The sequence below is a fragment of the Lutra lutra genome, chromosome 3 (assembly GCF_902655055.1).
Source record: "Lutra lutra chromosome 3, mLutLut1.2, whole genome shotgun sequence".
NCBI lineage: Eukaryota > Metazoa > Chordata > Mammalia > Carnivora > Mustelidae > Lutra > Lutra lutra.
This window is the reverse complement of record NC_062280.1, coordinates 77,564,321-77,708,499: the sequence shown is the minus strand read 5'-3', so window position 1 is coordinate 77,708,499 and position 144,179 is coordinate 77,564,321. Positions and strand designations below refer to the sequence as shown.

At 36.4% G+C, this 144,179-nt stretch overlaps 1 long non-coding RNA gene across 1 annotated transcript; it reads right to left on the bottom strand.

The window, feature by feature from the left end:
• Nucleotides 1-23,970: 23,970 nt before the first annotated feature.
• On the bottom strand, nt 23,971-89,963 carry LOC125095816 (uncharacterized). The gene is made up of 4 exons (XR_007125955.1): nt 89,840-89,963; nt 67,459-67,540; nt 60,177-60,219; nt 23,971-24,239 (listed from the first exon to the last, which is right to left on the bottom strand). It is a non-coding gene; the product is annotated as an uncharacterized LOC125095816 (long non-coding RNA).
• Nucleotides 89,964-144,179: the final 54,216 nt, after the last annotated feature.

Here is a 144,179-nt window from a genome sequence, read left to right as displayed (position 1 = left end):
ATTAATTCTTTCAAAGAACCAGCTCCTAGTTGATCTGTTCTACTGTCCTTTTGGTTTCTATTTCATTGATTTCTGCTCTAATCTTTATTATTTTACTTCTCCTGCTGGACTTTGGCTTTATTTATTGTTCTTTCTCCCACTAGCTCCTTTAAGTATAGGGTTAGGTTGTGTTTGAGACCTTTCTTGTCTCTTGAGAAACAAGATTCTCTCTGCCTCCTGGACTTAGCTATTTCTTTCTCCAGATTAGGGAAGTTCTCCACCATAATTTGCTCCAATATAACTTCTGCCCTCCCCTTTCCTCTCTTCTGGGGCCTAATTATTCTAATATTGTTTTGCTTTATGGTATCACTTATCTCTCGAATTCTTCCCATGTGATCCAGTAGTTGTTTATCTCTTTTTCTCAGATGCTTTATGCTCCATCATTCTGTCTCTCTTCTGCCTTTTAGTTTTGACCTGATTAGTTTTTAGTTCTTTTATTTCTCCAGAAAAGGATTCTCTAGTGTCTTCTATGCTTTTTTCAAGCCCAGCTAGTATCTTCATAATCATTGTTTTGAATTCTAGTTCTAACATCTTACTTATATCCATATTGATTAAATACCTGGCACGGGGTACTGCCTCTTATTCTTTTTGGGGGTGAGTTCTTTCATCTCGTCATTATGTCCAGAGGAAAAAAAATAGGTGAAAGAGAGGAAAAAAAAATACAAAAATAGCATCAATAACACCAGAAAAATATACACTAAACAAACCAGAAGAGATCAGAAAGGGGAAACAAAAGAAAGAAAAGAAAAGAAAAAGATAGAAGAAAATCAAACAGAAGGTGAACAGAACAGAACAGAACAATAAACTAGATCCTGGGTATATTTTGGTCTGTTAGAAGAAACTAGATCACAAAATTGGGAAGAAAAACTTATATATATACAAAAATGAAACTGGATACAGTGAAAGGAAGCCAAAAGTGAAATATATATATATAGTAAATGTAAAAATGAAAATTAAAAAAGACCTAAAAAATGAGTTGATAAAATAAGAAGTTAGCTAGAAAGGAAAAAAAAAAAATTAAAACTGAATGACTAAAGAATCATGAGGAAAAACCCCACAAATTCTGTATACTGTTTTCCCCTAGCACTGGAATTTTCCAGTTCCATATGATTGGTAAATTTGGTATTCCTGCTGGTCTTCTAGGGGAGGGGCCTGTTGCACTGATTCTCACGTGTCTTTGCCCAGGTGGAATTGCACCCTTTGCCAGGGAACCAGGCCCAGTCTGAATGGCCTTGGATTGCTCTACATGGCTTTTGTTCCCTGAAGGCTTTCAGTACCAGTTTGGAGGACGAAAATGGTGGTGCCCCTATCTCCAGCACCAGAGCTGAAAGTTTGTGCCACCACTCTTCAGTAAGTCCTCATAGAAAAGCAGTCAATGACTCCTGTCTCCCTGGTTTCTGCCCACACTGTGTTCATCCAGCCTGTGATTGGGCATTTTTATCTCAGGCAAGCAATCCTGATTAGAGTCTCCAAACTTTACAGACTCTTGTGGAATGCTGCTGCTCTGCTCCTCCTGGTGGAAGGACGAGGGTCTTGCTGAGGTTCTGCTGCTTGCTGGGTCTCTTGCTCAGAGTGGTCACCCTATCATGCATAGGTTCATGGTTTATGGCAACAATGAGCTCAGAGTCCATTCCTGAGCTCACTGATCGTAGCTGGCTTCCTGCTTTGGATGCCTGGAAATTCTGCCACACTCCAGCACCCCTCTTCCTTTTGTGACCCTGGGGATCCTGAGACCACACTGTCCCACCTGGGATTCTTCTCCATTTCACCACCCCCAGGCAAAGATGTCCCCCACTGGAGCACATTTCTAAAAGTTTGGATTTGCTATATCACTTTCCGGTAGCTGGCTGACAGAGGCTCCCTACCCCGTGGCTTATCTTCCCATATATTTCTTCAGATTCACTTCTTTGCATCCCCTACCTTGCAGAAAGTAGTTACTTTTCTATTTGTAGAATTGCAGCAATTCTTTTCCTAGATCTCTGGTTGAGTTCTCAGGTGTTCGGAATGATTTGAAAGCTATCTAGCTGAATTCCTGACAAAACTAGGGTCCCCTACTCCTACACCATCTTACCTCTCTATAACACAACTTCTGCTTATCACTCTGTTACTTAAGAATATTCTGTGGCTTACCACTGCCCTCAGAATAAATATAAATTTCAGAAATAACTATAATGCCATCTATAATGCCACTTCTTTGAACTATGTCAATTATATACTTTACTCCTACTCTGTAAGCTACGTTCATGTCCTCAAAGTCAATTTCATTTATTCAGTAAAAAGTGCCTGTGACCCTGGTAGGTGCTGGAGATGCAGCAACGAAAATTGAAGACATGGTCCTTGAGTGGAGTCTAGAAGGGCATGTACACAGGTAAAATAAAGGTTTTGGGAAGTACAATATACTACAGGATAGCAGAGGGGCATAATAGCCAGGCTTGGTTTGCCAGAGAAGGCTTCTCGAAAGAAGTGACACTGACACTGAGGCCTGAAGGCACAGTGGGAATCATCCATAAAGAATGGCCAAGTGGTGCACCAGAAGAAGGCAAAAAAATGTGTGAAGATTTAGAAATGAAACTGAGCATGTCCTATTTAAATAACTGAAAGATATTTTGCTCTATTGGAATGAAGTATAATGATGCCTAGGAAAGGACCAGATAAATCCTGAAACCAAGATTAGAGATTTGGATTTATTTTAAGAAAAATAAAGAGCTTTTAGAAGTTTTTAAAGTAAAAACACAGTAAGCAGATTTGTCCTAGAAAGTACATTCTGGCTGATGGGTGTAGAATGGGCCAAGAAGAGAAGCAGAAGAACAGGTAAGAAGCTGCTTCCAGAACCCAGATATGAGTTTAGGGTGGCCTACCTTTGAGTAGCACCAGTATGGATGAAGGTAAGCCAATAAAATTGAGGAATATTTGAGACAAAAAATTGTAGGAATTCAAATTAATTGTAAATGTGGTAAGACAAAGTTGAATCCCAAGTTTCTGTTTTGGGCAGCTGTGAGAATGATGGCATCATTTATTTATAGGCACACTTTTTGGAGATACTGCCGGTTCAGTTCCAGATTATGCAATAAAGCATGTATTGCTATGAAGTGAGTCAAATAAGTATTTTGGTTTCTCAGTAGATGTAAAAGTTATGTTTACACTATTATAGTCTATTAAGTGTGCAGTACCACTAGGATAAAAGAATGTATGAACCTTAATTAAATAATACTTTATTGCTAAAAATATGCTATTATCATTGCTTTCAAAGAGTTATCTTTTTGCTAGTAGAGGGTTCTGCCTCAATGTTAATAGTTGCTGACTGATTGGGGTGGTGGGTTGCTGAAGGCAGGTGTGACAGTTTCTTAAAATAAGACAACAATAACATTTGTTTCATCAATGGACTCTTCCTTTCACAAACAATTTCTCTCTAGCATGTGATGCTGTTTGATAACATTGTACCCAGCTTCTTTCAAAATTGGAGTCAATCCTCTCAAACCCTGCTACTGCTTTATCAACTACATTTATATAATATTCTAAATCCTCTGTTGTTATTTCAACAATCTTCAAAGCATCTTCACCAGTAGATTCCATCTAGGAAATCACTCTTTACACATCCATAAGAAGCAACTCCTCATCCATTAACGTTTTATCATGAGTGTGCAACAATTCAGTCACATCTTCAGGCTCCACTTCTAATTCTAGTTCTCTTGCTATGTCCACCACATCTGCAATTACCTTATCCAGTGAAGTGTTGAATCCCTCTAAGTCATCCATGAGGGTTGGAATCAACTTCTCCCAAAGTCTTGTTAATATTGATATTTTGACCTCTTCTCATAAACCATGATTGTTTTTAATGGCATCCAGAATGGTGAATCCTTTCCAGAAGGTTTTCAGTTTACTTTGTCCAGATCCATCAGAAGAATCACTATCTGTGGCACTATTTTGTATAGCCTTACAAAATCACAAAATACAATTCTTAGTCATACAATTTCAAGGTCAAAATGACTCCTTGATTCATGGGCTACAGCAAGGGTGTTGAGTTAGCAGGCATGGAAACAACATTAATTTCATTGTACATCTCCATCAGCGCTCTTAGGTAACCAGATGCATTGTCAGTGAGCAGTGATAGTTTGAAAGGAATCTTTTTTTCTGAGAAGTAGGTCTAAACAGTTAGCTTAAAATATTTTGTAAATCCTGTTGTAAACAGATGTGCTGTTAACCAGGCTTTGTTGTTTCATTTACAGTGTATAGACAGAGTATATTTAGCATAATTCTTAAGGTCCTGAAGATTTGCAGGATGACCAATGAGCACACGTTTCAACTCAGAGTAACCAGCTATGTTAGCCCTTAACAAGAGAGTCAGCCTATACTTTGAAGCTTTGAAGCCAAAGCATTGACCTCTCCTCTCTGGCTATGAAAGTCCTAGATGGTATCTTCTTCCAATAGAAGGCTGTATTATCTACATTGAACATCTGCTGTTTAAGTGTAGCCACCTTCATGAATGGACCTTCTGGAGAACTTGCTATAGCTTCTACATCAGCACTTGCTGCTTCCCCTTGTACTTTTTTGTAGAGATCTGCTTTTCTTAAACCTCATTAACCAGACGCTCCTAGCTTCCAATCTGTGTTCTGAAGATTCCTTATCAGCCTTCAGAGTACAGAAGAAGAGTTAGGGCCTTGCTCCGAATTAGGCCTTGGCTCAAGGGAATGTTGTGGCTGGTTTGATCTTCTATCCAGACCACTAAATTTAGCTCTCTTATTTGTGCGTACCTTAGAGTAGCATGTTTCATTTCCTTTAAGAATGTTTCCTTTGCATTCACAACTTAGCTGTTGGTGTAAGAGGCTTACCTTTTGGCCCATCTCAACTTTCAACACGCCTTCCTCACTAAGCTTAACCAGTTTTATAAAGTGAAAGACATGTAACTCTTCCTTTCACTTGAACACCTAGAGGCCCTTGTAGGATTTCTAATTGGCCTAATTTCAATATTTCGGTGTATCAGGGAATAGGGAGGACTGAGGAGAGGGAAAGAGACAGGGAACGGCTGGTCAATGGCACACTCAGAACATACATGTATGCTTGTACTAAAATAAGAAACAAAATGGAATGGATTTGAGGTTAGATAAAATGGTTTAATTTTTGACAAGTCGATATCAACTGATGTATCTATGAGTCTTCTTATTGAAGATCCACTATATACAGATGAGGAAGCAGGCCTGAAAGCTTAGAGCAAAGATCTAGGCTCAAAATGTATTCTTGAGAAACCATCTGAAACTACAGATGGTGACTGAAGCACTAAAAACAGAGGAGTCCACTGAGGGACAATGAGAGAAAAGTGGCCTTTGAAGAGTCATAGGCCTGAAGAGCACCAGCATTTAAAAAAAGGTGTAGGATAAAGAGATGAGGTAGAAGACTGCAGTGGCATGGAAGCATCACGAAAAAAGGAGTTTCAAGAAAAGGCCAGCATTTTTAAGTACTACTAAGAGCCTAAGTAAGACAAAGACGGAGAGTTGCACAATAGATTTAGCTATAAGGTTGTGCTGGTCACATTCTCTTTGCCTCCATACCTCTTCAAAGTGTTTTGCATCTTGAAGTTTGACATATGAATGGCCTCAATGAACTCTATGCGTTCTATCTTCTGTTTGAGTTAGACCAATAGTGAGTACTGGCAGGGGATGAGAAGGAGGAAGGGAGGAGAGTGAATGGGGATATTACCCCTCAGCTGCAGGTTTGTGGATTAGCTGCAGGCTATGCATTCCTTGACTGAAGGTCACAGTTCCTGTCAGGCAGGGGGCTCTGTTTATCCCTTTTGGGCTATGGTGGGCAAGAACTTCCAACATTGTTTAGCTCTGGAATACTGTTACATCTCTTGAGGGTTCACTATGCTCTCGCAAAGGCCTTTATTTCTCTTTATGACATTCTCTCCAAATTATTCCAACTCCAATATGCCATCTCTTTTCTACTGGAACCTTGACTGACACAAGGGTCATTTGTGACTTTGGTGAGAGTCCTCTCAAGGGTGTGGTGAAGGCAGAAGCCAGATTACAGGTGGATCAAAGAGTAAGTGGGAAGTGAGGAAGAGGAAAGGGCAGGTAGAGTATTCTTTCTAAAAGGTTAGCTATCGAAGCGGAGAGAAGGGGTAGGGGCCACAGAGAAAGATATGGAGAGGTTTTATACATTTTTCTTTTTATGCTGGGAAGACCTGAAGTAATCATTTCATTATTTGCGAAAATAGGCTGGTATAGAAAATGATTTTAAGGATACGGGGTGGGGGGGGAAGGGTGAGAGAAAATAGGACCCCTTAATAGAAAGGCTTGTCTTTAAGAGGCTCCTTTCCATCATCATAGGAGGGAAGGAGGAAATGATGGTTGATATGTGGGAAGTCTATAATCAGAATGGGAGATTGAAGCTATTCTACTCTGATGGCTTCTCTTTTCCTTATGAAGCTGAAAGTAATGTCACCTGATGAAAGTGAGAGTAAGTGATGAGATTGGAGATTTAAGAAGAAAAGAGAAGTTGTAAGTATTTGGAAAAAAGGGTAAGGGGGTTTGTCAGAACTCTGAGAACACAGTTGCATTTGAAAATTTCGGCTAGCACCAATCTGCAAGTATGTACGAAGTTCCTCCAGTGGTACTGAGTAACATGAGTATTCTTTCAGAAAAGATGGAAGAATTAGATCAGCCAAGTGGGGTTTTTCTAAGTACTCAGAGTGAAGGACAACAGGAGAAGAGGGCTGAGGAATTAGCAAGTATTTGAAATAATGAAGCATGGAATTTATATGGATAAGCAAGGTAGCACAAGAGAAGAGAGGAGTCAGTAGACTAAATGTCCCTGAAAGACTGAAGACAGATGTGGGGGTGCTAATCAGGTAGGGCTGGTGATCAGAGAAGTGAATGCCCAAGTTTAATATTTTAGGATAGCTCTTCCAAAAGCTGACAAGGTCCTGGATGAAGCCGGGGTGGCTGATGTGGAGAAAATATAAAGGTCACTGGACATGAGGCTTACAGGATTATCCACAAGATGGCTGCCATTCCTCAGGTGATGTCTCCTTTGAATTACCTGAGCTTGATTCTTTTTTAATGCATATAATTTATATTTAATGCCTCATAAGCCATTTATCAAATTATAGTATGTCACAAATATACATGGTAATATTTAAATGTGAGAGGGTGATTCTTTACTGTACAATTCAATTCCAGTTTTCTGGGTCAATTAAATCTTAAACATATTAACTTCAGAAATATAGTTTTGTTTTTTTTTTTTCCAAAAAAGAAAACAGGTGGGTTTCTTAAACCAGGCTTCTCAGAAAAGTTCCTCATTTGGTTTTCTAATTATAAAGCACAGAAGGAAGGTTTGGTTTGAAGTTTTAATTTACCAGAGCTATACAGGATTAGTTTTTCTACATGCAATCCAGTATTTGACAGTTGTTAAATATTTGCTTTAACTGTGAATTTATTTTGAGTACAACACAATTGCACCTACTATCTCTGCATGACTCTTTTAGGAATTGGCATACACTCATAATATTTAAGTAGAACAATGAATGATTTAAAAATAGAAAATGCACAAATTACTGTACTCCCTTGGAAGCATATAAGCTTTGACAGAAAGTGGAATAAAGTGGTTGTGTAAAGAGCTTCAACATAATTTTTTTCAAAAAACCTTTTATTTTTATTAGCTTTAAATATATTTAGCTCTTCAGTGCAATCTCTTTGGAACACACATTCAAAATCCAGTAATGTGTATCAGGCCTATGTAATGGGCTGTAATTTTTACCTTTTGAAATAATAGCAGGTTATTATTAATATGTATTATATATGTGATTATAAATATAGATTCATATATTTTAAATTTATAGACATACACAGATTCATACACATGGCATTATGTCTATGTGTGTGTATACACACACACACACACACACACACGCATAGGTGTATATATACAACCTAGATCTGGATATACATATATATACTTATATATACTTATGCTGGTCTTGGTATATAACACTATTAATACTTGTTGAAAAGTTGTGACAGATGCATTTTTCTTGCCCAGTTTCTTTTGTGACCAATGTGTAAATTAGGTGATGGAAAAAGGATACAGTAGGTTTCTGGTTAGAAATAAAGAAAGAGTGTCTTCTGATGCCAAGAAAACAGATATGTTCAGTTGAATGAATATGAACTTGGTCACATTAACTTCGTGATTTATATCAACTGTGACAACCATTCAGTCATTCACAAACATTTATTGGAGGTGCACTGTGTGTTAATCTCTGCAGATAAAGTAAGATGTAGCATTTGCTCAGTCTGGAGCAGGCATATAACTGACCTAGTTATATTCAATATTTGTATACTACCTGTGAAAATGATGTATATTTACACTGGAAATATTTTTTAAAAACCAGCCTATGCTATTCCCAAGAATAAGAAGTTTTAGTAGTTTTTAATTATAAATCACACTGCTTTTCATACATCACTCCTATTTGTATTGTCCTTTTAATCAAGAGCGTGTCTTAGTAAACATTTGATTATCTGTATTTTATTTGAAGTTTTATAGACTGCTATTGTATTTCATTGCATTTCTCTGATCCTAAGGAAAAAAAGGGGCACTTGCAATCACCAATATACTATACTACATATAAATGTAAAAACTCTCCATGTCTATGTACATGGGGTAAATTTTAGAAAAAAAACTCTGATAGTCCAACTCTGGGGTTTTGTGTTGATTTCATATATGTTTTTCCTCCTCAACCATTACAGATCATAGATGCTATACATATGACCAAACTCTTGAGTATTAAGCAATGAAAACTCTTTAAGCATGATTATTGCTTTGTTAACTTTCATAATCTGTAACAATCAATAATCTTCTGTAACTCATCAATAATCTTCTCTGATGATATACTTTCTAATCAGATCTAGTCAAATTAAAGCCAGATTGCTATTTTCATATATTAATGAAAATGATCAAAACTCTGACCTAAGTTTTTTTTTTTTTTTGGTGGTTTTTTTTTTTTGTTTTTTTTTTGTTTGTTTGTTTAGGGAGTATTTGAAATATATAAGAACTGCTAGTAATCTTATTATGACAATAAGTTTATAAAATTCCTGACTTTTTTAAAAAAGCCAGTTACATGTTAATTATTTTTAAAAATATTTTATTTATTTATTTGAGAGAGAGAGAGAGTGCTCAAGCAGGAGCAGCAGGGAGGTGCAGGGAAAGGGAGAAGCAGATTTCCCCCTGAGTAGAGTCCAATGCAGGGCTAGATCCCAGGACCCTGTGATCATGACTTGACCAAAGGCAGAAACAACCCACTGAGCCACCCAGGCAACCCCAGTTACATTTTAAATATCAAAGATTTGGTTATTCATTTATATATTCACTAAAAACATTTTGCAAAGTCCTCAGGAATTAAGTAATATTCCCACTACTTCAACACTAGCCACTGTATTATTAAAATAGAGTCAGGGCCTTGTGGGGGTTCTAGTCAGAGGCTGTAATTATCAGGCCTGGCATGCTTATTCAAAGTAGAGATGTCTGGGCCTTAGTTCAGGATCTGGGATACAGACTAGGAAACTTCATTTTAAAGAAATCATTCCAGGTGATTCTGAAGCACATTCTCAAGTCTCATTCTGATGAAGAGTGTTTTTGAATACATCTTTTTTGAAATGTTTATGGGACTGTCATTCCTCTTCTTAAAATTATCCAACAGCTGCTTCCCGAGTTTAGAAAACGTTCAAACTCCTTGACATAGCTCCCGCCTTCCTATCTAAGCTCATTTGGCCAATTTTTCTCTAATTGGTCAATCTGTGATTTTATTGGCTTGCTCTGCTCCTGAAAGGCAGCAACCTCATAGCGTGCTCGGGACCTTTGCCTTTGCTGCTCCCTCTGCTCGGACTTCACCTCCCCCATACTTTCTCCTCATTTGGGCCTCAACTCAAACACCACTTCCTCAGTACACTCTGGCGGACCACCCCAACTCTGGGATTCTATATCCAATGCTTCCTACAATTGCCTGATAAGACAAACCTGGGCTATGTGTAAAATAATGGATTTGTAGGACTCACCCAGGATGTCATCAATCAGCAATTCTAGGAGACAAGCTCAGGAATCTGTATTTTTAATAAGTCACCTGGGTGAGGGGCGCCTGGGTGGCTCAGTGGGTTAAGCCTCTGCCTTCGGCTCAGGTCATGATCTCAGGGTCCTGGGATCGAGCCCCGCATTGGCTCTTTGCTCAGCAGGGAGCCTGCTTCCCCCCCTCTCTCTGCCTGCCTCTCTGCCTACTTATGATCTCTGTCTGTCAAATAAAGAAAAAAAAACAAGTCACCTGGGTGAGTCATGATCAGGCAAATCTGGAAAACTGTACTATCAAGTGTCCTAATTTATTACCACAGAGGCTATCATTGTCAAAAAAGAACTTTGTGTGGGTGAAATCAGGAACTTTGGGTTGTTCCAAGCTCTGTTTCTTAGGAGTTGAACATGATCTGTTATCTTGTAGAAATGGTTCAATAACTATTTCTTGACTGAATTGATGATACACGGGTCTAGGGGAAGATCCAAGTCTGGTGTCTACATGGAAGTAACTGGAACTATTTTTTAGGATTTAACCATTGTTGTTAAAGATGGAGTTTAATTTTTAAAGGTTGATGTGAAGTGATTTGAAACTTCTAGCAACAAAACTACTGTAGTTTGATACTAAAATAAAAGTCACTTTTCTCTTATACACAGGCCTCTTGGTGGGACTTTTAAAAGGGCTCCATGTTGGGGATTTCTCCTATCATCATCATCTGGTCAAGAGGAAGCACTCATGTCCTTTGTCATAATAAATTCTGGGAGTCCAGACCATTTTCGACTCAGGGACTCAGCCTCTTCTTTGTGCTTGTCTGTCAGAGCAGCTGGTCTTTTACTTTTAGACATTTCTAGGTGTGAGTCTGTGTTCCATGATTTGAGGGGACATAGGTCAAGATCACTGACTGGTCTTACCAAAGTCTCTGCAGCAGGCAGAAAAGAGAGGGTTGTACCAAAATGACTTGAGAAGGTCACAGCACAGAGAACAGTCTAGTGTGGGTACAGTGTGTGGTAAGAGAGGAAGATCCAAGTAGCCAGAGGCCAGGACATACTGGGTTCTGTAAGCCAGATAAAGAAGTTTTTAAATTGATGGGTTGGGGGGAGGAGGAAAAGGAAAAAAATAAAAAAGAGGAATCAGGGCTAACGCCTCAATATCATCAACTGAGTCCACCCTAGTCATTATAAAAACAAAGAAAAAGTAGAAAAGAGGAACCTGGTCCTCTTATGAGGAGAAGTCATGTAGCTTGACATCAGGCAGATACTTTTCAGTACATGCCACTAAACTTTTACACAACATTTGGCTATATAAAGTTTTAATGCTCACTTTCTGAAAATCAAACATTTTAGCCAGTCATTTAAAATGCTGAAATTCCTGCCATTCACAGTGCTCCTTTCTTTGCCATCATCCCGGTTGCTCTGGGTCAGAGGCTGCCTCATCGTGTGCTTGAATTTCAGCCAGGTGGAGAAGGTAAGGGCTTACAAATAGTCCTCTGTGCTTTAAAATGATCTAAACTGTGTAATGGTCAACAAATGACTCAAAGAGGAAGTCAGGAACTTCATTCTAGAGTCTCAAGTGTTGGGGAGGGCTGTGAGTATCCTTGGAGCCCATGTTCCCTCTGAAGCTGCACCTCGTGACCAGAACCATCAGTAAGAGGAGTGCAAATGTCTATACTTGGTCAAGTGAACTGGAGGCTAGAACCTGGAGGAAAGCCATGGAGAGAAAGGAAACAAGTTCAGTTTGTACATAGAAATCAAAGTGTGATGAGTAAAGAGGAAGTCCTAAGATTTCATGAGTTCCAGAAAGAATCTTTCTTTTCCCCTGGCTTGTCAGAATGTGGTAGAATGAGAAGCCTGGGACTACAGAAGAAACTCATGAGACCTGGAGAACCAATAGAAAGCAGAAATATTGGATGTTGAAACCCTGTTTTGGGGCGTTTGGGTGGCTGAGTGGGTTAAGCCTCTGCCTTCAGCCCAGGTCACGATCTCAGGGTCCTGGGATCGAGTCCTGCATTGGGTTCTCTGCTCAGTGGGAAGCCTGCTTCCCCCCGCACCCCCCCCCCCCCCCGCCTTCTCTGGCTACTTCTGATCTCTCTCTCTGTCAAATACATAAATAAAATCTTAAAAAAAAAAAAAAAGAAAGAAACCCTGTTTTGTGGTTCGGTGGTTAAGAGCATAGGCTCTGGAGCTCAACTGCCTGCTTCAAGACTATTTTCTTTCCAATGAGTTGTGTCTCAATTTCTTAACCTGTGAATGGGAATGATAGTGCTCCATACCTCTTAGCTCTCTAAGGATTCAATGAGTGCATATGTGCATGTTCTTAGAATACAGCCCACACTATGAAGCACACATAAACACAGTTATCAAAGACCCTTGGGATCCCACTCAAGGGGCTTCCCCAGGTACACTTGCCAAGATGACACTGGTGGACAGGCCAGTTCCTTCCTCTTTGACACTTGTGATTTGTATATAGAAGATCTATATAGGTGATCTGTATGGGTGATCTGAAAAGACTAGCATCTCTGAGACAGAACCAATCAAAAGCAAGACTCACATGGGATAGTGTTAATAAAATGAGAGGCTCAACTAGGATTATGTTAACCTGGGAGCACAGGGACAGACAGAAAAGGGACGGAACAGAAAAGCAAGATAGTCTTGGATAGCCTGGTGAAAGCAAGAAGGAGAGAGCAAAGATGAAGGAAAGAAGAGTCAAATGGTCAGGCTCAGGGTGAGCAGAATCATTTAAAACAGATGATAAGGCAGTGGCTAAATTAAATAAATAGATAAGTGGATCTAGACAGATAAAGGACTTAACTCTTTTAAGAGCTACTGGTAAGTGAAAAGAATCAGTTTTGGTTACAGATGTAAATATGGGAGGAAAAGAGAAATGATGTGTTGAAACTGACAGACTGCTCACTTCAAAAAGATAAAGTGTGTTATAGTGTCACCCATGGAGAGAGAAGCCAGACCCTAGAGAAGTCAGTTCTAACCATTCTCAAAAAAATTCATTGTGATTCAAAGGGTTAATGTGGAAAAGAGTGTTATTAGTGACAGGAGGCTTTTGGTATTCTTCCTAATACCCAAGGCACAGACCAAACATGCTGCTCCAAGCATAAGGCTAAGACGGTAAATTTGAAAGAAATGGCTAGAAAACGTGTCTAGTTGTGTCTGCCACATCTTTGCGTGCTCAGTTTAAACTGATTCAAGTGAAAAATCCTGGCTGATCAGCTTTCACAGCTGCTTTGCCATAGGGAGCAGCTGCTGCTGGTGCCAAACGGAATACTCACGTAGGATGCCAACAGGCGACAGGGTACAGACATCAGACTCAGAGGGCAGAAAGTGCTAAGCACAGTGGGAAATAGTCCACTATTTCAGTCCCACTGAAAACAGTTTCAGGTTTCTGAATTGGTACTTTAAAAAAATTTTACTGTATTATCTTTTTTTATTGAGGCATAATTGACATACATTATATTAGTTTCAGGTGTACAACATAATGATTTGATACTTGTGTATATTGTGAAATTATCACCACAATAAGTCTAGTTAACATCCATCACCATCTGCACAGAATTTTTTTCTTGTGATAATTTTTAAGATTTATTTTCTTAGACCTTTTCAAACATTCAATACAGTAGTATTAACTAGAGTCACCACACTGTGCATTGCATCTCCATGACTTATGTTACCACTAGAAGTTTGTACCCTTTGACCCCTTCGCCCATTTGCCCACCCCCAACGCCGAGCTTCTGGAAATTACCCATCTGTTCTCTGTATCTACCAGCTTGTTCTCATTCTTGTTCTTGTCTAGATCCATACAAGTGAGGTCACATAGTATTTGTCTTTCCCTGTCTGACTTATTTCATTTAGCATAATGCCCTCAAGTTTAAATGGGTACCTCTTCTAAAAGCCAAAGGTAGATAAGCAGATTTGGTGGAAGTATTTGTCAAGTACTTTTGTCAATAAGCCATAGGACACATCAGGCTTGACTGTTTCTCCTTGCTTCCACTGGAGCAAGAGTTTCCAGGATTAAGTTCCAGGACATGGTCAAGTGTAGATAAAGCAATGTCATTAATACAACTACATTCAGCAAAACAGGACTAACAATTTAACCAAGGACCATAGAAAACTGAAGGATGAACCAAAAAAGGGTTGGCCATTGTTGAAATCATAAAATTCTCAGGCTCTTGTTTTTATTATCAGCATGGCTGATAATATTTCAAGGTATTTAGATTTCCTGCCCAGGCATTTGAAACCAGAACTAGGTTTGCGAGTAGAGATGAATTTAAAAGAAAATGGGAACAGGTTAATAGTGGAAGTGGAGTTAGATACTATGTGTTTAGGGAGGCTGAATTTTCTATATGAACGGGGAGAGAGATAAGGGAAGATCAAAAACATCACACCTTAACAGCAGGCAAAGAGAAAAATCTAGTATCAGAAGAGTGGGTCTGCCAGTGGGAGGAAGGGTAGAGGAATGGAAAATGGAGGGCTGTGAGGGATGGCCTCCTGGGTGGCGGTGTCTAGAAATGTCCCCAAAGGCTAAAGATGTGTAGGTGGAGAGAGTGTTCTTAAACAGTGGCAGCTGAACTCGCGGTTGAGGGAAGCTCATTAAGGGGATGGTGTGCTTTGGGATCAAAGTCTGGAGCAAAGTCAGACTAGAAAGACATTCAAGAAAAAGTCATCAAGGATTCCTAAGATAGCAAGATCAAGAGGCAAAGATAAGGTAAAAAATCAACATGCCATCCCATTCTTTTCAAAATTTTTATCCTTGGATTTAACTCTGCTTACTGAACTAAAGAATTTTAAAAATTAGCAAAGCTTTTAGAACTTCTCCTGACTAACCCTGGCTTTCTTTACCCTTCTCACCTCACAAATAGTTATATAAGAGGTGATTTTAAATATACATCATTTAGAAAATAATGTATTATAAGAAGCAATTTGGTTAGCAGGAAACTGATTTTCTCTTTATTGGAATATCATCATCATCATAAAGCATTCCAATTCCTTTTTTTTTTTTTAAGCTGAAGAAATATAGTCCATGTTGCAAAATGAGTCAAGATAATCTGAGTCTGAAAGTAGGAAGAAAAGGGCAGAAATGGAGTATATATCCCAGGGAACCATAACGCAAGCCTTGCTGAGGTTACTGATTTCAGTTCACATAGGACCGAGCATCTGAGGCCAGATTTGCCTAGTAGGGGGAGGAAAGAAAACTGAAATGAAATATAGGAAAGTTAAAATTACATATAAATGGATCAAAAATCCCTCCTATTTTGCCTAGATTGATGCACTGTCAAGGACTCTGCCTCATAAGCATTAAGAACAGCTTCTGAGGGGCACCTGGGTGGCTCAGTGGATTAAGACTCTGCCTTCGGCTTAGGTCATGATCTTGGGGTCCTGGGATTAAGTCCCACATTGGGCTCTCTGCTCAGCGGGGAGCCTGCTTCCCCCTTCTCTCTGTCTGCCTCTCTGCCTACTTGTGATCTCTGTCAAATAAAATCTTAAAAAAAAAAAAAAAAGAATGGCTTCTGAGTGATTCCACCCCATAAGGCTCAACACAAAACCTGACATCTTATGCAGTTCCTACCCTCTGATTTTGTGATCTAAACTAAATAATGATTCCAAGATTCCTAAAATCAAAATCTGCAATCTGATTCATGAATATTGAATTTTAAAGCACTGGCAAATATTAGTTTCTATAGAATGAAAAATCTGTAGAACATTTTATAAACCCCTGTGGAATGTATTGTCTCAGTAATCTGGAAAAACAAGGTGCTCTGACAAAAGGAACTAGATACTCTTTGCTCAAAATACTGTCCTTACTCGGGCGCCTGGGTGGCTCAATCAGTTAAGCCTTTGGCTCAGGTCATGATCCCAGGGTCTTGGGAGGGAGTTCCCCTTTGGGCTCCCTGCTCCATGGGGAGAATTCTTCTCCCTCTACCCCTCCTCCTGCAAGTGCTTTCTCTCTTTTCCCCACTCTCTCTTTTTCTCTCTCTCTGTCAAATAAATAAATAAAATTAAAAAAAATATATTGTCCTGACTTATGTTAAGACTTTCATTTAAAAAGTCAGTGTCAAATTGGTGAGAACATAATAGATTGCCAAAGTTCAGTTGTATTTTAAACACTGACTTTTAACATAATTAAAAAAAAATAAAGATAACACTGACTGTATTGACTTCGTGAAGGAATTTTTCATAGGGAAGACTTACAGATGACCGAGGAATTACCGTTAATGTTAATTAAATGGGTGCATAGAAGTTTTTTTAACCAAACACAATTCCTCAATTTTTTTTTAAACAACAGGAAAGAATGTTATTTTCTCTAAAAGTTTCAGAATGTAAGCCCATATACTGGAAAGAAAAGTTTGCATACAGGGTTGTAAAAGTGGGATAAAAAGGTTTTAGAAAGACTTTGATCAAAGCAATACTATGAATCAGAACTGTCACATTTCAGATATTTTTTCTCATTATCATTCATTGTATTTTTTAATATCAACTTTTACTGTATTTTGTTGATACTAGTATTTTATAATATCTATATTTATCTTCATCTTTTTCCCCAAAACTTCCATGGACACAAAGTCGGTATCTTTGTTCTGGAAAGAATGACTTAGAGCAGTGTCTACACTGAAGATGTAGATTTTCTGATGTTTTGTTTTTGTTTTCAATTGTGGATCAATTCTATTATATAACAGTGGAAATGAATTACTGGTAAAATGAAACTAATAAAGCAAAGGTGTATAGATACAAGCCACATTTTTATTATTAAAGTCAGTAGTTATTCTATTCTATCAAATTGCTATAAGTTTTTAAATGCTTACTCCAATGTTTCTGTTCATGGACTGGCATTAGTCCAGAGTTCACAATCTTAGTACTGACTTGGAGGGTTCAGATTAACCAAAACTATCATGATTACCCACAGTACAGAGAGCCATTTGAGTGATAGGGATCCTATCTTACTCTATATAGTAGCTACAGAAATAAATAATATCTTTTACTTATAATAGCATGCTTTCACTTCCCAAGTATTTGCATGTTCATGGTCCCATTTATCTCCAGGACATACTGTGGCAGGTAGTCGAAAGCTTATTATTTTATCATAAAGAGGCCAACATATCTTTATCATGGAAATGCATTTACTTAAGTGCACATGTTTTAGCCTACTGCTTGATAGTATTATGCTATAAAAATCTGGATAGAACACACCATATGCAAAAAATAAAAGAATAATTAAAAAAAATACTGTATGAAAACCGCACAGTGAATTGAGTTACTGACCTTTTTATTCAATTCAGGAAACATTTATTGAATGTTCATATGTGGCATGCACTGTCCTTGACTTCACATGTGGGGAATTTGAGAAGCAAATAAGATGTTCCTTGTGGTCTGATAGGGCAGATGAGGCAAAACCAAGTGCTGTTAAGACTTGAGAAGGAAAGGCTAATTTTGCTGGAGAAATTAGCATTTGGTTTGGTCTTAACATAGAGTAGCTGTTGAAGTTGATGTAAGGGAATTTTGCTGAAGAGGTAGAACAAGAGGAACAAAGTCAGAGAATATGAAAACACAAGGGGAATCTACAAACCAGTTCATCCTAGCTGGGCTTTGCATATGTAAGGATGTAAGGATGACTTCTGAGAAACAGAGCTAGGACAGTAGATGTGTGCTAAATCATGGAACAGTGAGGAAGCCAAGGAGTCTGGGTCCCACTGTTGTCCCACAGATACAACTGTATCATTGAGTGGAGTCTCTCTGCTCTTAACTCTACTCACCCTGACTTAACCCTTGATCACAATCCCCAGAATGCAATCTGAACCATAGAAAGGGTAGCAAAAATAGATATTACAGAAGACATGATGGGAAAACAAAAAAGAGAATTCCATTAGGCAATATACAACAAAACTTGACAAAAGTCATGATTAAACATGTATGTCCTTCTGAAAAACTTACTAAGTTTCTAACTGGCTACAAATATAATTCATTTTTAACTTACCCTTTTAATTCCTAGTGCAATTGAAAATCTCTCTCCATGTGTAATTTTGCATTTCCATACGCCTCATCCTATTCAGTAGATAAGACATTATCATTAATATCTTCCTTAGAATCTATACAGAAAAGGTATGAATAATATTCAGATTTCTTTCTTTCTCTCCGATGTGAATGGTGACACACAGAGATATTCGTGACATGATTGCTGGCATTTAAACAGCCACGTAGTGTAAGGGGTTAGGGACCAGTGGCAAGCAGAAGAACCTGCTTGAGAGTTAAGAAGCAAAGGCAGAAACAAGGATGACAGAAAACACAAGGTATTTGAGAGCAGAAGCGACAATCCTGAGCACGACCTTCAGATCCACTTCTAGCCCCAGAGCTACTGGGACTCTTTTTCTTAGATACCTGCACAGCGGTCCTTTATAGCTTTATGTCTCTTTTATTTAATTTAGCTTTCATTAAAATGATTGTTTGATGATAAAGACACACTGTACTTCCTACCTGATTATAAAGGAAAAGGAAAATAATAACTGCAGACATTGCCTTCAAAAATGCCCAAGTGACATAGAGCATAACAAAGACCAGGTATTAATTGTCTCCAGAATAATCCAGGCTGATCTTTCTCTCCCTAGTCTTAAGGAAACAGAAGCCGGGCATATGTAGTTTTAGGCTGTAAAACATTTACCCTTGGAAATTATATTTCCTAATAAAAGGGAACTGATGAAGGAAAAGGAAAGACTCTGGAAAATAACTGTATCAGCATGGTGGGTGTATATACTGCCTTGCGGTTCTCCATGATGCCCCCCTTTTTGTGAAAGAGAACGGTGGGAAAAAACCCCAATACTATAATAGGTATATTCATTCAGATAGGAGTTTAGAATTAAAGTAAAAGAGATTACTTTCTCCTCAAATAAAATAAAAAGGTAAGGCTGATGCATGTAAGATAAAAACCACAGAATCCTGACCCTGGAAATGGTCCCAGGCTTATAGGCTTAAGTATGGGAGATGATGTGTGTACTCAGCATAGAGACCCTTTCCACCAGCCACACTTTACATTGTCCATATTGTCACCTTTGGCCATGAAGGACGCTAGCACATACAGCACCCTCAGGAAAGCATAATGGGGGCTGATCGACATACCACCAAGAGAAGAGATAAAGTCACCAGCATGGGACAGAACAGGCTCTCTGTTTCAGAACATTGCATTTTATGATTAAAAAGGGCTGGTGGCTAATAAAATTCAGTGATTATGACATGATTTCCCCAACCGTACTTAAAGGTAACACCAAGGTTACTCAAACCAAATATTTTAATGAATTCACAAAGACCAGAAGCCATTTCTAGATTTCCCAGCTGTAAGAGCTCTAAAATATAACTATTACATTCAGCTCAACAGAACAGTAAAGCAAGAACGCTTATTGCTGGTGACATTCTGGGGAACAGTTAAAATTGCTTTATGGCCTTTGGTAATGAGAGTGGACAGCAGTATAACAATACATAATAAGGTGAGTTTAGTTTTATGTCCTGAGAACAATCTGCTTTACCCTTATGGTTCAGTTCTTTAAACTGTTTCTGTTTTAAGTAATTACAAAAGATAGCTGGCAAGTGACAGTTATAACCACTATAGCAAATGGACTTTGTTGTAGCATTGTAGTCGACCCCTGAGGACTATTATCTTAGACTTCTAGGGCATTTAGTGTAAGTGAGGGTGGCACATGAAACAAATGCCTCCTGAATTATACCAGACTTACAAAGATCTCCTTCAAGTAAGACCAGCTCGAGATTGTGGCTGGTAGTGTTTTCCTAAGGGCAGTACTTATAACCCTGGTTATGCTTGAGTTGCTATTAGGAGGTACAAGAAAAAATATACATTTTATTAGTTATGTATTTTTTGGTAAATTATCACATTTATAATTATATATAATTAATATAAAGACCACATCAAACCTATGATTTCATAGATATGACTGCTTAAGATGAATAAATTTTAGAAGCTCATATGGGAAAGGCAAAAGTTCTGATGTTGGTATATAAAGAATGCAGCAGTTAGTCTCCAAGATAGCTCCATGGGTCTCAATTCCTGGGATTCAAGCCCTTGAATAATCCCCTCCCACACTAGATAGTACCGACACATTACCTACAGGCTCATTTAACCGATAGGCTATTGTGGAAATAAAAGAGTGTGACTACCACGGCTAGGACAAAAGTCACTGAGGCTTTGGTTTGACCTCTAGTCATCCATCTGAAGGAAATCAACTTCCATGGCATGAAGAACAACCCTACGAAGAGTCCCAGGTGCCAAATAACTGAGGCCCCCAGCTCACAGCCAGCAAGGAATGCTATCCTTCTGTTTACAGCCTTGAGAGTGAGCCGACATCTTGGACTGCAGCTTCATAAGGCACGAGGGGCCAGAACTACCTCAGCTGAGACCCTAATTTCTGACCCATAGAAATTGTGTGAGGTAATACATGTTTATTGTTGTTTTAAGATGCTAAATTTGGGGGCGCCTGGGTGGCTCAGTGGGTTAAGCCTCTGCCTTCAGCTCAGGTCATGATCTCAGGGTCCTGGGATCGAGCCCCGAGTCGGGCTCTCTGCTCAGTGGGGAGCCTGCTTCCTCCTCTCTTTCTGCCTGCCTCTCTGCCTGCTTGTGATCTCTCTCTGTCAACTAAATAAATAAAATCTTAAAAAAAAAAAAAAGATGCTAAATTTGGGGTAATTTGTTAAGCAGCATTAGATAACCAATAACAGATGAAGAATGCCATGAGCAAGAGTGGGAAACAATGTCAGGGGATCCCATTTACATGTGTTGCTATGTAGCTCTGTTTTTCCTTCTCTTCTCTGAAGCTTCCGTTCCACAGAGATGAACCATTAAATCTTAATTCTAACAGAAAGTGTACCTCTTGTTTCTGCTTTTGGCTGACTCTACACCTGGTACCTCATATCTGACAAAGTGTTTACTATCACTTAGTCCTTCTGACAACAAGAGGGTTACAGGCTTTTAATGAATGCAGATTCTGCAGCCAAGAGAAATGTAGCTGAGAGGTGTGATCTAGATCTACCGTGCCCAATCCCAAACATTAAGTGACTTGCTATCTGTCTCATTTTTTTTCTGTTTCAGAAAGTTGCCAAAGTGGCTGCTGTCTCTCAGTTCAACCCTCATGTGGAATTTTACAGTTTTCCCTAACTAGGAAAGGCCCTAACTAAGTCCACGGTAAATTGAGAATTACAAAGTTGTTATTTAATCCTTTTCTTCTCTTAACAACTTCAAAAATGCATTTTAGATATTTTTTCATATTAATTTTAGTTTTTTCATATTTTATATTATATTTAATTTTTCATATTAATATTAGTTTTCCTCATGTCAGCAGAAGTAGTTTGTTTTAAAAAGTTCTTGAGACATTCGTCCAGCTTCTTACCTTTGCTCAGAGGACTTGGTGAGAAGATTTCCATGACGCTGTTACTCCCTCAGATTAGGGAGCAAAGAGCTAGTGGAAAGACCAGAGATAGGGTAAGGAGAATTCAGTTCATTTTCTACATTTACTCACATATTCTCATTCACTTTTTTCTGTTTCTGAATTATTTTCTCATCATCAACGGAAGTTTCTTATTAGGTCTTGGGTATGCATGTTGAAAATTGATTTGGTTTCCATTGTGTTCTGCAATGTCAGCATTTCCATAATTACACACCACTATTGGCTGTCCCCCAGATGATTGCTAAAATTATATATCATGGGATTTAAACTATAGGCCAGATGATGGTGTTTTTTAATCTTCACTAGAATTCCTTCCAAATAACTAAGGAACTAATCATCTTTTTTTTTTTTTTTTTTTGGTCTCTAGTTTGGGCTTTTTTAAGTACCTTTCTTGCAACAGATTAGAAGTTCCTTTACCTTTTAAGTTTTCAAGCTGTTTTGGTTCATGCTTTAGGGGAAAAGGAAGAGGACTTGGATTTCTCTGAAACTCCATGACGAGGCATTCCATGAGTCAGACTCACTAATAATTTGCAGGATGTTCTGACCCACAGACACATTATTTGCCACATAATAAACTTAGTAAAATACCAAATTTTATGAATACCTAATCCTGTGCTATCTACCTCAGGAATCCTATTTTTTAGTATCCGTATTACAAGGAACCCAGATGAAAGCAAACGTTGGTAGAGATGCAAACTAAGTATAGCAGGAAAGGTAACTTCCAGTTCTGGCTCTAAATCTCTAATCGTAACATGAGCAAGTCTCATGATTCTTCAGATGCCAGCCACTCCATCTATAAGATAGGAGGGTTGGAATACATGACCAAAGATCACTTCCAGCTCCACAGGCCAAAAACTCTGTAACAGTGATGGCAGCTAAAGACACCCTCACTTCCTGTGGGCACATATTCTCCCAACCACTTTGTCCTAGTATTCCTGCCCACTGGTCCAGCTCACTGGCTATTTTATTGTCATCAGTCAAGCCAGTTCTTTTCTTTGCTCTGTCCTTTTTGATTTTTTTTTAATTCTTTGTCCTTTTTATTTTCTTCTAAATTCTCTACAAGGGAAAGGGGGCATGATAGAGATTTGCTACCTCTTGATATGAACTACACTCTTCTAGCTTTGTTAGAAAATAGATCTGAAAATGGCCTTCCAAAAAGCTGTCATCCAGTCATTCCTGATGTGCCTATCATTGCTTTCTGGTATATTCTCTTTTAATTATTTGGCTATTTATTGATTTTAGGGCTCCCCCACCAGAATGTACTTTCAATAAAAACCTCCATCTGTGTGCTATGTTCCTGTTTCAGCCTGAGTTCCTAGGCCATTGTTTGACAAAATAATAATTAGGATTGTTTCTATCAGCTTCTATGCTCAGTATGCTAAACTAATTAATTGAACCAGAATCCCTTTCAAGGAAATCTGGCATTTGAGGAAAGGATGCCCCCAAAGACATCAGAACTATTTAGAAATAGCAGTGGTTCAGAAAACACTTAATGTAGTCACACTAAATCATCCCTAGCATGACATGAAGCAGAAAATCGAAAAGAAAGAAAAAATTCCTAGACAGAAAAGTATCTAATAAACCTTCTCTAAATAGTTCGCCACTGTGTGGCATGTGATATGACTGGATAAACAAACTTAACAAGCATATTTGGGTTGGAGAATTCTGGCTGTAAATGTACTTTACATCTCTTTTTATAGCCAGACACAAAGTAAAAATGGTAAGGGCACTGTTTTTAGTGATCATGTCATCTTTGGTTATGGAAATATCTCATTAGTTTGAGTTCCATGAAGATAGTCTTAATGAATCTAAACCTGATTTTGTCTTTAAGTAGGAGCTGTTTCTGAGAAGAAATGATAAATGAAAGGGAGAGAGTATAAATGAAATTTTAGACTGGGCCATTATTTGTCCCATAGTCTTTGGAGGTCACTTTTGGCAAATTCTTCCTATATGATTGTCTAGACATTATCTCAATCTCTCCTCACATAAATGTTCCTGAGCAGCTGACACAGTGTTGGCACAGTGTGCACCTAAGAGGTGAGCAAATGTTAGCAAAGCAAACCACTCAAAGCATATCCTGGTACGGGGTAGGTCAGGCAAGAAAACCAATTTAGTAGTAAGGTGTAGGCACTACTTCATGTGGTTCATAAATGACTCTAAAATATCAAAGAGAAATCCAAGTGGGAAAAAAATACTATCTGTGTGATGAAACAGGAAACATTTTGTGGTAGAGTCATATAGGAGAATATTCCTCCAAGGTCGAGTTAAAGTCCTACCTCCTCAACAAAGCCTTTCCAGCTGGCTCACATCATTTTCTTCTCTGTTTTCAATTACATTTATTGTCTATTAGTGGCTCTTTTTTTGCATTCTGTCATATAGAAGCTTGTTGAACTTTTTCAAGTGTTAATAAACTGCTGAATAAACTCCTTGAGGGACAGTTCCTTTGTCTTATCTTTATTTTTATCATCATAGTATTGCTTGGTGGCTAGCTTGTGAAAAACCACTCAAAGGAAGTTTAAACTGAACTGAGGATAGAAGAGTAATAACTCAGCATTAATAGCTTTGTAATGATGATCACAGTAGTTGACAAGCCCCTGGATGAACCCAATGAGAAATAAGAGAGCAAGAGAATTCAGATGATGTAGTCCATACAAGTTAGCCTGCTGGAGCACAGATTACCATGACGAAGAGCAGAGAATAGATCTGGAAGGACAAATGGATGATAATCAGTATGACTCCTTCCTGTTTTCTTTGGATACTACTATTTATAAACCTTGTTACTGTACATAACTCTCTATTTTTACCAAATAATATAAGGATAGTCACCAGATGCAAAATAATTATCTATCACCAAATAATGTATGCAACTATATTATTTGTTTCACATGTGGCATTTTTGTTTTTATTTCTCAAAATCATCTTATGGTTCCACTGATTTTATATTAGAGCTACTATATTTTAAACTATTAACAATAGTGAGAAATATAACTTACTCTTATTTTAATGTGATTTTTAATGTTAACCTTTACTCCTTATTGAAATCTATAATTTATCTTCACTTGGTAGTATATTCTTCAGGAGTATTTTGATAATTCACTTTTTCAAACCACAACTACATATTTACTTTAATTATTTAAAATATAGAAAGTACAAGTATTTTTAAAAAACCCTCTTTATGAGAAATGTGGAAGTGTAAATAGTACATTTTTTACTTGTGGGCAAACTTATTAACACAGTTTAGCTCCCAGAAACGAGCAAGAAACCACAACAGCCTTGAGAAAGAGGCTGAAGACACACTCTATAAATAGATCCTATAAACCCCAAATCAAAAATAACTCCTAAAATGCTCCATAGGACCAAGGGTCCTTGACTTACCTTTATAGCACCCATTATTCACATGCTAAATCATGCTTGAATTTTGACACTCTAGTTTCAGTGTAGATTTAACTTGTCCCCCAAAGGTCACATTTCCTATTTTAATTGATATGTTACAATAATTCAAACATTTCTACATTGATATAATGATTGACTGTCACAATATTAAATCTGCCTGTCATTATATCACCCGGATAGCTGATATAATGCTTTTTATTGGGTTGGGAAAGACAGGGAAGAGAAGATCTAGAGAGAAAAAAAAATAAGGGCTTAGTTCTGACCTATTGAAACAAAGAGGTCTAGCAAAGTCCCACAGGGTAACTGGATTTGGAGTTCACAAGAGAGGCCTAGACTGGAAATATAAACAGGGGAGCTGTCATTATGGAAGGAATTAAAGCCATGAGCCTGAATCAGATCACCAGGGAAGAAGCCAAGTAAGGGACCGAGTATTGAGCAGCTCTTCATGAATTACTAGGCATTTGAAGAGAAAGGAAACTTTCTATATATTAAAATGTATTTTTTAAATTATAATGATTAAAGTGATATGATACTGAATTGCAGTGGTGATCAATGATAAAGAGTCCAGAAAGAAAATCAAGTTAATACATGATAAATGTAACATTTCCAACTGATAGAGTGGGCATAGATTATTCAATAGAACATAATCAGCATGAGAATCTTTTCCATTTTCTTTGGTTACTATTTTTAAAACTTGTTGCTATTCTGGCTACTTCAACAAAGAAAAAGCTAAAAACCTAAAAACTTAAAATAATATTTCATCTTGTCTTTAATCCATGTGGAATTTATTTTGGTGTAACATAAATGAATAAATTAGCATATAAGTAAAAAACCCTGTAATTTTGGGATAAGAAAGGTATATCTAAGCATGGTATATAAAATAGAAAACATATTTAAAAGTCAATAAAGTATGAATAATGCAATCTGGGAAAAATATTTTCAACAAAACTGACAAGGGTTATCTCTTTATAGCCTGTGAAGAAGTTTTATAAATCACTATTAAACAGATGAATACATTCATAGAAACATAAAGGTTATGTTAAACAACAAAATCATCAAAAAATAGAAATGGTAAATGTTGCAAACATTGTTAAACAATGTTTGGTATATTTAAGTATAAAAACAAGCTAAAACAATAGTGAAATACCATTTTCATATCATCAGATAGGCAAAGATACTACTCAAAACATATATTACTAATGTAGTTCACGTTGGTGACATAGATCAAAGGTCCTAATACTGGCTAGGACAGGTAGTTTTCCAAAGAGAGCAGCACCAATAAATAACTTATGCCACATGTTTTTCTTATAAATGTGACATCAACACTCTCCCATCAAGGAGATGGGACTGTGGGATCTACGTCTCCTCCCCTTGAACCTGGGTGACCTTCGTAACTGCTCCAACTAATGGAATGGGGGAGAAATGATGTTGTTTGATTTCTAAAGCTAGGTCATAAAATGCAATATGGTTTCACCTAGCTCTCTTTCTCTCTTTCTCTTGAAACCCAGCCACCATCATGTGAAGAAGCTAGGTCCTTAGCCTGTGCCTAACATCAAGCACCAGACAACTAGAAATGTGAGTAAATGACCAAGCCTTCAGATGACACAGGCCCTTGACTTCTGGTTTTCCAGCTGAGATATAGACATCCTAGGGTACAGGCAGGCCATCCCTAATGTGTGAATTTCATCCACAGAAATCATAAGAGATAATAAATAATTATTGTTAGTTCAAGCCACAAAGTTTTGGAGTGTTTTTTTGTTTGTTTGTTTGTTTTTTTTTTTAATGCAATAACAGGTAATGAATACATGGGCTTTTATTACCATATGTCAAAAACCAGGGCATATCTGTTGATTAATTTATTTTGAAGAATCACTTGGACAAGTGCACAAGGATATATGTTTAGGGAAGTTGACTACAGCTTACAATATTTCACTCTTACAAAGATAGTATCAAACAATTGGGAACTACTTAAATAAATTATAAGGTATCCATATAATGGAATACTCTTCAACCATTCAAAATAAGTAGTAAATCTCTATTTGACACAGGAATTCTTCAATTTATATTATATAGGTAAAAAATTAGATTTCAAAATGTTTTACTTATAGAATCCCATTCTTTTGGGAAAATTTTTCTCTTAATCTAGGTATAGAAAAGTCTTGAAAATATGCATCAAGATTATAATGGTACATATATATATATATTTTTTAAAGATTTTATTTATTTATTTGACAGAGATCACAAGTAGGCAGAGAGGCAGGCAGAGAGAGAGGAGGAAGCAGGCTCCCTGCTTAGCAGAGAGCCCGATGCGGGGTTCTATCCCAGAACCCTGAGATCATGACCTGAGCTGAAGGCAGAGGCTTCAACCCACTGAGCCACCCAGGCGCCCCTGGTACATATATTTTGTAATCAAGTAAAAAAAGCTATCTCTCTTTTGAAAATTATAAGTAAAAACACAAAGCACTAATGACATTATCTCATTTAATATTCACAGAGGCTGTGAGATAGGCATTAGCACTTTTATTTTCATTTATTTTCTTTCTATTTTTTTAAATTGAATTATAGTTGTTATACAGTGTTATATTATTTTTAGGGGTACATAATATTATGATTTGGGGTCTCACTTTTAGCTTTAATCCATGTCAAGTTATTTTTATGTATGACAGAAGAAAATGGTCCAGTTTTATTATTTTGTATATAGATGTCCAGTTTTTCCAACCTCACTTTTTGAACAGACTATCTTTTCCCCAATGTGTATTCTTGCTTCCTTTGTCGAAGATTAATTGACCAGATAGGCATGGGTTTATGTCTGAGTTCTCTATCCTGTTTCATTGATCTATGTGTCTATTTTGGCAGCAGTACCATACTGTTTTATGATACCTTTGCAGTATATCTTGAAATCTGGGATTGTGATACATCCAGCTTTGTTCTTCTTTTTCAAGATTACTTTGGCTATTCAGAGTCTTTTGTGGTTCCATAAAAAATTAGTATTATTTGTTCTAATTCTATGAAAAGTACTGTTGGTGTTTTGATAGGGACTGCAGTGAATCTGTAGATTGCTTTGGGTGGTATGGTCACTTAACAATATTAATTCTTTCAATCTATGAGCATGGTATATCTTTCTATTTGTGTCACCTTTAATTTCTGTCACCAACATGTTATAGTTTTCAGAGTACAGGTCTTTCACCTTATGGTTAAATTTATTTCTAGGTATTTTATTCTTTTTGGTGCAATTGTAAATGGGATTGCTTTCTTAATTTCTCTTTCTGCTACTTTGTTATTAGTATATAAAAATGCAACTGGTTTCTGTATATTAGTTCTGTATCCTGTAACTTTACTCAATTCATTTATTAGTTCTAACAGTTTTTTGGTGGAATCATTAGTGTTTTCCATATATTGTATCATGTCACCTGCACATGGTGAAAGTTTTACTTTTTCTTTACCAATATGGATAAATTTTATTTCTTTTTCTTGTCTGCTTGCTGTGGCTAAGACTTCTGATTCCATGTTGAATAAAATGACAAAAGTGATCATCCCTGACTTATTCCTGATCTTAGAGAAAACACTTAGTTTTTCACCACTGAGTATCATTTTAGCTGTGGATTTTTTCATACATGGCCTTTATTGTGTTGAGATATGTTTCCACTAAATCACTTTGTTGAGGATTTTTATCATGAATGGGTGTTGAATTTTGGTTAGATACTTTTCCTGCATCTATTGAGATGATCATATAGTTTTATCTTTCATTTTGTCAATTTGATAAATCACAGGGATTGATTTGTAGATATTGAGCCACTGCTGCATCTCTGGAATAAATTCCACTTGATGTGATGAATGATCCTTTTCATGTACTGTTGAATTCAGTTTGCTAATATTTTGCTAAGGATTTTTGCATCTATGTTCATTAGGGATACTGGGCTATAGTTTGTTTTCTGTAGTGTCTTTTTCTGGTTTTGGTATCAAGGTAATGCTGGCCTTGTAGAGTGAATTTGGAAACTTTTCTTCTCCTCTATTGTTTGGAAAATTTTGAGAGAATAGGTATTAACTTTTCTTTAAATGTTTGGTAATATTCACCTGCAACTCTTTCTGATCCTGGACTTTTGATTTTTGGCAGTGTTTGATTACCAATTCAATTCTGTTACCAGTAATCAGTGTGTTAAGATTTTCTATTTCTTCCTGATTTAGTTTGGGAGATTTTATGTTTCTAGGAAATTATCCATTTCTTCTACATTGTCCAGTTTGTTGGCATATATTTTTTCATAGTACTCTCTTATAACACTTTGTACTCCTGTGGTGGTATTATTACTTCTCTTTCATTTCTGATCTAATTTATTTGAGTTATCTCTTTTTTCTTGATGGGTCTGGCTAAAACTTTCTCAATTTTGTTTATCTTTTCGAAGAACCAGCTCTTGGTTTCATTGATCTTTCCTACTGTTTTTTCAGTCTCTATTTCATTTATTTCCTCTGTGATCTTTATTATTTCTGTGCTTCCACTAAATTTGGGCTTTGTTTATTCTTCTTTTTCTAGTTTCTTCAAGTGCAGAGGTAAGTGATTATTTGAGATTTTTCTTGTTTTTGGAGGTAGGCCTGTATCATGATAAACTTCCTTCTTAGAACTGCTTTCACTGAGTCCCAAAGATTTTGGACTACTGTGTTATCATTTTCATTTGTCTCTAAATATTTTTTATTTCTTCTTTGATTTATTCACTGACCCATTCATTGTTTAGTAACATGCTGTTTAGCCTCCACATGATTGTGGGGTTTTTTTAATGATTTTTAGTTTCATACCATTGCACTTGGAAAAGATCTTTGATATGGTTTCAATCTTCTTAAATTTATGGAGATTTGTTTAGTGGTCTAACATGTGACCCACCCTGGAGAATGTTCCATGTGCACTTGAAAAAGAATGTGCATTCTGCTATTTTGGGATGGAATGTTCTGTATATATCTGTTACGTCCATCTGTTCTAATGTGTCATTCAAAGCCACTGTTTCCTTATTGATTTTCTGTATGGATGATCTATCACTGATATAAGTGGGGTATTAAAGTCTCCTACTATTAGTGTATTATTATCAATCTCTCCCTTTATGACTGTTAATATTTGCTTTATGTATTTAGGTGCTCCTATGTTGGGTGCATAAATATTTATAATTGTTATATTCTCTGTTAATTCCTTTATCATTATGTGATGCCCTTCTAGGTCTCTTCTTACAGTCTTTGCTTTAAATAGTGCTCTTCTTTTTAAAGAGATGAACTTCACATGTCATATTTTGAAAAATTGCAAAATGCTGCCTGGTCCTTGCACTCTTCCTCCATCTCCTTACCTATTCCTTCTCAAACAAGCACATTCCCTTCATGTTCTTAAAGAATGTCTAAGGAGATGGGAATAATAATGTATTTGAAGAATGTGCATAGATACTACCCTGAAAATAAATGTCATTATATTATTACACATCAAAAAGACTGGGTAATATTATTATGCCTATTTTTATAAATGAGGAAAATGTCTCAGAAACTCAAACTGGCTTGTTCATTATCAGTCAGAAATTATTAGAAAACAAACTAGATATGCTAAACTCCAAAACTTACAATCTTTGCACTCTATGGGGAGGCACCAAAAGTGTTTCAAATTTCCATTGTGCCATAGTGGGTATTATGCAAAGAGAATTATACAGTAACATTGTCATAGAATTATGGTCTATGTAAATTAATAATCATTTACCTCATTTAAACAGACCTATGAAGGCAAAAAATGATAATGAATATTACACACTGGATTTTACAAATAGATCATTATAGAGTTGATACAATAAAAAAGAATTTAAGGTTAGTGTTCACTTTAAATCTGTTTTTTTTTAAAGATTTAATTTATTTATTTAACCGAGAGAGAGAGAGAGAGATTACAAGTAGGATTACAAGTAGGATTACAAGTAGGCAGAGCAGCAGGCAGAGAGGGGAGGAAGCAGACTCCCTGCCCGGCAGAGAGCCCAATGCGGGGCTCGATCCCAGGACCCTGAGATCATGACCTGAGCCAAAGGCAGAGGCTTAACCCACTGAGCCACCCAGGTGCCTAAATCTATTTTAATTATGTATGAAGTGAATTTATCTATTAGAAGACTACATCTATGTTGTTTGTTGAATATATTCTACCTAATTTCTACAGTCCAAAATAGTAAACATGAGGGGCTTATTTCAAATCTTAATAATATAGGGCTGGTCCAAGGCATAACTGTGAATTCATTAAAATTTATTTTCAGCATTCATTCATATTTCCTTTATCCTTCACACTTCATTACCTAGACATATGGACATGTGTCTATTTTTCCCACAGGAAGGTTGATTTTTGCCATAAAATTACTGTTAAAGTATACTGCCTGTCAATTCTATATCATATGCCAAGAAATAATTAAAAATTTGGACAATTACAGCTTTAAATTAGTTATCCTGTCTTATAGTGTTTGATTTCCCCATGTTGCTTTAGGATGCTACATGGAAATAAGCCACTGAGAATTTCACAAATACCTTGGTAACATTTTGCAAAATATTTTTAAGTTATGTAGAGGTGTTACATTGATTAGTAAAATGCCTAAGAAATTATCAGCTAGAGTTCACATTCTTTTTTATTTTTTATTTAATTTATTTATTTATTTTGACAGAGAGAGAGATCACAAGCAGGCAGAGAGGCAGGCAGAGAGAGGGGAGGAAGCAGGCTCCCCGCAGAGCAGAGAGCCCGATGCGGGGCTCGATCCCAGGACCCTGAGATCATGACCTGAGCCAAAGGCAGCGGCTTAACCACTGAGCCACCCAGGTGGCCCTAGAGTTCACATTCTATAGAAAGGAGGAAACTGGGGTGCCTGGGTGGCTCAGTGGGGTAAGCCTCTGCCTTCGGCTCGGGTCATGATCTCAGGGTCCTGGGATCGAGCCCTGCATCGGGCTCTCTGCTTGGCAGAGAGCCTGCTTCCCCCTCCCCCTCTCCCTGCCTCTCTGCCTACTTGTGATCTCTGTCTGTCAAATAAATAAATAAAATCTTAAAAAAAAAAAAAGAAAGAAAGGAGGCCAAAGTTCAGAGAATATCATTATCCTAGGATCAAAAATCAAAAAGTAATAGAGCCAGAAACAGAAGTTCCATTTCCTAATTCTGAGTCTACTTTGTCTCCCCGTGGCTCTGTTTCCACTCTATGGCAAACCTACATCTGCCTAGTTGGATCAAGGAAAACAAGTGACTACTTTTAGTCCTCCAGGATAAGATGTCTGCTGTCTATGGGATATTCAGAATGCAGTGGTTGCTGGATTCTAATAAACAAGACAGTTCTAAATGTGTACTAAGGATGTGCCTCATGCTATAGGTTGCATCCAAAGCCATTGTTTAATTGAGTGGTTATGGCAATCTTCCTAAATCATTGCAAATTATTAAGCAGCATGTGGTACAACTGGGACCAGGAAGGCTCAGGTGTAATAAATGACTGTCCTTTAGAGAGTCATTTCTTCATAATAGGGAAGTAATTCATTAGGGAAATAAAAGAAACTTCAACTGTAGCAATTAAGCATATTGAAAAATATTTCATACAGAAAATCCTTTACTTCTTGTCTGAACTAAAGCAGAAACTGAAGACCCATTTCTGAAAAAGTTATCAAAACATGCAAATTCACTTAAAATAGAATTGTTCTTTGGCTCATTATTTACATGTGGCATTAAAAACAGCCATTATTTTCCAAGAAGAACATTAGTCTTCCATTTGAAGTGTTTTTACTTAATTCAGACTTTCATCTTTGAATACAAAAACAAACAAGCAAACCTGAAAAACTCAAAGATAAACTTAGAAAGTATGATATTATTGGTGTTTAGAGATACATGATCTAAAACAAAAAGCTGAAAATCCAGGTAATTCAAAAAGCAGAAGAAGTTTAAAAATAAATATGGTATCAGAAATAAGTCTATATTTACTACACCAAAGATAGTAAGTCAAGGACTAGAATGTCAAGAATTTAAGTTGACCTAGATCTATGGTCACCCTGCAAGCCTCGTGGCTTTAGTGAAACTGATGACATCCTTGCTTTTCCTTCTCTTCCTTTTCTTAAAACCTGCATACATGGTGCTTGTCATCTTCTAGTTTGCATACATAATTTTTGAAGCATGCTTTTCCTTTTTGACTATATACTGGTTTGTTTTTTAATGTTTTTCTGGACAATAACTATAGATGGATATACCAACAATTCAAGTTGCATTTTTCTGGTTATTCTATTATTTCAGCATTTTAGCATTAGTGAATAAATTTCACTCAAAAGCCTTTTTATTAACACTTGTTGGGTAAGAAATGATTTGAGGATATAGTATAATTTAAGGGTATCCCAAAATGGGTAATATAATTTAAATCTCCAAAAGAAGAAGACAGACCGAAAGTTTACATAGTACATGCTCACATTTTTTTTTTTTTTTAAGTCTAACATCTAACATCTGGGCATCATGATCAGGCATTTAATTAAGGCAAAGTGAATGTCAAGAATTTCACATGGATTCCATTAATCAGATTTGCTATTACATCATTTGAATTGGAGTCCTTTATTTTCCCACTTCATAAATATCTCTTCAAGGACTTGTCTGTGGGTGAAAACAGGACATAGAATTCACATTCCTTTGAAGAAATAGATGCAGAAAGGCACATATGCTTGTGAGGCTCTCTACTGTATACTTAGTGCTTTGGACTGGGAGAAAGTAGGTTTGTTTTGAAATAGACCAGTCTCACACTTTTCTTAGATATGGACTTACCTGAAAAATGTTTTGGGGTTGAAAAAAATAATCATGGCAAGAGTCCTGAAAAGATTTCTGTAAACTGGACAACTTAGTTTAGTACTGTGAAAGGTAAAAGAAACAATATAATCTTAAATAAATATAGAAAAAGTATATGTCTAATATTTGTTAAACTCACTAATGCCTGAGAGAGCAGGATGATAAAATTGATTCAAAGAGTATTTGAGGACCTGGATATTTATAGGGAGAGAAGAAGGAAAGCCCGAATAAGATTGCTATGTCAAACACAAAACAACATAATAATCTAGTCAACACAATCATATTTTCTACCAGGAAGAATTCATTTGTACCTCCACAAAAAAAAAAAAAAAAAAAATATATATATATATACACACACACACATATATATGTATATATATATATATATATGAAACTTCATAGAGCAATCAGTAGGTAATACTTGAATAAATAAAGCTCCAATCCCCTAGATAATTAATCTTTGAGTGGTCCTGCAGATGATACATCAATATAACACTGAAAGAACATATAATCCTGCTTTGTCTAATTCCTAAGTTTTGAATGAGTTTTCCTAACACCATTAATATTTAGAATGATGATATTATATGTCTGCCAGAGTCTATAAAGATTGTGTTTATCACAGGAAACAGTCCTACAATTCATTAGTTATGTGTAGAAACCACTGAGCCACTAATTTTTTTTTTTAAGAAAAGAAACCTATAAAATTGTTCTAAGGCAAATGAAGTGAAGACAGTCTACTTTCTAGTAGGAAACATCTCATACAAGGAATCCTCAACATGATTAACAGCTGACTTCTCATTAGACACCATGAAGGCCAGAAAGCTGAGGAATGAATATTCAAAATGCTGGAAGAAAAAGAATGACAGCTAAAAATCCTATAAACAGTAAAACTATCCTTCCTAATGAGACCTCATTCCCATACATTCTTCTAGGTCTTTAGACATAGTTTCTTTTAGTTCTTTGAACATATTTAGATAGGTGACTTCAAGTCTTTGTCTCATCAGTCCAATATCTGAGTTTTCTAAGGTACATTTGTTATTGATGGCTTTTTTTTTCATATCAGGGTCAAATTTCTTACTTCTCTGTGTGTGTCATAAATTTTTGTTGGAAATTTGGCAATCTAAATAATATAATGTAGGAACTACAGAAATTAGAATCTCTACCTCCCCAGGCTTGTTTTTATTGCTGTTTGCTGCTGTTTGGTGATCTTTCTGACCTAATTCCATAAAATCTGTCTTCTTTGTCATTTTTGGCCACTGATGCCTCTGATCATTTAGGTTAGCAGTCAGCTAATAATTAGGCAGAGATTTCCTCTACTGCCTAGAACCAATGAATCTCCTAATTTTTGACAAAGGGCTCGATGTGCATGGTGGGTATGCCTTTGTCATGGAGCCAGGCAGTGGGAAACTCTGCAACAGCCATTACTTCCAGCTCGTGCAGAACCTCAGGGGCAGCCAAGAGTGAGAACTTAGTGCCTTTTTGAGTTGTTCCTAAAATTTGTACACAGCCCTGGGCGTATGCACAACTTTCTACATCACCAGGGATATATTACAGCTTGCCAAAGCCCCTATGAACATATTTCCCAATTTTTTCCTCTTAAGCTTAGAGGTTAGTCTAATGTTTGCTCCAACTGTTCTCCATGACCCAGGCAACCACAATGTTAACAATTTCCTGTATTGTTTTTTACAAATGCCCCAGATAAAAGACCTTTCTTTTCACAGTGGTAAATCTCTTGAGTCCGGTGAGATAAAGACAGTCTTGCAAGAGGGGTCTTCAAGAGAACCACTAAATAGGTCAGCCAATGACAGTTCTCTGGGAATGGGACTTTGAAGGAGCTTCAACTGTGTTCTGCTCCTTCCAGTGGCTGCCAGACTGCTGGTTTTCACTGTGATTATGGGCCGTGAATTTTCAAGGCTACCACTGAGCTGGGGAGTGAAGATAAGAATAGCACAAGTTAAAATGCCACAAAACTTGCTGCTCTTACAGTGATTCCGACCTTTTTTTTTGAATGAACTCTTTGTGAAGTGCTAAAATCCTTTAGTTAATTTGCAAAGTTATGCAAAAGTTGACTTTGATCATTTCTTTCCCCAATTTTCTCATTGCTTTATGGAGGAGAAAATTTTCAGAAGTTCTTGCTTTGCTACCTTGCTGATGTCACCCGAGGAGAGAGCTTTTGAAGAGAAGAGCAAAAAGAGGTAAGGGATAATGAAGGGTATGGGAAGAGAAAAATACAAGGAAGATAAAACTGGAAAATTCCAAGGAGCTGGTAGTGGCAAGAATGTCACTTCTCTGTTCCTAAAGTTAGAATTGCTTCTTAATCCCAGCCCTACTAGGAGGATATCAAGGCCTGAATATTCTTACCCTATGTTAAGCATGCAACTCTACTGTTCTCTGAGTGCAGCTACCTTTCCAGTTAGGTAAGCCTCTGTCTCCACCTTCCTGCTCCCACCTGGCATCCACACCCAGGTTACTGCTTTAGTGTAAGGCACTAGCTAGAGACTATGTGCTGGTGCTGTCACCTCTCATGTGGAGGAAAATATAGGTCTAAGGGATTGTCTATGACAGTGCCAAAGCAGAGAAAGGTTACTGTCCCAGCCACATTTGGGTTGTTGTTGATTTCTAGCCCAAAGACATTTTTCTTCCTATAGGGACAAAACAAAAGTTTCTACCCCCCAACTCCATTTTGTTCAGACAGTGAGAGTGACCATCTGATTCAAAATCAGAACAAACAAGTAGAGCAAGGCTAATCTAATCCTGATGCCCCACTAATGAGTGAAGCCAGCGACAAGACAAATCTGTGACCAGTGATAACATTATGGAAGATTTTAGACCCTATCCACAGGAATAAGAAGCCAATGAGAAAGTACATATTTAAGAATTGAAAGAAAGGATAGGTTTGAATGGAAAAGAGCAAAGTTAAATGGAGTTTAGTAGTGTCTGGGTCGTTGAATTTGAGGTTGGTGCCAAGTGCATAAGAAAGACTTCTTAGTTGGCTGGTTCATACAGTAATTAGTTCTAGTTTTGTTCAAGTTGGTAGTTTTACAAAACAGGCTCTATTAACTCATGCTATGTAGGCTAATTTGGTTGTTTCTAAGTCTTTAGTTAAAAAAGAAATTATCCCCTTTATAAGAAAGCAGAAATGCCAAAACCTGAATGTCTTCAACTGACCGTTTGCTGTAATTTTACTACCCAATCAATAATTCCCATTGCACTGGGTTTGCTTAAAAACCATCAATCCACAATTCTATCATATAGATCCTCAATCTTAATCATTTAGACATTATAGGAAAACTACATTCAAATGGTCATTATAAAGGGATTTTTCCTACTTCTTTTGAAAGTTGGGTAAATATTCAGTTGATATTTAACAGAGAGTCTGATTTTATTGCAGAAATTAAACATTTATATGTGCACATTTTGAATCTGTGCTAGAAAATGCTAATCTCTCAGTCAGTACTGCAACTCAGGATTACATAAATAAGGTTTTCTTTGAAAAAATACTAAAAAATATCAAACTCTCCAAATAGATGTAAATGAATTTCTGCTTTTAAACTTTCTTGGGAAATACACTTCTAAGGAAGTATGAAAAATTGAACAGTTCATTATCAATGAAAATGAACTACATAGTAATGTTACAATAAGCAGAATTTATTAAGAAGCTAAAATCTAGCAACTTCTAAAAGTGATAGGATAAAGATTTATCAGAAGTTTTTGTGTTGTGTTTTTGACATGATATTAGGTCTTTTGCATCCTAGGCAAATATGCATAAATGCATTTTTTGTCTTTCCCCATGAAAAACAGAAAATTGTTGGAGGCAATACATTAATTGTATTTTTTCTTGTGTCTGATTAATCTTGCATACTCAAAAAAGGAAACAGTTGGGATTACTCTTTATGCTAAATTGATAATAACTTTAAATTAATTACTGGTGTTGTTTGAAAATGGATTTTAATCTCTTGATTGAAAAGACATTAAAACAGATCTTTAGCCACCTAATGACAGGAAACCAATTATCTGAGTGGATCACAGCACTGCAGATACTTAGGAAATATTCTTAACACAACCAACTAGGAAAGTTATTTTTGAGGAAATATCTTAGAGGTATCCTTTTTTCAATTACCATCAATAACTTAAGCCATTTCTAAATGCAAATCTAGCCACTTTTTATAAATTTGTGCAGTTCAAAATTTATCCAGAAAGGAAATAGTCAGTGTCTCTCCTGACTCGTGAAAAATGTCACAAACAGCTGGAAACTAGGCAGGAATGCAACATTACCGATTAAAGTAACGAAGCAAGATTTTTAAAACAAATTGTTTTGTATAGAAAACATTATTTTTCCACATAATTAATAGCCCTAATGGTATCTGCTACATATTCAAAGTGAGCAGAAAGACAAATGTTTCCTTAGAGAACACCCAGCCCAAATATCAGTAGATTATTTGACTACGTGACATCCCCAGAGGCAATTCTGAGCTGAGTGCACAACTGCCTGTGGAGCTCACCAAAAGGCCAGATGTTGCTACTAGAATGTTCCAAGCCTTGGCATCTGGGCCTTGGCAAGCCCCAGAGATAGCCTTGGGTCTTGTGCCTATTGCTAAAATAGAAAATGAAAGAAAGTTCCACAATAGAGAGTCTAAATGATTTTGAAGAAATACACAGGAATGAAAAAGAAATTCAAAGTAACACTAGCTTTTAGTAAATTATTGGTTTGTCTATACCACGTAAATACATGGGGAGAATGTCAAAATAGTTTCAAGGCTGGGAAAATCATTTTCATTGACTTTCACTGTGTTCTACAATAATTGAATCAATCACTTAAATTAGTTTCCGGAAACTGAGGATGCACATTTTTCATTAGTGAATAGCAATAACAGAAGGAAGATGGCCATAATCTTGGTCTCAGATTTCGGGTAGTTTTAGAGTTTTTGAACTATTTTTCATTCCATTTTTTTAAATCTTACATTAGTCATCATACAATACATCATTAGTTTTTGATGTAGTGTCCCATTTCTATTTAATTTAAGGTTTGAAATGTAGAAGTCAAAATATGGCTGTTGGTACGCAAAAATGAATTATTTTATCGATCTCATTTTATTAAGGTATTTTTTTGGGGGGTTAAAATCATAGATTTATAGGTAGATTCTAAGAAATAGCATGGTAATAATGAGAACTTTGAAAATTCATACCTTTAACTTAGTAATTCCTCAACTCTTAGGAATTTGTCCTAAGAAATTAATTAGATATAGACAAAAATTTATTTGTATGTTCATTGTGAAGGTAAATAGCTAAATACCAGTACAAACATCCAATAGTGGGGTGGTTACACACAATAGAGTATTTTACACCATTAAAATAATTTTAAGGACTGTTTATTGGGATAGAAAATGCTCATGATATGTTAAGAGCAGGAAATAAAACTATATGAACAATAGAGCCCCAACTGGAAAAAAATCAGGTATAAACTGACTGAAGACTAGAAAAAATATATAAAAGTATTAGGATTGTTATGTTTGGATAGTGGGCCGTAGGTACTTTATTATTTTCTTCTTCATTAGTTAACATTGTTTACGTATCTTATAAAGATCATATAATAAATATTTAAAAATATTTTGCAAAAAAATTAAAACAGTATGTTTTATTATTGCATTAGCAAAATGTGTATAGTTTGAAAAGGCAGTAAATCAACCACAACTTCTTTAGACCTGAAACACTGAAAATTCTCTAGCTATTTTAGCTTCCACCCAAGTGTTGGGATTTCTGCTTTGTCTTTCCTGAGGATACAGTTAACAAATCCTGAAGACACAGTTAACAAATACAGTTAACAATTCCACCTAAGTGTTGGGATTTCTGCTTTGTCTTTCTGAGGATACTACTATTCTATTAGAAAACTGTATGTGAAAGAAAAAAGAAAAATCCATTTTTAAACCAAAATAACATTTCTGAAATACACTGAACAGTGCTGCATTAAGAAACAATTTCAAAAAAGGAAACAATTTCAGGATGATAAGTGTCCTTTTGTTATAAATTCGGTTTATCTCAATTTATTCCAATTTTATTATATGTGCTGCCGAAGCGAGCACCTCAATTTATTCCAAACATTAAATCACTTACAGTGTCCTTCCCAAGATACATACCCTGATCCATTTCCCCCACACTTAACACTGAATATTAATTGTAATATTCTTAATGGGCTTTTTTTTTAGTTAGAGATTTTCAGTATTATTTCCCATTAGGAATTTACTTATCTCTAGTGTGTAAAGAATATGTATCATTATATCAATGTATTAGATTATATATATTTCCAAACATACCTGGAATTTGAATACTTTAAGTATTTAATACCAATATCTATGTTTTCATACAAATCTTACGTTTAATCACAAACAGAAAACTCTTCCGCTTCTAATAGCCTCCTGGCAGCCGGCTTAGTATTTTACTTACTTGGGGTTTAATTTTCACTGAACAGATTTTTTTTTTTTTTTTTAAATTCCAAGCAAGATCAATGTAATCTATGTTAGATGCTCATTTAGCAATATTTCTGAGAGGTGGGGCCAACTTTCAACAGCGGCATCAAGAGAACAATACGTTAAATCAGATTCCCTCTCTTTCTGAGGATGGCAGTGTTAGCTCAGCTGGCCCCCAGTCCTCAGCCCAGCCCTCGGCAGAAGCAGTGAATTCAACCATAGCTACAGCACAGTCTGATCATTCTCCTGATGAAATTACACTGATCTAATTTGCACGCTGTGAAGACATTTGGCACTGGCTGGATGTGAGCCTTGACATCTTCATTGGAACTAAAAGTACACTAAGAACTGACATTACATTTCACATTCTCTTCTGCCAGGTTGTGGCATTTCATCCTCTTTAAAGGCATTATTTCAAGAACATTTAATTTGGCTTTGATATGCCTGCCATTTTGCTGGGTAGAACACACTGCGCCAGAAAAGCTCAGCTGTAATAAAGTTTGGCACCAACAGCCCACCATATACCTGCACCATCCTGTGCAATTTAATTGGCATTCAGTGAGTTGATAAATGGATTGGCTTAATGAGACAATATACTTGACATATGCAGGATTCTCCTGAGGAATAGGATTCATTTTTTCACTTCACACATCAACATGTTACAGATACCAACACAGTCACCTCTAACAGTGGTGCTGTAGCCAATGGACGCCTTCCACTGGGCTGACCAATAGCTCTGTTACCCTCCGACCAGCTCACGCCTTTCTCCCTCAGCACCAAGCCACGTATGACTTTTAAAAGCTATTTTATTTTGTTTTCTCCCAGACACAAGGAAGAAGACCGCCCCTGTCCCTGCTTTATTTACGTAAATCTGGATTTTCCTATGAGACCAAATAGCCGTGTGGCCTAAACAGATTAGTTTTACCTGCTGTAAACCCCTATAAAACACAAGTAATAATGAATTCTAGGTATAACGGCTGGCATGCAATTATGCATAGGAGCAAGTAGGTGCCATTCTAGCCTCAGAAATACTGGTTTCGGGAATGAATTAATTAAAACAACAAAGACACACCATTTTTCACTCCACAGATTAGCAAAGATTAAAAAGAACCATAACGCTGAATGTTGGCAGGGGAGCGAGGAGACAAGTGTGCCATGCTCTGCTGGTGGGATTCTAAATTAATACAACTTTTCTGGAAGGCAAATGGTAATATGTATCAGAACCCATTTTTAAAAATGGGCATAGCCTTTTACCAGACACTTCTACTTCTGAAAATAGACCACAAAGAAATAAAGATATGCTTAACATGAATTTTCAACAGTGGTTATCACCTCAATTATAATAGGAAAAATTCTAAAACATCTAGGTGCCTTTAAAAAAAGGAGAATACCGGGACGCCTGGGTGGCTCAGTTGGTTAAGCCACTGCCTTCAGCTCAGGTCATGATCCCAGAGTCCTGGAATCAAGTCCCACATCGGGCTCCTTGTTCTGTGGGGAGCCTGCTTCTCCCTCTGCCTCTGCCTGCCGCTCTGTCTGCCTGTGCTCGCTCTCTCTCTCTCTCTGACAAATAAATAAATAAAATCTTAAAAAAAAAAAAAAAGGAGAATACCTAAATAAAATATGGAATACTTATATTCTAGAACCCTATAGAGCTAATAAAATAATGTAATAGAAATATTGGTCATGAAAAAAATGTTCTTGATGTCTTTTATGCCAAAAATGCATTACAAAGCACTAGTTTATTATTAGTCAATTTTTTTGGTGAATAATTTACATATAAACATATCTATAAATTCACACATGGAAAAGTCAAATTTCAAAATAGTGATAATGCTTGCTTCTGGAGGTGGAATTAATCAGAGGTTTGTTTTTCTTGATGCTTGTTTTAAAATAAATTATTTATTTAAATGATTTAATTAAGATGGCATTTTAAACTTCTCAAGGAATTTCTTTCCGACAAATATGTGATATTTGGAAACTTTTTTTACTGTATAAATCAAATTATGCCCACCTAATTCAATTCTTCTTACAGTTCAAGGTCATTTAATATTCTGTTGAATAGCTGTCCAGGAAGATAGATAATTCATCTTGGACAAATGAAGTTTCTTTCTACTTCTAGCTTCCTGGGATTTCTCATTTCACTAGTAACAGCTTATTAGTAGAAAGCTGCAGATTTTTAGAACGCAGTTGACATTCAAAAGACTTCTGGAGTTTACAACTTCCAACTACAATCTTTCCTAAAGGGAAACAGCTTGGACAAAATTTTTGTTTTTATGATGCTGATGATTTTTTATTTCATTTTTTAAAAGATTTTTATTTACTCATTTGAGAGAGAACAAAAGAGCATGAGCCAGGGGGAGGGGCTGAGGGAGAGAGAGAGAAGCAGACTCCCCAATGAGCAGGGACACCGATGTGGGACGGGATCCCAGGACCCGGGGAACATGATCTGAGCTGAAGGCAGATGCTTAGCTGACTGAGCCACCCAGGTGCCCCTGTTGATGATTTTTTAAAAAGATAGAAAAAGATAGAAAATAAGAATCCAGACATGAAAAGGTTATTTATTTAGATTTGCTAAGGTCCCATGGGAACCATATTGTGCCTGCCACTGGGCAAGATGGGGTACCTGCCTTCAAGTCTGCCCAGGCAAATAGAAAAGGGAAGATAATTGGGATGGAATGAAAGTGCTTTAAGGGGGAGATCAGCTTAGGGGAGCCAAAGTGCTCCAAAATAACCAATTGGAGGGCTTGGTTAGCGGTTTGACCCAGGCAGGGTGAGGTGCCACGTGAACAGTGTCCAGGGCAGCTGCACGGCTGGCAGCCTCTCGAGCCTCTGTGCCCACACACTACCTACCCCTGGCTTCCTTCCTGCCTCTGAGGTGGGGAGGACGCCCACGAGCCACTGCTCCTCATTTCAACTGGGTGCCAGTTTGGTGCTCTCCATTCTGCTCCAAAGGAAGTTCCAACATGCAAATAAGCCCAAGGAAATGAAAAAATGAAACGGTGTGTGACAGTTTCTAATTACTGCATAAAAACAACATATGGAAACTTCATTGTCCATTTCATCGCCCAACATGTACCATCAAGTCAGACTTCTTTTACCCAAATCACTCTCTGGAGCATTCAGACCTGGTTTATTTCAATAAGAAGGTTTTTCACCCTTTTAAAAATTTCTGATGGGGATAAGAGTATTTTTTTGTTGTTGTTTAATTTTAAACATCTTGATTATTAGGAAATTTTTAGAACCTTGCCTGTTTTCTATTTGAGTTTTCTCATTGTATTTCTAAAGTGAGTTAATTCTATTCCCCAGGGCTACTCACAACCTGGATTGATGTTGTCCATTCCTCAAAAGTTTAAATTAACTATCCATAAGTACCTTTTATAAATGCTTGAATGGGTCCCTAATCACTTATTAGAGGAGGCAGGAGGATGGATTTGGCACTTGTAGTCTGCTTTGGTAATCTAAAGACATATGACTGGGGGTTCAGAAAAGAAAAATATAAGGGAGACACTGTTTGGTAACTTAAAAAAGGACAGTAAGGCAAATGAAAAAAAAAACACAAAAATTAGTGAAAACAACATCCTTAAGTAGAAAGACTGGAAGGAGGGTCAAGAGATGGGAAGTCTGTCCCTTGCTTTGTCACAGATATACCTGTGTGATCCAAAGCAAATTCTTTACTTCCGGATCCGCCTTAAAATAGGATTTAGGCTACAGGATTTCTAAGATTCGTTTCCTCTTTCCTGTATTCTTAGACTATACAGAATGATTTAAATACTATTTGTTTTCTATATGGGACAAGACACTGCTCACCAAAGGTTGCCTGCACTTAAATGCTAACCTTGGAGTAAAGTTTAACCCACTGAGCCACCCAGGTGCCCCATACCTTGGAGTAAAGTTTAAAAGTTGAGGCAAGACCAAAGATGCAAGGCATATATCATGTGCCCATTTGCTAAAAGCAAAACCTTCCAGTTTCTCTTCTCATCCCCGCTGGCCACAGAAGCAGAGTCAGTTAATGAATCAGAAAAAAGCTGGTTACCAGATGTCCTGGCTTATTAACACGCACATCGCATTCTGTAATGGCATTCAACAGCAAGCTGTGTGGAACCGAGAAATGGCAAAGGAAAAGTTCTTCTCTCAGATGAGCTTCAAAATGTGGGTGTCTTTTGATAAATTTAAGGAATGGTTGCTGCACAAGTTCCTTTCAGCTATTGTCAGGCATTCTATCTACGGGGAGCTTGCCTGGTTTACAAGAGACTCTTCTCCAAGGTCACTGGACAACATGTCTCTCTCAGAACTTCCTCCTTCCTCTAATCTGTGCAGAATTGCTGACATGATCTCTTATATGTGGAAAGGAAGACATCGATAATAAACTTTGGAGCAATGCAAAGGAAAAGCTAATTCTGTTTGATTGGTTTTCACCACAGCTAATTTTAAAGCCACCCATTGTTCAGCTCTGCAGTCTAATTTTATGTTAATATCCTGAAAGTTGTCAAATCTTGGCAAAACCTATGCATAAATTACACAGAAAGTAGCTCACAGGAGGGGGAAAAGTAATGACTGTCATGGTTAGCCAAACCCATTAATAGTCTGACAAGCAATAACCCAGGAGCTCTGGTCAACTGCTGCAGACATCTGTGAAACTTTTGCAATTAATATCATTTTTTCCCTTTTTTTTTTTGTTGTTGGAAGAGGTATCAGCTGTGAAATAGCATGCAACTGACTGATTATTATCAGCTCTGCCGGTAAGAGTTGGGTTTATCATCTTTCTTGGTTGACCATTGTCCCCCTTTTCACAAAAAGCCACTTTTTTTTTTTTTAAGTAATGCAGTGTTTTTCAGCACAAAGATTGATGGTCTCTAGAAAACAGTTGCCATTGGTGTGTGGATACTCAAACAATAAAAAAATCAGATGCTTCAATCTCTAATTCATTACTGACTTTTTCCTCCTGTGAGGCTGGAAAGAAAGATGGGGAGGCTTAAAATCTCTCTTCAAAGCTACACCCTAAGTCCTAGGCTTGCTGGTAGATCATCTTACTATGTCTTCTCCTACCTCATCCCACATTATTGCAGCACACCTTTCCTGTGGATAAGGGCTTCAGGGTAAAATAAATGTATCCACTGTCCTGATGGTTAAAACATAATATCACTCTGTATGTGTGTTTACAGACACATACATAATCTACTGCTCATTTACCCAGAGAATATTGCTGGTAGAATTAGTTGAGTTTCCAGATATGCCTGGAAAGTCTTCTCTGTCTTTCCCCAGAGCTGTTATTGTTGATGCATCTGGTATAGTACCTGGCACTGAGTGGAAGCTCAAAAATATTTGTTGAATCAATCGGTAGATGGATGGATGGATGTTCCCTGGGCATTTTTCAATTTATGACCATTTTGTAGTGTTATTTGTTGATTTTATGCAGAGATTTCTTGCTGCTAAAAAACATTTCCTGTGTGTAGGGTTTTCTCAGAATGCTGACGGAAGACCTGCTCTTAAAAAACCTTATAAGCAATCTGAAATGTCTGCCTTATAAAACCATTTGGTACCAAACTCTTTCTGAGCTCCTGCTTTGTGCCAGGACCTATGTTTGGACATGGGTATAAGAAGATGAATAAAACAGTTTTTGCTATCATAGAGTTAGTTCACATAATGTTCAGAGGCAGCCATTAGAAAGGTGACTCCAAACAGAACATGGTAAATGCTGTGACAGGTTTCTATAATACACGTTTCAACAGACTTCAAGGAGCAGCAAATTCTACCTGGTACTGCAGGGAAAGAAATCATGGTAAAGAGACATTTGGACCGCATCTCATTTAAAACAAAACAAAACAAACAAAACATTGGAAGAGAGAATGAGGAAAGGCTTTTGAGGCTCAAGGTCTGCATGTGTCAAGATATAGAGTCATAAAAGGGCACAGAATTTTAAAGAATAGTGAGATGGTCAGTGGCGAGAAGAGGGCATGGGAGGATATGGCAGGAGATGAGGCTGGAAAGGAAGTGAAGTAGGATAAAAATGGCCTTGGTGCCATCCTAGTGACTGCATTGTATCCTGCAGGCAATGGGAGATGAATGGAAGGGAGCCTTTAACCAGAGAATCAACTCCACAGGTCTTGCCTATGATGGCTAGTATTAGTGGGGAGGAGTGTGAGAGGGGAGGAGAAAGGGACTGAAGAATCACGATAGGGAGGCCAGTGAGAAAGTCATTTCAATAACCTCATAGAGAGATGATAAGAAAGGAGAAGCAACAGATTTTGAAGACACTTCTGCAGTAAACTGTCAAGATTGGGTGATTGATTGCATGTGGGGGTAAAAGAGCTATGATAGAGGATGACTCCTAGTTTTTGTGTAAATAGCAACACCTTTAATTAAGACAAGGGCACAGAAAGCAGCTGGCTGAGGTTGATGTAGGAGTAAGGAAACTGCAAGGATATAAGGGAAGACAATATGTAAATTGTCTGGAAATCAGTCTTTGGAAAATAATGAGTAGCCATACACCGAACCATTTCCAACTACCACCAATAAAGCCAACAAATCAAACAAGAACACAATAAAATCTAACAGATGCTAATCAAAGGCAAATGCCATTGGAAAGACTTTTAAGGAATAATCAGAAGGAAAAACAACTAAAATATACAAATAATAACTGGTCCTTTGAACTTACAAAAAAGAGCTGATTAACAGGAAGCTGTTTATAGCTTCTGAGTTCTGAGCTTTCTGAACTGACTACTAAATGATATGCTCAATCTGACCCATTTCTTCTTCTTTCCCTAAATATTATAGTAACATTTACCAAATGAAAATGATATTCATAAAATCTAAACCCCCTAATGGTCACAGTCTTCAATTTGGCAACACATGTGGATTCCTCTCTAGCCTTGTCAGAACAGAACATATTCTGGACAAATCGAGAAGGAAGAAAGTATTGGAGCAATCATAATAAATGAATGCCAGTTGTCTGAAAAACAAGTCTGCTGTCATCTTGGGACACATCATTTTTAGAAACAATGACCCATTTGGCAGCCTCACACATGTTCCCATCTCTGAAGCTTTCCAACATTCCAGGCCTTACTTTATTTAGGTTTGAGATTTTCTTGATTATAAATCTTCGGTGAAGCAAGTGCAAAATCTTCATTCCATTCAGTATTACTCATTCCATTCACACTTTTTTTTTTTTTCCTCATTGTGTTACTGACCCTTGTTTTACTGCTTCAGAGACCTTGTCTGGGCACCTCATATCAAATGGCAGCAGTCTGGAATGTCTAATTATTTCACTGTTGAACTTGCACAGCTGTCCTAGATGGTCTGTTTAGTAGAGCTGGTCCTCCTGCTTTTGAAAACAGCCTTTGTTAACATGTCTTCCTTTATTAGAAAAAGTTACATTTTGGCTTATCAACCTCTGAAGGGCCCTGAGTTAGTACTATTCAAATTATCAAGCTGTACTTTTTTGTCTTCTTATTGACTTTCTATTGATTACACAAAGTTTATAAAAGGTAGGAATTTAGGCATCCCAGAACCCAGAAAATATTCTACCTGTCTCCCAGCATCTGACAATATCACTCCTCATTAAATTTTGACTTGAAATGGTTCTCTTGGTATACATAGGATTTTCCAGAATATGTGAACTCTAAAGTCAAAAGACATTTCCTAGAGAATCTCTAGCCTGTAGACCTAGGTTGAGAGAGATTCTGGGAAGTTAAATGTTTCTCTTTTGAAAGGGAGGGCAGACTAAGTTTCAAGGAAAGGAAATAGGGTCACAGAAGTAAGAGTGGTAATTCAGTCAAAGAATAGGCCTTTGTTGGGGAATAACAAGGTGGTGGAGCCCCAGAAGCAAAGAGACCCTGTCTTCAGTGAAGGCCTTTGACTTCTGAACACTCCAGCCCTTCTTCCTTTGTGGGGGTTTCTTCAATGTCAATTGCTCTTTTGTACATGTTTGCCTTTTAACCTGATTTCCATTGTATGGTGATGATTTTCCCTTCCCCATCTTTTAGATCTTTAGATAAAAGTAGTCAGAATGATTCTTCCAAGTTCTTTGTAGAAATAGCTTAATAGGCTGTTTTAATTTTTCATTTTATTCAGATTTTTCAGTTTTAGTTCTAATTGTATTGCTGTGAAATGAATGCAACGTTTTCCAAAATTATTATAACCAGAAGTAACTAAGAATATGTATATTGTTCTTCATCTTACACACCACTGTTACAACATAGCTTATTTATAAATTTAGAATCCTTGAATAGTTATTAATCAAAATCATCAGAAATGGCAAGTTTAAAAAAATTGAATCAACTCTTCCTCCAAAGATAGTTTATAGATATTTAGATAGGCCAAATAAAAATAATAAAATGTAAACAGTCCTTCTTTATAATTAAATGGAAAAAAGGGGTGCCAGAGTGGCTCAGTCAGTTAAGCGTCTGCCTTTGGCTCAGATCATGATCCCGGCGTCCTGGGATTGAGCCCCGTGTTGGGCTCCCTGCTGAGCAAGAAGTATGTTTTTCCCTCTCCTGCCCATTTTCCCTCTCCTGTGCTTGTTTTCTCTCCTTCACTCTCTCTCTCTCTCAAATAAACAGAATCTTAAAAAAAAAAAAATGAAAAAAATTACCACTTTTCCTACTCCCATTCTTCAGGAAAACACTAGAATCGAAGTCTCTGTTTTCAGATTATATGTTTGAATCTAAATGAAGCAACATTTTGGCTATGTTTATCTAGCTAAGAAAAATTAAGCTCAATTTTCAGCGCTTATGTATAGTTAGGGGAAAATGATTATAAATGGTATTTTGCAACTAGATCAGTTTAACATGTATTCTTAAGTCTATGGATACTTTCAAGAAGCTGATAACATAATTGTTTGAGTAAACACGTTCTTTTGAAAAATTATTACACTTCAAATAAAAAATATGTAGCATGTACTATAGTAGGTATCCCTTTTTCTCTTTAAGATGAATGGGCTAATTCACAACTTGCTGCAGGTCAACAAGGCCAAATGCCCTGAGCAATATGGGGAGAAAACCCATAATGAAATGGCTAAAGAGTACAAAGGGGTCATTGATTTATAAAGTGTATAATCTTCTGGTCTCTGCTTTATATTATGGACATTCCTCTATAACGCTTTTATTTCTGGATCAAGTAAGTCAGCCCAAGTGGTGGCCATGTAGAGGAAGCCTGGGCCCCAGGTTTGAGCCTAGGATCAACCGCTTTTCAGTAGTTCAAGGCTATGAATCTGTGCTCAGATAGAACTTTTCACTTTTCTCACCAAAAATGAGGAAGGAGTAGAGAATGCAAGTTGCCATCTGATATTCACCCTCTCCCTCTTCCTCAGGAACAAATATTTGTTTGGGGGTAGAAAGCAAGCAACCAACTTACAATTTTCTTCCTCTCTTACATGTAGGTGTCCCCCAATGAAGTACTAGCCTATGAGGGGAAACAGAATTCTGGGTAGGCTGCTTAAAGGGAATGGATTCAGCAGAGATATTTAATGTTTTGTTCTCTCTTCCTAATGTTTGGACTACAGATGTGGGAATGGAACTCTGGCTGCCATCTGGAATTATGAGGTAAACTTGAGGGTGGAATGGGAGCCAAAAAATAAAAGGATTGTGGATTCTCAATGACTGTGGGGCTGTCACATCAGCCTTGACTACCTAACTCCAGATTTCTCTATATGAGAGTGTTTAAAGTCACTATTGTTATGGTTTTCTATTATATGCATCCAACTCAAGGTGGTAAGAGGAGGAGCATTATTTCATTTCTGCTCTTATTGGGAAGGTTCATATGACCTTTGGTTTCACACTATATATAATATATGGTCACCTGTTTCTCTTTTACTACTGATCTCCCCCCTTTGATATTAAGTGGAAAATCCTCAGACTAGAATGTGTATGTATTGATTCCTATCTTAACATATTTAATCACAGAACCCTAGGAGACTACCAGCTGAGCAAAATGGCTTCTCAGACATAACACTGCCAGCCTTAATTGGAGTATAGAGTGGGGTGGGGCAGGGAAATATAGGCCAAGTGGGCAGTGCTCAGTGACAAAGTGTCGTAGAAAGCCAATCAACAACTAAGCATTTGTCTCCCAGAATCCTGTTCAGGGTCTACCTGAGCAAGGCAGTAATAACACATGCTAATACTGGAAGGCTGAACAAAGATCCTTAAATTATAAAATCTCTTCGGAGCTACTGTGTCTCCCACTTGTGAAGTATACAAGGACATAATTTCACTATTTTAAGATAAAAGAATTAACAATACTGTGGAAAACAATAGCTTCTCTTGCATTGTTTTGCTTTTTGTTATTGCTACTGCTACTTATTGGCATGGAATATGATCAAAATATACATAGAATAATAGACCATTGAAACTGGATACATCTTTTGTATCAGGATAGTATAGGCTACATACAGGGAAGAAAAAAAAAAAAAAAGAAGGGAAGGGAAGGGAAAAAATACCCACAAATCTCAGAGACCCCAGCTAGGGACAAGAATTGCTGATATAAATAATCAGGCAATGCCTGTTAGTCAACTTTTTTTTATCAGCTGCATCTAGTAATAGTCAAGTATAAACCTCCTTCGGACTCATATGCACAAAAAGTCAAACCAGAAAAAATGCTTATGCTCCATGAAGCTCTCAGATATCAACTTAAAAATGCCTGCTGACAGCAGCCTGGGTTAACTCCAAGAGACTAACAATTTCTGGCAACTGGATTTCAAAAGGGAGAGGGACATGAGAAGGAAGTTCTTCAGAACAGATTACCACTGACATCCTTGCCGGCAAAGAGGGCGGTCACTACCTAACTTGTTTGTGAACTTGTGAGAGAACAGCATCTGTGACATCCTGAGTATTTGGGGAATGCTTTATGGGGATTTGGGAAACATAAAAAAAGAAAAAAGAATTTCAAAGCCTGATCAGTTTGTATGGCATTATTAGACAAATACATGGGTCATAAGGTGTTTCCTTCTACCTCCTACATATACTATTTAATAAAAACTCTATGAGGATAGTATTTGCCCTGATACTATTCTTTCTTCACTCAACAATGTTTTCTTTTTTCTCCCTCAATAATTCTCTATATGGTGATAAAATATTTTCTCAAAATGCCTAGTATCCAAATATTTCAACATATCCAGGGGGCTGATGGAAGTTTTCATCCTGAAATCTCTTGTATCTAAAGTTATATAATTCCTGCCATGATAAACAAACATAATTGTTATTTTAATAGTCATTGACAATGCAGTTACTACACTGCCATAATTAAAAAAAAAATTTTTTTTCCTTTTTAAACTTTTAAATCTGGTGCATTTCAGTGACAGCTGGAAGTCATTTTTAACTAGCTAGTTGTCCAGGGCAGATACAATGGCCCTGATGTTCAAGGTCTTATGGCTGATACCAGGTATATCTGTTTTTTTTTTTTTTAAAGATTTTATTTATTATTTATTTGACAGACAGAAATCACAAATAGGCAGAGAGGCAGGCAGAGAGAGAGGAAGGGAAGCAGGCTTGCTGCTGAGCAGAGAGCCTGATGCGGGGCTCGATCCCAGGACCCTGGGATCATGACCTGAGCTAAAGGCAGAGGCTTTAACCCACTGAGCCACCCAGGCGCCCCAGGTATATCTGTTTTTGACATTAGGATCACTACTATCTGGCTGAGCTACCAATTCCTGATTTGAGATGCCACAACACAGGCCTGTTTGTTTAGTTCTTCTGAAGGTAGGGGCAAAACTAGGTTAGGGAGATGGTATCAAGGTGGAGAGAGCAGACTGAGTTGACTTCTCTGTGTCTCTGTAATCTTCTAAAAGGCTTATAACCTCTGGGGTGCCTGGATGGCTCAGTCAGTTAAGCATGTGATTCTTAGTTTTGGCTCAGGGTGTGATCTCAGGGTTGTGAGACTGAACCCTGCACGGGCTCTTTGGTGGGTGCGGAGTCTGCTGAAGATTCTTTCTCTCCCTCTACCCCTTCTCCCAGTTCTCCCTTTCTGAAATAAATAAATGGGGGAGCTTTCAACCTCTACTTCTAGTTACCAGGGATCAAGGCCATTATTAGAAATGACCATTGACAGTATAGAGCCTTCACCTGGACTCTTCTCCTTTGTTTAAATTTTATTTGTTCCAAGTAGCATTTTCCTTAAACTTCAAGGCCTAATGGAATCTAGTGGAAGAAATAGAAGTGAAAGTACCTAGCTTTAGCACCCCAGTAGAACTGCATACAATGGGGAAAAGATAATTCTCCAAAGAAAAGAATGAGAAGAGTGGAGAAGGGGAGCTAAATGACCAAGAGGCAGTAAATGTCTACCTCCTTTTTAGCTGGAAAAAAAAAAAAAAAAAAAAAGCTTACTAAAAAAATGAAGCTGAAGAAAATGGTTATCTTTATACAAAATACAAACAAAAGAAACTAAGCTAAACTAAATAAAAACAAAACCTGCCTCTGAGTTAAAAGTAGTGCTGTTAAATTTTAGCATCAGGACATTTCTTTCTTTTTATTTTTAATTTATTTTTTAAATTTCTTTTCAGTGTTCCAGAATTCACCACAACCAGTGCTCCATGAAATACGTGCCCTCCATAATACCCACCACCAGGCTCACCCAACCTCCCACCCTCCACCCCTCCGAAACCCTCAAATTGTTTTTCAGCGTTCTCCCCCTCCAATTTCCCCCAACTCCCTTCTCCTCTCCATCTCCCCATGACATCTGTGTTATTTCTTATGCTCCAAAAATAAGTGAAACCATATGATAATTGACTCCCTCTGCTTGACTTATTTCACCCAGCATAATCTCTTCCAGTCCCATCCATGTTGATATAAAAGTTGGGTATTCATCCTTTCTGATGGAGGCATAATACTCCATAGTATATATGGGCCACACCTTCCTTATCCATTCATCCGTTCAAGGGCATCTTGGTTCTTTCCACAGTTTGGAGACTGTGGCCATTGCTGCTATGAACATTGGGGAACACATGGCCCTTCTTTTCACTACATCTGTGTCTTTGGGGTAAATACCCAGTAGTGCAATTGCAGGGTCATAGAGAAGCTCTATTTTTAATTTCTTATGGAATCTCCACACTGTTTTCCAAAGTGGCTGCACCAACTTGCATTCCCACCCTTTTTCTTTCTTTCAACTATTCTTTCTACCATGAGATTCTGAAATAAAACTCAGCAAAAAATACCAAGTAATTCTAAAGGTACTACCAGTTTGCCTGACTGGTCAGGCTCCAGTATCACTCACTGTTACTTATTTACTTAAATTTCTAAGCTATGAGGATATAGTTTTGAAGTCTGGATAAACTTTAGGTAAGTGAAGGGGGGATAAGGCTGGGTTTGGAAGACTCTCTAGCTACAGAAAGATGGTGCAGTTGGGCCATGGAGTAATTTCTAAGAGATTTTTGGCATCAAACAGAAACGTGACTGGAGAGGCTTAAAGCATAAGTAAAGAACAAGTACTTAGGAAAAACATATGATAGAATCATAAAATCCTATGGTCATGACAGAGTTACATTGATTTGAAACGGCAAGTACTTGGCTTACAAACTCATCTGATCTCACCCTATATTCAAAATATGCATCACAGATCATTCAAGATACTATCTGCTGATTAGCTGCAGAGAAAATTGCCCATTGTTTTATCCCTCCAAGCCCATCTACTATAACAGCGTTCTCATTATCTTTCTAAAATTTCAAACCAGATCTCTGAGACTCCTGACAGTCCTGCTCCAAAAGCACTTATTCCCCAGCATTATCCTCTGCTACAAGTCACAGTGACCTTCTTACCATTTTCTTAAAGACATCTCCATCATTCACTATTTCATGACTCTGTGTATGTTGTTTCTTTTTTCTCAAATACTCTGATATTCTTACCTACTGGTGAACTTCTTCCCATCCCTCAAAATATTTTGTCCCTTTTTTATCTTCAAGAACTTCCTGAATTCCATCAAATTGAGTTTCTTATTCTTATCATCTGCACTCCTATAACACTTAGCGTTTCTCTCTCTAAGATAACTTTCATTGAGTTTTGGTGTTTATATAATTGTGTCCCTCATTAGGCTTCATGACACTTGAAGGTAGACTTAAGTCATTATCATCTTCTTCTTTGTCCTCCTCCTCCTCTTCTTCTTCTTCTTCTTCATCTTCATCTTCTTCTTCTCCTCTTCCTTCTCCTTCTTCTTCTTCCTCTTCAAGATTTTATTTATTTGACGCAGAGAGAGAGAGTACAAGCAGGGGGAGTGGGAGAGGGAGAAGCAGGCTCCCCAGTGAGCAGGGAGCCTGATGCGGGACTTGATCCCAGGACCCAGGGATCATGACCTGAGCCAAAAGCAGACGCTTAACCAACTGAACCACCCAGGTGCCTGTCTTATTCTTCTTTTGACCTGCCCTAACTTGAAGACAGTCTGACCACTGTAGATTCTCAATAAATGATACTGACCGAATAAATGAATATCATCTGACTTTTGTAGCCATCCTGCCATAAGCCCTGAGAAAGGAGGGGTCTTTGATTTGATGTTACATTTCCCCTCCTATTGAAAAATACGTATTTTAAGATTGATGTGTATAGTATATGAACTACCTTCACTTGAAATATTAAATAGGAGTTTATAGTTTTGCTTGATTCAGCTTGCTTTAGCTTTATTTGTACATTGGTTTTTATAAATGTAAATTAAAGTGTTATGCTATGTAGGGAAGCTGAGATTAATCAAAACCCCTGTGCTTTAAATGGAATATCCATATTTATTACTTGAATTATATATAATTCTGTTTATTTTTACATTTTTCTGGATACAGCTTTGAATCTCATTGAGTAGATGTCCATTTTCAACCCCAACTCATCATATAGTATTCACAGGAGTGTTTTGTTTAAAAATGCACAAAGGTATCTTATTAAATAATGTCACAAACATGAACTTCATTATTATGCAAATGCCATCCTTGGAACAGATTTGTTAATTGTAACTCATTTGCATAATTAATGAACTCCCAAATGAATTATGCCTTTACAGATTTGTGCAGCATTGTTTTAAAATAAATTATAAAATACATGTCAAAGGAAGAGTGCTTTCTGGGTTCCCACAGCATTGTTTGAAAATTAATTACCAAATGCTTGTCAAATTAAAATGAGTTTGTAGTTTTTACAATGTTATTTTAAAATTAATCACAAAATAAAATGTCACTGCATTAAAGTAAACAACCTGTTATTTTCTCTAAAAGAACCACAGAAAATAACATTTTAACTTCAATTACATTGTTTGGTATAGTGATTCTAGTGTTTTATGCATTTCGTTTTTACACTGTGACTTAACAAAGTTGTTAGCATGTTAATGTTTTGGTAAATTGAGATTTAATTTAATTTTATTATGTAGCTTATTTTATACAGTTGATGATTAATGCATTGAATATGAACCCAGTATGGGTTTGTTCATGATAAATTGGGAGTTTAAAAAACATTCAAGGTCACTTGAATCTGTTGTATAAACAGTATTCTTAAGATTTGTTTTATTGAAATTTTGACTGCTGCCAGTTAAAATGATTAAAGGCAAATAGCAGGGCTGTCTTTCTACCTATTCTGACATAAACAGTAGCATAATTCCTTTCTTCGGTACACTGAAATCTTTCGGTCCCCCATGCTACTTGTTTCACTCTGTGGAAATTGTCTGCTATTACCCAGAATCCCTAGTTACACCCCCAGTCCTCTCCAGTCCACATGGAACCCCCACTATCCAAAAGTTGGATGGAAAATGCCAGTGTACTTAAACAATGATTTGACCAAAATGATTTTCAAAACAAAAGATTTGGTAAACAGTTTTTAGGAATTAATGTTGCCAACCAAATACCCTTCCAAATATTAAGATACAAGAATAAAAACAATAATAATAATCCCTGCATAGGGATATAATGCCTAATAATGAAACAGTCACTTCAGAAGAATTTTGTTTTGTTTTGTTTTTAATAATAGTATCCTCCTTTTGCTCATCTCTCCTTCTTCTTATTTCCCAAAGCAGACCAGTTGTCTGTGGTTTACATTCTATCTTGTCAGTTCTTGACCACTGAACGTTAATCTATGGGGGAAGGCCTTTGTTTGATATGATTGCAACTATGCAAATCGATACCAACTAGACAATAATTCTTAAGTTAGATGATAAGCCATTTTCTTTCTGTTTTTTTTTTTTTTGTTCTGTATATAGCTGCTTTTCTAAACTCCTATGAACTATTCCAGTTTCCTTTTGTGTAAACTGATAAACATAGTAGTCCATTTTTTTTTTTTTTAAAGATTTTATTTATTCATTTGACAGAGAGAGATCACAAGTAGACGGAGAGAAAGGCAGAGAGAGAGAGAGAGAGAGGGAAGCAGGCTTCTTGCCGAGCAGACAGCCCGATGTGGGACTCGATCCCAGGACCCCGAGATCATGACCTGAGCCAAAGGCAGCGGCTTAACCCACTGAGCCACCCAGGCGCCCCCATAGTAGTCCATTTTGAAGAGGCAATATTTCTTCTAATTTATAACTGGTCTGTGAATAAGAACCCATTAGCTCATGTAGATTAAAGAACTTAAGCTTCTGCCATCTCCTATTCAATTCTGGCACAGATATTACTCAAACACTTAAAACATATATTTTTTTACAATCAAATCAAATATAACTGCTGTTGTCAAAGCTCTAATGCTACCCTAGACATGTTCCTTTGTTTAAATCCCTCAGGATAGTTCTACTTGACATCCTTTTTGAAATTCTATATCATTATGCTTACAAGTACGAGACAACAAAACATCTAACAGACAAACTATCTCATAACTAACATTTTTAGTGAACCAATAACCACATACTGAGAGCATAAGTGAATTTGTACAGATGCAGGATCTTTGAATTAATTGAATTAAATTAATTTCCACTGAACTAAAGCAGAAGTGTTCTAAGAGAGAATATGATCCACAGTTTATGTTCTTCAATGAACTGTAGTCTGGGAAGCAGTTATAGACATTCCAGTCTTTGGAAAATTTCATATTGATGAGAATAAGAGTAAACAAAGACATAATTTTGTTGACTGAATGTCAACTTTTTGTGAAATTCTATGAAGATCACTGGTCTTCTCTTAATATAATCTTCATTTTATAAAAATGCATTCAGTTAGGCTTGAATTTAGGCTTTGTAGACTGCATTTATTTCTGTATTTTATTATACAAATTCCATAATTTTAGGCTGAATTCATTTCTGCATTTCATTATACAAATTCTAGAAACATGGATAGGATTGCTATCCTGTGAAATAAATCAGAATTCAAGTTTTAAAATTAAAACCAGAGCTTTTTAGCTGAGTTGGGATGTCAATTTATACAGAATGTCATATACATCAGAGTTATCAGAGTTGGAGGAGACAGTAGGGTTTTTCTTTTAAGTTCTCCTGGAGGCCTTTCCAGATCCTCCAAAAGGGACCCTATTGGTTTTTTCAGGAGGTTTTGCCAAGCAGCTTTATTGTCCAGATCAGGATGAGAGCCCATGAAAACTAAATCTCCCTTTCCTTTATTTCCATGAGTCTACCACAAAGAAGTAGGCTCAGTAGTGCTTTGTTAATCAATGTTATCCTTGAGACTGCAATGTTTAGAATGTTAATTTTCTACAAATTTTGTTCTATTTATCCAAAATCTACTCTTCTCGGATCCTTTCCTTGATGGCATTTCTAGGCATAAAATATATGCTATTCCAGGATTCCTGGGTGGGTCATTTGTTAAGCATGTGCTTTCAGCTCAAGTCATGATCCCAGGGTTCTGGGATCAAGTCCTGAATCAGGTTGCTTGCTCAGCAGGGAGCCTGCTTCTACCTCTGCCTGCAACTCCTCTTGTTTGTGTTTTCTCTCTCTCTGACAAATAAATAAATAAAATCTTTGGGAGACAAACTGAGGGTTTGGAGGGGGGATGGGGGTGGGGTGAGCCTGGTGGTAGTTATTGTGGAGGGTATGTATTGCATGAAGCACTGGGTGTGGTGCATAAACATGAATTTTGGAACACTGAAAAAAATACTATTCTAAATTTGTAAGTTATATATATATATATTTCAAGCTACAATTAGGAAATTTACATTTCTCCCCAAACAAGTGATGTTATTTTTGCATTATCACTGGGCATTGTTGGTCATTTCCTTCATAAATAATTTTAGAAAATAAATCATCTTATTTGTAAAGAACAGAAATAATTCTCTCATACAACCTTAATAAAATATTGCATATATTTAAATAACTAGAAACCTTAGTCTCTTTGATGGAGAGAAAATTTTAAATATTGCTCAGTATTATGTGGGTAAAATAACTGAATTGTATTTTTACTTTTTCAATTACATGTTTAGGCTATATAGATACATAGTTAGAAGGAATAATAGGCATTCCATGGCTTTGTCAGTAACACAGAATTTCATTTTATTTGTTTATTCTCTTATTTTTGTGTGTACTCCTTTCTGAATCGTAACTTGTAACTGAATGACCCACAGACTTTCTGAATATTCATGCATAGGATTTGAGATCTTTCTTCCCTAGAGCTTAAGCTGAAAGACATTGTTGATATATGTCCACTGTGACATATGACACACTTTTGCAGTTATTTTTAATTAGATATAAAATATTAATCCATTTGAGTTTGTGTATAGAATGTATTTGGAGGAGGAGGAGACTTGAAGAGGCATGTTGTGACAGAATTTTAATTTATTTTAAAGAGAAGTCACATTAACTCAAAGGCCAAAAAGGTCTGTCTCTAATGGCTCCCTCTGTGATCTAAAGGAGGGAATTCCCCATAACTACAACATACAGAGAAGACTAAAATCCCTTTCTGGTTTGGTTCCTCATACTAACCCAAAATAGATAAAACAACTTGTTTTCTCCTGGGCTTGAAAAGCAAGAAGCTGAACATATGACTCTTCTTCAAATCATACACTTGTGCTACTAGGGATATCACTTAGTGCCAAGTTTCAGGAAGAGAATGTAAAGCATCTAAAGAAATTATGTTCGTGGCTGGACCCCTGTCATGCAATTTCAGGTTTCCTTCTGAAAAGAGGTCTAATGCTCAAATTTAAAGAATTTGTTAAGTCTTCTCTGCTGAGACTATTAGATGACTATTATTAAGGAAAAAGAGTGACTTCCAGTAAATGGTATTTTAGAGATGCGATTATTTAGAATTCCAGCTGGTCAATACCACTGACTTCTTAAATCATCGAGTGGCATCAAGAACTTCTATTAACTTAGGCTATGCATATATTGTGAAGACTCTGTGTTCATGAGTTTGTCAGTGAACGGTGATCTACCCATTCTGATTCTTAAATGTTTTTTAATTTTTTCAGTTTGGTTCTATCAGCTAAAATGGTGGAGAGTGGGGGGAAGCAGATGACAACTGACATGAGCAATTATCATTTGGTAAGTTCAATGATGATGGTGTGTGGAAAGGCTGCTAGTACAGCCTGGAGAGAAGTGGGTCAGAGAAGCCCAGAAAGTGCCCAGAAAGTGACTTTCCCATCTTCATCTACTTAACTCCTATTCATTACTGAGATTTCAACTTCTGTGTAACTTTCCAGGGAGGCACAGACCACAGGCCCAGCAGTTACGTAGTGAGTATCTGCTGAGTACATGGAAGAGCTGTGACTCATGCTGTCCTTTGGGGCTGCACTCTCGTGAAGAAAACCCTGTGAAGAGCTTTTGCCCTTTAACTGGAAAAATGTACCAAGACTGGAGATGTTGGTTTTATTTTTTTGTTGCTGTTGCTCTACACTGCGGAGAGATCTGAGTGGCAAATGAGAGCTACAACCTTTGATGAAGTTCTGCCTATCAGAGGAATATATCAGGTCATATTGTATAAAAATAGGGATTTCAATTTCTTTTATATTTAGATATGCCATTCTACGATTGTTTCAATACCTAAACATAGTAAGGCTAAGAAGAACTTGGAAGCATATGCCAACATAGTGTTTTTACCAGTGTTTTGAGGAGTATGGCTATTTTGTATAACCAACATAGCACAGTAGTTAAAAGCATGGGTACAGAAATACGATATGACTTACTTTCTGATGACTTCAGATCCTTTCCTGAGGCCAGATTCTTTCTCTGTAAAATGAGCATAATAGTGTTACCAAATAGAGTTACTGTAATTGAGATAAGGTATGCACTTAGTACTTATTTTTAAGAACAGGAGATAGATTTTTAGCTATTCTTTGCTTTATGAAATGGCAATTATGGTTTCCTTCTCGTGTAGATTCGATTGAAAGCTAATAGTGTATATAATTCTGCACTGACTTGATTTTATGAAAGGAGAAAGAATTTCAGCATTTAATTGGGTGGCTGGAGTGGGAATGATGACCAAATAGAGTACAAACCAAGTCAGGAATGTAATGTGTAGGGAATCTCCATTAAATTCCCATTCAGAATTATTCAGGGAATCTCTAAACCATAAAGCATACAGGATCACTTCAGGGTTTAATCAGTGGAGAATTTGGGCTGACTTGTCTTTAATGAACTAGTGTAACATTCTCTAGTATTGTTCCCACATTTACCTACGATGCAGGGTGCTGGGCTACTGCTCCAGTCTTGGCACATTTTTCTAGTTAAAGGGCAAAAGCTCTTCACAGGGTTTTCTTCACGAGAGTGCAGCCCCAAAGGACAGCATGAGTCGCAGCTCTTCCATGTACTCAGCAGATACTAAGTAACTACTGGGCCTGTGGTCTGCACCTCCCTGGAAAGTTACACAGAAGCTGAAATCTCAGTAATGAATAGGAGGAGTTAAGTAGATGCAAGATGGGAAGGGTGTAGGAGAAGGACGGGGACCATACTGAGAAAACTGGACATCTGAAGACATTTCAAAGACATAAAATTTGCCATGATGTAACTATTGTTTAGAATAAATCTGATATGCTTGTAAATAAGATATCTAACCAAGAAAAAATTGGAAAGATGATGATGATAATAATAGCTCATATTCATCTGGAACCTACTATAGTAGGGCACACTGTTTTTTAGCATATTGCAATGTACCACTTCATATAATATTCATAACAACCCTAAGAGAGAAATATAATTAGTAGCCCTGTTTTACAGACGAAGTAATTTGGTCATCGTCACATAGTGAGTAAGTGGCAGAACTTTGAACGCAGGGTTCTTAATCCCAGAGCCCAACTGACCTCTGCTGCCTTCAGATTATGATGGGCTGGGCATAATTAGAATTTTAGTCTTTATCCTGTAGGCCAGGATTCTCCATGTATGTGCCCCATCCCAGACCTACTGAATCAGAAACTCTGGGGCAGGTCCAGCAATCCATGATTCCATAAGCCCTGCAGGTAAATCTGATGCTCAAGTTTAAGTTTAGGAACATTTGATATAGGTAATAAGAAATTCTGAAACATTTTTAAGCAAAGAAGTCATGATGTTTCCTGAAAGATGGTCATTCTCTTATCTACATAAAGGAAAAGTAATGGGGTTAGGTCTGATGGTTCTCTCTGGAGTGAAAAAAGAACCAAGGTTTCTCATTTTCCCCTCTGCTCCTATAAAGGGCGATACCTACTCTGTTTCACTTAACACAGAATGAAGTTAAAAATAAATGCTACTAAAAGTGGCAAGACTACAGAGTAATGCAGCTTTCTATTAGGGGACTTTGACCTGACTGCTGAATTGAAAGAGATGAAAATATCCTCTGTGATCTTATTGCAAGAAAAATGCCACTAATGAGATAGTTGTGACTTAGATAAATTTTAGTCTATTAGACTTGTTTAGTTTTATGAGCAGAAAGAGTGCACATATAATAGTTATGATTTTTTCTCATTCCCAGACCAAAGGATATTTTTCACTAGAAATAGCTGTAGTAATAAAAATTAGACATATATTTTTCCAAAATATATTCCATGGTTTTAAGAGTTACATTAAATTTTCACTCCTCTAGAAAGGGCCCAAATCTTAATATGAATAAAAATCCTATAACTCTAGCCTTTAGAAAGTCACATTCCATATGAACTGTAGAACAGAATGGTAATTTTAAATTTGACATTATTTTGTTTCTTTCAACTAAATTATATCCTTTTCATTAACTTATAGTGAAGTTTTCTTCCCCTACCAGTTTTTATATTTTAATGCTCTTTAATCTGGCTTTCAAGGATTATATTTAGGGTACTATGATTTATTTATGAAACATTAATTAATCTAGAAACTAGAAATTATGAAAATCTTTTCAAAAAACATCCATTTAAAAATTGATTAAAAAATCACCAATATGAAAATGACTAATAATGTCTGTTCTCTTGAGGATAGAAGCTAATAAATACTTGAAAATTTAATAGAGCAAACGACTAGTCTTCCCTTTAGCTTGACTTTGAAATAATCTTAAGTATTAAAAAAAGACTTAAGCTGATGCCTGCCCCCCTCCAAATTACTATAAATTAGGGTAAAGAAAGAGAGATTTCCTACATATCATATGGCCAGGATTTGACATGTTTTGATTTTTTTTTTTAATTTATGGAAGAAAATGCAGGCTTTCAAATACATGCATACAATTTTATATTAACATGCTTATGATATTTATTATGTAATAAGTCAAATACCTCTTTAAGCCAACTTAACAATTTAATGAACAAGATATGCATTCTTGTTAGCTGAAGAATACAGGGAGAAGAGACCACTCAAGGGAACTAACCCCTTGCTTCCTTCTTCCTGGAATATTTCCCTACTCTCTCCTCCTCTTACTTTCCTCACTTATTCTGACTAGTTCTTCATGACTCAACCTTAACACCATTGCCCCTTTTCCATACAACCAGGATAGATTTCTGTAAGCTCTCATATTTCTCTGTACTTCTTTGATGCATGTATAGCAATTATAATAAAAATAGTAAACATCAGTCTTCTCCAAAAGTGTAATCTCCTCTAAAAATTTAATTCCACTAGGACCGGAAGCATTTCTGACTTATTCCCCATTGTATCTTCAGCAAGTAGCAGAAGAAAGGAAGGAAGGCTCCTATAGGGTAATGGCTCCAACAGCAAAAAGAGAAATGAAGACCAGTGTTCTAAACTAAGCCCTCATATGATTAAGTATCACTGCATTTAACTACATGAGCTCAAAGCACTCTAGCTTGACCAACACCTCCATGCTTTGGTAAATTATCATATGCTTATTAATAATGAGTGAAAGGAGACAAAGTTATCTGCCATGATTCAAACTGACTAAAATATAACTTGGCGATCACAGGAATAAAGAAATGCTGAGGAAGGACACGCTGGGTATACTGACTCAGGAGAGCCATAAAAAAATCATTTGGCTGAGGGGGAAATGGCATAATTGATCTACACAATTAATGATCAAATATTTCCAAGTAGAGACCACTCTGATCTGACATACAGCTCCTAAAGGGAGTATGCCTAAGAGAAAGTAAAATGAGGATCATGAGGGATGTGTCTACACACGTGAGCCGGTTGCCCACAGGTATGCACACTGCTTTCTATTTCCCACAGCTAAGAAATCAGCTCCTGAAAGCAGTTGTTAAAAGAGTCAACTTGGGGCTCCTGGGTGGCTCAGTGGGTTAAAGCCTTTGCCTTAGCTCAGGTCACGATCTCAGGGTCCTGGGATCAAGCCCCGCATCGGGCTTTCTGCTTGGCAGGGAGCTTGCTTCCCTTCCTCTCTCTCTGCCTGACTTTCTGCCTACTTGTGATCTCTGTCTGTCAAATAAATAAATAAAATAAAAATCTTTAAAAAAAAAAAAAAGAGCCAACCTTTCACTCAGATTCTCTAGAAATCATCTTCTACTTCTAATTCATTCAACCACATGCAACAAATATTTCCGTAGAACCTACTATGTGCCAGCGGTGTTCTAAATGCTCAGGATACTTCAGTAACAAAAGAAGAAGCGGCAGATAAGAAACACCACTGTGGGCTGACAGTAGCTACTAAATATAGAATAAAGACTAAAGGATAGTAAGTACTAAAATTTATAAAATGTGATCCCTATTCTTGAAATGTTCATAATCTTGAGCGAAGGAGGTTGATACACATGAAAATGGTGACCTACCATATGAATAGCACATGACAAGTATCAAATTGCCTGGTGCGGTGATTCAAACACTTTAGATGTTGAATACATGGGATTATGTCAGTGAAGAGACCACTTTGAACTTGGGGGTGATGGAAAGCTTCATGAGGAACTGTCTTGAGTGGGCCTCCCAGCCAAGTTTCGAAAAGCAGACAAGAGGAGGAAAGGGGAAAGGTGAATGCTCTCCAGAATCTTATGTACAGAAACTGTCTTGAAAACCATGTACTGTCTATACAGATCAACTGAGCACCTGCTATGAGCTGGCTATTATAATACGCTTGGCAGAGTGTACAGTAAAAGTAAAATTCCACCCTCAGAAATTTATGGACTAGTGAGGAAGTTGTAAAAACGTGCATTAGTCACTAAAATACAAAGTAGAAAGTTCTAAGAGTCATAAATAAGAAAGGTGCTGGTGAAGTTTTATGACATTTTAGAGGAGGGAGATATTCACTTACAGCTGGTTATCCGAGAAGGCCTCATGGTAAACAGGCGGCATTCAGTGGGACCTTATGAAATAGGAAGCATGAAGGAGAACGTGATGTAATGGCAGATTTGGGAAAGAAGCCTGATAAGCAAGTGAGAGAGCTTAGAAAGCGGGAGGTTCATTTGAAGGCTTATTGCAATAATCAAGGTAGGGCGGTCTAGGTAAAGAATGGGTATTTATTGACTGGCTTTAAAATTATAACTGGCCACATCTACTTTCTAGCTCCTCTACCATCTCTTATAAATTATTTTTCTATTATTTGAACCACAAAACCATAATATAACATGAGGTTTTCCTCACTATTTAACATTAAGCATTTACCTCCTATTAGTTTTCCAATCTTCAGATACTGTCAGTTCCACATTTCATCATCAGAACTGATTAATGTTCACAATGTTTCACATTATTTTTACTATTACAACCAGATTTTTACATGTATTTCCTTAAATAGTGGTCAACACTTTTTTTTAAAAAATCTATTTTATCTTGTTTGCTGAGGTCTCTGCTTTAGCTATCTTCCCCGCCCCACTGACTTAGTATGTTATGTATTTCTATATTTCTAATGATTTATTTTATAACTGTAGTGTATGTGGTAAGTTATTACATTAATATTATTAAAATAGACAAACCTAAAATGTAAAACTCTTCTAGAATTGTATTCCAACTATCTTATGTTCTTTCTCAGACAGTGGGACTAAAGAGAATTGTAATGCCTGATTTTTTTTCTGAGGTCAACTTCAGGAAGTTAAGGATGTACTTGAAATAGTATAGTTTTCCACACATATTTTCTCTATGAAAGGGTCTGGATGTGTGCTACATGAATAGTGGTATGAGGATGGCCTTGGCCATGTGTGAAGGCAGTGATTTCTTGGCAGTGCACTAAAGCCTTTACTAGTCTCAATAAATTATGTCCCAATCTGTCTATGTCCACAGTGGTAGGATATCTGATACCTAGAGCCAAAGGAAGAGGGCTTGGGTATGGGCTGAGTGGAGGTTTGGAGGGGGAGAGAGGAGCTTACTACCTGTGTCCCCTCTGCCTCCTCAAGGGACCCGACTATGCACAAGAGCCCTAGAAAAGCTAAGAGAAGAATGAGTGGAGGAAAGCATAGGTTTCTGTCTATGCATTGTTTAATTTAAAAAAATATGTTGATTACCTACTTTGTGCTGGGGATGCGGTAGGAGTTAAACTTCTGCCATGAACTTTGACTGCTTTTAGTTTATAATTTAGTGGGGGTGACAAACATGAAATGCATCCTTATGAGTTATCACATCATTACAGTTGTGATAAATGCTTCAAGGTGAAAATGCAGAGTGCTCTGAAGGATGGCTAGAGTGTTGCACTGTGGAAGCACCCATCCCCAGAACAGAAGAAAAGAGAGCTAATTGTGCTTGAAGCATAACACTAACTACAAGAATAAATTATAAAATTCTCCATTCTTGAGGCAATGGTGGTATAGATGATATCACAACAATGGCAAGGCATTTAGAAAACTTCAGCCTCATGATAAATTATGCATAAAATTTTGTTATTGCAAAAATGACAAGGAATCCCTGGAACCCCCCTCCATCTTTTAATAATACATATTCCTCATAAAAACAAGGAAATCTCAACTGAAATCTTATGCACCTGTGTGGCTAGTCAATTATTCACAAAGCATCATGGATCTGATATATATTTTTTCTACCTAATTCTGTTAGACAGTCAATTTGTAATGCTAAACAAAATGTGCACAGGAAACTTAAATATAGCATTTCAGATATTCTCTGCACATTCATTTATTTGTTTACTGTGGGATATTTACTAAAATCAGATGTGCACACCCATCATCTGAGCACATGTCCATCTGTCATCTAAAATTGCCAATAAATATATTGCTTAAATAGTAACAGTTAAGAATAGAGACTCTCATAACAAGAGAACTAAGAGTAGATCATATAAATGATCACAGAGCCACATAAAGATAACCACCACACAGGCCACAAAAAGACAGAATAACATAAGCTGTCCTTGACAATTCCTTCATGTGTTCCATTTCTAAGGGTTCCTGAGGTAACTTTTATTGTATAAATTATTTTCAAATAAATGAGAAAAGGAGGAGTTAGTAAATATAACCCACTGGCAGTAACTGAATCCTAGAGATTAAAACCCAGACTTTATGAGTCCCTCTCTCTCACCTCTTGAAAGTGGAGGCTACTTTTGTCTTTACGCAACATATTCATTAAGATTCTTTAGTTGCATTTACTAAAAAGTTGAACCTGGATATATCACTCTCGCTGGCATTTTTGAATTCCAAGCATCTCTAGCTGATAGTCCTTTCCTGGGTTATAGTGTGCTTTTGACTTAGAAAAGAAACTCTTCTTGTCTGAATGAAGTTCTCTCAGATAAGTGTAGAAGGAACAGATTTTGAAACTTCCCTGTTTTTACTAAACCTGCCATTACAATCAGAAAATGAAAAAAACAAAAACAAAAAACAAACAAACAAACAAAAAAAAGGAGCAAGAAACTCTTTCTCAAAAGTATCTGCTATCCAGTGAATCTCCAGACAGAAGTAAATGTGCTCCTGGCTTTGCATTGTAAGAAAAATAAAGCAAAGGAGGAAATAACTCATTTTCCATTAAAATAAAAATATTCCTGTTTTACTAAACCCTTTCTATTGTCACCAAAAATTACAATAATACACAACATATGTACAGTCTGCTTTTCAGACTATAAAGATTTAAACTACTGTATATTGTGCCAGTTCTTTTCTGAGAGGGCTGGAATTGGTTATGTACCCACCCTACAAGCGTACCCACCTTTCAAGTTGTTAGAGCATGAATCCCCATCTTCTTTGTAGGAGTAAAGGCTTCTGAACTGATGATATTGGAACTCATGAGACTAAAAAAATAATTAAGTTAAGTAATTACTTATTTAAACAAAGAAAGTAGGTTAAAACCTACTTGAAAGTCATAAAAAACATACACATATATCTTAACATATTAATTTAAGAAATATACCCACTCATTTGCTGAAGTTCAAATGTAGGGCCAAGATTATTTCTTCAGTATAGGGCTACTATCTGGAGCCCAGCATTGATTGTTTGCACAAAAAAATTCAGAAACATCTTCAAGTACTATTTTACTTTGTTTGTTTTGCATATATTTTGTTTGTTTATTTGTGAAATAAGAACTTAAAGACAGGGGCGCCTGGGTGGCTCAGTGGGTTAAGCCTCTGCCTTCAGTTTGGGTCATGATCTCGGGGTCCTGGGATCAAGCCCCACATCGGGCTCTCTGCTCAGTGGGGAGCCAGCTTCCCCCCCATCTCTGCCTGCCTCTCTGCCCACTTGTGATCTCTCTCTGTCAAATAAACAAATAAATAAATAGTCTTAAAAAAAAAGAACTTAAAGACATAGATGAACAATTTAAAGCAAAATCTAAGTTTTTTTTTACTTTTCCCCAATCTCTTCTGTTTTCTTACCTGTAATTAATCTGATAGCAGTGCTAAAGAAATTTTCAAAACTTTCCAAAGCATTAAATTTAATGTTCACAGAAATAAAAACTCTTTATAATTACATTGTTTATTTACTATTTAATTAAATGTTATAGTTAACAAAATGAAAAACAAGTGGCATAAACAAGTTTAAGAATAAACACAAGTGATTCATGTTAAGAATAAAAGGGTATGTGCTTATTCTTTTTTTTTTTTTTAAGATTTTATTTATTTATTTGACAGACAGAGATCATAGGCAGAGAGGCAGGCAGAGAGAGAGAGGGAAGGAAGCAGGCTCCCCGCAAAGCAGAGAGCCCGATGCAGGGCTCGAGCCCAGGACCCTGAGATCATGACCTGAGCTGAAGGTAGAGGCTTTAACCCACTGAGCTACCCAGGTGCCCCTGTGCTTATTCTTATGAAGAATCTATTTTGGATCATATAGTCCAATAATTCTACTGTTGGGTACTTACCTAAAGAAAACAAAAGCACTAATTCAAAAAAATATACATGCACCCCTGTATTTATTACAGCATTATCTACAGTAGTCAGGATATGGAAGCAACCCAAATATCCATCTATAGTAAATGGATAAAGAAGATGTGGGGGATACACACACACACACACACACACACACACACACACACACACACAGGAATATTATTCAGCCACAAAAAGGTGAAGTCTTGTCATTTGTGACAACATGAATGGACCTAGTGGATAGTATGCAAAGTGACATAATTCAGAGTGACAAAGACAAATACCACATGATTTCACTTATATGTGGGATCTAAAAAACAAAACAAAAAGAAATAGACTAAAAAATGTGGAGAACTGATGGTTTCCAGAAGGAAGGTGGATGAGGGATGGGCAAAATAGGTGAAAGGCATTAAGTAGGACAAACTTCTCATTTTAAAATAAGTAAGTCACAGAGATGAGAAATAAACAGCATATGGAATATAGTCAATAATGTTATAATAAGTTTGTATGATGACAGAACATGACTAGTGGTGAGCACTGAGTAATGTATAGAATTGCTGAATCAATTTGTTATACACCTGAAATGAATAGAACATTATATATTATGTTATACTATACTTTAGTAATTAGTATTCTTTTAGAGTCTATTTTCAGTAGTCTCTGGGTACCACTGGGCAGAAGGGACAGACAGTAAGTCCAGCAAAGTGGTTAAGTAGAGGGTATACTGAGAGAATATCCATGGTAATTGTTATATTACAGGTACTTCTCAAGAGTTGTTATGGTATATAAATGAGGATTAAATTTATTTAAATCATTTGATATTTCTATGTTGAATGCAAGTTTTTAAAACAGAACATCTCAGGACTACTGCTTGGCATGACCCAATTCTCCTACTCATATAAAGAGAAGCAGCCTGGCCTGTGTGGTATTACTTTAAAAGCTCCAGGATACTTTGCCTTCCACACAAACACATTCCTTGGCTACTATTAATACCTGTCAGTTTTCTACCTCAGGATCTATATTAATTTATGCCAGTGGTTCTCAAAATTTAAGGGGCATAAGAATTGTAGAATGAACCTTTAAAATGCTGAACAGAGGCTTTGATTGAAGATTCTGACCCTGTAATAACAGGGGGAAGCTCAGGAATCTTTTTTTTCCCTTCTCATTTTTTAAAATCATTTTTATTAACATATATTATTTGCCCCAGGGGTACAGGTCTGTGAATCATCAGGCTTACACATTTCATAGCACTCACCATAGCACATACTTTCCCCAATGTAGGAATCTGCTTTTTTAACAAGAATATCCTATAATCCAAACATTGTTTTTAGACACTAATTTGACAAAACTTTGAACACTATTCAAAATATCATCATCAAGGACCATGCCATCTTTCTTTTGATTCCAGCCATTCTGGACTACTTTCAGTTCTGGCACAGATTTATCTCTCCTCAAAACCCTTGTATAAACAGTTCCCTTTCCAGAAAAGATTTTCCTGTACTTTATGGAACAACTTCAACTTTGATCATTTCCCCAGGGGAATTCCTGCCTCTGCAGACTAGGTTATCAATCCTTGCCATATACTCCGTTATATCCTTTACCCCTCCTTGTCAAGCATGTACTACTCATGTTCATGTCTTTCACTTCCCACTTGCCCACCTCCAAATCATGAGCTCCATGAAGGAAGAAACCATGTTTGCTTTGGTCACCATTATATGCCCAACATTTCTCAAGGTGATGGGCAAAGTGGCCATTCAGCACTACTACAAGAGTAGTAGTTTAAAAAAAAAAAAAGAATGTCAATATGCATATCTCTTCATGAAAGGCAATATTACCTGCCTTTCCTCAGTTAGCTGCCATTTAGATCCATTTTTAAGAATAGGGTTTAATAACGTTGTAAAATGGAAAGCAAGAGATCCAGACAGCTCATACTCTGGGCCCCTGACCATGAATGTTACCACCACAACTCTGGGTATGGAGGGAAATGCAAGAAAAGGAGAGCAGAGTCAGCTGTTATGGACAGAAAAAGGACTCATCAAAGTGAACAAGCAAGCCATGTTCACAGGCAACAAAAATGCGTCTGAGCCCTGGGGTAGCTCTGCACCTGCATGGAGGCCAAGGGGACCTCCTACATGCCTGCAGGTGGTGACCTGGAAAGGAGACTTGCTTAGTCTTAAAGCTTTTCCATAAGGGTTTCCATTATTTCCACAGATAGCCTTGATGCTTCCCTGTTGCCATGAATAAAGGTGTTGGTGTCTTTGTAAAAAAAAAAAAAAAAAAAAAAAAAAAAAAAGCGAAAGGAAGAAAGGAAGGAAGGAAGAATAGGGTTTAATAGGAAAAAGAAAAAGGATATTTATTTTGCGAAAGAAACAGGAAGGCATGAAATTTAAAATGGCTCACTCTTTAATTTGCTCTAGAAGTGGCTTGAAATCAAATAATACTGCCCGTGTTGAGCTGGGGTGTAAAAAAATTTTCCATTCAATGCTCATCTATGGTCTGCAAATTGTTCACTGATGGCTACTTATTCTTTTCAGCACAAGTTCTTACTGTTAAGAATTATACACTAATGATATCAAGGGTGAGGCTCATGAAACTGCTGCTGAAGTTCTTGAGAAAGAATTCAAGAGAGAAACCGGATGGTTAATTACATGTTAATTCACTAAGTGGTCCTCTACTATTAGATTTTGAGGTATTCAATTGTTTCTATTTAGCATGATCTCTCAGTAACAAAAAAACCAGAAAAATTATTTAATTGATTTTTATTCATAAAGCCCTCCATCTAATATATAATAAGTAAACCCTGATTGTTAGACAAAATGAATAAAACAAAGTTTCTGTCTAAAATGTTTTTAATTTGGCTGGTGATTCTATCAGCAACCAAGCTGAATAGTAAAAAGAAGAAAGAATAATAAAAAGTGAGAATAGGTTGGGCACCTGGGTAGCTCATTGCTAGGTATCCAACTCTATTTTGGGTCAGGTCATGATCTCAGGGTTGTAAGATACAGAGCCCTACATAGGGTTCCATGCTGGGCATGGAGCCCACTTAAGATTCTCTCTCTCCCTCTGACCCTCCCACACCAATTCGCACTCACAGGTGCTCACTCACCCTATCAAAAAAAAAAAAAAAAAAAAAAAAAGAGGATGCCTGGGTGGCTCAGTTGGTTAAGCATCTGCCTTCTAGGTTCCTGGGATCCGGTCCCACATCAGGCTCCCTGCTCAGTGGGGAGTCTGCTTCTCCCCCTCCCTCTACCCCACCTTTCTGCTCATCTTCTCTCTCTCATTCACTCTCTCTCAAATAAATAAAATCTTTAAAAAAAATGAGACTAGGTTAAGGGAACCTAGAGACATCATCATGTGTAATAACATTTGCATTACAGGGATCCCAGAATAAAAGTGAGCAAAGGGGGCAGAAAATTTATTTGAAGAAATAAGAGCTGAAAAAGAAATAATAGCTAAAAACTCCCTAAATCTGGAGAGGGAGACATCCAGATCCAGGAGATACAGAGAGCCCCCAACAAAATCAATCTGAGAAGATCTACATCAAGACATATAATAATTAAAATGGTAACAAGTAGTGATGAGAATTTAAAAAGCAGCAGGAGAAAAGAAAACAATTACTTATAAAGGAAACCCCTTAAGGCTATCAGCTGATTTTTCAGCAGAAACCTTGTGGGTCAGAAGGCAGTAGCATAATATACTCAAAGTGCTGAAAGGAAAAAACAAACAAACCAAAAAAAAAAAAACAAAAAAACAAAAAAACAAAAAAACAAACCAAAAAACAAAAAACCTGTAACCAAGGATACTCTATCTAGTAAGACTATCATTTAGAATAGAAGGAGAGGTAAAGGGTTTCCTACACAAACAAAAGTTAAAGGAATTCATCACCACTAAATCAGACTTATAAGAAATGTAAAAGGGAATTCTCTGACTGGAAAAAAAGACCATAATCAAGAGTGAGAAAATTAGAAAGGAAAAAATTTCACAGACAAATATAAACATCATAAAAGTGGTAGATTAATCACTTATAAAACCAGTATAGAGGTTAAAGCAAAAAGCAGTAAAATCAATTACATCTATAAAAATCTGTCAAAGGACTCATAAAATAAAAGGTTGTAAAGTATGACATCATGCATATAAAAGGTATGTGGCATAGAGTAAAATTTAGTGCTTTTAAAATGGGTTCTAAGAATACACTTAACTAGATGAGCACTGAGAAATGTATAGAATTACTGAATCTTATATTGTACAACTGAAGCTAACAACACTGTATGTTAAGTATTCTTGGAAAAAAAATAGTTTAAAATATTTTCTAAGACGTGCCTGTGTAACTCAGTTGGTTAAGCATGTGCCTTCAGCTCAGGTAATTATCACAGGGTCCTGGGTAGAGGCCCTGTGATTCTGGGCTTACGGGGCTTTCTGCTCAGCAGAGAGCCTGCTACTCCCTCTCCCTTTGCCTGCCACTCTGCCAACTTGTACTCTCTGTCAAATGAATAAATAAAATCTTAAAAAAATTTTTAAATTAAAATTTTAAAAAAATTCATTCTTTTACCAAAACAAGCAAACCCCCTCAAAAAACAAAAGTACAGAACAAACAAACAAACCTACATACCTGTGAAGCAAATAATGAGATATAATGATTATACAATAATAAACATCTGTTATGTACCTGTGAAATTCAGTTTATCTACACTGGATTCACTCATGTGTTTGAATGTAATTTGGGGGCAGACTAATTCAGGCTGATCTAGGCTGGGTCAATTTAACCCTGCTTCCTGTGTCTCTTGTCCTTATTGTGGGACCAACAGGAGGCTAGTCTGGATCTCCTATTTTATGGCAGTGGCTGAAGCACAGGAGAGTAAATCCAATCTCTAAAGTGCTTCTTCAAGTCTCTGTTTGCATTGCATGTACTGGTATCTCATTTGGCCAAAGCCAGTCACATGCCTGAACTCAGAATCAAGAGACAAGGAAAATATTTCATTTCTTGATAGAAAACTGTAAAACCACATAGAAAAGGGTGTAGATACAAGGAAGAGAAGAAGATTCAAGACAATTAACTCAATCTACTATAGTAATTTATACAAGGAAGCAGAAGCTTAGGATCCAGTAAGAAACTCTGAGGAGTATCAGGATTAAGAAAATCAAATTTATTTACTTTGTACCCTATTTTTAGCACAATTCTAGGGACTTATTTTTAAACTTCAGCAAGTCAATGTGCTTGCTTAAACCTTACTAATTGGTCAAATTTAAGATCTATCTGAAGAATCGAGAATTCCCCATAAACCCTTGAATCTAAATTTGCTCAATGTTAGAAAAACATCAAGTAACAAGACTTTTAATAGCATGGGATAAAAGCTGTGGGGAAGAAAAAGTGTCTTAATGCTATTTTAAAGCTACTACGTATCAGAATACCACGAGAAGGATGCTCTGAATTATGTTTCCACTCTTTATTAAGATGCTTTGTGTAATTAGTAGTGTTTCTATCAGAATAAATAGTAATTTGAAATTCATCCAAATTAAAAGCCCAAATGAAACAGGAACGTTAGTGATGAATAGAATGTTAAAAGAGTCAAAATTCTCTAGGGTGGATATGTCTGTATAAGTCAGAACAGTTTAAATCAACTCTGTAGAATCCATGTGGAGTAAAGCAGAATAAAAAGGAAGTTTTTGGGAGGAGGAACCAGGAATCCACACAGACTTCTAGCCAAAAGAAAAATTCACTTCCAGTTTTCTGAAAACTCTAAAAATCAGACTAAATTCTACATATGCCATTATGAACTCTACACTGGCATCTTAAAAAACAAGACAGCAAATATAGTAAAATAAGTCATTATTCATCTTTTATTACATAGTATCTTATAGTTCCAATAAAGGTGGATGCTACAAAATGGAAAGAATGGGCGCCTGGGTGGCTCAGTCCTTATGTGTCTGCCTTCAGCTCAGGTCATGATCCCAGGATCCTGGGTTCAAGCCCCATATTGAGCCCCGCACTGGGCTCCCTGCTCAGCGGGAAGCCTGCTTCTCCCACTCTCCCTGCTTGCGTTCCCTCTCTCACTGTGTCTCTCTGTCAAAATAAATAAAATCTTTGAAAAAAAAAATGGAAAGAGTAACTTCTTCATTTAATATTATAATATAGGACTATAAATATAATATTCTACAGGCAAAGTTGTGAAAGCATTTCCAATATCATTTACCAGGACTAGGGCACATCATCTGGATCTATGTTACTATGCCACCAGCACCATCTTGTTTCAGTGCCTGTTGGTCATAGAACAATGATTTGGCAAGCCCATGCACAGCCACACTGCATCTAGGTAATGATGACTAGTCTGTGATATTCAAAATTACTTATAATGCCTAGGAGAAAGTCAACATGGCAGTTCTGGCCTGTGCCTACCATAGAAACAATCATGAGCTTGAGATAATATAAGTAAGTGTAGATATTAAGAACTTCTCATCTCCTACAAAACGGAGAAGATTCTGATGTAGTGGGAAGAGCTATGACCTACAAAAAAACTAAAAACCAAAACAAAAAAACCTCTTATGCAAAAATTAAGCTCTAAGATTACCTCATACTATGTGTAAAACAAGTAAAATTTAAAAACTTCTAGGAGAAAACACAGATACACTCTTTGTGACCTTTGGTTAATCAAAGATTTCTTAGATAGGGTAACAAGTTGGACTTAATGAAAATTTAAAACTACTCTTAAAAGGACACTGTCAGGAAAAGAAGCCAAAGTCTGTTAGCCAAACATCTACCTCTTAAAATAATTTATTCAAAATATATAAAGAATTCTTATAATTCAATAAAGAGAAACATCAAAATTTTTTTAAAAATTGACAAAAGATTTTAACAGACACTTCACAAAAGAAAAAATACAGGTCGCAAAAGAAACACGTTAAGATTTGTCAACATCATTGAGATGCTGTAGCTAAAAGCACAATGAGAAATTATACAACATCTACTATATTAGCTAAAATTAATAAACTTGAAATGCCAAGTGTTGGCAAGGATGCAGATTGACCAAACACTTACACATTGTGGTGGGAATACAAAATGATACGGCAACTTAAGAAAACAGTTTACCAGTTCCTTATAGAAGTCAATATATACCCATCATATAATCAAGCAATTCCATGTCTACATGTTTATTAAAAATAAAAGAAAACATCTGTTCAAAGACCTGTATAAGAATGTTCATAACACTTTTTTTTTCATAATAGCCCCCAAATAACCCAGATGTATATTAATTGGTAAAGAGATAAATTGTAGTATATTTACAAAATGTAATATTACCCAGCACTAGGAAGAACAAACTACCTCTACATGCACCAACACAGATGAATGTTGCAACGATTATGTTCAGTGACAAGCTAGTGACAAAAGGCTACATTCTTTAAGATTTTACTTGTATGATGATCTCGGGATAGAGAAGAGATCAGATGTTGCTACTGATGGGGATGGGGGAGGAAACTTACTACAAAGGACCTTGAGAGAACTTTATAGGACGATGGGAAATGTTATGTAGTTCAGTTGTGGTTGTAGTCCCATAACTGTTTACATTTGCCAAAACTTATCAAACTGAACATGAGAATTTTATTGTGTATAAATTAATCTTAATAAATCTGGCCTTAAAAAAATAAAAGAAAGAAAGAAGCAAGGGCAGCTTCAACCAGGATGAGAGAGGAAATGGGAAGGAGTGAAGGAGTAGTTGGACAGTTAGTGAAGATGGTGCCATAGGAGGCTCCTGAACTCCCTTCCTCTCCATGGACATAGCAGATGTACAGCTGCACACAGAGCAGTTACCCATGAGAGAAATTCAGAAACTAGCTAAGCAACTCCTATATGTCCATGAATGAGAAAACACCAACAGTGAAATGGGAGGGAAAGACTGACACACTCTTGCCCTAAACCCCCAACCCCGATACAGGACCATACAATTGGGAGAGAACTCCCAATGGCCTCCTTCTCTCTGTGGAGCAAAGCGTTTGGATTTAACTCTTAGTGACTCCAACTTTTAAGACTTCCGTCAGAGGGATGAGGTCCCAAAACCTTAGCTCTGAAAACCAACAAGGCTTTCATCCACAAGAGCCACAAAACCATAGCAAACAAAGGGGCAGTTGTTAATGGGCATGTAAGCCCTCACTATGGCTATTCTCCCAGGGCCCAGCACAGAGGAAACAGTGAAAATCACCCATCTCCCAGGCTTTCCCTGAAAGAGGCCCATATGTATAATTTGAAAGCTGCTTCTTGCTTCTAATTTAGTGTACATCTAGGAACTGGTTATGATCCTGCCATGAAACCAGGGAAGCTAGTGGACACATCCATCTCCATCTACCTGTAGCCTGCTCCAAGTTATCACTACCCAGGAATAAAACTTGTATATACAAGTTTTCACCCCAGATTTTGCAGCTACTATCCAAGAGACAGGTTCCCAGATCACCTGATTCTGATAGCCAATGAAGCTTCCATATATGTGGAACACTAGTTCCACATGTAGGTAAGCTCATCAACACTGGTCTTGGCAATTATTTTTTGGATATAACACCAAAAGCAAAGGCAACAAAAGCAAAAACAAACAAGTGGGACTAAATCAAACTAAAAAGCTTCTGCTCATGAAAGGAAACCAACAACAAAATAAAAAGGCAACTTAAGGAGTGGAAGAAAATATTTGGAAACCACATATCCAAAAGGGGTCAATGTCCAGAATATACAATATACTTACATAATTCAATAGCAAAAAACCCAGGAATAACTCAATAAAAAATGGTCAAAGGACCTGAAGAAACATTTTTCCAAAGAAGACATACAAATAACCAAAACGGGGGTACCCGGGTGGCTCAGTGGGTTGGAGCCTCTGCCTTTGGGTGGTGATCCCAGGGTTCTGGGATCAAGCCCTGCATGCATCAGGCTCTCTGCTTGGCGGGGAGCCTGCTTCCTCCTCTCTCTCTCTGCCTGCATCTCTGTCTGTCAAATAGATAAATGGAATCTTAAAAAAAAAAAACAAAAAACAAATAACCAAAAGGTACATGAAAAGGTGTCCAACATTATAAATCATGAGGGAAATGCAAATCCAAACCACAATGAGATATCATTTTATACCTATTAGGATAGCCATTATAAAATGATAAGAGATAACAAATGCTCTCAAGGATGTGGAGGAAAAAGAACCCTTGTACACTGTTGGTAGGAACAGAAACTGATACAACCACAATGGAAACAGTATGGAGGCTCCCCAGAAAATTAAAAATAGAACTACTATATGATCCATCCATCCCACTTCTGGGTAAATATCCAAAGGAAATCATTACCTCAAAGAGATATGAACTCTCATGTTCAATGCAAGCATTATATACAATAGTTAAGGTGTGGAAACAATTCCAGTGTTTATCAGCAGATAAATGGATAAGGCAAATCTGGTACATGTATAAAATACAGAATTAATCAGCCTGAAAAAAAAATTCCACCATTTGCGACAACACGGATGGACCTGGAGGACATTATGCTGAGCAAAATAAGCAAGAAAGAGAAAGACAAACACTGCATGGTTTCACTTATATGTGGAATCTTAAACAAACAAACCACACACACACTAAAAACTGAAAAAACAAACATAAAAGCATAGAGTAGAAAAGTGGTTGCCAGGGTGTCAGGACCTGGGAGGTGGGGTGAGGTAGTGGGTGGGGAATAGGGAGAGGCTGGTGAAAGGCTAGAGATTTTAGGATAGGAGCCAAAAAAGTTTATATTATACAAATTTTAAGGAAACTGAGGACCTGGTGGGTAATTATGAGTACACTGGAAAGGGCAGGGGATAGCAGGTTGTGGGAATATAGGAGGGAGGAACATTCTATGCAAAGGGCAATTTGTTTAAAAACCCAGACATAAATGGTGCCACAAAGAATTCTCTGCATTATTATTGTTGAGGATGGCTTGAACACATAGAATTTTGCAAAGGGTGAAGCTGTAGAGGCAAATAGGGTCCAGGTTAAGTTGGGCTTTGTAAAGCATCCTAGGGGATTTTAAGCTTTCTCCTTAGAATGATGGGAGTCATTAAAAGATTTTAAACTAGGAATGATCCATTCTAATTCATGTTTCAGGAAAACTTCATTGGCTTCAGTATGGAGGACTACAGAAAGTAGTGGCTAAATTAATGGAAGGGACCAAGAGTTCTATTGTAGTGGGATGGAGAAAAGTGAAGAATTCCACAAACTCTTGTAAGCATATAAAATCCAGGGATTGATTAGACATGAATAGAATGGTAATAGGTGAGAATTATGCCCATATTTCTGACTTAGGCAACTTGATGGATGATAATTACAATTATTAAGGCTAAGAAATATTGGAGAGGGAGCATGTTGGAAGGGAAGATGATGGATACATTTTATTATTACCATTATTGTTATTATTTAGTCATGTCATGAGAATGTTAGTGATATGCTCTATCCAGTCCTTTTTTAAAATGTCAATGTTTCTGATCTTCAGAACTATAATTCTTATAATGTTAAAAACCTTTAAGCTTCTTACTTTACAAATTATTTTCTTTCTAAAATCTATTGGCACATTTTTACTATCAGAAATGGATACAAAGGACACTGGAAGCAAAAGCTGCTATTTGCAAAAATGGTGGTTAAAGAGTTATATTTTCTTCCTTCTCCTTTTTGTACTCATGAAAGAAATTAGCCACATATCTGAGTTTTAGGAATAATCAAGTTTTATCTTTTTGTGAAGTTGCCCTCCTTTTTCCTTACCCAATTTCAATATGACTTTATTTCCTTTCTACATAGCTTTGTGATTATAATTATCTGTTTATATTCATATTATTACTAGTACCACATCTCCTTCTACCTTGAAGTCAGAGATTCTGCTCAGTTATTTGGAAGTACCCATGTACCTTGGAAAATCCTATGAAGTATGCCTTTAGTCAGTAATTGCCAAATGACTAAAGAGTCTGTATCCTGAACTTGCTCATCTAATAATTTGGTTTCAAAAGTCATTCTATTTTTTAATATCTTTTCTCAAATCTTTCATCAATAATATTAAAACAGATGATGAAGTCTTACTCTAAATAATGTGGGGGTCGGTGGTAAGGGGGTGTGAAATTGGTGAAGGAGGTCAAAATGTACAAACTTCCAGTTATAAAATAAATAATGGGTATGTAATGTACAGCATATTTAAAAAGTAATAAAAAAGAGTTACATAAAGAAAATTCTTCCATAAAAATTAATCTTTAATCTGTTTGACATTATTCCCTTTATTTTTAAAATATCTATTTAACCTTAGTTCTTATAAAAATGTATGAGAAAAGATCCTTTATCCTTCAAAATGTTTAGTCGCCAGACTTTAGAACACTTAAACTATCGTTGTCTAGGGTGTGAAAGAATGAGTGCCTTTTCTGAGTGGTAAAACCACAATAGTTGCAAAAGTACCACCAAACACATAAACAGTAAAAACCAAAATGGATGGCTTCCCTCAACTGTCACAGATTGGTTGCAACAGTTAATGTGCTCAGGTGAAGCCACGAATGTTACCAGAACTAGATAAGAATGTTGTAATCAGAACTTGAATTGTGTTTTGGAATTGGCAGTAAGGTGACTTGTGGTATGGTTCAAGCTGATTGGTTTTAGGCTTATTGCCTTCTACCCTCCCTGATAACTGAAAGATTCTTGGTGTTTTTCTTTTCTTTTCTTTTTAATTTATGCTATCTGGTTAAGAAAACAGTGCTTTGTGATTTGGGTTTCAGTAAAGGATTTAGTCTATTAATATATATTAGTCTATTATATATATTAGTCTATTAATATATACGCTATCTGAAAAAAGTCCATATCCCCTATATCAAATGAAAGATATAAAAAAACAAAAGGAAGGAAACTGAAAATATGTGTTTACCTTAAGTCACTACTGAATCCGATATAGTAGAGGGAATGGTTATAGTATCAGCAAAAACATTATTATCAGATCAAGGCTCACCTGTCAGTAAGGCAGAGTTCTTTACTCATGGAGTCATAGTGTTTGAGGAAAAAATAAAATACATTCTAGAACTATTATCCATCAATGTTTGTTTTAGAGGGGTAAGGTAATTTGGAACTAAGAACCTACAGGCAAAATTTGTTATAAAGTATCAAACACCCTGCTTGTTTGAAAGCATCTTTTTTCAGTATCATACATTTTTATCTCTAGTTTATATGCCTTTGAATAGAAAATAACAAGTATCACCTGACCATATTATGGCAATTCTGAACATGGTCATTTGGTATATGTACTGTATATACATATATGAAAAGCATACCAGAGCAAAACTTAATCCACACCTTGAATCTCTAATAATTCCAAATTTGGTCCTTTTCCAAAGCCTACAGGTCTTCTTTTATAAAAACTGAGTGGCTTGCCAACATTTCATATATTGGGGTTTTCATAAAATTGGATGTATCCACCAGTAAGTTTTCTGTATTTGAGTGATTATTTATTATAAACATGTGATTCAAGAGAGTTAGCCGACAAACAGAAATAAATTCCTTGGGGCACCTGGGTGGCTCAGTGGGTTAAGCCTCTGCCTTCGGCTCAGGTCATGATCTCAGGGTCCTGGGATCGAGCCCCACATCAGGCTCTCTCCTCAGCAGGGAGCCAGCTTCCCCCTACCCGCCTCTCTGCCTACTTGTGATCTCTGTCTGTCAAGTAAATAAATAAATCTAAAAAAAAGAAAGAGAGAAAGAAAGAAAGAAAGAAATTTCTTGCCTTTCAAATTTTACAGAAGCAGGTGGGCTATGAAGTTAACCAGGGAGGGACAAAGAACTGGCCAATGAGCAGAAACTGTTCTCCTCAATGGCAACACTCAACAAAAGTAAGAAGGGCGTGGGAAATTTACTATTTCGCAAAATAAATTTGGTATTTATCTACATTTGGTTTGGTTCTCTATGAAGTAGAGAATGTGTATCAATTATTTTCCCATACCATCAATTATTCTTTGATAAGTAAAAATCCAGATTTCTGAATATATGAAGTTTTGAAATGGCTCTATACCCAGAAAAATGAATTCTTTGGTATTTAAATGAACACTGAAAATATAAAAATACTGATTAGTAATTAATATAAAAACATGATTATAGGGAAGAACAAGACCAAACTGACAGTTTACCAAATGGGATAAAAGAATTATTTGACTGTCATATCTGAATATACCAGAGAGTTAGTGCAAAAAGAATGAATTTCCGGGTAACTGTTACAAGTGAAGAAGACAAGAAAAAAAGTGAAGAGAAGGAGACAGTGAAAGCCACACATTAGGGCAGCTGCACGATCTGAGGAACTTTGCCACTACTTTGTGTCCGATTCAACATCTCCTTAAGGTACAAAGAGCTTTTACCACAAATGTGATTATGCACTGACAAAAAAGTCCACTATAGGACTTATATGTACGTGATAGCAAAGAAAAGGCAAACCTTTCAGGATGTGAAGAGTGATCTCAAAACTCAGCCACTCATTCTCAAGAGGTCTGGAGAGTCTACATTGAACTGTAACTTGACTTTAACTGGGTTCAAACATTTTGCATCTTTTGAAAGTCTTTGTTCAACTAAAATCTTTTACAAAATATCTGAAGCAAGTAAAAATGGAACTCCTTTGGTTTTGGGTGAGGAGGTGGGATTGGCAGCCTCTAATCCTATCCACTAGCAGCCTCTTTCCCTTTTTTCCTATGTGGTAGCTCTCCAGGGTAATCCCGTGGAATCACTGTGGCTGAAACATTTAAGAAGCAATTGAGATATTTCAATCATATATATGGGAAATACTTTCTGTTCAAATTAGACCTACTGTTAGTTGATTCCCCAGATCCCTGGCAAAAAGACAAGGCTTGACAATTGTCAGTATCTAGTTAACAAGGCAGACTGAACAAGTGACTATCACTGCTCTCAATTCCTTACCGTTCCTCAAGTAATAGTAAATCAACATCATTATTCACAAAGACAAAAGAGAGAAAAAGAGAAGCCAATGTCAACAAATGCTGGGCTGATGGAAAACTGAAATCTGTAGGTCCCGGGAAAGTGAACTGATTCATGCCACAGAACCCCAGAAAGGCTTGAGAACTGAAGGCACCAGCCACTGAAGGCAGAAGTAACAATAGAGGATTATTTGACCTAAGCAACTATCCCTCAATTATTTTTCCAGGAAAGAGAAGGTTTAATTTCTAGTGAGGCCTTAGACTCCTATAAAAGAAGGTTAAAAGAAAGACACACTTTCTTTTAGCTCTTCTTCCCTATTTAACATTTAGAACACTGGGTGTGGGTGACTTGACACATGCAGAGGCAAAAAGAAATCCTTGGATGGTGACTCTATCCCATGCTGGAGGAGCTGGTCTAGAATGCCACAGAGAATGGAAGCCCTCAGAAAGGCCTCTCCAGGAATGGTTCTCCTGATTAGCTCTACAGTACTTTAAACAATTATGTACATGTACAGATTCTAAAAATAAATTTCATCACAAAACAAGAATACTCAGTTCTTGATTACCATTCAAGTAGAGAAAAAAACCCAGAAACTTTTGAAAAATAGATTTCTAAAAATCATTTCCTCTTGTCCTTTAAAAAATCGGTACCTTCTCAAACATGTCTTGTCTAGATTCACAGAAAACATTGTTTTCAGTGACTACTTTGGCAGGAGAGAAGTGATATTAAAGTTTACAGGAAAGTAAGACCACCATAGCTACTGTTATTGTCATGGATAATCCACCCACAAATAATCCAATTCCTCTTTTACCATTTAAACAGAACCCCTCATTTGATCATATATTGCCCAAATTGAATTTCTGGATGCATTATACCATTTTAGAGTACTAATGTTTTTTTTTTAAAAAGTGCCAAATCACATTTCTTCGTACATTGCATAAACGGAATTTGCCCTCTTTAAAGTCTGGAGTGGTTACTTACTTTCTGGCAAATTCATCTGTAAAGATTTCCAACTGGAAATGTATTTTGCATGATAACAGGTTGAAGTCATGAATCACTTGGTAATTCATTAGAGTGACTAGCATCAAAGGATCCCTTAGGAATTTAGGGGAAAGGTAGTTAAGCAATTAATGAAGTTATTTAAAATCCTGATATGGTTGAGCCTGCTTTGAAGACTGCTAGGGATTAATATTTATTTAATAGATTGTCAGTTTCCATGCCAAAAAAAGAAATGTGACAGAAGTCACCCTAGTCTAAATGTAAAAAAGGTAGCCCATTTGAAGCATATTTTATTGCGGTAGTTGACACCATTATAGTCTGTACCATTATATCACCATACAAAAGCCATCATTCTCAAGCTGAAATTAACATTGCTGTTGTTTTCGATTAGAAGAATTGGCTCTAAATCCAGCAATTCTCTGCAGTGATTTATATTTTAGTAGCTGCCATCTTGCACCAGGAGAGAACATGTCAGAGTATAACTGCTCTCTGATGAGACATAAGGTATTAAAATTGATATGAGATGACAAAATGGGAGAATAGCATTGTAGGGGTAAAGTTTTCACTTGAGAACAGCCTCTGTTACGGCTTCATTCCTGAGACTCTCTGCTAATCTTTATGTTTGATTCAGAACCTAGTTCCTCCCATAGAAATGTAGAGGATGTGAGCCTGGTGTTAGATAATTAGCTCTTATCTCTTGCATAAAGTACTGAAAATGTATTAAGTGCTAGGAAGATCTCATTTGTAAGAATAAATGATAGCTGAGTTGATTGACAAAATGAAAGCTTCTAAAGACATTTTGGTTGGTAGTTTCCTTCATTATATCAAGATTTATTTCTTACGGTGGAGCTAGTCCCACCTACTTTTATCACTGATGTCTTTTTAAAAGCAGTGTGATTAGTGATTTTTACCCTGAAGCTCAGGACTAAAATCTCAGGATATTTCATAGTATTTTATCATACCATTTAGTTTTTAAAACTACCTTTATTCCTAAAAACAGTCAGAGCCCTCTAAAATCTTTATTTTGGATTTCTCTTGCTCACCCATGAAGCACTCTGAAATAGGCTGCCATTAAGAGATAACAGGCATGAGTTGAAATTTTTTTTCATATCCTTCACATAATTCCAGACACCTAAATTAATGAATAAAACATCACAAGTGTTAAAATTTATGATATTAAGGAGGGCACGTATTGCATGGAGCACTGGGTGTGGTACATAAACAAGGAATTTTGGAACACGGAAAAAAAAATAAAATAAAATTTAGAAAACAAAAAATAACAATTATGATCAATTTAATATCTCAACAAAATTAGCATCAAAACAATAAATTTTAATTTACAAAAAATTTATGGTATTATTATTATAACACAAAAATATTAAATATCAATAGATAAAGCATGTTACATTTGATTTCTACTCTGGGTGTTGAAGAGAATGTCTTTTAGGGCTGGTGCATTCCTTGTACCCTATGTACAGGATACTTTTTACTCAAAGTGCTTGTGTTTGCCTTTAAGGCAGCATATTCTCTTGTCTAGCTTCTAATGCAATGGAGTTGCTACTGAAGGTTGGTAATTATCTCCATTGTACCACTTCTATCTTGAACATCCCTTTATTCCATGCAAAAGAAATAACAAAATAAATAACATCTTTGGCTTCTAACTTTGCAATAATGGCATGGTGGTAGCCATGGCTGAATGGAATGGTAAGGTTGGAGAAGAAGGAGTAGAATGCATTTCTCATCAAAGGCATTAGCCAAGTGGCTGAGAGTAGCCAAGTATCAATCAACTATTTCAATGTTTATATCATAAGAAGACCAGGACCTTGAAATGCATACTGAATTCCCTATGAAATGCCTTATGTAAGTAAGACAAGTCAAACAAGTGGCAAGTCAGGCAAATAAGGCATATAAACAAAGGGTCTTAGTAATGATGACTTATTCAAAAGAAAGCATTTCATGCCATAGCATGAGTTTACTCCTTGCCACTTAGGAATGGGTCACTGTCCAAATGCCAAAATAATGTGATCTATTAATAAGTTAGAAAACCTATTACGTTCATCCCATGGAAATTTTTTTTTTTTGCATTTAGCATTACAAACACTGTGTGGGTTTAGCTGTGTGTGTTCTATCCCCTTCACACTACTTCTCACCTGTCTTTCCTAATAATAGAAAACCCAAGAACCTAGTATTGTTGTCCTTGAAAGGTAAAGTTATTTTGTGCCTGGGTGAAGGTCATCGTGTTAAAAGAATAATTGTATTATTTTATTAAAAAGAAAAGTTCTGAGTAGGATTTTCACCAAGCAATTCAGAGACACTTTTTACTGACCTGAATGTTTGTTACCTCTCACCAGTGACTCTACCAATAAAGGTTAAGACACACTTGAGCCCTTTTCCCGGTTGTTTGAATGTCCATCTCTCTAATAGGTATATTTTCCTCTTCACTGTGGCTATTCCTCCCTGATCATAACAGTGGCAACAAGCTATATAATCTAGCCTATTTTGAAAATCACCTGATATGCTTTCCCTTCTCATCCTCTACATCTAGCCTCCTCGTTCATTGTTAATATGTCTCTATAGAACCACAATTTAAGCTTGAAATTTCATCTTTTTTGACTCCTTTCTCTTCTCTGACATTTCTAAACACAGTTGCGAGCTATTCTCAAGTTCCCGTTATCTCTTTCATTCTGTAATTATAACACTCACCTAAAATGCTTCCTGAATTCTAGTGTTCTCCCTGCTGCCTACAATCTCTACACACTCTCATTATAATCTTTCTAAAACCAGTTTCCTGATTATTTCACTCTTTGCAAACCACAGCAGACACTATGTACAGTGCTGTGTTTATCACACCATGTCTTCTTCCCAGGCACACAGAAGGACCACATTTTCCAGACACTAGATTGGAACCATGTGACTGTATTGTGACACATGGAATGAAGTATGAATTGACACAATGCGTCACTTCTGCTGATGACACATGAGAATCAATATGCCTCTGCTATTTCTCTATTTTTCTTCCTTGATTATCTTGAAAGCCATGTCTGCAAATGACAATATCATCAGACGGAGGGAACCCTAATCCCCAACCAGAGGAAGGACATGACCACCTAACAGCAGACTTTTCCTGAGCAAGAAATAAACCGTTTCATACTAAGTCAATGCCTTTCAGGATTTGCCTGTTGAAAAACTTGGGGTTATTTTCCTAACATTCCCAGAAACTTTCAATTCCAGAAAACAACCTGTTACTCACACATAAAAAGTTCTTCATGATCTGCTCCTAAGATGAGCACTGATTAGATGTCAGGCCCCAAGTTTAACACTGTATATAGTACCCATTCATTTTTATATGATATCTCATTCATTTTTATAACAACCTAATGAGGGGAACTGAAGTTCCAAGAGGTAAAATAATTTACACTGGTTCACATGGCTAACAAAATGAGTAAGTCCAATACCACACTCTTAACTACACCCAATTTTTCTATCTCTTTGGCAAGGTCCCCCCCAGAGATGTATCAGAGACATACTCTATAGTCCAATGTGCTTGAACTTGCTGTGTGTTATACTTTTCCTCTGCTGTGGGTCTACTGAGAAACAGGGTCTAGGTTGCCTTGGAATAATTACAAGCACCGAGGAAGGTCTTTCAGATTATAGGACAGCTTATTTAGTCACACTCACTAAAAACTGTAGAGCACAATGGGAAGGGAGACAGGTAAGTGCACCTGCTCAAATCTAAATGTGACATTTTGTGCCATAGGAGTTTCTGGGGCCACAGCAGGTCCACCAGCAACAGATCTTGCTGCTCTATTAAAGGACGTTGTGAGCCAATGCATGTGAAGGAGCTTTGAAAAGATATGTAGTCCTCTGCAAATGGGAAGTAGGTCTATTTACTTTCTCCCTAAGTCTGTATGGACTGATATCACCCGATCACCAAGGCAACAAACATAAGGACCCTTCCATCCTGACTTTCAAATTCATCTCATGATGTTTCCATTAATGTCTGGCAAAATTCCACTGAGAGCTTCAAAAGTCCCAGGGAGCTGTGTGAGCCGTTCTGAAGAATGAGTGCTCGTACACCCGGGAAACAAAGCAGAAGCAAAAGCTTATTTACAGTGCTGGGCAGACCTAGCTTCCAGGGCAGAACAGGCTTTGTGTTCAAAGACTCATCTCAGGTTAAAACATCCTATTTTATCTAAACAGAACATCTCTGTTGGCAGCTACACAACTTCGACCAGATATCGGATTTTCTCTGTGTTACTTGGCATAAGGACATGCAAAAGTTTCCTAATATGATATTCTTGTAACTCGGAAAAATTAGTAACTCCCACCATGCAACCCTTGTAGGATCATGTGCTAATGAAGAAGATGCTCTAATAATTAGGCCTAGAGCCACCGAATGTAACACCTTCCAATTAGCACTCCCCAGCATGAATACTGCCATTATCATTAAACAACAAAGACAAAAATGGGTATCAATCCACATAATAGAAAATAATTGATGAAGTTGGAGGGCGTGATTATTTGTGATTACTTTACAGTCATGCACAGAAAGTAGGAGAACCACAGCTAGTGGTTAATCTCTGGCTACCTCTTTGAAGATAATGAAATTGGCTTCCTACTGATGATTATTCATTAACAATTAATTCTTTCTCAGTGATCTGCCTCATTTTCAGCTTCTCACTACAAACATGCAATGGAATAATTACAAGTGGAAATGAAAAAGCAATTAGTGGCAGATAATGCCAACATCTGATTAAAAAACAGTAGAACAGATTAGCAGTTTCGTAACTGCAAGTCTGCTGCCTTCAGCAGGGAGGTGTAAGTCACCCAGTTATACTGCAGTTCAAGCTGTGCTTTCTCTTTTATTGCCTCCCCTCCATCATGGTCTGCCACATTAAATGCTCTGTTTTATTCTAGGGGGCACTGGCTGTTGTAAATACTTTCCACAGATTAAGTAGCATTTGAGATGATTTGTGGTCCTACATGCTAAAATTCTAAAAGGCGCTGTCTCATAATATGATGGCTAAAACCTGTATCTCTATACCTTTCTTTGGGGACCACAGAAAATAGCATTATACACAGCTTTGCTTTTGTTTCAACTCAACCCTTGTTTAGTGACGTGTCCGCAGAGGAAGAGGAACATTAAATCAAAAACAAACACCTTCTTTAAGCAGGCTGTGGCTCTTTTGTTACCTGCACCCAGGGTTGCTTTGGTCTTGGAGGATGGATTCTCGCCTCGCATAATGTGAGACATAAACTGGCAGCCAGTGGATTTTTACTTAATGTTTAACAAGGGTTAACCTAGTGCTGGCTGCTGTGTAAATAATCCCTCAATGAAGGCTTAGAATGTCCCCATTCTCAGCAATCCAGCTGGTGCATCCGTACTTATAGGATACAGAACTACATGGGGAGTGTCAAAACCGTCACTTCAGAAGGTAAAAAAGTCATTCTCTTTTAAATAATTTGGAAGTTATGTTCACTTGAAACTCTGATAGGCTCTTGCCAAGGAACTTGGCACAGTAGGAGCACAGACAAGAGCTGTTTCAGGAAACTGGGTTTTGAAAAGAACTATGTATTTAAATGTAGTATCATCGGGTCATATGTTATTTTACCAGATCTACAAAGATCAACGTAATAAAGAAGGGAGGTATGAGGTGGAAATAAAGCAAACTTTGATGACTTGATATCCAGCTGATACATACTAGTATGGTGTTTTTATGACCAGTTGAACATCTGTTGAGATTGGTCATTTCTGGCTCAGGACGCCTGCTGGAGATTTTAAATATCACCCTGAATATTTCTGACTTTATTATTAAAATTGTAGTAAGTATCTTTTATGTACCTGGAACTGTGTCAGGGCATTGATAGTAATTAGACATAGTACTCTAGCTCTCTATCAGCTCCAAATACAGTGGAAAAGAAAGACATGTAAAAACATGAGTGGAATAAAATACAATAATTATTACATTGGGGCATTTACAGTGTACAAGAGGGAGTTCTGCAGGATATAAGCAGGACCAATAATGACTGGAATGACTTCATAAGCAGAGGATGCTTGAAGTCAGCCTTGGAGTGTCTTTTTTTTTAAGACTCTATTTATTTGAGAAAAAGAGAGAGAGAGAAAAAAAGAGCACAGGAACAAAGATGCAGAGGGAGAAGGAGAAGGAGCTCCCCAGTGAGCAGGGAGCCCAATGCAGGACTCGATACCAAGACGCTGGGATAATGACCTGAGCCAAAGGCAGACACTTAATTGACTCCCTCTTGGAGTGTCTTTTAACAGAGCAGCACGATTTGTTGCTGACAGACCTGTTGTGGCTCCAGAAATTCCTATGGCACAAAATCCCATGTAAGGTTTAGCACAGGTACATTCACCTGCTTTCTGTCCACCGAGCTCTATAGTCCTTTAATGAGTGGCCTTTTTTTTTAACCTGAAAAAAAAAAAACAACAAAAAAAAAACTTCCTTAGTGCTTGTAATCAATCCCAGGCAACCAAGGCGCTATTTCTAACGCCCAGGGCAGTTTTCAAGATCATCAATATACTGACAACTTCCAAATTTATGTCTCCAGTTCTGACCTCTACTCTGAACTCAACTTGTAAATCCCACTCCCAGTCAGCATTTTCACCTGATGCCGAATGAACATCTCCTATCTGGTTGTTAAACTCAACTCTTTGTTCTAGTTCTTTCCCACATCCACCATTGTCCCAAAGTTCCCTTCCTCAGAGATATGAAACCAAAAATCCAGGAGCTGTCCTGGACTCATCTCTTTATCTTATATTCTCCATGCAACCCATCCACAAATATTATTTATTTCACCTTAAAAAAATATTAGAATCTGACCATATCTAATCTCTTCCACTGCTATCATACTTTTACAGACCTCCTTATCTGTCACTTAAATATTTGCAATAGAATTTTAATGGGTCTCACTATTCCCCTCTTGTTCATTTTCTCCACTGATGAGGAATTCTTTAAAATACATATATTATTACTTCCCCATTCAAAATTCTAATGGTTTTGCCTTTCAGAGAAAAATCTAAAGTCCTTGCCATGACCTCCATGCCCAGACATGATCAGGTCCCAGGTCACCACTCCAGTCTTGTTTCCTGCCACTTTTCCCCTCACTCACTTGGCTTCATCACAGCTCTCTTATGTTCAGGGGATGAGAGTGTAAGTTGGTTCAGTGAGGACAATCAAGAATTCAGTTATAAAAACATTGATTTTAACATCTTTTGACATCTCTAGAAATGTCAAGAGGGCAGTTGTAATATGGATCTTAAGTCTCAGAAAGGAGGCCTGTGACTAGAGATACATATTTGCAAGTCATTTGCACATAGTGTCATTTGAAATTTTAGCATGGATATCCCAGAGAGAGGAGATGAAGGGATGTAGGACCAAGCTTTGAGGAACCACAGCAAATGGAGGCCTAGTGGAGGAGTATGACATTGTAAAAGAGTCACAGAGACTGATAAGCAGCCCCCATGAGTGCTTTGGTAGAAGCCCAGGGAGGTGAGAAATGAATACAGCTGGTATCAGCACTTCTTTAGAGAAGTGTGGTAGGAAGGAGGAGATGAAACAGGTGAAGAAGAAAGATGTGTGGTCAAGGAAAGAGTGTTATTTCTATGGCTGAGATTTGAATATACTTAAAAGCTAAGAATTACACATTTGAGGGAAGGGTGCTAAGTAAAAGTTTTTAAAAGGGGGGGAAATAAATAGCATCTATAGTCTGAAAAGTTGGGATGCCATGGGATCACAAGCACAGCTAATTAATTTTTGCAGCTAATAATGTCGAAAATAAACTTTCAAAGATGTTTTCAAAAAAATTTTATGGTTGGTTGTCTAAATACAAACTTGACAACTTAAAATTACTAGAGAAGAAAATAAATAAAAGAAATATCAGATAATACAATAAAAGGAAAATGAAATAAAGAACCATGAAGAAGGGGTGCCTAGGCAGCTCAGTCCATTAAGTGTCTGCCTTCAGCTCAGGTCATGATCCCAGGATCCCGGGATCAAGCTCCAAGCTCTATGTTGAGCTCCCTACTCAGTAGGGAGTCAGCTTCACCCTCTCTCTCTGCCCCTTCCCCCCCCCACTTGTGCTCTCTTTAGCTCTCTCTCTCTGAAATAAATAAGTAAAATCTTAAAAAAATAAAACAGGAAGATAAATAAATAAAATAATTTAAGATAAATAAAATTAAAGAGTAAAAGAAAAAAAGAGAAAGAGAGAGAGAGTGGAAGGGAAGGCCAATCCAGAAACAATGATGTAAAAATGAATAGAGGAAATCCATTATTGAAATTAAAAGATTCCCAAAAAGTGGTAAAGAAAATGAAAACCTACATGCTACATACAAAAGATCTGTAAGAGGCATACATAATAAAATACAACTCAGAGTGAATGAAAGGAAAACGTTGGATATTATCTATAGAACAGAATTTTAAATTGTTAAGAAAGATGGCTGCAGTCTATGAGGAAGGTATAATTATAACCTTAAAATGCTAAATAACTTAGTATCAAAGTATTTATGAGGCAAAACTATAAAAAAGACAGAAAAAACAAAAATAGTGGGAAATTACTATAGCTTTCTCACTCTTTATGAGTGATGAAAGTGATGTGAGCAGATGAAAGTGAATATGGGATACAGAGGACATGAATAATATCATTAATAAATTTTATTTAATAGTTACATCATGAGTTCCATACCATACAAAGAGGAGAATCTTTCAAGTGTCTCTGAAAAGTTTGCAAAAAATTGGCCATAGGTAATAGCCCCAAAACAATCACCACAAATACCCTAACATAGACATAATATGAAATATTTGCATAGATCACAGTGTAAAAAAGATTCCATAAGTAATGTTAGCTCAGTGAACGTTTGGAAGAAGCCATTTGCAGAATGTATTTTAATATGAAATATGTCTAGGATAATGAAAAATGTAGAGCTTACCCACTCACTAGTCATTCTCCTTGGCCAAGTATTTATGGAGATATTTACCAAGTGAATATTCATCACTTTCAGAATATTTTCAGTTACTTCTTTCTACAAGGTTATTCACACCAATATAATAATATACCAATACCAATGTAATAATAATGATAAGCTCATTCAGTTCAGGGTATGTATCTCTAAGATTCAGATCTGCAACTATCACATTCATATTCAATTTCATCTGGAATAATAAAGTTCACTTGTCTTGAAGGATAAGTTTAGTTTATTCAAAGAAGGGAAGATAAATCATTAATATATTGATTTGCAAAGCCTATCCAAATTACACATATGTTTTGATTCACTGTGGTAGATTTTATCACTAAAGACATGATGTTTTTCTTGAGGTTACTGCAGAAAACAGTAATTGCTTGCAATCGATGTGAATATTTTCTTTAAGGTGAGAAAAATTAGAGAAGTCAATTTGTTTGTCCTTAATGTGGTTGACAATTTTTATAGCTTGATTGGGTTTTTTCCTTGAATTTTTAAAACGATCTCTGAGGGTGAAAGCTTTCCTCACACACGAAATAGTGAGTAGATCTTGCTTCCAGTATGACAGCTTGAATCCATGGAACAAATTGTTCTTATTGGATAGCACTTCCTTAGCACCATCTGTGTCTAGCCCAATACATCACTTGCATGTTCCTGTTTATCTTGAAGTTATCAATAATATTAAAGTCTCTTCTCCAGTTGTAAGAGTTAACAAAGATCGGCCAAACAATATGTCCTTGGGCTGCTTTTTTCAAATCTATCTGACAAAAGATCAGTTGAGATGCTAATATCGGGGAATTCATCTTAAGAGTCTCCAGGGAATATTATGGGCTTTTCTGTGCTAAGGATAATAAATGCTGCTCTACATCTGGGCCATATCTGTCATTGTTTGATAAATTATTGTATTTGACAGAGTTGCCCCATCAGAATTTTTTTCCCTTGCTTTGTCCCAGACATCACTTGACTGGCAGCCAAACAGTAATTGGTGTCTCACCAATCACTTGAACAACTGAACCTTGGCAATTGAACCAACTGCTATAAACAAGGCTTCTGCAACTTTTGGGATTTCATCTCCTACCACCCTGTGCTGATGTTTTCTGAGTTACTTGAATATCATCCTGCCTTGCTCTAAAAAAATTCAATACCTTCCACAATAGTCTTTGTACATTTCAAAACTGATGTTTGAGAAAGAACGTTCTCTTATCAGAAATTTTAGTGTCCCCAAACACACTGTACCTAAAGGAAGAAGTTTATAGTCATGGTCAGTCCAGTGAAATACAAATTTTAAATAATTAATGTGATTTTTTTTCCTTTGCCCCTGGTGTTTTTTTACAACAATAATGAGTAGTTTCAGGTAATTCATCAGTTTGGTCTTCAAACCATTCTGAATGCATGTGACTGATTTCATCACAATCACCATCGCACCTACATTTCCTTCAGTATCTTTAGCATAATATTTTAAAAGCACGATCCAGGATAGGCTCAAGAGAAAAGAAAACCAAGGTGTGTATAATCTCAATTGCAATTTATAATTGGTATTTTGCATATTAAAATGAGATGTAAGTGTAACACCAAAAAGAATGCCATAATAACAGAGAAATTCAATATATGAGCATCTATCTTAGTGATCAAACCATATTATACTTACACCCTAAAAGCTTAACTATTAGGGGTTTTAATAGGTATGCCTGAGCACCACCATAAAATTAATGTGGCCTATGTAGGTTGCCCACTGTGCTAACTTTAACCTCATTCCATGCAAAAATATATTTCTTAAGATGTCATTTATTATTTATTTGAGAGAGGGACTATGAGCAGGAGGAGGAGCAGAGGGAGAGGAAGAAGGAGACTCCTCCCTGAGCGAGGAGCCCCACAGTGGACTCGGTCCCAGGATCCTGGGATCATGACCCGAGCTGAAGGCAGACACTTAACTGACTGAGCCACCCATGCAAAAATATGAGACTCCTCATGCAAAAATATTTTGGAATCATAGTTTTGATTGAAAGTTAAATTTTCAAAGATTTTATGTATTCATTTATTTGAGAGAGAGAAAGAGAGTGTGTGAGCAGGGGAGGGGGAAAAGGAGAGAGAGAGGATCTCAAGCAGACTCTGTACTGAGCATGGAGCCCAACTTGGGGCTCGATCTCAGAGCCCTGAGATCATGCCCTGAGCCAAAACCAAGACTGAGATACTCAACCAACTGAGTCAGACGTCCCAAAAGTTAAACTTTCAAAGACACACATTTCAATAAGTAACTTTGTAAAAGTTTATCTACTACATACATTAACCTTAAATCCCATGGTATACATATTACACATTTAGACATATTATATAATGTTAAAACTGTACATGATAGGGGCGCCTGGGTGGCTCAGTGGGTTAAGCCTCTGCCTTCGGCTCAGGTCATGATCTCAGGGTCCTGGGATCGAGCCCCGCATCGGGCTCTCTGCTCAGCAGGGAGCCTGCTTCTCCCCCTCTCTCTCTGCCTGCCTCTCTGCCTGCTTGTGATCTCTCTCTCTCCATCAAATTAAAAAAAAAAAAAATCTTTAAAAAAAAAAACTGTACATGATAAATCAGATCTTTTGTGATTAAATTTCACCTCTAACAGTAATTGCAGACCATGAAGCAAGCATCATAACTTCTCTAACCTGCAGTTCTTTAATCCATAAAAGGAACAATACTAGTACTTTTATCACAGAGTTATTGTGACAATTAGATGAAATTATCCATGCATAGTGCCTGAAAGGTAGTAATTCTTGACCACTATAATGACTATTTCCTAGACTTTCATAGTTAAAAGTGGCTTTTTAAAAGTTTTGTTGTTGTTAACTAAGAGTATTAGTATTAGAATTTGTATTTGCATATTAGCCCTTCAGTTCTAGTCCCTAGGTAATTAAGCAAGAGCAAAAGAGACAGTTACATAGCATTTGAGTCTGAACTATCAGAGAAGCTTAGTACTATGCTATCCCTATAATAAAAGGCTGCTACAGTGATTGTAGCTCTGTTCACATACTTTAACTCAAGGTACGTTTGCAGAACACTAGGTCACACTCTATTACAATAACTCAACCTCTGTAAGTGGGTAATAATATATGTCACTACCATTTGTTTGAAAGTTACAGCAGTTGTATCTTTTTCAAAATGGTAAAGAGCTGCCATTTTTCCCCTGAAAATTGAAAGAATATTTGGTAGGCCAAGCTTAAATTAAAGCTCAGAAGTTTCCTCGAATTTGAAAACAAGTATTTTCATTTAAAAGTTATTTTGAGGGGCGCCTGGGTGGCTCAGTGGGTTAAGCCTCTGCCTTCAGCTCAGGTCATGATCCCAGGGTCCTGGGATCAAGACCCGCATCGGTCTCTCTGCTCAGCAGGGAGCCTGCTTCCCCCCCCCTCTCTCTGCCTGCCTCTCTGCCTACTTGTGATCTCTGTCAAATAAATAATATCTTTATTTTAAAAAAAAAAGTTATTTTGAAACATTTAAAAATTCATTTTAAAATATTTATAAACATTTAAAGTTTTATTTAAAAATATTTTCCGAAGTAAAAAAGGAAAGAGTAAAAGTGCAAATTCAGAGTGACTGAATTACTATTTCACTCCATTATGAAGAAATTTTATCATAATGGAGTTATACTGTACTTCAAAGTATTGTCATAAATTTCTATTTTTCTTTCATTAAAAAATGCATTTGTTAGTTATTTTACTCAACACTGGGGAGAGGTAGTAAAAGAGGGAAGATAGATGCTTGCCCTCAATCAATTTATATTCTAGCTTGTCACTACAGTCAACTAATAAGAGAGTTTCAGTAGTTTGGAAAAAAATTAAATCACATAGAGGTCACTTTTTTAATATCTCAAATGCTAATATAACTTTGGGTCCTATGGATGCAGTTTCTGGCATCTTATAAACATAAAACAATTATGTAGCTAATACCAAAGAAGTCAGGAAAAAAACCCCAGATTTTATGAGTAATTTATTCCTCCTCCAAAATTTTGTAATAGGTAATTTTGTAAGTCACGATTTTCTTTTCCTTCATTTTTTTTTAATCAGCAGTATTCTATCGCTACCATCTAATAAACATTGGAAGTCAAAATGTGGAGCACATTGTGGCAGAGAAGGCAACAAATTAATAATGAAAAGTGATGGAAAAATTGAAAGGCTGAATATAGGCTCCATGGAATACAATAATGTCTAAGGATCATCTTTTAGTGGCATTTTATAAAACTGGGGTTTATCTGAACAGGTACGAATGGTTCTATTACCTGTTTACAACGATCCTTTAATATGACACTGGGAATATTTGGGGCCAGGAAATTCTATTTTATGATTTTTAAGGATGTCATCTTTGAAAGAGTGCTGTTGGCCATATTTAGTTTGATGGTCATAAACAGATCTGAAACTTCTATTTGCTCTATTTGAATGGCTTTAAATGTTTTACATGGCCACATTTGGAGGATAAATGGCAATCTGGTAAGATTCTTTATTCTAGGGGTGCCTGTGTGGCTCAGTCTGTTAAGCGTCTGCTGTTGGCTCAGGTCACCATCCCAGGGTCCTGGGATCAAGTCCCACATGAGGCTCCTTGCTCAGCAGAGAGCCTGTTTCTCCCTCTTCCTGCTGCTCCCCCTGCTTATGTGCTCTCTCTCTGACAAATAAATAAGTAAAATATTAAAAAAAAAAAAAAGACTTCTTTGTTTCAACAGCTATCAGAGAGTCAAAAAAATTCTGAGTATTCTAATTAAAAATTTTCTCTGCCTTCTCACTTACTTGGCATTGCCCTACAAAATAAAAATCCCTACTTAGTTAAGAAAGTGCAAAACTTAAGTTCTAAAATATTATTGGAAGAAACGCCTTTGAAAAATTAAATTCCTTGTACAATCGCATTAGGCTCATAGGCTTAAAGCAGTAATTCTCCACTCTGGCTACATATTAGACAGCAAAGACTTAAAAAAAAAAAAAAAGAAAGGAAGGAAGGAAGGAAGGCTGGCTGGCTGTGTGGGAGGGAAGGAAGGAAATAAAAAATAAACATGATGCTCAGACCCCAGCCCAGAACATCTAATTCAGAACTTCTTAGTGGAGCTCACATGTATTTTAAATGTTTCTCTGGTAAGAAATTCTAACGTACATCAAGTATTGATAAACATCCTGCTGGAAAAATAATGCAGAAGGGGAAGCAAGTGAGGTACAAGGAAACCTGAATGCATTAGAAAGATCATTCATGTCGAATAGAAATATAATGTAATTTTTTAAAAGATCTATTTATTTGAGAGACAGGGAGGGAGGAGCAGAGTGAGAGAATCTCCTGGAGACTCCCAGCTGAGCACAAGAGCCCCATGTTGGGCTTGATTCCATGACGCTGTGATTGTGACCTGAGCCAAAATAGAGTCTGGCTCTCAACCAGCTGAGCCAACCAGGAGCCCCAAACGTAATTTTAAATATTTTAATAACTACATCGTAAAAAGTAAAAATAGATAGGTAAGATTTACTTTAACGATATATTTTGTTTAACCCAATATAATAAAAATATTATTTCAGTATGTTTTGAATAACATTACTAATAAGATATTTTACTTTTTTGTACTAAATCTTCAAAATCAGTAAGTGTTTTATGCAGCATGTGCTCAAGAGCTACATGTGCCTACAGGCTACCATACTGAAGAGTGCATATTGCGTGCTCTGCCTGCAGGACTTAGAAAACCTTCATTGAAAAATGCTTACTTTTGATCATATGAAGACAGGTTACAGGCATTAGCAAATAATAAAATACTCAGGCATAATTTTAAAGAATTGTATCCTATGGATAAATTAGGGGTGTAAACTCCCTCCTTCTCTTTCTAAATACAGATTTCTTTTACAAATGGGTGCATATTCTATAAACCTTTACAGTGGCTTATACAGTGGCTTATATACAGAGACTAAGACTGACTGATCTGGCCTCACTATATTCTATCTTGGTCACCATAGGAAACCTCTCCATACCTCAGCTTTTTAACATGTAAAATGAGATTAGAAATACTATATACAGAAATATATAGAAATATTATGAGGATTAAATGAAATTTACAAATTAACTATTCAATAAATGTTAGTATGAATGTTTTAATAATTTCATTTTATTAAAATATCCATATAATTGTTTATTATAATTCATACATTGTTTATTATTTTAACACTTCTATATCATTCTATAGTAGGGATATAGCGAACTTAACTTACCACTTTTCTATTAGTGACATTTGGGTTGTTTCTAATCTTCAGTATTACAGAAATGCTCCAGTGCATACCACTGGCCATGCATCATTTTGCACATTAACCTGTATATGTAGAGGATTAATAAGCACCTAGAAGTAAAACTTCTAAGTAAAATTTTCCATGCTTTTTACATTTTAATGTATGTTGCTAAATTGCTCTTCACAGAAACTCTACTAGTTTATGCCCTTATGACAATCTATGACAATGTCCATTTTCCCTTTCACGGGATGTTAGCAACTTAAGGTGTTTTTATTTATTTTTTATTCTTTTACAACTTCTGGTGCTTTATGACATGTGAAATGCAACCTGATTTAAGAAACATTTCTGTGCTTGATTGAAGAAAGCATATTGAACTGACTTTGAATGAAAGGAAATCATCAAATAATTTATTTTAGAGTTTTAAAATGTAGATCTTGGAACTCAGAACTCTAAAAAGAGATATATTATAGGAGAAAAATAAGAAAAGATACCATCACTTAATTTCTCCAATATTTTCTTCTGTCTGAATGGAGGGTTCTAATATTTCAATGTCTCGCAATAATTAACAAGTTAATTTCACTAATTTATCACTTTAGAAAGTTTAATTATTTCTATACATCATTTTGGATCACTTTACATTCAATTACGAAATAAAAAGTAGCGGACCTATGGCATTACAATTTAGTTTATATATTATGGTTTTATAACTGGCTCATATTATTAAAATAACTTGTTTCAAAATTAGACTTCTTGATTACCAATCCATGAATTACTACAGACTATGATTATAAAGGACTAATGATAAAGCTCCTGGGAGCCCCCTTTGTCCTTATTCTAGTTAGGCCCATTACCCCTGGGTCAGGGCATGAGCTGTGCCAAAGGAGTATGCTGCCTAGGGCTTCCCTCTCATTAACAATAACAAGAAAAAATAGGATGTTCCAGAAATTTTCTGACAAGATGGCAGCATGTACTCACAGTTAAGCAAAGTGAATGAACCTGACAATATCATGGTTAGGAAGACAAATTTTTAAAAAGATTATGCTCTAGATAGACTGGGGATAAAGATTTTCTTTCTTTCTTTCTTTTTTTTTTTTTTCACTCCCAGTTGTGACCGCTGAGGCTCTGAACACCTGCTTCCTCTCCTGGCTTTGTTACTCTCAATAAAGAAAGAGATTCCTGTTGAGGAGTGAGAGGTTAAGTGTCCAGAAATATTGCACCAAAGCATAATATTGTAAAGAGATAAAATCAGCTATAAAATAGCTTCACTTAGGAAGCTACTGTTCAGGGGCTATTTCAGCTTGGACTTTTTCCCAAATACCATCTTTAAAAGAAAAATAAGGAGGTAAAAATTGAGCATTATGAATGAAATCCTTCTTTGGGGATCTCTTCCCCTTTGTGATTAATATTAGCCTTATCATCTTATGAGTTCTTCCTGAATAAGATGGATGGATGGATGAATAAATAACATATAAATATGGGATAGGTATGAGCTGATGGGAAAGGGAGAGAGCCTGAAAATAAAAGAAAATAAGAGAAACTGTGAGGGTAATAATATCTGAAGTGAAGGGTGGGGAAACCAGATGACTCCTTGAAAAATAACACTGCTGCTAATGTCTACAAGTTTGAAGTCCCTAATATGGATGATAATGAAACTACCCATGTCTTATGCCTCCTAAGGGTAATCACTGTTCATCTCCAGAGTGACACCACTGAGCAATATTCTTGTTTCCTAATCTCCCTCCTCAACCTTGAAATAAAATAGGGGGAATCTTAAAAGACAACCAAATAAATTGTAAAAGTGGTATAAAATGACAAAAAATATTTATCAGGAACAACTTCGCTCAAGAAAAATTAAATACATTGGACTTTTTTTTAATATTTTATGTCTTAGTTTCAATCATATCCATATTCTCTAATTCTGCATTCATTTCTGCAAGGAGTAAAAATGGGAAACTATAATACTCTGGCTATATTCCAAAATTTGGTAAATATTACTTACATGGTTTTTTTTTGGTCATATTCTATGCACAGTATTTGGGTTTTACTGCCTCATAACAAAAAGAAAAATCACGAGTCTTTAATTTGTCTTTCTTTTAGGCTCTATTATATCTGAATACCACACCAAAAATAATTTCTCATTAGGTTAAGTTGTAACTAAGGCCCAAAATTCCATATGAGAAAATTAATCTGACACAAGAAAGGTCTTCTTTGTGTTTACCTATGTAAACTCAAATACCCAAATCAAGAAACAGGAAGAAAAAGGGAAGTGGGTTTTATAGCTGCTGTCAGTCAAAAGTATAATAAACTCCAAACGAAACAAACTCCCACACTGTACTACTTTGTGGAGTTTTCCTTTAAGCACATGCTTGATCTGTTCCTTGATATTGTATTTTTACCGTGTACTATAAAATACTAGCTCTTATAAGGAACGTGACTACTACTGTGTCTCTCCTGTGGGAATGCACGGGTGCTCTATCAAAAGCAGACATCCCCATGCTGGGTCTCATGATCAATGAAGTCAAAGAGGTTCACCCAGAGTTCTGAAAAAAACAAACAAACAACAACAAAAAACCCAAAACAAAACCAGAACAAAACAAAACAAAAAATAAAGTAAAAGCTATTTGTGCACATTAAAATTCAGTGTAGGCCAAAGCACATTAGAAGGGAGAAAGTTGTAGATAATTTTAAATACCGACAGTGAAGAACTTGTCTATCGACAAGATAAAATAACGCTGAGGTAGTTATTTTTAATTTAAGTGACTGAAATCATTGGCTCCACTGGAGAAACTTGACTGCTCCTGGTAATATGTTTAATAAAGGAAGAAAAATCAAACATGATAAATTACAGTGTAAGAAAGGAGAACTCAAAGTATGGATTTGAAGGTTGGCAATTCTGAGTTTTCAGCAGTGAGTCCTGGTGTCAAAGGTGGTGGCACAGAGCACGCAGCAGGTGTGACGCTGACGACACGTACCATCTCTTTTTCTAGAGTCTGCTGCTGGCATCACTCTTTTCTCTGTACGTGCCATAATCAACTACCTCATTCATAAAGAGAGGGTGTTTGGGTGGTTTCCAGAATCATCTCCAGCCTTCCTATTCTTAATTCTGCAAAACCTCTTTTGGGTAGTGGTAGCGTGGGAAGAGATGGGGGTAGAGGGAAATTCACCTTTGTTGACCATCTATTTACATGAGCTCATTCTATCTCTCAAACCACACTTGCACAATACCATCTTTCTTCTCTTTTTGCCAGATAAAGATCTGATGCTAAGAAGTTGAGCAGCCTTCCTCTCCCAGCTGAAAGGAACAGGAGAGCTGGAAGTAATGGACCTAAGAACTAGCTCTCTCCAAGCCAACACACCACTTACCATTTTACTTGACTTTGTCCAAAACTGTCTTTGACAATCTGACTTGAACTAATGTTAGATGAACAGAAAGGTTTTTGGTTTTTTTTTGTTTTTTTTTCTTCAAAATCCTGTTTTCCCCCTGTTGCTCCTGAGCCCTCCATCTGATGTTCTGCTTTCGGGAGCGGTATTTATGTAAACCACTGAATGCCTATGTTGCGTCAAAGACAAATTTCTCCATAGAAAGAGCTGAAAATACTACTGTGAGAAAACTATAGTTTCCGTAAAGCAAGTGAATAAATATGCTTATTTATTCAGTATTGTATAAAAGCAAAACTGTGAGGTTCCTACAAGTAAGAATGAATTCTTGCAAGCCCTTATGGAGAAGAAGAAACCAGCTTCTGCCTGGCAAAGGGAAAAGCCCTGCAAGAATCACGTGCTGCAGCTGCAGCTTTCTTCCCCGAGTATCAGCGGGTAACCAGCCCACCTGCCACGGATCTGTAATGGAATTAATAGGGGCTGGAAAAATAAAAACCAGTCAGCCCTCAGGCACCACACTAGACACTGGTGTGAACTAAACAGGAGCTTGGAGTGTAAAGCTGGATCATCCAATAGAGTTCCCACCAGTTTCACGTAGCTATTTAAATCTGAATTAATTAAAATTTAAAGCAGTTTTGGGGCTCCTTAGTAGCTCGGTCAGTTAAGGGTCTGCCTTCGGCTCAGATCATGATCCCAGGGCCCTAGGGTCGAGCCCTGCATCGTCGGGCTCCTTACTCAGTGGGGAGTCTGCTTCTCCTCCCTCTCTGCTCCTCCTGCTCCTTCTCTCTCTCTCACTCAGTCTTTCTCTAAGAAATAAAATCTTTTAAAAAGTAAGAATTAGGGGCACCTGGGTGGCTCAGTGGGTTAAAGCCTCTGCCTTTGGCTCAGGTCATGGTCCCGGGGTCCTGGGATCAAGCCCCGAGTCGGGCTCTCTGCTAGCTGGAGAGCTGCTTCCATTCCTCTCTCTCTGCCTGCCTCTCTGCCTACTTGTGATCTCTCTCTTTCTCTCTGTCAAATAAATAAATAAAATCTTAAAAAAAAAGAATTAAAAAATTTTAAATTTAAAGCAATTTTAAAGTAAGTTCCTCAGTAGTACTAGACATATTTCAAAAGCTCAATAGCTCCTCTATTGGACAGTGTAGATTTTAATACAGAAAGTTGTGTTGAACAGTACTGGTATAGCGTGAATTCAAAATCCACAAGCAAGGAATGAAATCAAGGTCCAAACTATCAGGATAGTGACTCCAAGCAGTGGAGGAGAAGATTTAGAGAAAAGGCAGATTTTCAGGTCTGGCAAGGGATTTGGAAATATATATATGGGTATGCACGTACGTACTGAAGTTCTATGCGTACCTGGGTTTAGTTCTACAATTTACATTTAATTTCACTGGTCCATCTCTTTATTTTTTTAATTATTATTATTTTTTGGTCCATCTCTTTATTATGTGCCAGTACAACACCATTTCATTTATAAATGATGGACAGTAGGTTTTGATGTCTGTTAGAGCTAGTCCTCATTTGTAGCTTTTCTTTTGTAAGTGTGCTTTCTAATTTTTTTTTAAAATTGAGATATAACGATGTGTTCACTGCATTAGTTTCTAACGTACAACATGCTGATTTGATATATGCATGTATTGTGAAATGATTACCACAATAAGTTTAGTTAAATATCATCAAAACACAGTTGCAAAATTTTTTCTTGTGAAGAAAACTTTTAGGATCTACTCTCTTAGAAACTTTCAAATATACAATACTACAGAGCATGCTGTTCATTACATCCACTGGCCTTATTTATTTCATAACTGGAAGCTTGTATCTTCTGACCTTCCATCACCCATTCCTGCTCCTCATATCTGGCAACAACCAATTTGTTCTCTGTATCCATAAGTTCAGTTTTGGTTTTCTTTCTTTTTTTCTTTTTTTAGATTCTACATATAAATGAGATAATATAGTGTTTATATATCTCTGAATTATTTCAATTAGCATAATGCCTTCAAGGTCCAATTCATTTTGTCACAAATGGCAGGATTTCCTTTTTCTTGGTCAATAATATTCCACTGTGTGTGTACACAATTTTTTTATATAAAAATAAATATATCCTCGCAATTTCTTTATTCATTTATCCTTTTGTGGATGCTAAGGTTATTTCCATGTCTTTATTATTGTAGCTAATGCCACAATGAAGATGGGGGGAGTGCACAGATCTTTTCCAAGTTAGTGTTTTTGTTTTCCTCAGATAAATACACAGATGTGGAATTGATGGGTCAAATGTCCATTTTATTTTTAATTTTTTGAGGAACCTCCATATTGTTTTCCACAGTGAGGGTACCCATTTACATTCCCACCAATGGTGTACAAGGCTTACCTCCTCTCCATATGCTTATCAGCATTTGTTATCACTTGTCCTAACAGATGTGAAGTGATAGCTCATTGTGGTTTTGATTTGCATTTCCCTGATGATTAGTGACATTGAGCATCTCTTCCTGTTGGCCACCTGTGTGTCTTCTTTGGAGAAACATCCAGATCCTCTGCCCATTTTTTACATGGATTGTTTGTATTTTTTGCTATTGAGTTGTAGGAGTACTTTATATATTTTGGATATTAACCCCTTGTCAGATATAGGACTTGAAAATATTTTCTCCCATTCAGTAGGCTGCCTTTTCATTTTGTTAATGATTTCCTTTGCTGTGCAAATGCTTTTTGATATAGTCCCCTTATTTATTTTTACTTTTGCTGTCTATGCTTTTGGTTTCAAATCCAAAATATCATTCCTAAAACCAATGTGAAGGAGCTTGCCCCCTATGTTTTCTTCTAAGAGTTTTCTGGTTTCAGGTCTTAAGTATAAGCCTTTTATTTAATTTTGTGTGTGGTATAAAATAGTGGTCCAGTTGCATTCTTTTGCATGTGGCTGTCCATATAGCTTTTCTTTTTAGTGGTTTATTTTTCTTTTTTTGGTCCTCCTTGTTCATTTATTTTTCTTTTTCTTTTTTTTTTTTTTTAAAGATTATTTATTTATTTATTTGACAGAGAGAGAGATCACAAGTAAACAGAGAGACAAGCAGAGAGAGAGAGGAGGAAGCAGGCTCCCTGCTGAGCAGAGAGCCCGATGCGGGACTCAATCCCAGGACCCTGAGATCATGACCTGAGCCGAAGGCAGCGGCTTAACCCACTGAGCCACCCAGGCGCCCTTCATTTATTTTTCTACCAGACCTTTAATATTAATTTATCTAGCTTCATAAAAATGTGTGTTGATATTTTTATTGTATTTTTTATATTTTATGTATTTTTTTAAAAATTTAATTGACAGAGATCACAGGTAGGCAGAGAGGCAGGCAGAGAGAGAGGAAGGGAAGCAGGCTCCCTGCTGAGCAGAGAGCCTGATGCGGGGCTCTATCCCAGGACCCTGGGATCATGACCTGAGCTGAAGGCAGAGGCTTTAACCCATTGAGCCAGCCAGGCGCCCCTATATTTTATGTATTTTTAATTTTTGCCCTCTTTTAACCTAAATTCTTTTTCAGAATATCTTCAGTTACAATGTGGATTATGTTACTTTTTAGTACAATTTTCTTAATAGATCAATAAAACCTACTCGTTTTACTATGAAAGTTATTCTGACTTCAAAATGATGTAGATAAATGTATCAAGTCTATTGTGTGTTAAGAACATTACATGCATTCTTACTTGATAAAATTCCTCACAAATATAAAGTACAAATTATCTACTTTATAGATGAGAAGTCTGAAGTATACAGAGATTATGCAACTTGTCCAAGATATTTAAGCTGGATCTATCTAAAACCAAGGCCTATGCTTATGGAAAATATGAAATATCATTTCCTTTAGAAAGTAACATTTGTCAGAGTCCAAGTCATACATAATTCCACAAAATGAACACATTTGGTTGTGTTATATCAACCTGAAGAAAGGTACAGGGGTGATTTTTACTGACTGTGATTTTAAAAGGTCAGGGAGCACTGGAGTGAGTATTATAGTCTAAAATAAAACAATATCACACGGGGGAGGAGTCAAGATGGCGGAGAAGTAGCAGCTGAGACTACTTCGGGTAGAGGGAGATCAGCTAAATAGCTTATCTAAAGATTGTAAACACCTACAAATCCAACGGGAGATTGAAGAGAAGAAGAACAGCAATTCTAGAAACAGAAAATCAACCACTATCTGAAAGGTAGGACTGGCAGAGAAGTGAATCCAAAGCGACCGAAGATAGACCGCGGGGGGAGGGGGCGACTCCCGGCGAGCGGCGGAGCAATGGAGCACAAAATCGGGACTTTTAAAAGTCTGTTCCGCTGAGGGACATCGCTCCAGAGGCTTAACTGGGGTGAAGCCCAGGCGGGGTCAGCGCGGCCTCAGGTCCCGCAGGGTCGCAGAAGGATCGGGGGTGTCTGAGTGTCGCAGAGCTTACCGGTATTGGAGCGGGGAAGCCGGCTACAGAGACAGAGCCGAGGAGTGACTCTCAGCTCGGGGTTGCCTTGAACCGGTCGCAGGCTCGGTCAGCTCGGAGCGCGGCCGGAGGCCAGGGTGGCGGGAGTCATTGGGCGCTGTTCTCTGAGGGCGCACTGAGGAGTGGGGCCCCGGGCTCTCGGCTCCTCCGGGCCGGACACCGGGAGGCCGCCATCTTCACTCCCGTCCTCCGGAACTCTACGGAAAGCGCTCAGGGAACAAAAGCTCCCGAAAGCAAACCCCAGCGGATTACTCAGCGTGGCCCCGGGGTAAGGGCGGTGCAACTCTGCCTGGGGCAAAGACGTTGAGAATCACTACAACAGGCCCCTCCCCCAGAAGATCAACAGGAAACCCAGCCAGGACCAAGTTCACCTACCGAGGAGTGTAGTTTCAACACCAAGAAGCACGGCGGAATTCCAAGGAGAAGAAAGCAAAGCACGGAACTCATGGCTTTCTCCCCATGATATTTTAGCCTTGCAGTTAATTTAATTTTTTTTTTCTTTTTCAATTTTTTTTTCTTTTTCTTTTTCTCTTCTTCTGCTAAATTTTTTTTAACTTTTACCGTTTTCTTTTTTAAAGTTTTTTAAATAGTTTATCTAATATATATATATTTTTTTCCTCTTTTTATATTTTTTTCTTTATCAGCTTTCTTTTTTTAAATAGTTTTTTTTTTTTCTTTTTGAACCTCTTTTTATCCCCTTTCTCCCCCCACAATTTGGGATCTCTTCTGATTTGGCTAATGCATATTTTCCTGGGGTTGTTGCCACCCTTTTAGTATTTTACTTGCTCCTTCATAAACTCTTACCTGGACAAAATGACAAGGCGGAAAAATTCACAACAAAAAAAAGAACAAGAGGCAGTACCAAAGGCTAGGGACCTAATCAATACAGACATTGGTAATATGTCAGATATAGAGTTCAGAATGACGATTCTCAAGGTTCTAGCCGGGCTTGAAAAAGGCATGGAAGATATTAAAGCAACCCTCTCGGGAGATATAAAAGCCCTTTCTGGAGAAATAAAAGAACTAAAATCTAACCAAGTTGAAATCAAAAAAGCTATTAATGAGGTGCAATCAAAAATGGAGGCTCTCACTGCTAGGATAAATGAGGCAGAAGAAAGAATTAGCGATATAGAAGACCAAATGACAGAGAATAAAGAAGCTGAGCAGAAGAGGGACAAACAGCTACTGGACCACGAGGGGAGAATTCGAGAGATAAGTGACACCATAAGGCGAAACAACATTAGAATAATTGGGATTCCAGAAGAAGAGGAAACAGAGAGGGGAGCAGAAGGTATATTGGAGAGAATTATTGGAGAGAATTTCCCCAATATGACAAAGGGAACAAGCATCAAAATTCAAGAGGTTCAGAGAACCCCCCTCAAAATTAATAAGAATAGGTCCACACCCCGTCACCTAATAGTAAAATTTACAAGTCTTAGTGACAAAGAAAAGATCCTGAAAGCAGCCCGGGAAAAGAAGTCTGTAACGTACAATGGTAAAAATATTAGATTGCCAGCAGAATTATCCACAGAGACCTGGCAGGCCAGAAAGAGCTGGCATGATATATTCAGAGTACTAAATGACAAAAACATGCAGCCAAGAATACTATATCCAGCTAGGCTATCATTGAAAATAGAAGGAGAGATTAAAATCTTCCAGGACAAACCAAAACTGAAAGAATTTACAAATACCAAACCAGCTCTACAGGAAATATTGAAAGGGGTCCTCTAAGCAAAGAGAGACCCTAAAAGTAGTAGATCAGAAAGAAACAGAAACAATATACAATAACAGTCACCTTACAGGCAATACAATGGCACTAAATTCATATCTCTCAATACTTACCCTGAATGTTAATGGGCTAAATGCCCCAATCAAAAGACACAGGGTATCAGAATGGATAAAAAAACAAAACCCATCTATATGTTGCCTACAAGAAACTCATCTTAAACCCGAAGACACCTCCAGGTTTAAAGTGAGGGGGTGGAAAAGAATTTACCATGCTAATGGACATCAGAAGAAAGCAGGAGTGGCAATCCTTATATCAGATCAATTAGATTTTAAGCCAAAGACTATAATAAGAGATGAGGAAGGACACTATATCATACTCAAAGGAACTGTCCAACAAGAAGATGTAACAATTTTAAGTATCTATGCCCCTAACGTGGGAGCAGCCAACTATATAAACCAATTAATAACAAAATCAAAAAAACACATCGACAAGAATACAATAATAGTAGGGGATTTTAACACTCCCCTCACTGAAATGGACAGATCATCCAAGCAAAAGATCAACAAGGAAATCAAGGCCTTAAATGACACACTGGACCAGATGGACATCACAGATATATTCAGAACATTTCATCCCAAAGCAACAGAATACACATTCTTCTCTAGTGCACATGGAACATTCTCCAGAATAGATCACATTCTTGGTCCTAAATCAAGTCTCAACCGGTATCAAAAGTTTGGGATCATTCCCTGCATATTTTCAGACCACAATGCTCTAAAGCTAGAACTCAATCACAAGAGGAAATTTGGAAAGAACCCAAATCCATGGAGACTAAACAGCATCCTTCTAAAGAATGAATGGGTCAACCAGGAAATTAAAGAAGAATTGAAAAAATTTATGGAAACAAATGATAATGAAAACACAACGGTTCAGAATCTGTGGGACACAACAAAGGCAGTCCTGAGAGGAAAATATATAGCGGTACAAGCCTTTCTCAAGAAACAAGAAAGGTCTCAGGTACACAACCTAACCCTACACCTAAAGGAGCTGGAGAAAGAACAAGAAAGAAACCCTAAACCCAGCAGGAGAAGAGAAATCATAAAGATCAGAGCAGAAATCAATGAAATAGAAACCAAAAAAACAATAGAACAAATCAACGAAACTAGGAGCTGGTTCTTTGAAAGAATTAATAAGATTGATAAACCCCTGGCCAGACTTATCAAAAAGAAAAGAGAAAGGACCCAAATAAATAAAATCATGAATGAAAGAGGAGAGATCACAACGAACACCAAAGAAATACAGACAATTATAAGAACATACTATGAGCAACTCTACGCCAACAAATTTGACAATCTGGAAGAAATGGATGCATTCCTAGAGACATATAAACTACCACAACTGAACCAGGAAGAAATAGAAAGCCTGAACAGACCCATAACCAGTAAGGAGATTGAAACAGTCATCAAAAATCTCCAAACAAACAAAAGCCCAGGGCCAGACGGCTTCCTGGCGGAATTCTACCAAACATTTAAAGAAGAACTAATTCCTATTCTCCTGAAACTGTTCCAAAAAATAGAAATAGAAGGAAAACTTCCAAACTCATTTTATGAGGCCAGCATCACCTTGATCCCAAAACCAGACAAGGATCCCAACAAAAAAGAGAACTACAGACCAATATCCTTGATGAACACAGATGCAAAAATTCTCGCCTAAATACTAGCCAATAGGATTCAACAGTACATTAAAAGGATTATTCACCACGACCAAGTGGGATTTATTCCAGGGCTGCAAGGTTGGTTCAACATCCGCAAATCAATCAATGTGATACAACACATTAATAAAAGAAAGAACAAGAACCATATGATACTCTCCATAGATGCTGAAAAAGCATTTGACAAAGTACAGCATCCCTTCCTGATCAAAACTCTTCAAAGTGTAGGGATAGACGGCACATACCTCAATATTATCAAAGCCATCTATGAAAAACCCACCGCAAATATCATTCTCAATGGAGAAAAACTGAAAGCTTTTCCACTAAGGTCAGGAACACGGCAGGGATGTCCGTTATCACCACTGCTATTCAACATAGTACTAGAAGTCCTAGCCTCAGCAATCAGACAACAAAAGGAAATTAAAGGCATCCAAATCGGCAAAGAAGAAGTCAAACTATCACTCTTTGCAGATGATATGATACTATATGTGGAAAACCCAAAAGACTCCACTCCAAAACTGCTAGAACTTGTACAGGAATTCAGTAAAGTGTCAGGATATAAAATCAATGCACAGAAATCAGTTGCATTTCTCTACACCAACAACAAGACAGAAGAAAGAGAAATTAAGGAGTCCATCCCATTTACAATTGCACCCAAAACTATAAGATACCTAGGAATAAACCTAACCAAAGAGACTAAGAATCTATACTCAGAAAACTATAAAGGACTCATGAAAGAAATTGAGGAAGACACAAAGAAATGGAAAAATGTTCCATGCTCCTGGATTGGAAGAATAAATATTGTGAAAATGTCTATGCTACCTAAAGCAATCTACACATTTAATGCAATTCCTATCAAAGTACCATCCATTTTTTTCAAAGAAATGGAACAAATAATCCTAAAATTTATATGGAACCAGAAAAGACCTCGAATAGCCAAAGGAATATTGAAAAAGAAAGCCAAAGTTGGTGGCATCACAATTCCGGACTTCAAGCTCTATTACAAAGCTGTCATCATCAAGACAGCATGGTACTGGCACAAAAACAGACACATAGATCAATGGAACAGAATAGAGAGCCCAGAAATGGACCCTCAACTCTATGGTCAACTCATCTTCGACAAAGCAGGAAAGAATGTCCAATGGAAAAAAGACAGCCTCTTCAATAAATGGTGTTGGGAAAATTGGACAGCCACATGCAGAAAAATGAAACTGGATCATTTCCTTACACCACACACGAAAATAGACTCAAAATGGATGAAGGATCTCAATGTGAGAAAGGAATCTATCAAAATCCTCGAGGAGAACACAGGCAACAACCTCTTCTACCTCAGCCGCAGCAACATCTTCCTAGGAACATCACCAAAGGCAAGGGAAGCAAGGGCAAAAATGAACTTTTGGGATTTTATCAAGATCAAAAGCTTTTGCACAGCAAAGGAAACAGTGAACAAAACCAAAAGACAACTGACAGAATGGGAGAAGATATTTGCAAATGACATATCAGATAAAGGGCTAGTGTCCAAAATCTATAAAGAACTTAGCAAACTCAACACCCAAAGAATAATCCAATCAAGAAATGGGCAGAGGACATGAACAGACATTTCTGCAAAGAAGACATCCAGATGGCCAACAGACACATGAAAAAGTGCTCCATATCACTCGGCATCAGGGAAATACAAATCAAAACCACCATGAGATATCACCTCACACCAGTCAGAATGGCTAAAATTAACAAGTCAGGAAATGACAGATGCTGGCGAGGATGCGGAGAAAGGGGAACCCTCCTACACTGTTGGTGGGAATGCAAGCTGGTGCAACCACTCTGGAAAACAGCATGGAGGTTCCTCAAAATGTTGAAAATAGAACTACCCTATGACCCAGCAATTGCACTGCTGGGTATTTACCCTAAAGATACAAACGTAGTGATCCGAAGGGGCACGTGCACCCGAATGTTTATAGCAGCAATGTCTACAATAGCCAAACTATGGAAAGAACCTAGATGTCCATCTACAGACGAATGGATAAAGAAGATGTGGTATATATACACAATGGAATACTATGCAGCCATCAAAAGAAATGAAATCTTGCCATTTGCGACGACGTGGATGGAACTAGAGGGTATCATGCTTAGCGAAATAAGTCAATCGGAGAAAGACAACTATCATATGATCTCCCTGATATGAGGGAGAGGAGATGCAACATGGGGGGTTGAGGGGGTAGGAGAAGAGTAAATGAAACAAGATGGGATTGGGAGGGAGACAAACCATAAGTGACTCTTAATCTCACAAAACAAACTGAGGGTTGATGGGGGGAGGGGGTTGGGAGAGGGGGGTGGGGTTATGGATATTGGGGAGGGTATGTGCTATGGTGAGTGCTGTGAAGTGTGTAAACCTGGCGAATCGCAGACCTGTACCCCTGGGGATAAAAATATATGTTTATAAAGCTGTAAAAAAAAAAAAAAAAAAGAAAAAAGAAAGGATGAATACCCAAGTTTTGTAGCAACATGGACGGGACTGGAAGAGATTATGCTGAGTGAAATAAGTCAAGCAGAGAGAGTCAATTATCATATGGTTTCACTTATTTGTGGAGCATAACAAATAGCATGGAGGACAAGGGGAGATGGAGAGGAGAAGGGAGTTGAGGGAAATTGGAAGGGGAGGTGAACCATGAGAGACTATGGACTCTGAAAAACGATCTGAGAATTTTGAAGGGGTGGGGGGTGGGAGGTTGGGGGCACCAGGTGGTGGGTATTGTAGAGGGCACGGATTGCATGGAGCACTGGGTGTGGTGCAAAAATAATGAATACTGTTATACTGAAAAAAATAAAAAAAAAATTTAAAAAAAAAAACAATATCACACTAAAACTCAAAAAAGTTGGGTTCCAGCCTGGTTGCTATTCCTTAGCCAGATACATTTTCTTGGCACAGTCTCCCTCTGTAATGCACCTTCTCTTACTGTACAATGGGATAACATATCTTCTCTATCTTTCAGTTATTTTGGCAATAAAATGAGTGAACATGCATAATAATGCATGGAGATAATAGAAATATTTAGGCTAATGATATCTACAAGCCATGTCAAAAGCTGACCTAGCAAATTATATAATAGCTTCAGATAAAGAGATAATTTAAACATAAACATAGGTCAACTCCTTTCCAGATCATTCTGCCTCACTTAGCACTCTTTGTTCTTTTTATACTAAGTCTAAAGGGTGCTGAGATGGTTATTTAATATGTTTCTAAGCAACCATATTTCTTGAATCTAGAAATAGCAATACTAATACGTGGCACCACGTAGATAACATTCGCCAGAAAGTCTAACAATTTCAATTACACTTATGTAGAAAAGTCGACTAAAAGAATTTGAAGGATGGATTCTTACAAAATGTATGTGGCTTTCATTTTCTGTACTTCCTATTTTTGTTTTGCATTTTCTCACGGGACTTACATACTTCTGCTTCTAAGTGAACATTTGAAACACCAAGTAAACTTTCAAGAGGATCATTTCTTATTTTGCCCAAACTGACTTATAATATTTCTAGTTTCATTTCCGAGTTGGTATAATTGGTTTTGAGGGAGAATTTATAGGGAGGAGCTGAGGGGAAGAGAATTACTTTGTTCCATCAAATAGCAGCTTTCTGATCCACAATGTATTTTATTAGGAGGTTCTTTTGAATGAATTAGTTCTCTAGAAATACAGTCTTACTAACTTGTGAAGCATGCGACTTGCTTTTGTTCCCTTTTGGGCACTTCCATCTTCCTGTCTCTGCTATAACATTACCATTTTCCCAGTAGTATCTTAACTCATTTAACTTAGCATTTCCCTTCACCATGTCCTTTCTGTCCCAAGGTCCTCATGTGAGAGCCATATCCACTAGATGAGAAATGTAAGGCATAGAGAGATCATGCACCTGCCCAGGTGGGTTAAGCTGGGTCTATCTATGCAGAAGAGAAAGTCACATACCTGCTACTTGTATTCTCATCCAGGCTGCGCCTGTTTGGATTTAATACTTCAAATTAAGCCAGTCTAGCCTCAGTCTAGCTCTCTTCTGAGCCACTACACACCCTTTCATGGCCCTACACACGGATTCCTCCACAACACCATCCCTATCTCCCAGCCCTGCCTGGAATTTTTTTTTTCCGTCCTGACCATTGAGACAAGAGACTCACTTTGACTCAATATTAAACTCACTTTGGTAGCTTTTAAAGTATATAAATGCCTGGGCTTGAACTCAGATCAGTCAAGTGAGATTTTCTTGGGGTGGGACCTGGATGTTCACTATTTTAATGTGCTACCAGGGTTGAGAATGACAAGCTTAAATCTACACAATCTTTAAATACCATTCTGAATTCCAGTTTCTGAACTATATCAACCTAGTTGGTGCTTATGATCCTCTTAATGCCAACCTTATAGTTCCTTATATTTCTATTACCATTTATAACTGTTTTGGATTTTTGTTTTGTAATTCATTTAATGAGTACCCAAGTACCTATTGAGTGTCTATTTTTTGCTTTTGTCTGTCATATATATGATCTTCTTTCTTCAACTAATTAAAACAACCTTGAAGACACAAGTTATGTCTGATACTTTTTCTCTACCCAAAATGGACTGGATGCAGTTATAAGCTCATTTTATATCTCTATAACTACTTTTTGGTGAGTGGCTCTAGTTTTAGATTTGTTTAGCCACCCAACTTTTCAGCACAGATCTGTTGAACTGCTCATTATGCAGAAAATACTCTGATGGAATTTTTAATTTTAAAGAATAATCCTCACCTTGCCTGACTATAAACACCCTTATTTACTTCCTTTATGGTTTTCTGTTTTAATGTTTTGAAGTGACTTGTGGTCGTTTCTATCTATATTGGGCAATGCGCTGTAATAACTAAATTTATCAAACGCTTCTTATATGTCAGACATTCTTTTGAGTTCTTTGCATTTATTAATTTGAAAAGAAGAAATAACTTTTCCTGAGATTATCTGGACAGTAAGAGGCAGACCTGGGACTCTAGCCCAGACAGAATGCGTTCAGAGCTTAACACTGCCCCAACAAGGAGACAGTTTTCTAAAGAGACAGTTTTGAAGTACAGAGATGTTTCTTCAGTTCAGAGAACATAGCCATAGTGTCCTTAGATCCATTGGGCTATGTGTGGTTTATTGACTGATTTATCAGAATAATTCTAAAATAATTGTAAAGCAAAACCTACCATTACTGATACTAAAAGTTATTCTCAAATATCACTGATATCACTAAAATATTTTGCATAAAAATATCTAAGAAATCTCAAAAGCCAATAAGAATAGCATATTTGTTCTAAATTTTTGTCACTTTAGACCATTAAAGAATATTTTGAATCTCTACAATGGCCCCCAGATGAGGTTTGCATTTTTAAGTAGCTGTGAACAAACTTCTCCCTTCTAACTTCACATTTCATTTTTTTCAAAGGGGAAAAGAGCAAAGGTTTCAGTTACTAAAGTAAACAGTCTATAAATATACATCCTGTCTAAAGAAGCAGAGAATATGAAACCAGAGGATTCTCAAAATTCAAGAAAGGCAGAAATTCATAGCTAATTTACGAATACCTTTGTTTTTCTAGACATTTTTCTTTCATTCTCCCCATTTTTCTCCATCCCATTTCCTTCCTTTCCATAATTTATGACCTTTTCTATTTCTCTTTCATCTATGATTTATTTCTGAATCTCTTTGCAGCTATGAACAAGGTTCTTTCAAACATGTATCTTAAGACATTATAGAAAAGTTCCAAAATAATAAATGCTCTTTTCTTTTCCTCATGTATCTGCCTTCTTCATCCATCCCACTCTGCTCATCTTCTCTTTTTTTTCATCTTTAGACTATGAGAAGTCCCATAGCTCATTCTCCATGTATGTGAAATCACATAAAACCTGACACTTCATTAGGAACATCTAACTCGTGAGGAGTAATGAACTCAGTGCTTTTTCCTCGGTGTGATGTTATAGTATTCAAGACCCAATATTTACTTAATAAACTCATTTCAAGCTTCCTACCAGGAACAATGAAGTCCATGTAAAGTTAAGACCATGTAAATTTTGAAGTCTGATACTTAGGCAGAATTGAGAATTGAATTAACAGTGAGAGGGAAGAAGATAAGTACTGTGAAAACTCTCAGATATGTCTACAAAGCTATGCATCAGATGAACATAAATATTTGGACCAAATTGTCTATAAGGGACTAGGTATGTCTTCTGGGTCTAATCAACCCTGTCCTCCAAATACTAAAATAATTGATATTGGCAAAGAAAAGTCAGCTTCTTCTTGGACCCTTTGAACTGGCTGTTTAAAACAACCCTTCCTAGATGTGGCTTGCTTGTGGTAACTCAGCCTATCCAGAAACCCCAAAACAGTTTTGTACACTAGACCTAAGAAAATAGATAGTAAACATTCATGGTAAATAATAAGTAGCACATTTCCTACTCTTGTCATCAAAGGCAGAAGATGTTGATTACTAAGCCCCAGGAAAAGCAGATATTCTTACCTTCCCAAATATAGAAGCAGTTCATGGTTTGTGCATGTGTGTGGGGGTGTGTGTGTACCTGTGTGTGATTGGTAGAACAGTATTATTTTTGTCTAAAGGGCTCAAGGATTTTTTGAAAGATATGACCAAAACTGTTAGAAATAAATATTTCCACTTCACACATAAAAATGGAAATATAATTGAGAAATGAGAACTCTCAGCGAGAACTATATTCATGTATATGTACTTCACAAATATATTTTGGACACTTAATAAGTGATTTGCAAGACACTGTTAGGTTCTAAAATCAAGTTGTCTTGAGTTCCCCTGTTCAGTACTATGAATCGTTAACCATAATAAAATTAATAAATCTTTTGCAACATTAACTTAATAACCTCTTTGCAGGGTGAAATTGTATTTATATTTTGTTTGTCCAGGGAAATAATAAACTTTCTATAATCTAATGCAAATTCGGAACAACACTGATGACAGCTGTCAAGAGATGAGGAAAACTGGAAATAACTCCTAACTGATCATCTTTTAACTGGTATATTCACATCACAAACGGGCACTAGCATTGTCCTTTATCAACACTCACAGGGCCAACTGAACACAAATTATGAAGCAAGGAAATATCAAGACTTATGCTTTCCTTACACACCCCATTTTGTCAACATACCTCAACTGTTTTTAACACCTGCTCTTCAAGATAAGAAAGGACACCACATAACAGATATAAATGTATATATAAATACACTCAAAATTGGTACAACAGCTTCAAACTGTCACTATAGCTCTCCAAACCACAAACAGTACCTCCACTTTGCGGGGAGAACAACTGAAGTATTTTAAGCAATTCTCTTGTATAATGGTTTCTTTTCTGTTGACAGTTACTCTGAGCCTCTGCCTTGGACTGAAGGTCAAGGAAACCGAGCTGTAAGGAACTGAGCTGTAACCGCTGATGCCTCTCACCTGCTGATTCCTGTGTGTAATCCCTCCCAGTCATCCATAAGAGGACTCTGAGGCACACGCTACTGTGCTTTGTGCATTGGTTCCACAGGAGTCAGGATACAAAGGCTCACATTTCACACTTGGACTTCAATCTATGTTTTAATTGTTTGAAAAGAGGTATTTGCCTAAGCATACTGGTACTTCTCAGTTTAAAACTTGGCACTTGCCAAGATATTCAGCATAGTTTTCATACCTCTGATGAAAAGAGTAAAAGGCTCCTTCCTCTCTCAAAAACTGTTCCCCTTCTTTAAAGTACACTGTTGATATCAGTGGTTAATTTAAAAATGAAAATAACCAAGATTTTTTAAAATCCCCAAATTTATGGTATTGTGACAGACAGAACACAATTTTTGAGGTCAGGATGACCCCAGTTTGGATCCCACTTAGGGCCTATGTGGCTCTAGGCAATTTACCTTATATCCCTGAAATTCAATTTCTTCTCCAATAAAATGGAGAGAATAAATATCAATCTCATACATTTGTGTGGGGTTTAAATGAAGTCAAACGTCTGGCACGTTGTGGACACAGTGAAGATCAGTTCCCTTCCCTAGTGTGGGAAAGAAAACCAACTAAGTACAAAAGCTTTATTTATCATTGAACATTTTTTCTATTATTCTTGAGGGAAATTACCAAATTTAAATGATAATACAGAGAAATAAAATTTCTGAGGCAATTTTAGGCTCTTTACCTTCTCACATAACACATATAGTGATCTCAGGGTGTTTGAACAGCAATTCAAGTGGTAGGAGTAATTTAAATCCAAACACTCAGGTAAGTTCTATTATTCAAAATTCAATAGTAAAATGAAAAAAATAAGCTACATACTAAGTATCATTATTATCCTTTGAAACCCTGTTTTCCCTTATATCATAAGAAATCTTCACCTAAAGCCAAAAAAGTCTGATGTATTTACCCCAAACTTGTGAAAAAGAGTAGAACATTTGTCATCATTACAGAAATTACATTAACTTAAATTACATTTTTAACTTAAATTCTATAGTAATAAAGAGTACTTCTTAATCTCTTGTTGAAGAAGCAAGCTTAAACATCATTCTGTGATGATCTACAGCTAGATAAACTCACAAAGATACATCATTACTGGAGGCAATTGATATAGAGACTCAAATCTCTAGTTCTGGCAGAGACTTCAAAGAATCACAAAAGTCATACTTACCACAAAAACCAGTTTGTAACCATGGCTAACCAAATACCACGGCATCTGTTAAGTCAGTCAAAGTAACAAAGGGGTCATCTCTGTGTCAGATAAAGAAAAGGGCTCCTGCTTGATACCAACTTTCCCTTTATTGCCTGTTTGGTTAGGTGCTCCGCAGACACTGCCCAAGGAGAACGACAGGTATGATATGACTCACTGGATAACACACAGAGTGACAACTCAGAAGCAAAGACTCTAGGTCGCTGGATGTCTTGCAGCCAAGATATCAAGGAGTGGCTATTCTTTTCTGTGCCCTTGATTTCAAATTAATAAATGAAATCTGCTGAGCTATGGCTGCCAGTCCTTTGTAAACTGGCACATGGACTCTGAAGTAATTTTCAATCCTAATTCTGCCACTTAACTGTCTGGCCTAGGGTAAGCTACTTCCTCATCTGTAAACTGGGGATTATACCAGTTCCCATTGTATAGGGTTATCAGGATTCTTACTGAGTTAATATTTATACTTAGAACCCTGGCTGGTCTGCAGGAGGCCATTTCATAGAGTTTCTCAAATAAAAATGGTACATTTCCCACATAAAGGATTAAGACAGTCAGAAAAATAATCTCAGATGTATGCCAAAATCTTAAACTTCAACTAGGTAAGGAATCAGATAACCAAGTTCTCTAATGATTAAAATATTATTTTGTTTACTTAAATAGAAGTAATAATTAAACTTGTAAGTACATACATGAATAATAAATATTTAAATAAAATATGTAAATATATAAATCACATACACTATACAACATTATCTACTTCACTTAATATGCTAATGTATAGGGTTCTACTTTGAAGTGTGATGGATTACAAAATCAGATTTAGAAGTATGTAGTCTGTGTGTGTGTGTGTGTGTGTGTGTGTGTGTGTGTATAAACAGAATGTTTTCATATAGCTCATATTTCTATCCTAAAATTAATTAGTTAAGATCATGATTGTTGACCTTTGTCAACACATCATCTATACTACATTGTTTCCAAAGAATAAAAATCTGAGTTTAGAAAGCTGGCTCTGCAAAGTACAGTCACTGAATAAACATCCTATATAAAGAAACAAGATTATGATGTGGTCTTAACTTGAAAGAATCACATTTGTAGTCTTCAAATATGCTTTTCTTTTACATTACTTTTATGATAAGATGCATTTCCTTCATGCATTAAAAATACTGCAAGGGGGTGATTTATAAGGAAACTTAGGGACTTAAGGACTCTCACAATTTATATTAGAACTTTCAGCATGTTTTGTGCATGTAAACTTCAGAATTCTTCACTCTTGTTTGCAATTAGGAGTAATGCAGAGCTGACAAGTGGCTCCAGTTGCTCTCCTCTGTGAATGAGTGTCAAATTTCTACTGACGGACCTACTGGTGGATATTTGAACATACATACTGAAAGCATCATGGGGGTATTTTTTCTGTTTTTTAATATTATATTTAAAATTAGACTATAAATTTTAAAATCTGTAATTATAACCCAATGACCAATTCAATAATAAAAACAAGGTATTGAGTCAATGGTTGTTTTACTCAAAATCATACCAAATAATCAGTTTAAGTGATTATTCCTGTTTTACTTATTAAATTTATCAAATATTTAATTGACCAGATCAAACAGCATCTGATTTTTACAATATCTAAAGATACATGCCTCAAAAGCTTTAGTTTTTCCTATAGTTTATAGTCAAATTTACAGAAGTGAAAAGCACTGAAGAACTATGTTTAATTCAATTTAGTTGAATTAAATCAATTTACCTATTGGTCTGAGATCTTCCTTGTGAAACAGTAAGAGTATACTGCTATTTTAGTTTTACTTTCAACCAATTTTTAGTTTTAGTTTCCTCTAGAGTGGGAGCCATGTCTGATTCAGCTTTCTATCTTCTCAGACTTTTATCATATATTATGTATAAGTAAAAGTATAGTAACTCAAATGAGCAAGTTGAGCTTGCTCTAAAAGGTGCTGAACAACACCGATGCGTTTAAGTTATAACCATGGTATTTGAGACACAGGTACATGTACTACACATCTTTTTCTCAATACTGGAAAGTAACAATCACATTTAGAGAAGTAATGGATTCATATGTGGGGATACTTACTCTCTAAAAATTTGGAGGTTTTTTTTCCCTATCTCTCCCAATAAGAAGTGCTTCTTGGGAATTATGACCTTCAACTTTGGTAACACACTATTCATTAAAACACATGCGCGTGCACGCATACACACACACACACACACACACACACACACACACGATAAACATCCTACCTATTTTCTTCTTGGGCTGGCTTTTTTTTTTTTTTTTTGCATAAGCTGAAAATGGTTCTTCAGCTATAAGAGCAGTGTAATACTGAATTCAAACAAATTGAAATCAGAGCTTTCAAAAGGCATATTTTGGAACCATCAAAACACTGACTTCAGAATTCAGATAGGGGATCACTGACGAGTAACATGTACACAATGCACATATACATGTTTAGCCATATGCAAGGATAGGATTTAGTGCCTCAATTAGTTATTTGTAGCTAATGACTAAGACTAAACTTTATTTAAAACTAAGGCATGGGTGTGTGGGTTCCTGGGTGGCTCAGTTGGCTAAGCGTCAGACCCTTGATTTCAGCTAGGGTCATGATCTCAGGACTGTGAGACTGAGCCCCACGACAGGCTCCATGCTGGGTATGGAGTCTGCCTGGGATTTTCTCTCTCCCTCTCTAAAATCATCATCATCATCATCATCATCATCATCTAAGGCATAGGATACAGTCTGCTTTAGTATAATAAATAACAATGATAACTGCTTCATTCTAAGGAAATCCCAGATAAAGTGCACATAAATGGTATTTTCAATAATTAGAAAACTGGTGCAATAACCCAGGAGAAACTGGATGAGGCTGAACTTTTGTAATATTACTGAGATCAAAGGGAAGTGGACAGTTTTGAGACACAGGTGATAGAATTGGCTGGCCCTGATGATCCATTAGATGTAGGAAAGAGGGAGGAATGAAAATAATGATCAGGTTTCATGTCTGAATGTGTGAGCGGGTAATTGTACTATTTACTGAGATCAGGATAAGATACAGGTTTGGAGCTTGGAAAGAGGGAGAAAACTAAAAAGATGAATGAATTTGGGATAAGTTTGAAATATGCTGGGAGTGTCCAAATGAGAATATCTAGTAAGCAGTAAGTCATTGATATGATAAGGAGTTAGACTGAGTATAAATTTGGACATATTAGAACATAGGCAATCACCAAAACCATAAGTGTGTGTAAGATCACTCCAGAAGATAATGTAGAACAGGAAGAGGAGAAAGCATAGAAATATGGTTTGTTATAACATTAAAATTATCACTAAGAGGCAACGCCTTATTGAAACATTGAAATATTGAAAAATATATGTTATGATAGTATTGAGCGATATTGTTTAACAGCAATACTGTACAGCTGGGAGGGTGTAAATTAATTTTGCTTTCTAACCCCTTTAACATCCTTCAGTTATACAGTGTGGTTTCCTTAAGTTACCACACAGAACTCCCTGAGCTGTTGGGGCCAGTTGGTTTCATTTTATGCCAGACAAACAAGCATGTGGCACGAGGTTAAATCCTCCTCACCACACATCTTACTTTTTTGTGTTTTAGAAAACATAGACCTACAACCAAGCAATCTATTAGAATTATAAAAATCTTCTAATTTCTCATAGATAAATACTTGTGTAAATGATGGATATCATACATGTTTCACAACTGCCCATTTTTCAACTTCCTCTCCAGTTTTTTCTACATTAACCTACAAGAAAAGAAATAACTGATTTGAGTTTTTGTTTTCTAAGCGTGTTTTTTTTTTAGATTATTTATTTATTTATTTGACAGAGAGAAATCACAAGTAAGCAGAGAGGCAGGCAGAGAGAGAGGAGGAAGCAGGCTCCCTGCTGAGCAGAAAGCCCGATGTGGGGCTCGAACCCAGGACCTGGGATCATGACCTGAGCCGAAGGCAGCGGCTTAACCCACTGAGCCACCCAGGCACCCCGCGTGTTTTTTTTTTTAAACTCTCTTTTATTAAAAGAGTGCAAGACCTCACTAATCATAGGATCTTTACCTCTGTTCTTTGTCTGATCCTAACAGAAAAGACATTCTATAATTTTTAAACTCTATATTGAACTTTATCAAAGAAGCAGGATTCTATGTATATCTTTTGAGTTAATGTTAAACTAAACAAATATGCCACAAATAAAATAATCCAGGTCATACATGCTATTATATACTATTCTTAAACTATTTTCCAAGACTATTAACATTCTAATAGCTGCTATATACCATTATGAGATTGGTCCATTTTTTCTCGGTAATGTTTATAATAGTTCAAGAAATCTGAGTTATCTCATAATATCAAATAGATGAATCATTCCTATCCCTGTCATCAAAGCCAGGCTTCCAAATTAATTTTTTAAGTTATTTCTTAAATCTGGCAGCCTTATGAAAATGCCACACCCCCTTCAGTTTTACACACAAAGAATTAATCTTCATTTATGTTTTTAGACATTGTATATTCTCCATGGAAAAGCTGTTGAATCTTCCTTCTCAGCTATAATATCACTAATACCTATAATTTTAAAATATGTCTATCAGAAAGTCAGATTGTTTCCGAAGAAAGGCTAGAATGAGGACATAGTGCTCACTATGTGTGGATATAAGATACTTCTGTGATATTTGGTATCATGAGGTATTTTTTACTTTTTCTGCATTTAAAAAAAATTAAAATGACATGCACTCTCAGAATATTTAAGGCAGGAACTGACTCTGAAAGTCTTAGGTTGACTGTGGAATTAAGAACCATGTAAGGCTGGATACTTCTGAAGTATTTTCCTGGTATGTTTTCCAATAAAGTATAAAGCTAGGTTGAAAATTTCAAGAACTGCCATTTAAAAGAGTAATATTCAGACTCAGGAAAATAGTAAGTAAACTAATACTTTAGTTTGATAAAAAAAAAAAAAAGTCCAGTTGTTTCTTCATGATCAAGTGATTTTTTTTTCACCCAGAATGAAAAGAGCAAAGCACCATTACCTATCCCTCTATACTCCTACTGGTCTGATTTGTTTTCATTAGTATCACTTTTTTGTAAAGGAATGATGCATGACTCAAGGAATTCGATGATGACTGTGATAGGTCTGAAGTCCCAGTATTTCTAATCAGGTCTGGTGGTTCAGTATTTTCTTATATACTATTCATTACAAATTGAAGGAAATATTTTCTCTGTCCTATGTGTAAAATAATAAAAAATATTTTAATATATTTCCTTTCTATTTACCTTAATCTTGAATACTGATGGGCTAATCTGTCATAAACGTTCAATTCCTAGGTTACCACAGGAATACTTGTGTTGCATCTGCTGCACTATCATTTAGCAGTTTGCTTGTCAATCTTCCTTTGAACTAGGAAGCCCTCAAGGATAAGAATGGAGGCAGAATGAATGAATGTTCATCTATATAAATGCAACATCTGAAAAGTACCCAGCTCATAACAGGCAATGATAATAAGTGTTTGCAGATAAATGTACTAGGTAGACTAAATGGATCATGAAAGGATTAATTCAGAAAGAGAATAGGGAAGCAGTATATAGAGTTATTAGAGCATGGCTTCTGGCATAATCAACTGTAGGTTTAGCTCTCAAATCCATCATTTACTAGAGGTATAAATGGGGCAAATTATTTAGCTTTCCTGAACATCAGTTTTCTTTCTCCAAAAGGGGAATGGTAATGCCTGCCTTTTAGGATTACATGAGGATTAAAGGAGAAAATGTATATAAAGCAGTTATCACTGAATGTGGCTCACGGTAAAGCTTTCAATAAATGACAACATAAACAAAATGAGTTTAAAGAAACAAATATTTCTAAAAGGAGTATTTTTTTTCCTTACTCATTGTTAAAAAGGAAGTGGACTTTTGATTCAAAATAATCAACTGAATACCCTTATTTTTTATCTCACCTCTCTCCCATGAACTCATTTCAATGACAGTAAAAACTGACATAAATAATAAATCTCTGATAGTGCTAAAAATAATATGTCAAGAGAACTTAAAAACATAGTTACAGTAAGAGAAAATAGATGAAGAACTGTTATCCAAAATATATGAAGAACTCTTAAAAACAACAAGAAGAAAATGAAGAACCCAGTTTAAAAATGGAATAAACCTGAAAAGACACCTGACCAAAGAAGATATATAGTTGGAAAGTAAGCAATAAAAGAAAATCAACATCATATGTCGTTTGGGAATTTCAGATTAAAACAAGATGCCACTACATAACTATTAAAATGATAAAATCCAAAACAATGACAACACTAAATGTTGGAAAGCACATAGAGCAATATGAACTCTCATTCATTGCTAGTGGGATTGAAAAATGATACAGTTACTTTGGAGATAATTTAGCCATTTCTTACAAAACAGAACATGCTATTACCATGTAATCCAGCAATCCTGTTCCTTAGTATTTACCCAAATGATTTGAAAATTTACATCCACACAAAAACCTACACATGGAAGTTTATAAAACTTTATTTATAATTGTTAAAACCTGGAAGCAACCAAGGTATCCTTTAGTAGGTGAGTGGATAAATAAACTGTGGTACATCCAGAAAATAGAATATTATTCAGTGCTAAAAAGAGATGGGCAATTGAGCCAAGAAAAGACACAGAGGAAACTTAAATGCATATTACAAAGTGAAAGAAGCCAATGTGGAAAGACTACATATTATATGATTCAACTATAGGAACAAAACCCGGAAATGGCAAAACTGGAGATAATGAAAAGATTAGTAGTTGCCAGGGGTTGGGGAGAAAGGAGGAATGAATAGGGCAGAGCACAGAGGATTTTTAGGGCAGTGTAACTAATCTGTATGATATCACAATGTCGGACAGATATCATTACACACTTGTCAAAATCCACAGAATGTACAATGCCAAGAGTCAACCCTAAGGTAAACTATGGGACCTAGGTAATAATGATGTATTAGTGTAGGTTCATCAGTTATAAGAAATGTATCACTGTGGTGAGGAATGTTGATAGGGAGGTTGTATGTGTATGCATGTGTAGTAGGGACAGGGAACTCATCTTTCCACTCAGTGTGGCTGGGAAGCTAAAATTGTTCTCAAAAATAAAATCTATTGGGTGCCTGGGTGGCTCAGTTAAGCCACACAGAGGTTAAGCCTCTGCCTTCGGCTCAGGTCATGATCTCAGGGTCCCAGAATCAAGTCCGCTCGGCAGGGAGCCTGCTTCCTCCTCCTCTCTCTCTCTCTCTGCTTGCCTCTCTGCCTACTTGTGATCTGTCTGTCAAATAAAGAAATAAAATCTTAAAAAAAATAAAATCAATTAAAAAAAGAAAGCAAATATTTTCTTTTATTTAATTAAAATATAAATGCATGTGTTATTTTTTTCAAAACCAAAACAAAAAATCCTGGTTACTCATATGCAACATTATTTGCTATTATTATAGTTTGCTATCTTAGCTTTGTTAAAAAATCAATCTGTTATCATATAGTGATATTAAGGGCATCACTTCCAAATATTGGACATTCTATAATTACTGGTTTCTTAAGAAGTCTCTTCATTGATTTCTAAATATTTCATCACATCCCCTTCTCTCTTAGGGTAAAGTGTTTCTGAGTTTTCTCTTGTGTTTTGAGGTAGCACAACTTCAAATATACACAGCTAAGTGATAAATTCTTTTATAGCTTATAAAATGTACTAGAGATTAAATTTTTATTAGTGCATATCCCCTTCAGTATAGAAACAGGAGCCTTATAAATCAATCTATGTTAGTTAATGGTTGTCTTCTGTAAATTGTTATCTGCCTTCGGTTCCTATTTTATTGTTAAACACAAGCAACAACACCTCAGAAATGACTCAGACGTATCAGTGTATCACTGCAGCTTTGTAGAAATGAATTTATAGATTAACATTCATCATTTTTATTTCCATGGAGAAGCAATTAACCATTAATAGTAACCTAGTTTAAACCTTAGTCATTAGGTCATTTGTTTTTTTCATTGCTATGTCTGACCCAAGATGGAAATTAAAATACTGATTTAATTTTTACTTCTTATCCCAAGTCTCTGGACACATATTTACAACTCTAAATGTTACTGGATTTGAATCCTATAATTAAAATGTGGCCTCAAGAAAATTTCCAGAGCAGTGTTATGTAACAAAAATAAGACACAGAAGTACAAATAGAGATTCTGTATGAGAACAGACAAAAAAGGAATCTGAAAATCTTCTTCTTGTATTTCCCCAAGCTAAATAAAGAGAGAGAGAGAGGGGAGTTCCTGGGTGGCTCAGTGGGTTAAAGCCTCTGCCTTCAGCTCAGGTCATGATCCCAGGGTCTTGGGATCGAGCCCTGCATCGAGCCCTGCATCAGGCTCTCTGCTCAGCAGGCAGCCTGCCTCCCCTTCTCTCTCTGCCTACCTGTGATCTCCATCAAATAAATAAATAAAATCTTAAAAAAAAGAGAGACAGAAAGCCAAAATTATTATTAAATAAAAGAGATATAAAAATGATGAAAGATGCACTGTCTAAAATATTGTTTGGTATACAACTTTGTAAAGACATTGATTTGCTGTGACAACCTAGGTTTCTTTATTCCAGTTTGGTAATTTTTCATGAGGTAGTGTAGGCACAAGGGATGATTACCAAGGTAGAGAGGAGAAGTGGGCTTGTATTAAAGTGCATAGACAGGGTAAGCCAGTACTTGCGATTAATCATAGTTTACCAAAAGGAAGAAAAAACTGCTATAAATTCTTCTCTTACTTGTTGGTTCCACAGAATTTACATTTTCGTTGCATTATGGTCTGAAAGTTGTTAAGAAATACAAATTTATAATCATAAAATATTTGTAATATTTTATATTATATTTATAATAAAATATTTATAATCCTATCTAGATCTATTGTCTATAATCAGACTATCTACAATGACAGATCAAGTAATTAACTCAATGTCTGAATAAACTGTCTAAAAAAATATAGTGGCTATTCTCTGGTTCTTTAAGAACTTGGTTTTGTCTACCTATATCTCCTTTTTTAGGATTCTACCCCAACTCCATCCACAGCAATCCTGATTAGTTATGCCTTTTAGATTGGGCATACCACTGACCTGTACATCCTCTCTTTCCCCAGCCTCAGTGGAGTTCTTCACTGAGCCTAAATGCTACCTTCCCTAGGCCATGGTGATTTATTCAGAGGTGGGGAATGTAACCAAAGGCAATTCTTCCCAAGAGTTTTGGCAGGGATATCTGCAAAGATATTATATGATTTCAAAAATATACAAGAAGAACATAAAGAATTGTAAGCTATTTGGGAGAAGATAAAGGCAAACTTAAATACATGGATGGAAAAGCCTACCATGTTTCTGTAAAGGGTAGGAAGACTTAAAACTGATAAAAATATTCTCTCCAAATTAATACAAATTATTCATTTTAACCAAAATGAGAAAATATATAAACATGAGAATGTTTGGTTTATCTGAAAGGATAAATGCATCAGAATAATTTGGATGTAACAGATGAATTCGATTTAAGTGTAAAAAGATTGGAAAAGGGCTATGACCCTCAGTTATGACACTAGTCTTAAGGGGGGAAATGATGTGATTTACCACGGATCTCTGTATGGTGTAGTTCCAGGAATGAATTTTGGACATAAACAAGGACTGCCTATACTGTTCCAGGAGGTGAAAATGAAATAAACCAGCATTTGAGTGAACACTGAAATGCACCCAGCAACTAACCACTAGATAGAGTATAAGTCAAATAATGATTCTAATGAAATTGAGGAAGAACACTAAATGGAATATAATATATTGTTCCCTACCTTATCTTTGTTTATGACTCTATATGGGGCTAATTTTTTCCTGAATCCTGTGACAAAAAGAATTGGAGGGAACAGGAAGACCAAAAACAGGTTGGCTCTCAGTGAAGTCTTAATAAATAATTACTGAACTAAAAAAAAATAACGAGTAAATAAAATTGACAAAATTTTAGCTGGAAAAGAAAAAATAAGGACTCAAATAGATAAAATTAGAAATGAAAGAGGAAACATTACAACTGATACCACAGAAATACAAAGGATCATAAGAAAATATTATGAACAGGGGCACCTGGGTGGCTCAGTGGGTTAAGCCTCTGTCAGCTCAGGTCATGGTCTCAGGGTCGTGGGATCAAGGCCTGCATTGGGCTTTCTGCTCAGCGGGGAGCCTGCTTCCCTCTCTCTCTCTGCCTGCCTCTCTGTCTACTTGTGATCTTTCTCTCTCTCTGTCAAATAAATAAATAAAATCTTAAAAAAAAAAGAAAATATTATGAACAATTATATGCCAAAAAACTGAATAACCTAGAAGAAATGGATAGATTTCTAGAAACATACCATCTTCCAAGAATGAATCATGAGGAAATAGAAAATCCGAACAGACTACTAGTAATGGAATTGAGTCAGTAATTTGAAAAAAGCTCAACAAACAGAAGTCCAGTATCAAAAGTTTTCACTGATGAATTCTACCAAATATTTTAATAAAGAGAAATCCTCAAACTCTTTCAAAAAATAGAAGAGGAAGTACTTTCAAATCTTTTTATGAAGTTAGCATTACCAAAACCAAATAAGGACACCACAAGAAAAAAAATTACAGGTGAACATAGATTCAAAAATGCTCAACAAAATATTAGCAAACCAAATTCAACAATACATGAAAAGGATCATACACAATGATCAAGCTGGTTATTCCTGGGATGTAAGGATGATTCAACATCCACAAATTAGTCAATGTGATACTCCATTAACAAAATGAAGGGGACAAAACTACATGATCATCACCATAGATGCAGAAAGGCATGTGACAAAATTCAGCATCCATTTATATAAAGATTTTCAACAAAGTAGGTATAGAAGGAATGTAACTTAACATAATAATGCCATATATGGCAATCCCACAACTAAAGACATACTGAAGGGTGAAAATCTGAAAGCTTTTTTTTCTAAGATCAGGAACAAGACGAGGATGTCGACTCTCACCACTTTTATTCAACATAGCACTAGAGGTCCTAGCCAGGGCAATCAGGCAAGAAAAAGAAATAAAAGGCATTCAAATTGACAAGAAAGAAGTAAGGCTGTCACTATTTGTATATAACATGATATCACATACAGAAAATCTTAAAGACTGCACTGAAAAAAATGGTTAGAACTAATAAATTCAGTAAAGTTGCAGGGTACAAAATCAATATACAGAAATCTGTTGCATTTCTATTCACAAGTAACAATAAGAAAGAGAAATCAAGGATTACTTTCTAAAGTAATTAGAAAATTTTTATATATATTTTTATAAATTTTTAATTTATAAAAAGTAATAACATGCCTAGGAACAAATTTAATCAAAGAGATTAAAGACCAGTACTCTAAAAACTGATGAAGAGCTTGAAGAAGACACAAATAAATGAAAAGATACTCTGTACTCATAGATTGTTGTTAAAATGTCCATACTACCTGAGGCAATCTATAGAGTCAATGTAATCCCTATCAAAATTCCAATTGCATTTTTCACAGAAATAGAACAAATAATTCTCACATTCTATATGGAACCAAAAAGACCCCAAATAGCCAAAGTAATCTTGAGAAAGAACAAAGCTGAAGGCATCATGCTCCCTGATTTCAAACTATATTACAAAGGTATAGTTAAGGAGGGCAGTTATTATGATGAGCACTAAGTATTATATAAGTGATCAATCACTAAATTCTACTCCTGAAACCAATATTACACTATATATTAATTAACTAGAATTTAAATAAAAATTTGGAAGAAACAAAAGTAAACTGAAAAAACAAAAACCCTCCAAATCTATAGTAATCAAAACAGTATGGTATTGGAATAAAAAAAGACACTTAGATCATGGAATAGAATAGAGAGCCCAGAAATCAATCCATGTATGCATTGTCATTTGTAACAAATAGCCAAGGATATACAATGGATATACAATGAGTAAAGAAGTCTCTTCAGTAAATAGTATTGGAAAAACTGAACAGCCACATGAAAAAGAATGAAACTAGACCATTATCTTATACTATGCACAAAAAATCACTCAAAATGGATCAAAGGCTTGAATGTAAGACCTGAAACCATAACGCTTTTAGAAGAAAACAAAGGTGGTAAGATCCTTGACATCAGTCTTGGTGATGATTTTTTGGGTTTGGCATCAAAAGCAAAGGTAACAAAAGCAAAAATAAACAAATGGGGTACATACACTAAAAGAATCTGCCCAACAAAGGAAACTATCAACAAAATGAAAAAGCAACCTACCAAATGGAAGAAAATATTTGCAAATCCTGTATCTGATAAGGGGTTAGTATCCAAAAATACATAAAAACTCATATCCCTAAATAGCAAGCAAACAATAAAAATTTTTAAAAAGTATGCAATGGATCTGAGTAAATATTTTTCCAAGAAAACATGCAAATAGCTACTAGGTACAAGAAAATACACCCAGCATCACAAATTATCAAGAAAATGCAAACTGAAGCACAATGAGATATCACTTCACATCTGTTAGAATGGACAAGAAAGGACAAGAGATAATAAATGCTGGCAAGGATGTGGAGAAAAGGGAGCCACTGTAGACCATTGGTGGGAATGTAAATTCACCATGGAAAGCAGTATAGAAATTCCTCAAAAACTTCAAAATAGAACTACCATATAATCCAGCAATGCACTTCTGGGTATTTATCCAAAGAAAACAGATACACTAACTTGAAAAGATATATGCAGCCTATTTGCACTGCAGCATGACTTAGAATAGTCAAGGTATGAAAACAACCTAAGTATCCACTGACAGATGAATGAATACATAAAATGCGATATATACAGTCGATCTTTGAACAAGGGTTTGGACTGCACAGGTCTACTTATACACAAATTTTTTTGGTAAATATAATAAAGTACTATAAATATATTTTCTCTTCCTTATGATTTTCTTTTTCTTTTTTTTTTAAGATTTTATTTATTTATTTGATAGAAAGAGATTACAAATAGTCAGAGAGGCAGGCAGGGAGAGAGGAGGAAGCAGGCTCCCCTCTGAGCAGAGAGCCTGATGTGGGGCTTGATCCCAAGACCCTGAGACCATGACCTGAGCCAAAGAAGGCAGAGGCTTAAACCCACTAAGCCACCCAGGAGCCCCTTCCTTATGATTTTCTTAACATTTTCTTTTCTCTAGATTACTTTGTTGTAAGAATAAGGTATATAAAACATATACTATACAAAATATGTATTAATCAACTATTTGTGTTACTAGAAAGCTTCCAGTCAACTGGGTTATTATTAGTTACATTTGGAGGGAGTCAAAAGTTGTGTATTTTCAACTACATGGAGGATTGGCACCCCTAACTCCTGCATTGTTAAGGGTCAATTGATATACAATAGAATATTATTCAGTCATTTAAAAAGAAGGAAATTTTGCCATTTGCAACAACATGGATGGATCTTGAGGGTATTACACTAAGTGAAATAACTCAGACAGAGAAGAACAAATACTGTGTGACCTCACTTATCTGTGGAATCTGAAAAAAGAAAGGAAGAGCTCATAGATAGAAAAAAATAGATTGGTATTTACCTGAGGTTGGGGGTGAAGATTGGGCAAAATGGTGAAGGGAGTCAAAAGGAACCAACTTCTAGTTATAAAATCAATGAGTCATGAAAATATAATAATGTACAGCATGGTGATTATAGTTAATTATACTGTATTGCCTATTTGAAAGTTGCTAAGAGAGTGGATCTTAAAAGTTCTCATCACAAGAAAAAACATTCAGTAATTATGTATAGTGACAGATATTAACTAGACTTATTGTGGTAAGCATTTCACAATACATACCAATATTAAATCATTGTGTTGTACAGCTGGAACTAATATAGTGTTGTATGTGAATTATACCTCAATTTAAAGAAGAGGGATTTGCTTAACAAATTAAAATATAATAAAATGAATGCTTAATATCCATTGAAACATTTAACAGATCTATATGATTTTATATGAAAAGAAATTTCTGCCATATTACAGAATACAAGATTTTAATTACAAAAAAAGTTATTAGACAAATAAGCAATTGCCTGACGTATCAATTATAATTCAGCTTACATCTACTGAGTGCTTATCACATGCCAGGCACTAAACCGCATAACAAGTGCTATGCATGCAAATGCACACATGTGCAAGCACACAGATATACACGTATACATATGCATCACACTTTTATTACCTTTGTGGAACGGGAGTACTGGAACATTGAATAGGGTGCAGGGAGAGGACTGAAAAATTGGGAGGTTCAAGAAGGATGAGTTTCCCTTACTACTACACAGAGCAGCATTTGCTTGAATTGTATTTATTATGGACCTGTATTTGCTTTATTTTCAGGAGAAAAATCAATGATATTTTCATTTGAGAGAAATGGAAATATGATATTTTGTTAATTCTTAGAAAATTATTTTCAAAAAGATCAACTATAATTTTTGTATGTGCTACTTACCTAAATATGATCCCTTATTCATATTTGTATCCCATATAGTTTCTTCCTATGAACAACTATTAATAAATGATGGCTCAACTGAATGACAAGTTACTTTTATCAGAAAGTCTTGGGAATAATAAGATTTCATTGATTGGGTCTATTAATTAAGAAATTAATACTATAAAATATTCAGTTTCTAAAAATACGTATTTCCCCATAATATGCCCATTTAAAATAATAAAAATACAATTTTAGTTTTTATGATTAATGTTGCTCTTTGGATATTTAATATTTTCAAACACAAACACAGCTTATTCTGTTCCCTTTGGTGAAGAAAAGTTCAAGTAAACTTAAAAACTACATATTGTAAACAAACATATGTATGCACATACATATTTGGGGTATCTTTAACATATATATATATTCTGAAATTGATATATTCAAAGATATCCTAAGAAAAATCATTTGTTTTATAAGAACTCCTCCAGTAAACAGTATCTTAAACCATCACTCCTACCACCCTGTTTTAGGATATATTCAGGCTCACAAACACATAATTAAAATACTTTGTCATATAACAAAATACCTTGACTTGAGGGGCAGAATTATTCACGCAGATTTAAAATATGGAGAATGACAAAAAGGGGTCTTAAATTGAACTTTAAAATTCACAAAGGGTCACTGCCACAAGAAACATTTATAACTGAAGGTTTGACTTTCTGCTTTTCTGTATTGCTATCTTTTGTGCCAGTTGGGTTATGAAATACGACCACATCAACTCTGAAGGAGATTATCCCATTCAGTCAAATGAAATCAAATAACCTGAAAAGTTTTCACTTCTGTGGGTGGAGGATTTTTTTCCAACTGTCAGGTGGCTATGTTTCAAGGTTTCTCTTAAGGCCTTTAGTATCTCTGGAAAAGAAATATTAAAAGCTATATATGTAGTATTTAGTATTTATAGTATTTTAGTATTTACAGTATTTATAGTATAATGTATAGTATTTATATTTTTAATATATATTTGTATATTTTAGTATATTATATATTTAAATAAATACATATTTCATATTTAAAATAAATTTTAAATTTATTAAAATGTATTCAAAATAAATACATATTTAATATATAAAAATGCATTAAAATATATTTTAATATATTTCAAGTATATATTTATGTAAATATATGTATTTATAAATATATAGTATTCATAGTATTAGTGTATAAATACTAAAATAGTATTGCACTAAAGTCACATATGGAAATATGTGGATTTGAAAATCAAAAATACAGCTGATTGGAGGATCCATTACTTGACATCAAGTCACCCTCCCAAAAATAGTGCCCTTACTGTAAAAATGTGTGTTAAATAATAAATGGTAATGTTTCCTTTATAAATCCTGCACTCTCTTCCAGGAATAGACTAAGATGATTTTCACTGAGTATTCTGAGATACGGAGCATCTGGCTTACAACCAGACTCTTTCATAAAAATATATTGTACTTTTATACCAAAAGATACGTTTCCACTTCTAAGTGAGTCTCTAAAAACTGCCATTTTGACTCAGAATTCATGCATTCAGTAATTATAATTTGGAAAATTATATGAAATATTATTTTTCATCAGTGAAAATTATTAGATCACAAGGTAAGTAGATACTGAGTGACTGAATTACTAGCTGTGTTCACTCTTGCTTAATGCTAAATAAAAGTAGCTAAAAAAGAATGAGGTAATCCTCATTATGAATAAGCAGTTAAAAAATAAGAACTTAGCCCACCTACATTAAAAGAAGATATTATAGGGTAGAGATATGAGATTAGTCTTATTCTCTTGATACAATGTTACGAAGCATTTCTAAGAATTTTGTAATTCGCAAGAGAATTTAAGATTATTTAAGATTACTTAAAGTAGATCTTTAACAGAAAAATCACTTGGAAGAAGAAAACACTTCAGTTTGTGTTTTTGTGTGTAGGAGTGATGAGACTATAGCATTCCTACAACGTTACTTAGTAATTGAGCCCATAGAAACATCCTACTGGGCTGGTAGTTGGTCTAAATGAAAGGTCTGATAGTGATATTTAAATGTCAAATTAAAATATCATCATACCTTGTACAAAAAGGAAGGAAGGTAGAAAGATAGGAAAGAAAGAAGGAAGGGAAGAAAGAATGGAGGGAAGAAGGAAGGAAGGGAAGGGAAAGGAAAGGAAAGGAAAGGAAAGGGAGGGAGGAAAGGAAAATGAAGGAAAGGGAGGAAAGAGGGAAAGGGAAGGGGAGGGAGGGAGGGAGGAAGGAAGGACGAATGGGGCAAGGGGGAAAGGGAGGAAAAGGGGGGAGGGGGAAAGAAGGGAAGGGAATGGAAGGGAAGGGAGGAAGGAAAGAAGAAAGAAAACTTAGATGTGGAAACTGAACCAGAAACCAAGAGGGACTGTTTGGCACTTGGAAGTACTTGAAAAGATACAAAAAGAAGACAACTCGGGCAGTTATTCCAGTATCTTTTATCTTGTGTCGATTTGTTAGGGGGAAAAATAATGGGCATATCTCAGCATATCTCACTGTGTTAAATGTATAAAACCAGAATAAACCAGATTTTAATCTATATTTCATTTAAGTGAAGTTTAATGCTCAACAACATGAATCCTAGACCACAGGAATTGTGAGTGAAAGATCTACCCACAAAATACAAGTATGACAAAAAGTAGCAGAGACTTCTGCAGATGGTAATCTGAATGAATTCTTTGGGAAGGAGGGAAAAGTACACCAATTGCTAGCAATGATATTTTGAATGAGAGTATATGGATTGTTCTATGGTTCTGAAGGATCAGAGAGTAGGGATGTGGGGGGAATGAATTCCTAAAGCAAAGGCCATTTCTAAAGCAAAGGATTGGTTTAGTTCATTGTCTTGAGATTTATCTGATTTTAAGAATCACTGAGGATGCTTGTTAAAAATACAGATTTGAAACAACTTTCCTCCCCAACCCCCATTCTGATCCAGTAGGCTGGAATGATGCCATAATCTGTTTTGTTTTGTTTTGTTTTGTTTTTTGTTTTACAGGTACCCAGGTATAAGGGTGCCTGTTTGGCTCAGTCAGTTAAGCGTCTTGCTTTCAGTTTCCACTCAGGTCTTGATCTCAAAGTCCTGAGACTGAGCTCTGGGGCGGGCTCCTGACTCAACACAGAGTCTGCCCATCCCTCTCTCTCTGCTCCTCTCTCTCTCTCTCATAAATAAATTAAAAATCTTTAAGAAAAAAAAAAAAGGAATCCAGTTGTATAATAAAGTAGATTTAGGAAACTTTTCCTAGTCTCTTTAATTGTTCAATCTTGCTCTTGACCAACATGACTGATTACTGATCATTCAGAATTGAATAAAGAAAACCACCATCATTCAAGTGAGCAAGATCTATAAAAGAACAGATTTTACATTACTTCAATGGGTACCACTGTGGTAAATTTTTATGTTTTGTCCTCTCAAATACAAATAAATACACACACACAATTTTAGTTAGAATGCTAGTAAAAATTACCAAAAGTCATAGCATGTTTTCATACTTTTGTCATTTTTCATAGTTGTTTTCATTTAAATATAAATTAAATAAAAAATTAAAGAAACATATTTATTGTCATTTCCCCAATCTTTACCACGATCTTCTCCAAAACAACTACTTTAATAATTCTCAACATGTAGCACTGCTACTTAAAGTGGTTAAGATTTCCTGGCCTTCAGTGTCTGTGATGAAGTACCCCAGTTGTCTCACATTGAAATTCTAAAGCCATGTACCTATTCAATTTAATGAAATAACTTATAAATCAGAAAAAAGTTAGAAAGCACTATTTTGCAATTATAAAACTTTTTAAAAAGAAAATCCCCAGCACAAGTAGTTTTTCTTTGCCGTGATTATTAAGTCTTTTATATTGAGTAATCCACTGAGGATTTTATTTTGGCTGGCCTTCTTACATTATCACAAAGATATCAAGTTTCCCAATTGTTCCTTTGTTCCTAAAGTGTGTGAATCTAACCTTCTTCAGGGGATGATGAGCGCAAACCTGTTGCTCTCATTAGAATGCCACCTGAAAATACTGTCCTAAATAGTTGGCTGTACCTACCTATCTCTTAATTTGCTGTAAGTACTTCCTTAAATCAATGAAGTAGACCAGTAAAAGTCTACACGGTTGAACTGCATGAAATCTGTTCTTCATGGACAACTTCATTGAGTTCCCTATTAGTAAGACTTGGGCTTTTGTGAAAAGATCAAACAAGAAACAACACATTGCTGCTTTTGTTTCAAGAATATATTGTTGAAGGGCACCTGGGTGGCTCAGTGGGTTAAGCCTCTGCCTACAGCTCAGGTCATGATCTCAGAGTCCTGGGATCGAGCCCCACATTGGGCTCTCTGCTCAGTGGGGAGCCTGCTTCCCTCTCTCTCTGCCTGCCTCTCTGACTACTTGTGATCTCTCTCTCTCTGTCAAATAAATAAATAAAATATTTTTTAAAAAAGAATACACTATTGAGAACATGATCCATTGTTATCATTAAATGCATAAAAAGTAACTATGTTAGTCCTAATGATATACAAAGACATACCCCTCTATATAAACCCATAGAGGTACAAACGCAACCTCACACATATTGTCTCTGGCTTCCCTTTTTTTTCTCCTATATACTAAAAAGCAAACAAAAAAAAAAAACAAAAACCAAACAAACCTGATTCTTCTGCTTATCATTTTTTAAAGTTCTTTTTTTAAATAATTCATTTAAGTATTTTGTGGGACAAGGAAGGATTTCCTACTTCTTTCCTTCTACTACTAGCAGTTCTACTACTATTGTCACTAGTACTAACCAACAAGGATTTACTGAGCATTTACTTTGAGCTCCATTTTCAGATGAGATCATTTTGATCATTTCTATATTATAGATGAAGTGGTAAGAGTTTAAAGAGGTAAAATAACTGATCCACAGTGTAAATGTCAGATGCAGTTTTGAAGCTTGATCCTAGGTCCTAATTTAATTCCATACACTAAACATTGTGATATGTTGTAAGTTTAAAAAAACATGTTTCTATTAAAGAAACTGGTAAACTCTATTTATGTTGATGGTATAATCTGAAATCATAAACAAATAATTGTTATAAATGTCTCTATTTTCCATTTTCAGTCAGTGAAATTCTATCTTACAAACAGAGCCTAGTACTTTATTGGTTAGAGGCCATGACTTCTTTTTCCTTTATACCATAACAATCCAGGATCTCAGTTTACAATTATGAGGAAAAAAATGGCAAAAAATAACCAACTTTCAAAAAAAGCAACTACATATTAAACAAAAAGGAATTACTCTCATATTACTGAACTTTTCCAGACTTAAATGCAATACTCCTGGTGAGCTTCACTATTGGGTTACCACATCACTAACATATGTTAGACTCCAAGTCAAATAGCTAACAGAGATGTTAGAAGACCCCTATAGTGAGTCTACCTTACCTCCCGTTCTAAGTGCCTCCTCAGATCCTAACACCACATTCTAGCTGGCCATGCACAAGAAGTACACTCTATTATATCTGCCTTAACATAAGATTAGTTTCTTTGCAATGCTCTCCTTTGAAAGATGGATTTGAGAATGGCAACTAGAAGATAGCCATCTACATTTCCTGCTAGTGATAAGCATAAATTAGGCTGCGGATTCTTGGAATACTGCCATGAAGACAGGTGGTCCCTTACATTTTTATTCAGGACTCATATTTCCAAGTGCTGAGAAACCACAATGATAGATGACATGAAATGCATGGCTAGATATTCAAGGAATTAGTGTAAGTCAAGTATTTATCAATTCTATCTTTTAACATTTGCTCTCTGGAGTTAGAAACTGGATTTTCAGTTGCCCTCGTCTATCAAGTCATGTCATGGTAGACCTCAAAGTTTTATATGGAATTTTCTATAAAGCCTGTTCCTCATTTCCATGGGGACATAAGGGCTATTTCTCTAAACATGAAGTATAAAGACTGGCAGTATATACCCATTTCTTCAAGCTATTTGTTAGCAAAAATGAAACAACAGAATGCAGTTTCTAACCTTGCTTTCACTACATACATACTTTAAAAATGTACTTTATTGCTTTACATGTATAACTGCATAGATGAAACTGGCAATCTTCTGTAACAGTTACCTTTATTGGTATAAAAATGAATCAAAGTTATGGAAGTTCCATATATGCCCAATTTGTACAAGCCAGAAATCACCATCAGTCTTTCCAGAATCTTATCAATCACTATCAAGTCAAGTTGCCTCTTAGCTTCCCCATCTAATCAATCATAAGTGCTACTGACTGAACTCCCTAACAATTTCTCAAACCCATACCTTCCCTCCATCACCACTGACATGGCCATTGTTCAGGCTACCATCACCTCCAGTCCAATTAATTACCATTGTCTCCCACCTGGGTCTAGGTCTGTCCTCTTCCCATCCATCCTGTATGCCACTGTCACAGTGTTAATTCTAAGAGCCAGGCCTAATCAAGCTCCTCCCTTGATTAGAATCTTTTAATGACACCTAACAGACTAAAAGGGATAAATCCTAACTGCTTAGAATGTCTTACATTCTACATGCCCTTTAAAATCTGACATCCGCATACCCTTCCAGGCTTAATTCTCATCACTCACTCCACTTCTCCGCCCCAGGAATTAGCAAAATATTTTACACTTAATAGACAATCAGTACTTGTTAAATTAATAATTGAATTGTTTAAAGACATTGATATGCAGAAAATTTAAGTGACTTGTTCACTATCTATACAAGGATATGACTACCAAATGCTGTTTTACTACTTTTTAAATCCATCAACTAATAAAAGAGGTATGCATTTATATTGTTCGCTACATAATACACACATTAGCTCACACTTTAAAGGAGAAAGTGTTTGGTCTTGAGTAAAATTTCATCCTCCCTTTAATAAGATAGACAATAAAAAAGGGATTGAATGGGGCCAGTCTCTGAGTCAAGATAAGAAGTTGCTCCTGTATTCATATTCTCTATTAATACCTTCCTTGATTTGGCATTTCACAGTATGGGCACATCTATTCAAACCATGTGCTGTGAGTTGCCTTGCATATGCTTCCCCTATGGGCTGTTTCAGGGAAATTACCAGCTTTCAAGTGAGGTCTTGGAGTAATGTGTGGGCTCCAAGCAACCGTGTGCTACTTTACCATGATCCCTTACGTCTCTGACAATTTGCAATTCTATAAATCACAACATAAACATAATTTTAAAATAATTTTATTCATATGTTCTAACTCTCATAGGAAATTTCACTGTGCTTAATGCATTTAATAAATCATTAAATAAACCAAATGAAAGCAGAATGTGATATAAATAGACATGAAAGGCTTTCCCTGGATAAAATTTAAGTTTACAAATGAGCCAAGAGACTTGACCAATGGGAAAGAAGCCAGAATGTCTCCAGGGGGACAAAAGGCAATGTACAAACAATTGCATATGGTTCAATGTTAAAATGACTGTTGCCTATTTCCCCTGACATATCGATACAACTATTAAGTTTTATGTTTCATTTACTCTGAATTTTAGAACTTTTAAATGTTACCCTTTGACAGTGATCAAGGTATAGTGATAGTATTTCAGGCTTATGTAAGTTCAAAATAGTGAATTAGGACTCCTTCTGCTTGAACACTTTAAAGCTCTCACTGCTTTTCCTCTGCTCTTGCCAGCATCCCCAGTATTTTACAAATGTACAATAAGTTAAATATGATTCCTGCCCTTTGTATTCAGTGCCACTATGTATTGGAAATTAAGGCTTGTACTATTCTTTTACTCTTCTCCTCAACCTTGAAATCTCCCAGTTCTGATTTTGTAAAAGTCAAAATTATAGCTAATTATGTCAGTAAGTGTACTAAGTATTCTTAGGATTATTCTCAAGAAAATTGATTTAAAAAAATACTATGTACCAGCTTATGGTAAAAAGAAAGTCACTGTTTAACAAAAGATTGAATGATTTTTTCAAATCATACAGGCAGGGAAGGTTCAACCAATTTTTCCTTTATATCCTTAAATGGGATGGTCACATCAATGAACAATAATGCTTAAAGAAGAGAAAGAGAGAATAAGGAGAAATATTTTCATTTTTCTGATGTACTTTTTAAGTGAAGATTTTGCTACTTATTTTTTTTAAGACTTTTAAGATTATAAGGCCCAGGACTGGTTTACATACAGACTAGTTTTTAGGAAGGTACCTAATCTTCACTAATCTCCAATTCCTTAATCTGGAAATTAAAAGCATTGGATTGGATGATTTAATATCTAAATGTTTCCTAAAGCCCCTCATGCTTGTAGCATTCTACAATTTCATTATTCTTCATGTGCATTATTTCTCAGTCCCACTGTGCTAATTTTCATGCTTGCCAGAAATGTCTTATTTACTTTATTTATGGTTCAATGTTTAAAGGAACATTTTCCTTGCACGAACACTAAGGAAGCATAACATTTTTCTATCATTCAAAAGGAAGAAGCTCAACCCCAGAGAGATAAGATATATCATAAAACTCTTAGAGTCACTGATATTTATTATGACCGTATTTTGAGAATGGGTGATCGGAACCCTTTATTTCTGACAAGAAGGAAATCAGCTACCTAGAGTAAAGATTTTTTTTTTTAAACAGGACTTTCAAGACAATAAAAAATATTGAAAGACATATTATGGTTCTCTCTAATTTTTTTTAAAGATTTTATTTATTTATCGGAAAGACAGAGGGCAAGAGTGTGTAAACAGGGAGAATGGCAGGCAGAGGAAGAAACAGGGTCGCTGATGAGGAAGAATCCCCATGTGGGACTGGATTCCAGGACCCTGGGATCATGACCTGAGCCAAAGACAGAAGTTTAACTGACTAAGCCACCTAAGCATACCTTTATTTAATATTTATGTAGTTTTTATTACCAAAAGACTCTGTGCTTTCAAAGAATATTATCTAAGCAATAGTCACTTTTGGAGTGGGAAAGCACCAAGTTATTTGATTCCCTATTTAACAACAGCATTTGAGTTCAATTGCTTTCTAGTGGATAATGAAGAAAATACTACACAGTGGAAACTATCTCAGAATGCCTGCCCAGCCCATATCTCATTTAAGAAGGCCCTCCCACTAACCTGTAGCAGCCATTTTTTATACTTTGTTCCCTGCTCATAGATGATCAGATCAAGAAGGGTGGGGGCGCCTGGGTGGCTCAATGGGTTAAAGCGTCTGCCTTCCACTCAGATCATGGTCCCAGGGTCCTGGGATGGGGCCCCGCATCAGGCTCTCTGCTCAGCAGGGAATCTGCTTCCTCCTCTCCCTCTGCCTACCTCTCTGCCTACTTGTGATTTCTCTGTCAAATAAACAAATAAAATCTTAAAAAAAAAAAAAGAATGGAAACGCTCCCCTACCATAGCCAATCCATTGCCTGAACTGTTAAAATCAATACTCTGAATAACTCTGTAAAGAGACACTAATCATTTGGTCAGTGGCACTCAAGCTGGAAGTAACATAGAATGGGTATCATAAGCATTTTAAAGTATCAAGAGAGGAAGGAGGGAGAGAAGAGGAAGGGGTAGAGAGTGCTATATTTTTACCCTTAAGTTGTGTTATAAAATCTACGTCCTCAATAAATACTCTCTAACTCAGTCTAATTTGTTTGATTTTATTCCTTCTAAAAATCCTACCAATGACACTCAACTTACTCTGTGATTCTCTCCATAAACCCTCTTTTACTAGACTAATGTGGTATCTAGTTAACTGCTCCCAATTTTTGGAAAGGCAAATAAGGGGATTCGCTGGGCATAAAAGAGTCATCTAATTCCACTGATGATAGCTCTGACCAATTATATTTAATAAGATGTGACTTTAAAAAAAAAAATCAGTCTCCTTCCCAGTTAACTTCGAGAAATACAAAGTTCAGAGAGTGACTCTGTGCAGATCCTCGATTTCCCCTTTCTCTACTTTCTCTGCAGAAAGTAAGCTCTGACTCTTAAAGTTACTACTAGAATCTATTACAAAGAAGTGATGGAAACTAAAACTGATTTAGAAGAGTTTTTGTTGTTTCTAGTTACTGCCTAAGCCCAAGAAAGCAAAAAACTATTTTTAAACATTTTTTGCTTTATAAATTTTAATAAATTTGCATGAGAAATGGTTTAGCTTGCATCAGTTTTGAAAAGAATAAAAATATTACTTCTGACTTGAACAATTTACCCTAACGTAAATCCTTTTTCTGTGTCTATCCCTTAGGTTATGTGGGTATGTGTGGGTATATGACATCATTTAGCAAAAGCAGAACCATTATGAATGACATAGAACAGGAATTTAGAATGGGGGTTGACCTTACACAATTGTGGGAGCTGGTTAAACAATTTTTGAAGACCATTGCTTCTGCATCTGGTGTTGGCCTGAAGTCAGCAGGGCAAGCAGTAAGGAAGAAAAAATATTCAAGGAGAAACCGGAACCAAAGTCAATCTCTCACGGCCTCCAACTTGGATGGTGTGGGTGAAATGCAGGAGAAACTCATACTTCTCATCGCAGAGCTCAGCATGCACCTGGCTGAGGAGTCAGAGCAGCTGAAGGTCTGCAGCTGAGAAGGAGCTGAGAAGCTGCAGGCCCACCCCAGCCCTTGCTAACAAGGTGAGCAAGCACATGGACAGCAACATCCAAGAGCTGCCAGCAGAGCATGGTGCCCTGGACTGACCTTCTAAGCATAAGAGAACACGCCTTTTGCTTCACTTGCACCTACCAAATTTCACACACAATGTCTCTTGCATCTCACATTAATGTGGAAGTTGGCAAGCAGGGAATTCTGGAAAATCTATTTCTAGCTTAGCTAAACTGACATAATGCAAATCTACCATACTGAGCTTCTTGCTTGTTAACATCCGCTCATGAACGAGAAACAAACAATACCCAAATCTTAATCTCTTCGTTATTTGACA